This window comes from Lethenteron reissneri, chromosome 23 (genome assembly GCF_015708825.2).
Source record: "Lethenteron reissneri isolate LAM-NWPU_2019-01 chromosome 23, ASM1570882v1, whole genome shotgun sequence".
In the NCBI taxonomy this organism is placed as follows: domain Eukaryota; kingdom Metazoa; phylum Chordata; class Hyperoartia; order Petromyzontiformes; family Petromyzontidae; genus Lethenteron; species Lethenteron reissneri.
The window spans coordinates 17500198-17644376 of record NC_083801.1 but is presented as its reverse complement, the minus strand read 5'-3'; the positions used below and the strand labels follow the sequence as shown (position 1 = coordinate 17644376).

Genomic DNA, 144179 nt, shown 5'->3' with positions numbered 1-144179 from the left:
ACACACACACACCAGCAGTGACACACACACATCAGTGTAATACAAACACACGAGTGTAACACACACACACACCAGCTGTAACACACACACACACACACAGCTGTAACACACACATACCAGCTGTACCACACACACACGCACTATCTGTAACACACACACACACCAGCAGTAACACACACACGCACAGCTGTAACACACACACACCAGCTGTAACACACACACACAGCTGTAACACACACACACAGCTGTAATAACACACACACACGCACTAGCTGTAACACAAACACAGCTGTAACACACACACAGCTGTAACACACACACACAGCTGTAACACACACACACACACGAGTGGTAACACACACACACACACGCACTAGCTGTAACACACACACCCACAGCTGTAACACACACACACATAGCTGTAACACACACACGCACCGGCTGTAACACACACACACACAGCTGTAACACACACACACGTACTAGCTGTAACACACACACGCACTAGCAGTAACACACACACACGCACTAGCTGTAACACACACACACAGCTGTAACACACACACACACGCACTAGCTGTAACACACACACGCACTAGCAGTAACACACACACACGCACTAACTGTAACACACACACACACGCACTAGCTGTAGCACACACACACACAGCTGTAACACACACACACACGCACTAGCTGTAACACACACACACACAGCTGTAATACGCACACACACGCACTAGCAGTAACACACACACACAGCTGTAACACACACACACACGTACTAGCTGTAACACACACACACAGCTGTAACACACACACGCACTAGCTGTAACACACACACACGCACTAGCTGTAACACACACACACACGCACTAGCTGTAACACACACACAGCAGTAACACACACACCAGCTGTAACACACACATACACGCACTAGCTGTAACACACACACCAGTGGTAACACACACACACACAGCTGTGACACACACACACGAGTGGTAACACACACACACACACAGCTGTAACACACACACACGCACTAGCTGTAACACACACACACACTAGCTGTCACACACACACACAGCTGTAACACACACACACGCACTAGCTGTAACACACACACACACGAGTGGTAACACACACACAGCTGTAACACACACACACAGCTGTAACACACACACACACATACGCATTAGCTGTAACACACACACACACGCACTAGCTGTAACACACACACACACACAGCTGTAACACACACACACACCAGTGGTAAAACACACACACACACACACCAGTGGTAACACACACACACACGCACTAGCAGTAACACACACACGCACTAGCAGTAACACACACACACGCACTAGCAGTAACACACACGCACAGACCAGCAGTAACACACACACGCACTAGCAGTAACACACACACACACACGCACTAGCAGTAACACACACACACGCACTAGCAGTAACACACACGCACACACCAGCAGTAACACACACACACACCAGTGGTAACACACACGAGTGGTAACACACACACACATGCACTAGCTGTAACACACACACACACACACGCACTAGCAGTAACACACACACACAGCTGTAACACAAACACACAGCTGTAACACACACACACACGCACTAGCAGTAACACACACGCACTAGCTGTAACACACACACACACACGCACTAGCAGTAACACACACGCACTATCTGTAACACACACACACACAGCTGTAACACACACACACGCACTAGCAGTAACACACACACGAGGGGTAACACACACACACAGCTGTAATACACACACACACCAGTGTAACACACACACACACGCACTAGCAGTAACACACACACACACACGAGTGGTAACACACACACACAGCTATAACACACACACACACAGCTGTAACACACACACACACCAGTGTAACACACACACACGCACTAGCTGTAACACACACACACACAGCTGTAACACACACACACACACGCACTAGCAGTAACACACACGCACACACCAGCAGTAACACACACACCAGTGGTTACACACACGAGTGGTAACACACACACACACGCACTAGCTGTAACACACACACACACGCACTAGCAGTAACACACACACACAGCTGTAACACAAACACACAGCTGTAACACACACAGCTGTAACACACACACACACGCACTAGCAGTAACACACACGCACTAGCTGTAACACACACACACACGCACTAGCAGTAACACACACGCACTATCTGTAACACACACACACACACAGCTGTAACACACACACACCAGTATAACACACACACACGCACGAGTGGTAACACACACACACACAGCTGTAATACACACACACACACCAGTGTAACACACACACACACGCACTAGCAGTAACACACACACACACGAGTGGTAACACACACACACAGCTATAACACACACACACACAGCTGTAACACACACACACCAGTATAACACACACACACGCACTAGCTGTAACACACACACACACACAGCTGTAACACACACACACACGCACTAGCAGTAACACACACACACACACGCACTAGCAGTAACACACACACACACGCACTAGCTGTAACACACACACACACGCACTAGCAGTAACACACACACACACGCACTAGCTGTAACACACGCACACAGCTGTAACACACACACACACACACGCACTAGCAGTAACACACACACACACCAGCGGCGCGCACGTCAAGTGAGCGACCTCACGCGGGGCTGACCCCGTTGCGCCGTCGGGGTTAGGCGAGGGTCGGGGCGTCGTAGGAGTCGCGGGGTACGAAGGCTGTTTGCCGGTGGGTGGCTTGCTGCTTGTGGTAGGTTGCTGCTGTTGGTGGTGGTGGGGGTGGTGGGGGTGTAGCAGGGTAGGCCCCTGTTAGGCCGAGTGGTGACCGTGGGATCACGAGGCTCTCCCGGCTTCCGCGATTGTCTCCCCCTCGCCGCTTCGTGAGCCGCTTGGGACGCGACGTGGCGTCAAGACCGCGAGCGAGAGCCGCACGCACGGACCGTTCGGGCCTTCCCCGCCGTGCTGCACCCTTTGCCGTGTGGCCTCGTGTGCGCGGACCGCGAACGCAGCGACTATCGCACGCGAATGGCGAAAATGCGATGTTTAAAAAATGAACACGAAAGGTTCCCCTGGCAATGACCGATCAAAAAAGCGTGCGCGCATTGTGTGTTTGGCGGTGTGTGTGCAATGAGTAGACACACACACAAGGCATAGATCCGCACCCCCCCCGCCCCAGTGTAGCCTTGACAGACTGTTGGGGCAAGTGCTGTTAGCGAGCAGCTATGAAGGTTGGCACGGCACCCGAGGGGGTGGGTGGCCAGCACCACGCCCGGTCGCCTTTGTCTCCCCAGTGGCGATGTTTTACAGCACCACACACACATACGTAGACGAAGATACATAGACACGCACACGCACATTTAACCGTACATTATTAATTTCACAAGCACGCGTTACAAAATTGGGAACTCAATACACAACGAACACACACTCAGATTTGATGGGTTATGGATATTTTTTAAGATGACAATAACAATAACGTACACATTATGGTGTATTTGTTTACACATTTTTTTAACGTAGTATTTCTTAACTGTCTCCTATGTAAACATTTACGATTCGCAATCGAAACGGACTTCTTCCCGACGACGTGGCGATTGTCCTTTCTATTTTTTGCGCTCAATTCGGTGCGAATATGAAACGCGATCGCGAACCAACAACAACAACAAACAAACAAACAAAAAATAAATCCACAGAAACGTGACCCATTTCTCAAACCCCCCCCACCCCCCCGATCTCTTCGTATTTGTGCGTTGCGGCCGCGGTGAGCGAGGAGGCGCGGTGAGTGCGTGAGTGTGATGAGAGTGAGTCTTGTTGTTGTTGATGTTGTTGTTGTTGACGCGAACTCGGACGCGTCGTCCTCTCCCCCCCCCCCCCCCGCGTTCGCGGCACCGAGGAATAACGACGCATAGTGAGGAGCGGGCGAGCGAGCGACTTGACATTTGAGAAACACTTTATTTACGACGTTCGCTGTCGTTCGTTGCGCGCACGACGTATAGCCCCCCCCCCCGCGCGTTCAGGGGGCACTTTTAAACGAATCTCCGTGGCCTAAAGTATCCCCGTGGCTCCGTCTATGTTGGCTCCTGGGTGCGTGCGCGTGTGTGTCTGTCTGTGTGTTGTGTCTGTGTGTGTGTCTGTGTGTGTGTCTGTGTGTGTGTCTGTCTGTGTGTCTGTCTGTGTGTTGTGTGTGTGTGTGTCTGTGTGTGTGTGTCTGTCTGTGTGTGTGTCTGTGTGTCTGTGTGTGTGTCTGTGTGGTGTGTGTCTGTGTGTGTGTCTGTGTGTGTGTCTGTGTGTGTGTGTTGTGTCTGTGTGTGTGTCTGTGTGTGTGTGTCTGTGTCTGTGTGTTGTGTGTGTCTGTGTGTGTGTGTCTGTGTGTGTGTGTCTGTCTGTGTGTGTGTCTGTGTGTGTTGTGTCTGTGTGTTGTGTGTGTCTGTGTGTGTGTCTGTGTGTGTTGTGTGTGTGTGTGTCTGTGTGTGTGTGTGTCTGTGTGTGTGGCCGCCGAGCGGATTACTTGCCACGTTATGCAACGACATTCAAATGCCCAACCCTGTATAACACGAGAACACAACCTTCCACCGCGACACGTCTTGCACCGCCGCCTCTTGTATAAAATGTAACAAATGTCGACAAAAGTGACGCTTAAAGGACAGTGATAACCGGAGACAGTAAAAATATTTCGTACGACAGATGTTATATAAAAAAATAAATTACACCAACAATATAATTTACAACACAAGGGCAGCACCTATACCTAGATCGTGTTTTTTTTTCTTCTTCTTCTAAAAATGCAAGAATATATACACGGACAGAATTGCGTGGGTTTTTTGTTGTTGTTCATATAATTAATATTATTGTCAATATTATAACTATAGTACACCGCGTTCACATTAAACAAAAAGGAACCTTTTCGTCCGAATTTTATTGCGTTTTACAAATAGTATATAAATACTGCACGTGAAGCCACGACATTTCACCTAAATGACATCCTGCGACGCCACGCGGGGCGATTTTGACACACGTCGAGAGAAGCTGCAACTTTAAAGCTGTGAATTAAATACGGAAATGTTTACGAGACTGCTGGAATGAATGCAAACATCGCGTCAACGCCCCGACCTTCTCGCCGGCCTCGGCCGTCCGTGACCGGCGATAAACCTCAGGAGCCCCCCCCCCCCCACTGCCCCCCTCCCTGCGTCTGAGAGCAAGAAGTGTGGGGGGGGGGGGGGGCACGCGGCATCGGAACGCGCGGACACCACCGACTCGAACGCTCGAAAGCGCCGCGCTCCCCGACTTCCATTCCACCACCACCATCCCCCCCAACCACCACCACCACCACCATCGCCCCCCACCACCACCACCACTTAACACTGCGAGGCTCCCTGCGACACGGGGTTGGCAGGGGTGGACGAGGCCGTGTTCAATTTGACCTTGGTGTTGGGGAGTTTGTGGTCCTTCTTCCACTTCATGCGCCGGTTCTGGAACCAGATCTTGATCTGGCGCTCGGTGAGGCAGAGCGCGTGCGCGATCTCGATGCGGCGCCGGCGGGTGAGGTAGCGGTTGAAGTGGAACTCCTTCTCCAGCTCGAGCACCTGCTGCCGCGTGTAGGCGGTGCGCGAGCGCTTCAGCTCCCCGCCGGTGTAGTTGGGGTTCACTGTAAACGTTTAAAAGACATCAATGGGCACCGATACTAGCCCCCCCGCACCCCCCCCCCCCATCTCGTTGCGAGACGGCTTCTCACCCCGCCGCCGCCGCCGCCGCCGAACTCACGACGCGGCTGCGACGCCTCGAACCGCAGTGGCCCCCGCCGCTAAGATCGCCTCTCTCTGAACCCCCTTTAGATTTTAGTTTTTTTTTAATACAAATCACAGCCGAGGCGCTGTGGGGGTTTTTTTTGTTGCTGCGTGTTCCTTAACGCGCGTTAAAGGCTAACTCGTGGGTGGAGGAGACTTCAATGGGCAGAATTGCAAATGCCACATGGCCGACGGCGCAATTGCCGGCAATAAAATTTTATGGGGGGTGTAATTACCGGCCACCACGCCGGCTCCGCATAAATCTGCGGGGAAAAAGGAGCCCCTTTGATGGTCCTCCGCCTTTCACAACCAAAAGCGGCTGCCTCCCCCCCCCGTCTCCACGCGGCTGTAAACACTCGGTCGCACGCTTCCTCACCTGTGCTCACGTGGATCTTTTTCATCCACGGGTACACGACCGGCTGCTTCAGTGTCGCCGCTCCTCCGTTCTGCTGCTGCTGCTGACTCTGCTGCTGCTGCAGCTGCCCGCCCGCGCCGCTCTGGCTACACACCCCCGATGCCAGTGCCGCGCCCTCCGAGTCGTCGCACTCCTTGGGGCGGTGCTGAGCCGCTTGCCTCGCCTCGGGGCCGCGGCTCTGGGAGTCGGGCGGACGGCGTGCCTGGCCGAGACCCCGTCCGGCGGCGGCAGCCGCAGCCGCCGCGGCCGCCGCCCCGGAGACGTGCAGGAGGCGCTCGCAGCTGTAGCCCGGCTCCTCGGGGCTGTAGTCGGTCGCAGACTCGTACAGCGCTTGGTGCGGCGGCGCGGGGAATGTCGGTGCGGGCGCCGGCTGGCCCCCGCCAGCGTAAAACTCGGCATCCTGCTCGGGGATGTAGCTGTTTTGCGAGTACTCCTCGCACGGAGGGAATTTGGGGTCCACATAGTTGGAGTTCATCAAGAACGAGCTCATGGCCATAAATTTCGGAGGGTGGAAAAATACTAATTTTTCTCGCGTTTGTCGTTTTCTGCTCCTAAATCCCTCCTCCGCCCGGGCAAAAGTGCAAAGTTGAGCGGTCACATGGCGCGCCCCGGCCAATAGCGCGGCGCGCGTCGGAGCGCGCCGACAAAACCTCGGATGATGAATGTCCTCAAAGTGGGTGATTTAGAAAATCCATCGCAGGCATTTGCACTTTTGGGAGGGCAAACTTGCGATTTTCACCGACGACTCGTTCGCGAAAAGGACTCGCGGCTCGTCTGGTCCTCCGCTAGACTCCCCCGCACGAAAAAACAAAGAAATCAGGGCAAACTCCACGCGGCGTAGGGGAGCGCAACGCGTGAAGGTAGGAGGACGCCTTTCTCTTGAAACGCATCCAAGCTACTCCTCCGAGACGCGGAACAGGCCACGGGTAGCGGGTATTGCACCCCTTTCTTTGTGCGCTGCAGAATCCACCGCCCCTCCACCCCCCCCCTTGTAGGAGCCTCGTGCGCAGTGCCTCGTGCCCCCCACTTCTCTCAGGGCCCCCCACCCCGAGGCCCCCCCCCCCCCACTACCGAGCCCCCCCCCCCGGCCCCTCTCACAGGAGCTGGAGAGCCGCGATAGTCCGCGCGTCTCCACGAGCCGATTCCTCCATCTCTCCTCGTGAACGCAGAGCGCGTTGGTAGCGCAGGCCGGGCGGTTCACCGCGGACTGTATCGAGACTGTCTTGATGGGTAATGGTGCGCCATGCAGATCTCGTGGTGTCGGTTTTTACGTGGCGTAGACTGTTACATTTAAATAATAATAATAATCATAATAAAAACTAAACGAATGCTTTACAGTGGTCCGCGTCATTCGCAATGAAGGGAAATTAAGGTCAAGCATTTGCATGACAAAACCTATGACGGGGTGACTCAGGGTAAACAAAACAGGCACAAATTGGGGGCAACCTCGGGGCTGCCCCGCGCGACAAGGGGACGCCCGACACGCCAGCAGGGAACGTTCATTGTCTTGATTCACGACCATTGTTTGCAGAACCGCGTCCACCCCGCGAGTCGCCCGTCCTGTATTTTGATTTTGATGGCGCGGGGGGTGGTGGGTGGTGGTGGTGGTGCGATGTTGCGGAGGGGGGGGGGGGTGGGGGTAAATTCTGGGCGAGAAGCGGCGGCGGTGGCAGCCGCGGCGAATTTTCGAAGGTACCAAAATCCAACATGTACGTTCAGCACCCCCCCCCCTCCACCCACCCCCAGCAGCAGCAGCTCCCCGTTCGACTCCAGACTCTCCGGTGTAGCACAGCAGGTGACTATGTAGTCCTTAAGAATCGAATTTGTGGATTCCAGAAGCCAGCACAAATTCGAGTCCACAGGGTATACATCGGCCACCCTTATCAGCGGACACGGCGCGAGAACGCAATGCGTCTCCCGACGGCGCGACGGCACACAACTACACAAAGCACAATCATTGCATTTCGGGTTTGGGGGGGCTGTTAGCCCCGCGAGGTGTGGGTTTCATTCGCTCGACGACCACCTCCCCCCCCCCTGCACCCCCCCCCCGGTGCCATTTCGTTCATTCGCTCACGGGGTAACACAGCCTCGAATGAAATTCATCGCTGCGTCCACGCAGGCGGTGGTGGTGATAGCGTTGAGTCATCGTAGATTGTTGACAACTCAGAGCGCGCGGGTTGTGGGAAGGGGGGGGGGGGGCTGTGGCATGATAACGCGACCCACGCTGCTCGTCTTGCCGGAGATGTCTGACTACAGATATCTAAAGCGGCCTCGTCAAGGTTCGCCCGAATGATTACAATTGTACGCCCATACGTCGTTTTGGCATGCGACCGCGTGCAAGAGGGGACAGTTTGGTGCGTGCGCGTGAATAACTGTGTTTTGCCTTTGTGTCTTCATAGCGTGTGTCTGTCTCTTTGGGTTGGATGTATCCCGTAAACATATTTGTGCGTGCACTGTTGCGTATATTTCGTGTATGTATGTGTTGTTTTTTTGTCTGCTCGGACCGTCTTTTCTCTTGTGCGCGTGTCTTTCGTTGCTTGTCTCTCGTTGTGCAAACGCGTATCTGTCTGTGTGCGTTGTGTGTGTCTGTTTGTCTTTGTCTGCCTGGCTTTGTTTGTGTGCCTGCGTGTGTCTGTCTGCGTGTGTGTGTCTGTCTTCGTCTGTGTACAAAGTCTGCCATTTAGGTTGATATCATTCGTCTGCTTTTTTGTGTTTAGTTTGTTGTCCCACCCCCGCACCTCCGATTAGCACGGTTGGCTACGTACGGTGCGAAAGAAGTTCCACGTACATACAGACAGTCGTGGACGCGCGCGTCTCTCTCTCTCTCGCTCGCTCGCTCTCACGCGTAGATGTACGGCGGGTGCCAGCATCATAATGGGAAGAGGTCAGGGCAGAAGGGAGTCGTAACGAGTGCATAATGAATAATTCCTTTAGCACGCCGAGAGCTTTACGAGCTCCACGGCACCGCCGCCGCCGCCGCCTTGATAGGCGAAGGGCGGTGCACGGAGAGGTCTGCCCGCTCGCTCGCTCCGCCGGAGATGAAGCGCGCTCCGTGGCCAAAAGTTCAGCGCGCGGCTCATCTCCCGGGCGCGCCTTGGACATGACCCCGCGCTCTGTGCACGGTGGCTGTGTGCGTCCTTTGTGTATGCGACCGTGTCGTGTCGCGTCGCTCAATGAGGCCCGCGTGTCCCGCCCGGGGGGACGACGACAACGACGACTCCCACCTCCGACCCCCCCCCCCCCTACCACCACCACCACGGCTTCCTACGGCGGCACAACCGTGCGTCCTGCGGTGGACGTGGCGTGAGGAACCGTGGGGGTGGGGGGGAGGGGTACCCTGGGACGAGCAAGCGGGGCACGGCATTCATGCGGCGCTCATCGGCGCGTGGTCAGAAGAGGCCGCAATTAATGAAGGTCGCGACCGAGGCGGCACGGGCCTCGCGGGGAGGAAGGTGGCGGTGCAGGTAAGTTGCAGCCCGTGTCTCGTGCTGCTCACTCCGTTGCCCCGTCTCGTTGTGTTTCTTACAGGGAGCGAGCGACGCGCGGCCACGGCAGGACGCGCTTTTTTTGTCGAGTTGCCACGGGCTCACAGCGCCGCGTGCCCCCCCTCGCTCCACTCCTCCACCTCCACCAGACCTCCGCTCCCCCCACTGCACGAAGGAGCACCCCGGATTCACGGGCCGAGGTGACGGCCACCGACCGCCGAACGAGTCGGCCTCCTCATTAACCCACGCGCGTGACCTCTCCAATTAGCACGGCCTCGTGGTTTTTTTTTTACCGATTTCGTGAGCGCGCGTGCGTGTCAGTTATTATGACGTTGCTGCTTCGGTGGATTTCACGATGCATAACAGACTTAAAGCTTTCGTGACTGCAGGAATTCATATTCTATGGTTCTTTCGGTAAAGTCACGTAGATATAAACGTCGTGATTTTTTAAAATAATTTTTATTCATTTTCTATCTACGTGACTTTACCGAAAGAAAAACAGAATAAGAAGATGCATAACAGGCTCGTTCAAAAATAATAATAATAGGGATTGTTTTATTTAATGTCGGAGAGAATGGAGAAATCTCGTATGTATTTATATATGTGTGTGTGGGTATGTATGTATGTTATGGGGAGCGGCAGTGTGGCGTTTAGCGTGATGCGCTACGAACATGTGTCCGATTCCCGCTCAAGGCCAAAATCAGTGACGATGAATCGGAACTGGTCCTGGACCCTCCCCTAGGTCGATTCAGCCTCAAACGACTACCTCGTGTTGTGTGTAAACATCGCCACTGGGGGAGACAAAGGCGGCCGGGTGTGGATCTTGGCACAGCACCCACCTCGTGTGCCGCGCCAGCCTTCATAGGGTGCTCGCTAACAGCACTTGCCCCAACAGTCTGTTGAAGGCTGTACGGGGGATCTGTGTCTTTGTTGCACACGTAGACACGCGCCCGTTGTATTCGCGGTGTATATTAACCGAGATAACAACAAGAAAAAACCGAGAGCCACATCTACGATGGAAATCGGGGTCGTTGCGGGTACAATAACGAAAGATTATTTTGTTTCCTTCCTAACTGATCAGTGGGGAGGGGGGGTCATGGCCCTGTGATTTGAACGGCGGCATTGTTGTTAAAAATTACGATATCTTTTTTTTAAACCTCGAAAGCTTTAAATGGACCTCTGGGCTATTTGCGCGTGCATGCACACACACACATACACACGTGTGTGTGTATGTGTGCGTGTACTTTATTGCTCATTTAATTACCGTGTTTCAAATCCTTAGCAAAACTTTAACCGCGCGTGTGTGTGTATGTGAGTGTACTTTATTGCTCGTTTAATTACCGTGTTTCAAATCCTTAGCAAAACTTTAACCGCGTGAGTTAATCAATGACCGGCGCACAACGCGGATGTCCCGCAACCTTTCGTAGCGCGAATCGCGGCTTCCTGTACTCGGTCGACCCCCCCCCCCCCCCCCCCCGTAGTTATGTTTTTGTTTGTTGCTGCTTTGTTCTTTATGTAATAAACCCGCAACTGCCGCCTCCCCCCTAAGTCTACTACTGTGAGTCGTATCGGGCTGCCCCCCACCCATCCCGCTGTCTCAACGTCGTCGCGAGGTGCCGATCGCGTCTCAACCCGAGGCGCCTCGCGCGCGCTCGCCCGCTAGTTCGTATGCGCGCGGCTCCACGCAACAACAATAACGACAATAACAACAACAACAACAACTAAAAAGCGACCCACCCGCACACAACGCTCCCCGGTGACGTCTATCTACGGCTCATGCGTGTCATCGCCAGAATGTTACTCTCGCACAACAAGACCGTCCCCCCCACCCCCTCCCCACAACAACAACAACAACAATAACCTGCGTCCACCATCTCCAACAAACAAACAAATAAACGAAAACCGCGACGGCTCTCAAACGCGACGTGGTCCCGGTGCGAGCGCTTTTAAAAACGCGCTCGACTCGAGCCCCGAACAGCGCGAGCTGCTTTCGTCTCATCGTGGCGCACGCAAAAAAGCCATCCGGTGTGGGTGGAAATCGTTCATTTCCTCGCTCTCTTATCTCGCGTTCCTTCCAAACTCACGCGTGTGTGTATATTGTTGCACAAAATAGAAAAAAAAAATATCGAAGCCCGGTTGTGACAGCCGTGGCGACGCGGGCAAAAAGCCTCCGCCGCAGTCGTGATAAGGAGCAGCAGCAGCAGCGGCAGCGGTAGGAGGAGGAGGAGGAGGCGTCGCTCGCTGTTGGCGTTTCTCAAGCGCTGTGCAAGCGGCGCCGAGCTCGGATAACCGGCGCAATAGCGACATGGCGCGGCTGTACGGGAACTCGCAACGCCACCACCACTCCTCTCGTGAGCGCTCCCATCCCGCCTCCCCCTCCTCCTCCTCCCTTCCTGTGCCCGCCGCCTCGCGTAGCCGCGCGGCCATGCAGCGCTGCAAAGCGCTCGGTTAACATCGCGAGCCAGGGATGTGTTCCAGTAGATGGAATCCCTTTCGCAACGACAACAACAACACCGCATGCGCGAGCCTCACGGAGCAAAGGCGGCCATGATGATGATGATGATATTTTTTGTTGTCGTTTGTTGCGAAATAGCAATGATGGTTAACGCGACGTACGCGCTGGGAAGACGGAGAGAAGAGAGCGAGAGAGACGTTAAAATGGCGCGCGTGATTTTGCTCTTCACGTTGTGTCGAAGAAAGCCCGTAAACTCTACGGCGTTGCTCAGCCATCGATCGTTGTCGTTGTTGTTCTTTATTGTTATTACGATGCCCCTCGACCGAAGGGGTTTGCTCGGCGCGATTAATTTGCGTGGCAGGTAATGTCCGGTATTAGTTGTAAATATATATGTATATACTGTAATGTGAAACGAGTTGAGTAGCTGGACACGGGGGTACTTAAAGAGACGGTGTGATTATGTGAACAGGAATGCATAAATAAATTAACGACTTTAAAATCGTCACCGTTTTTTTTTCATTGAACCCTCATCGTGTGCCTCTTTGCCGGGAAACACTACAGCAGCAGCAGCACACAAACCATGATAGCCTGCACGGACTATTGGGGCAAGTGCTCTTAGCAAACAGCACCTATGAAGGCCGGCACTGCACACGAGGGGGGGGGGGTCAGCACCGCTCCCGGCCCTATTTGTCTCCCCCAATCGCAGCTCAAACACAAACACACAACCCCATACAGACAGACACACACACACAACCCCATACAGACACACACACACACAACCCCACACAGACACACACAACCCCACACACACACAACCCCACACAGACACACACAAACACACACACACAACCCCACACAAATCCACACAAACACACATAAACCCACAGAAACACACACAAACACACACAACCCCACACAGACACACACAAACACACACACACAACCCCACACAAATCCACACAAACACACATAAACCCACAGAAACACACACAAACACACACAACCCCACACAGACACACACAAACACACACAAACACACACACAACCCACACAAACACACACAAACACACATAAACCCACAGAAACACACACAAACACACACAACCCCACACAAACACACACGCACCCACACAAACACACACAAAACGATAAAGGCAAAGATCCTCCGTATAGCCTTACCAGACTGTTGAGACAAGTGCTGTTCGCGAGCGCACACAAATATGCACACAAATATACACACAAACATACACACAAACATACACACAAACATACACACAAACAAACAAAAAAAACAAAGATCCCCCGTATAGCCTGCGATAAAATGTTGGGGCAAGTGCTGTTAGCGAGCCCACACAAACATGCACGCAAACACACACACAAACAAACATAAAGACAAAGATCCCCCGTATAGCCTGCGATAGAATGTTGGGGCAAGTGCTGTTAGCGAGCCCACACAAACATGCACGCAAACACACACACAAACAAACACAAAGACAAAGATCCCCCGTATAGCCTGCGATAGAATGTTGGGGCAAGTGCTGATAGCGAGCGCACACAAGCATACACACTCACACACACACACAAACAAACAAAAAAACAAAGACAAAGATCCCCCGTATAGCCTGCGATAGAATGTTGGGGCAAGTGCTGTTCGCGAGCGCACACAAATATGCACACAAACGTACACACAAACATACACACACACAAACAAACAAAAAAACAAAGACAAAGATCCCCCGTATAGCCTGCGATAGAATGTTGGGGCAAGTGCTGGCGCAGCGAGCGCACACAAGCATACACACACACACACACAAACTGTAAGTACACACACACACACCGTACTGTTTGAAGCGCTCAACAATAACCGCTCATAAAGCACGCGGGACCATCAGCACCTCTCGCGTGCTGCACTCAAAAGGTTTCTCTCCCCCCCCCCCCCCGTCTCCTCGCAAGTTGTCACTCTAAATAATAGAGCAGATAAATAGACGTGAATTCCACACTTCGGAATCACGCACACACACACACACGCGCGCGCGAGAGAGAGAGAGAGACACACACTCTGGCAGAATATGCCCGCGCATAAAGTATAATAGAAATGTGTACTGTAAATACAACGCGGTTGTAATTTAGTTGCGGGCCGCGTGTCGTGTAAACCGTTTAGGGATGTTTTATTTTTCTCGCGAGCTACGCGATAGAGACTCGGGCGCCGCGTCGCGCTCTGATTTACTTATCCGTCTCCGCGCGCCGCATTGAAGTTCAGAGCGTTCGGGGAAAGAACAAAAAAAAGAGACAGACGCGGAGGGAGAGAGACACGCTGTGATGGTGATCGTAGGATGATGACGACGACGACGATGATGATGATGATGACGATGAGAGCGGGAGGACTTTGACGGCGGTGGTGGCGATGATGAGCAGTGAATCGTTAATGAGGGCAGCCTCGCCCCGAGTGCGTGACCCCTCTGTGACCCCGAGGACGAGACCGACCGCGCCTCACGCGGCACGGAGCCTGCAAGAGAACTCCTACAACTGCAACCTCGTCTACAGCTGCAGCCTCGTCTACAGCTGCAACCTCGTCTACAGCTGCAACCTCATCTACAGCTGCACCCTGATCTACAGCTGCAACCTCATCTACAGCTGAACACCCATAGACACCCGCGGATGCAAACACCTTTAGCTGTGTGGGTGGCTGATGCACACACCCGCAGATACGCACCTACCTCCGAATATAACGCTGCGTATACGTTCAAGTACGCACCCGTACAGCTGCATTTCCGCCTTCACCCACTTAAGGATGCACCCTTAGCTACATCTGTATTCGCACAGACAGCTCCACACACTTACAGCCACACACGCCTGTATCTGCACCCCACCCTATAAAGACAAAGGCGCCCCGTGTAGCCTTAACAGATTGTTGGGGGAAGTGCTGTTAGCGAGCACCTATGAAAAGCCGGCACGGCACAAATCCACACCCGGCCGCCTTTGTCTCCCTAATGGCGATGTTTACACACCGCACCAGGTACTATTTTGAGGCTGAGTTGACCTAGGGGGGGGCGTAGATCAATGCTGTTTAAGGTAATCCTCACTGTTGTTAGCCGTGGCCAGGAATCGGATTCGTTGCACAGCCCACAAACCGCTACACTACCGCTCCCCCAATGTAGACACACAAAGACAAAGATCCCCCGTATAGCCTTAACAGACTGTAGGGGCAAGTGCTGTTAGTGAGCACCTATGAATGCCGTAACGGTATACGAGGAGGGTGGCCATGTTTACACACCGCACCAGGTACTCATTGGAGACTGAGTCGACCTAGGGGAGGCCCAGGACCAGTTCAGATAATCGTCACTGGTGTTGGCCGTGAGCGGGAATCGAACCCGGATTGCCGGGTTCATAGCGCAGCGCGCTAACCGCTACACCACCGCTCCCCAGACACACAGAAAACGGTGGTGTAGCGGTTAGCGCGCTGCGCTATGAAACCGGCAACCCGGGTTCGATTCCCACTCACGGCCAACACGAGTGACGATTAAATGAGTACCTGGTGCGGTGTGTAAACATCGCCACTAGGGAGACAAAGGCGGTCGGGCGTGGTGCTGGCCACCCACCCCCTGGTGTACCGTTCCGGCCTTCATAGGTGCTAACTAACGGCACTTGCCCCTACAGTCTGTTAAGGCTATATGGGGGATATTTGTCCACAGACACACACACACGTGTGTTGTGTAGCCCCCTCGTCAGTCGATGACGTTTTCCCTGTAACTTTACTCGTGGATGGTTTGTCGGAGTTCCCCCCCCCCCCCCCGGCTCTATGGGGATGAGGAGGAGGATGAGGGGGGGGCTCTATTTTTAGTCCCCGTCACCGCGTGGTCTCGCTCCGCGGCGCGCGCCCACAACACTCGCGAGTCGCATGCGGGCGGGCAGGAGTTGATGCGGCTCCGGCTCCGGCTCACGGGCATGCCAAGACGCCACTGGGAGCCCCTTCCACCCACCTCCCCCCCTCGGTACCTCCTATGAGCGCGGTAGGGCCTACGTACGGTTGCGAATAAAGTTCAACACACGTGTGCATACAGTAACACACACACGTGTGCATACAGTAAAACACACACAGTGTGTGCATACAGTAACACACACGTGTGCATACAGTAACACACACACGTGGACAACGTCACGACTCTGTGCTCCCACAAGACTCCCCCGCTCGGTGGCCCCCGTCAGCGGGGAACCACGCCCCACAACCACCCCCACCACCCCCCCACCAACCCCCCACCACCCCCTCCACCACCACCTCACCCCCCCCCCACCACCCCCACCGCCCCCGTATTAAATGCCATCGCTCACGAGAAACGATGAACATACAATGCGCACAATCATCGCGAGGTACGCGAAAGGGGAGGATAAAAGTCGAACAACAAAAACAGCAACAACAACAACAGCAACAACAGCAACAACAAAAAGTCCAAGCAGCGGCGGCGGGGGGAGGGGGAGGTTTGTGGGGTTGTCGGCGGCTCATTTGCGCCGAACGTCGACGCGTGTGGAGGTTGCGGAGGAAGGGGGCCCGGAGAGTCATCGCGGGGCCCGGCACCGTCAGGGCTTGGAGCGTGGGGTCGCTCTTCACGCGGTGCCGTCTCGGTGGCGCTGGCGGTGTGGTGGATGGGGTGGTGGTGGTGGTGGATGCAATTCTGGAAACATTCATCTGCGGTGAAGGCTGATAAAACGGTGACGTTAATGTCAGCAATTAGCGATGGAGGCCGTCAGGACACGCGGCGCGAGGAGGTGTCTGTGGAGGGAGCACGTGAGGTTCGGGCTGGTGGGGAGGGTGAGGGAGGAGGAGGAGGATGGGCGGGGGGGAGTCAGGGTTCAACAGATCGAGACCACAAGTGAGAGTAGGAACGTTGGCGGACGAACAACGCCGTGGAACGCCACAGATCGACGACAAACGCGACCGGCACGAGCGATACAAATGCGAACATTGGGACGACGAAGAGAAAACCCCATCAACACAAACGGCGCAATCAACACACAAGGGCATTGACACACAAACTGCGTCATCGACACACAAACGGAGCCATCGACACACAAACTGCGTCATCGACACACAAACTGCTTCATCGACACACAAACTGCGTCATCGACACACAAACCGCGTCATCGACACACAAACGGAGCCATCGACACACAAACTGCTTCATCGACACACAAACTGCGTCATCGACACACAAACTGCGTCATCGACACACAAACGGAGCCATCGACACACAAACTGCGTCATCGACACACAAACTGCGTCATCGAAACACAACGGGGCCATCGACACACAAACTGCGTCATCGACACACAAACTGCGTCATCGACACAGAAACGGAGCCATCAACACACAAACTGCGTCATCGACACACAACGGGGCCATCAACACACAAACTGCGCCATCGACACACAAACTGCGTCATCGACACACAAACGGCATCATCGACACACAAACTGCGTCATCGACACACAAACTGCGTCATCGACACACAAACTGCGTCATCGACACACAAACGGAGCCATCGACACACAAACTGCGTCATCGACACACAAACTGCGTCATCGACACACAAACAGAGCCATCGACACACAAACTGCGTCATCGACACACAAACTGCGCCATCGACACACAAACTGCGCCATCGACACACAAACTGCGTCATCGACACACAAACTGCGTCATCGACACACAAACGGCGTCATCGACACACAAACTGCGTCATCGACACACAAATGACGTACAGTTGAGGGGCAAGCGACAAATGAACGACAGGGAATTAACACAACAACATCGACAACAACGGTCAACCACGGGGAGCGAAAGATGAACACGCGCGGTTGAGTTTGTAAGACGACGGACGCCAGACTGACTTGGAGCGCTATGAGTAATAGAGTTTAACACGTAGGCCTTTCGCGACCAATATCATCCATACCCCCCTTTCCCTCCCCTATATTTTGGATGAATAATAATAGAACGCGAAGCACCGAGCGGAGCAAGGCACGGAGCATGTAAGCAAAGGCCTCTGCCTCTTCCGCTAGCAGCCCCGTACACACGCCGATTCGGGCCCCACGATACAACCGCGGCGGGGCCTTCGCGCGATGACAACGACGCGTCATTTGCTCGCGGACAAAAAAAAAATCAGAAATGGCCCAAAGCCGTCTGGACGCGAATCGAATCGGTCAACGCAACACAATCGGAACGCAGCGCGAGCGGCGCAGATCGATAGAAATCAGCGCGGACGTCGCAAATACAATCGACGCGATCGATGGCGCCGTCGATACAATCAGCGCCACGCATAGCTCACGACATTGCGATAAATACGACGGAGACGACGATAGCACGCGATGGCGCAATCGGGAATTCGCTCGCACGGAACGACGATGTCGACTGACTGTTTGTCGTCGTACGACTGTAAGCGGTAGCTGATAACACAGACAAAGATGCCCCCCCCACCCCGTGTAGCCTTGGCAGACTGCTGGGGCAAGTGCTGTTGGGCGAGCACCTATTAAGGTCGGCACGGCACACGGCGAGGTGGGGTGGACAGCAAACCACCCGCGGTCGCCTTTGTCTCTCCCAAGCGCTGATACTTTACAACACCGTTGCAGGTGCTCGTTTGAGGCCGAGCCGACCTAGTGAATGCCCAAGACCTGGTTCAGATAATCATCACCGGTGCTGGCTGTGAGCGGGAATCGAACTCGAGTTCGCCGGGGTTTTTAGTGCAGCGCCCTAACCGCTGCACCACCGCTTCCGATGCAGACAAAAAAAAGACAAAGATCCCCCGTATAGCCTTAAGAGGCTGTTGGATATAGGCTGTTGGGGCAAGTGCTGTTAGCGAGCACCTATGAAGCCGGGCACGGCACACGAGGGGGGGGGGGGATAGGTGGCCAACACCACGCTCAGCCGCCTTTGTGTCCCCAGTGATGGTGTTTACCCACCGCACCAGGTACTCATTTGAGGCTGAGTCCACACAGACACACACACATACACACGACTGTTACTTTACACAGCTGACTGCTGTTTCGTAACCGTCTCTCGCCTTCCACGTCGGATTTAGGCGGGGCGCGTCACTCGCTCACTCGCTCGCTGGGGGCGCGTGGGTAAATTTAGCTGCTGGCACGGACTCAAGAAACGCGGGCGAATCGCACGCGTCGCGGGCAACCAAGTCTCAACTCGGACGAGGAGGCGTGCGCTGGACAGCGATGGGGACAGACACGCTGCGTGTGCGTGCGCGTGCGTGCTCCCGCGCGTGCCAGGCGCCCGATAACAGTGGTGTACTTGCCCCGAAATATACGTTAGCGCCATTCGGGGGATCTTTGTCTTTGTGTCCTCGTCGTCACGAATTGGGGAGGAGGAAAATCGTCAGCGGCAGTGCCGATAAATACAACTTTATCTGAGCCGTTGGAAGTGACACCTCCCCCCCCCCTCGTTTTTATTTATATAAATACACATGCATTGTTGGTATATATGTATTCATCAGAAAGGCACCTTAGTAGCAGACAATAATTAAATGACGAACATCGTTCAGATTTATTTACAGCTCCAACCCCACTCCCGCCACCGCCGCCGCCGCCGCCTTTGTCAATCCACTGCTACGCGGAGCCGCTCACCACGGCGATGTCGTTCGCTAGATTGTCGGGATCGTACACTTCACCACGATGTCCCGTGCGGGTTGATGAAGCGTGACATGATGCGATGTGTGCGGGCGGGCGGGTGGGGTGAGCAGGAGTGTGGCAGGATCGGTTCAGATGTCAATCTATCGCGCCGCGCACGTTAATTTATGGCCCGATATGAAAATCGGCTGCGAGCCTGATTCTCGGCGACGTGTAGATTGATGTAGACGGAGCTGTAAATTATAATAATGACTTCGGTGTCTATACATTTAAACTTTCATGAGTGGCAGTGAAGTGCATTTGAAACGACAGCATAAAACGCGTTGCACGTGATGAAGAACGAGTGTTATTGTATAAAGACAAAGGTCCCCGTGTGGAATTCAACTGACTGTTGGGCCAAGTGCTGTTGGCGAGCACCTGTGCGTGCTGTACGCGCCGCCTCCCACGAGGCGAGCACGCGTTGATGTCACGACCACATTGCGACGGGGAACTCTTTAACGTCGTGTGAACAGCGCGGCTTGGCCCACGTGCGGTGCGAAAGAAGTTCAACACACGCACGGTAACTTACTTCTCGTCGTGCAACCGTCGTTCATAGCAGCCTCATCATCATCATCGCCACCACCACCACCACCACGTGTGTCCCCCGCCCCCACAACCATCACCGGCACACGCGGGCGGGACTGGATACAGATTAATACATTAGGTTACGGGGAGTTTGTCTAAATCGCCGAGAGGAAATAACATTTAATCCATCAGCCTTCGGGCCTTCTCCCAGAATGAATGCTCCCCAAGTGGCGGTCATTTCAAACGGGGCCCAGTCTCGGACTCGCCTCGACTCCGTCTTATCAGCGAGCCGTGGCACTCACTGAAACCATTTACAAAGTTGTAATGCCACCGATATGTATGTACTGTATGTATGCCGAATTTTTTTCTCGCCGTACGTGGGCAACCGTGTTAATCGGAGGACGACGACAAACCAAACACAAAAAGGCAGTTCTAAAGAATTTTTTTTTCAATTTAGTTGTAAAAGTGCATAGCTCCAACGCATCATATTCTATGTGACACTGATAACACGGCACATGCAATAAGTGTGGAACGTGACTCTCATAGCGGTTACAAGTTCTACCGTGCGTATTAATACGAGTTTCCCCGTCGAGTTGAGTGAACAAAAAAAATCGTCGCCTCCTGAATTCAAAACAAACCCCCCCCCCCCTCTGTATGGGCGACGTTGGCACACCGCGCTTGGTACTCATTTGAGGCTGAGTAGAGCCGGGGGAGGCCCATGACCGGTTCAGATAATCGTCGCTGGCGTTGGTGGCCGCGAGCGGGAATCGAACTCGGTCCGCCGGGTTTAGTGGCGAAGAGCGCTGACCGCTACACGACCGCTCCCCACACACGCGCAAAGACAAAGACCCCCCCTCCCCGAGCCTTAACGGACTGTTGAGACATACACACACACAAACATTCGTCTACAAGGACACACACTTTACATGCACACACATAAGCTTGCGTATATAATCGCACACATACAAATACGCGTGCGTACACGCGGGCACATATCGTATGCACACCATCAATCTACTGCTGGATGACGGCCTTCTCAAGTTGTACGCAAGTACACACCTATACATTATATACATATTCAGTTGCACACAGCCACGTACGCATTGAATTACACGCACTGGCGCGTATACACACAAGCGTAGACACACATACATACACAAAAGCAAAGATGCCCTGTATAGCCTACACAGGCGGTTGGGGGAAGTGCTGTTTGCGAGAACCTATTCAGACCAACTTGGTGCAAGATGCGTGATGTCTCCATCAACACGAGTATCACGGTTGGCTACGTACGGTGCGAAAGAAGTTCAACATATCTACATACCACGCTTGACCGCCTTTGTCTTCTCCGCAATGTATTTTTAAACACCACACCAGATGCATACGTAAATACATGCACACACGCAAACAAAAAGATACCCCATATAGCCATACACACACTCGCATAAACACAGGCAAAGGCAAAGATTCCCCGTATAGCCTTTATCAACCCGTCGGGACAAGTGCTGTTAGGCTCACACACACCCCACAGGGCATACAACACGTACACACACACACGAATGCTACATGAAGAAATACTTAACGGTGCTCCCTACACGAGCAATGTATACGCGGACACACCACATATAGAATAGTGCACGCGATGCATACACCGCTTAACTAACACACGCAATATAATGTATACATATATCTTACTCCACATGAACACACGCACTGCATAGGCTTCATGACACAAATACAAAGTATACCCTCTACGGCCTTAACAGGCTTGTGGTACAAGTACTGTTCGCGGCACGGCACACGAGGGGGTGGGTGGCCAGCACCGCGCCCGGCCGCCTTTGTCTCCCTAGTAGGCGATCTCTACACACCGCACCAGCTACTGTACTCATTTGAGGGAGGCCAGGGACGGTGCTGAGTGAATCGTCACTGACTTTGGCCGCGAGCTGGAATCGAACTCGTCTGGTCGGGATTCGCAGTGCGCTAACCGCCGCGCCACCGCTCCCCACAATGCACACGCACACACACGCACGCACACACACGCAGACGCATACACACACACACACGCAGACGCATACAGAACCACACACGCCCCTGCGTACAAACACAGGGCGCGCATGCCCGCATACGTAGGGCAAATGCCGCGCGTACTCACCACGCACAAGCGACATACAGACATGCCACGGCTGATGCGTGCTGTGCATGGCGAGCACACAACGTGTGCCAATTGGGCGCGTGTGCAACAAGAGTGGCTGGCTGATGGGAGGCTTCTGACCCTGGCACATCAACGTGGAATCTCGCTCTCCACGCGTTTTCTCAGGGCCGCCAACGGAAATGAACGACGCTCGTTCCAGTACAAAAAGCCCACCCCCCCCCCCCCAAAAAAAAACGCTGCGCGCAAAAGACAAAGATCCCCCGTATAGCCTTTGAACGGACTGATGGGACAAGTGCTGTTAGCGAGTAGCACCTAACGAAGGCCGGAACGGCGCACGAGGGGTTGGGTGGCCAGCACCCACACACGCCCGGAAGCCGTTGTATCCCCCAGTTATGTTGTTTACACACACACACAAACACGGCACTAGGTACTCATTTAAGGCTGAGTCTACCTCAAAACAAAGACACACACGTACGCGCATACATGCATACACACCACACACGCACACGCACGTGTGTATGTAGTGAGGGGACGGTAGCGTAGTGGTCAGCGCGCTGCAGAACCCGAGTGCTATTCCCGATTTAAAAAAAAAACTGAAGCGGTCCTGGACCTCCCCTAGGTAGACTCAGCCTAAAATTGGTGCGGCGTGTGTGAGCGCGCGCGTGCATATATAAATCACATCATCAGCACGAGGGAGACAAAGGCGGCCGGGCGTCGTGGCGGTGACGGCCACGTGCGCTGCTCGCTGACGGCGCTCGCCCCGAACTCTCTGCCGTGGCTGCACGGGATCCGACCTCTTCCTCCCTTCGTGTTCGGCACGGATGGAGCCTCGGGGGGGGGGGGGGTGGATCTCAACCGAGCCCGCTCTCCCCCCCCCCCGCCCGCCCTGAGCCACCTACGGTGAGAGGCGATGCGGCTCCCCCCAACCCACCACCACCACCACCACCCCCCCCCGAAGAGCGATCCGTCCGCCCCGTTCTCTTCGGTTATCGAGTCCACACACGTACCCAAATTCGCAGCGCACGCTTCCTGAACCCCGCTTCAACTTTTGACCCTGAACTCCGTGACCCCCCCTCCCCTCCCCACCCCCCCCGGCCCCATTGTGATGGGGCGAGGCAAACGTATTAATCTGACCGTGAGCTTGGATTTTTTTTTATTTAACAACAAAAAAAAACTGCGTGCCCACAATGGAAGACATCGCTGGCATTATTTTCTCTCTCTCAATTTACAGTGCGGGTGCAGGACATTCAAAGGGGCTCCCGAGACAGCCAGCATGCACGCACGCGTACACAATCATACACACAATCCTATACACTACACACAATCATACACACAATCCTATACACTACACACACTCATACACACAATCCTATACACTACACACACTCATACACACAATCCTATACACTACACACAATCATATACACAATCCTATACACTACACACACTCATACACACAATCATATACACTACACACACTCATACACACAATCCTATACACTACACACACTCATACACACAATCCTATACACTACACACACTCATACACACAATCCTATACACTACACACACTCATACACAAACTCCTATACACTACACACACTCATACACACAATCCTATACACTACACACAATCATACACACAATCCTATACACTACACACACTCATACACACAATCATATACACTACACACACTCATACACACAATCCTATACACTACACACACTCATACACGCACTCGTATACACTACACACACTTATACACACAATCCTATACACTACACACACTCATACACACAATCCTATACACTACACACACTCATACACACAATCCTATACACTACACACTCATACACACAATCCTATACACTACACACACTCATACACACACTCCTATACACTACACACACTCATACACACAATCCTATACACTACACACAATCATATACACAATCCTATACACTACACACACTCATACACACAATCCTATACACTACACACACTCATATACACAATCATATACACTACACACACTCGTACACACAATCCTATACACTACACACAATCATACACACAATCCTATACACTACACACACTCATACACACAATCCTATACACTACACACACTCGTACACACAATCCTATACACTACACACAGTCATACACACAATCCTATACACTACACACACTCATACACACAATCCTATACACTACACACACTCGTACACACAATCCTATACACTACACACACTCATACATACAATCCTATACACTACACACACTCGTACACACAATCCTATACACTACACACACTCATACACACAATCCTATACACTACACACACTCATACACACAATCCCATACACGACACACAGTCATACACACAATCCTATACACTACACACTCATACACACAATCCTATACACTACACACACTCATACACACAATCCTATACACTACACACACTCATACACACAATCCTATACACTACACACACTCATACATAAGATCCTATACACTACACACAATCATATACACAATCCTATACACTACACACAATCATATACACAAACCTATACACTACACACACTCATACATAAGATCCTATACACTACACACACTCATACACACAATCCTATACACTACACACAGTCATACACACAATCCTATACACTACACACTCATACACACAATCCTATACACTACACACACTCATACACACAATCCTATACACTACACACACTCATACACACAATCCCATACACGACACACATTCATACATACGATCCTATATACTACACACTCATACACACAATCCTATACACTACACACACTCGTACACAGATTTATACACACACTCGTACACACTACACACGCTGGTACGCACTCCACACACATTCACACACTGGTACGCACTACACACAAAATCATAAACACACATACTCGTATACACTACAAAGATATTCAAACACTCGCTACACTACGCACATTACAAACACATTCACACACTCGTGCACACATACACACACTCGTACAAAGATCCCCCGTATAGCCTTAACAGACTGTAGGGGCAAGTTCTTTCAGTGAGCAAGCACCTAATAAAAGCCGGCACACACACAAATGACAAAGTTCCCCGTAATGCCTGAACAGACTGTAGGGGCAAGTGCTGTTAGCGAGTACCTATGAAGTATGTGGGTGGCCAACACCGCCTTTGTCTCGTTTCAGGCTGAGTCGACCTAGGGGAGGACCGGTTCAGATAATCGCCACTGGTGTTGGCCGTGAGCGGGAATCGGGTCGCCGGGTTCATAGGAACCGCTACACTACCACTCCCCACTACACTCGTATACAAAGATAAAGATCCCCCGTATATTCTTAACACCACTCCCGGCCGCCTTTGTTTCCCCAGTGAGTCAGCTAAGGAAGGCCCATGGACGATTCAAATGATCATACATTCATATACACACTCATATACAATTACTCAAAAACATTCACTCAGAAACAAACAATTACAAACACTCACAGACCCTGATATACACATACTCTCCCATACCCACACACTGCAACTCATATGCATACTCACATACTCATACCCACACTCACACGCAAAGACATACAGACAATCTCACACACACACACTCTCATCCACAATCATTGACACACAAACGCACGCACACATATGCACACATGCACACATATAACTACACAACGACACCATAGCCTTAACAGATTGTAGGGGCAAGTGCTGTTAGCGAGCACCTATAATGGGGGCACGGCACACGAGCGAGTGGGTGGCCAACACCACGCCCGGCCGCCTTTGTCTCCCCAGTGGCGATGTTTACACACCGCACCAGATACTCATTTGAGGCTGAGTCTACCTAGGGGAGGCCCAGGGACCGGCTTAGATAATCGTCACTGGCGTTTGCCGTGAGCGAGAATCGAACTCGGGCGCGGGTTCGTAGCGCAGCGCGCTAACCACTACACTACCGCTCCCACAGCGTACACGTAGACACATGCAAGCACATGACAATGTTTAGCCATACGGAGTACACGTATCCATGTACAGCCCGTTATCAATCCACTGCTGGATGGAGGCCTCCCCACGCCGTGCCAGTCATTGGGGTTGAAAGCCTACGTGTTATATTGTTTGACCATACTTCACCACGCTGGTCAGTAGACACATGTTTTGATACACGCATTTAAACCATGCACCCAATCATAATAACGTAAGATAATTGAACGCATCTACACGTACAGTAGCGCATCCATACATACCTATAGAAACACATGAATATACAACAGACACGCATATATTAACATTTTCCCTATAGATATATTAACCATACGAACATTGTATGCAGACACGTCCAGACATACCCACGTGTAAATGTATGCATACATTAATACGCAGACGAAGATCACTTGCCAGCCTTTAACGGGCTGCTGGGGCAAGTGCTGTCAGCGAGCAGCAGGGAACACGAGGTAGTGTCTGGCCAGCAACCACGCACGGCCGCCTTTGTCTCCCCGATGCTGATGTTGCACACACCCACCGCATCAGATACGTCCTCGCGTTTTTAGGCTGAGCCGACCTAGGTGGAGTGCCCAGGACCGGTTCAGATATACTCGTCACCGACGTCCGCGAAGGGAAATTGAACTCGGTTAATCGGGTTCATAGCGCAGCGCGCTAATCACTGCACCACCGCTCCCACACACATGAATACGTACATGCATATTTAGACACACGTACTGTACGACAATATATTTAACCGCATGTATATCCGTAGTTATAACAGATACACGTAAATATTGACAGACACACACACATATATACATGCATATATGTATGTACAGAAGTACATATGTACAGAAGTACATACATATATGCAAAACAAAAACTAAGATGCCGTGTATATTCTTAACAGACTGTGAGACCAAATGCTGTTAGCGAGCAACTGGGCGACACGGCACACGAGAGGGGTGGGTGACCCGAACCACGCCCGGCCGCCTTTGTCTCCCTAGTGCCGACTGTTTACGCACCGCACCAGGTACTCGTTGTAAGGTTGAGTCGACCTAGGGGAGGCCCAGTACCGGCTTTGATATTCACCGCCGATATTGGCCTCGTGTGGGAATCGAACTCGGGGGTCGGCGTGTTCGCAGAGCAGTGCGCTAACCACTGCGTCACCGCTCCCCCAACACACACATATGTTAACACCACCCATAATCGCTTCTAGGGGCTTGGCTCCAGTAGTGGATCGTCAACGGCATGTGAATTATCTTTCACGTGGTATTTACTGTACACAAACAAACATCGCCGTGTGAATATACAACACGTGGATACAAGGCAAAGATCCCCCGAATAGCCTTAACAGACTCTTGGGGCCAAGTGCTGTTAGCGAGCACCTACACACACGCACACACATATATACGCATGTTTTATACATTATAATAACAGACACACACGTGCCGCTTGAGACACATAGATTCGTCGAGCCAAACGCACACGGGATGTGAGCGTACACGTTATAGCACACAAAGACATATCAAACGCAGAGATACACAAACACATTACATTATGTTGTTAAAAAGGAAAACATACACACAGACAAAGATCCCCCTTGTAGCCTTGACAGACCTTTTGGGGCAAGTGCGGCTAGCGAGCACCCGTAAAGGCCGGCACGGCACACGAGGGGCGTGTGCCGAGCACCACGCCCGGCCGCCTTTGTCTCCCCGCTCAAGCAGACACTCGCTTCACCGATTATCACGGTTGTGGATACGTACGGTGCGAAAGAAGTTCAACACACTCAGAGGGACACACGTACTGTATATACATGAGACTAGAAAGGATCCTCCATTTAGCCCATACGGACTGATGGGGGTGCGTGCTGTGTTATTAGCAAGCGCCTATTAAGGCGGGTGCGGGTGGTAATGGTTGAGACACATGCCCGACCACCTTTGTCTCACCAGTTCACTCACCGCAAACAGGCACCAACACACGCGCACCGACATAGTCGTACCCTCACGCACACACACTCACACACACTCACACACCACACTCACACCCACACACACCACACCCACACACACACCACTCACATCACTCACTCTCACCATTCATACTCTTCACATTTAACAACGCACAATGTTGCCTAAACAAACTGTAGGGGCAAGTGTTGTTAGCGAGCACCTATGAAGGCCGGCACGGCACACGAGGGGGTGGGTGGACAGCACCACGCCCGGCCGCCTTTGTCTCCCCAGTGGCGATGTTTACAAATCGCAACGAGAAACTCATTTGAGGCCGGGTTGACATAGGGGGGAAGCCCAGGACCGGTTCAAATATTCAACACTGTTATTGATCGTAAGCGGAAATCAATATTGGGTCGCGGGGTTAGTAGAGCAGTGCGCTAACCCCTGCACCACCGCTCCCCACTTAATACACTCGCACAAATGTACTCGCACTCGAACACACAATACTCACAAAGACATGCACACAACACTCGCAACGACTACTCAGACACACACTCTCGCGTGAACATGTGCTCACGCACACACAAAAATTCTCTCTCTCTCTCACTCAATTATACACAATCGCTCACACAAGCTTACTGAAAGAGAAAGATCCCCCGTAAAGCCTTAAGAGATGTTTGGGACAAGTGCTGTTAGAGGAGGCTGGCACGGGTACACAAGGCAGTTTGGTGGCCGGCATCACGCCCGACCGCCTTTGTCTCCAGAGAGGCGACGTTTACACACCGCACCTGGTACTCATCTGAGGCTGAGTCGACATAGGGGAGGCCCAGAACGGGTTCACACAATCGTCACCGGTGTTGTCGGCCGCTAGCGGGAATCGAACTCGGATCGCCGCGTTTGTTGAATTTTTTTTTTATCGCAGCGCGCTAACCGCTGCACTACCGCTCCCTACTGCACACACTCCCACTCTCACACAGGCATACAGACAAAGATCCCCCCTATAGCCTCAACGTAGGAGCAAGTGCTGTTAGCGAGCACCTATGAAGGCCGGCACAGCACGCGAGGGGGGTGGGTGGCCAGCGTCACGCCTTTGTCTCCCCAGTGGCGATGTTTGCACACCGCACCGGGTACTCATTTGAGGCTGAGTCGACCTAGGGGAGTCCCAGGACCGGTTTAGATAGTCGTCACGCACGCACACACATTTCCTCATACAAATACAAAGATCCCCCGTAAAGCCTCAACACACTGTTGGGCGGAGGGGGGCAGGTGCTGTCAGCGAGCACGATAAAGGCCGGAACGGCACACGGGGCGGTGACCAGTACCACACCCGGCCGCCTTTGTCTCTCACCGTCACACATACTCAGACTCGCTCTCTCGCGCGTGTGTCTGCAGATGCTCTCACTCCACACTGCCGCTGCTGCTGCTGTCACTGCCTTCACAGAGGCCCCCCACCCCACGGGGCCCAGGGCGCTGGCTATCTTCGTCGCGAGATCGTCACGCAGGACGAGAGCGGGGGGGGGGGGATACAACCCAATGTACAAATCCCGTCGCCACACCGAACTACGATGTAATTACCTTCACCTATTTGCTGCGGGTGGCTGTTATCTACTTAGCTTCCTTGCATTACGCCGTGGGCCTCCGACAGTATATACACACCATAGTTACGGTAGTCATTTCGTGATCGCTCCGTACCCTCGTTCGACAAACGCTCGTGTCCGTAGGGGAAGCGGCACGAGGCTGGCGGGGTTGGGGGGGGGAGACCCCGGTTATAACGGGAGCGAGCGAGGCTCCACTCGCTCTCCCTGCACTCCTCTTCCCTGCACTCTACCCCCCCCCCCCACTCACCGCACTCTCACCCCCGAAAGTTGGGAATTTCGTGCTGAGCGCCGATCACTTTCCCGGCCGCGAGTCCTGTCCGCACCCCGCGCCGGAGACGCGGGGCCTCTTCTCGTCGAACCCTCGCAATCACCGAGACTCCTCGAACCGCCCGACGTCCGTGAACGTTCGCGCGCACGCAAAACACGTTTACCGTGACAGCAGCAGAATTAACACATCTCGGCCCGTGACTCGTTAGACGGGTGCTAGTAAAGCGCCACCTCCACCTCCAGCACCCCCGAGCGAAACGCCCTGGTCAGCTCGGTAACGGCCCCCCCGTGATTCACGTCGTTCTCCCATGGTCCGAGGCGCAGGGCCCGCTCTGTACCGCGTGCGGCCGGAGACAAACAGAGACCCAACGGTGCCGTCCCGGACTGAGACGGAGTTTGGCTGACGAGGCCTCCTGCGTCGCGTTCGCCCTCGCAACCAACAGCCCCAGCCGAGCGCGTGAACAAGGCGCGGCGCGCGGCCGTTGTGCTCCCCCGTTCCCCTACCGGCTGCGTGAAGCTGCCACACCGCGAAGCAGAGGAGCGGCGAGCCGCCCTCTCGCATCGGGGCACCGGAGCCGCGCGGCTGCAAAGAGAAAGTGGTTAACGCGACAGGGCATCTCTGTACGCCACGCAGAGGCCGGCGCTGCAAAGGGTCGTCCTGGGCCTTCCGCAAGGATCGGCGAGTTACCCCACGTGGCAATGCGAGCGAGCGGTGTGCAGCAGCTGAAGTAGCAGCAGATGAAGTAGCAGCAGCTCTAGCAGCAGCAGCAGTAGCCCCGACTGCACACACGCAAAGTAGGGAGTGGGGGTGAGGACGTTGTCGCCTCTGGAGCGTACCCGGGTGTGGGCAGCAGAGACACCGCGCGCCTCGCCCCGACTCGCGGCAACCTAAGTTTGACGACTCCCGCGTAGGGAGAGCAATTGGCTGAAGGTGTCTGCTGTTGTTGTTGTTGCTTGTTTGTTGTTTGTTCGCGCTCGTTTTTCGTTCGAGACGCAGCGTGGCCGCGATGGATGCGCGCGCCTCTCACTCCGCGTGAAAGCGGCACCAGCGACTACGCCGTCCTGATGAGAGAACCACGCACGGCTTCGCACATGTGCAGTTGTACTATTATTATTACAATCCTGTGTGCGTGTGTCAAGACAAAGATGCCCCGTATAGCCGACGCAGACTGTTGGGGCAAGTGCTGTTAGCGAGCACCACCTATGAAGGCCGGCACGGCACACGAGGGGGTGGGTGGCCAGCAGCGCGCCCGACAGCCTTTGTCTCCCTCGTGGTGATGTTTTAACGCACCGCACCAGGTACTCATTTTAGGCTGAGTCGACCTTGAATAGGCCCAGGACCGGTTCCGATAATCGTCACTGATGTTGGCCGTGAGCGAGACTCGGAACTCGGGCCGTCGGGTTCATAGTGCGGTGCGCTAACCACTACACTACCGCTCCCCACTGTGTCAATGCACACACACTGCCCGATAATAACCCGGCCACCCGAGTTCGATTCCTGCTCACGGCCAGCACCGGTGACGATTATCTTGAACCGGTGCAAGGCCGACTCAGCATCAAATGAGTACCTGGCGCGGTGTTGTAAACATCGCCAAGAGGAAGACAAAGGTGGTCGGGCGTGGAGCTAGCTAAGCACCCCATTCGTATGCCGTGCCGGCCTTCATAGGTACTCGCAAACAGCACTTGCACCCGAAAGTCTGGCCAGGCTATACAGGGAATCTCTCTGTTTGTTGTCAATGCAACATGTGTGCGAGAGAGAGACTGAAATGTACGTGTGAATGTTGAACTTCTTCGGCACCGTACGTAGCTAACCGTGGAAATCGGAGGTGAATAAGCACGAAACATGCGCGCCGATTCCCCGAGATATGTGAAGAGATATGAATGTCATCGAATGCTGCCGCTGCTGAGTGAGAAATAAAGCCGCATTAGTTTTTGGGACGGGGGGGGGGGGTGCTGCCAGATCTTACGTGCGGCGCCAAAACCTCGCCGCGTCGGCCGCACATGAAGTGACCGAGGGCCCCCTTCCCCCCTCGCACAGCCACAAAAAAGATCCCAGGCCCGACCGCGTCGCCGCTTGCACGAGCAGCATGGCTTGTCGCTCAATAACAAAATACGAGTGCACAACTAATCGATGGCGCTTTGCAAACGCGGTCAAAGCACGAGATGCGCAACCACAATAAAATAAAAACGAACGGAACAAAACACCCGAACAGAGCCTCCGCTTACCGGCCACTGCCTTCCCACAGCGCACTCGCACCTGCGACCACAACGCTGTCGGCCGCACCTGGAAACAGCAACGCACCACCGCCTACCTCGATCTGTCGCGCGTGGGGTTAAACCCAGCTCCACGCTCTCTGGTCAAACCACGTCCACGTGGCCTAGTCAAGCCAAATCCACGTGGTCTGGTCAACTCCTGTCCACGTGACCTGGTCAACGCACACCACGTGACCTGGTCAACCCACACCACGTGGCCTGGTCAACCCACACCACGTGACCTGGTCAACCCACACCACGTGGCCTGGTCAACCCACCCCCACGTGGCCTGGTCAACCCATCCCCACGTGGCCTGGTCAACCCACACCACGTGACCTGGTCAACCCACACCACTTGGCCTGGTCAACCCACCCCCACGTGGCCTGATCAACCCACCCCACTTGGCCTGGTCAACCCACGTGACCTGGTCAACCCACGTCCACGTGGCCTGGTCAACCCAAGTGGCGTGGTCAACCCACGTCCACGTGGCATGGTCAACCCACCCCACGTGACCTGGTCAACCCACGTCCACGTGGCCTGGTCAACTCCTGTCCACGTGGCCTGGTCAACTCACCCCCACGTGACCTGGTCAACTCCTGTCCACGTGGCCTGGTCAACCCACCCCACGTGACCTGGTCAACTCCTGTCCACGCGGCCTGGTCAACCCAAGTCCACGTAGCCTGGTCAACTCCTGTCCACGTGGCCTGGTCAACTCCTGTCCACGTGGCCTGGTCAACCCACCCCACGTGACCTGGTCAACTCCTGTCCACGCGGCCTGGTCAACCCAAGTCCACGTAGCCTGGTCAACTCCTGTCCACGTGGCCTGGTCAACCCACCCCACGTGACCTGGTCAACTCCTGTCCACGCGGCCTGGTCAACCCAAGTCCACGTGGCCTGGTCAACTCCTGTCCACGTGGCCTGGTCAACTCCTGTCCACGTGGCCTGGTCAACCCACGTCCACGTGGTCTGGGCGGCAGTAGAAACCACGAAAACTCGCGGCACTCGGCTTCAAATCTGAATAAACGCGAGGGAATCGATCCTGGTACAAATTTCAATTTTTGCTCGCCGCGTCCTCCGTTTTTTTTTTTTTGAAGATCAATATTTTCTAAATCAAAGTCGTGAACACCGCGCAGCGCGGAAATTAAATAAGGGGCACAAAACAAAGCAAGCAAAAAAAGGTCAAAATAATATATATACCAATCGCCACGCTCCTCTTTCACGAGGCGCGGACCCGATCAAACCGGCGGTGCGCGTTTACTGCACTTCCGATCTGAACTCAATATCCGCACGGTGACTCGGGGGAAGGTTGGGGGGGGACTTTACGATCGCGATTTAATTTCAAAACCGCTGATTACGAACGAACGAACGAAGCGCGGCTCTCGGCTCGCGTCGTTCCTCCGTGCTGAGCGAGCGATGGCCAATGACAAACCAAGTCACGGCAAACGATGGGCCTGTGCCCACCCGGGTTTAATGAGTAACGAAAGAGCGACGCTTAAGCAAGCACATTTTACCCAAAAACAAATCAATTGTAACGAAATATTTCCACCCCCGGGCTCTCCTCCCTCCATAAAATAAAAAAAACAGTTGTTAGATCGGGCCCACAAAACCGGAGAGACGCGCCAGGCGAGAGGGTAGATGTTCGCGTAGCTAGAGAGAGAGAGCAGTTACAGAAAGTCACGTAGAGAGCGCGAGAGAGATGCTAATTAAAACAATTGCGGGTACTGTGGTGCCATGTTCTATCTGTGATATCGCAGTCGTGAGTAAAGGGGTAGTTATGCTGGTGGGGGTGGCCTCGCAAAGTTCTAGTGTGGTGCTCATTACGTGCTCATCGAGTTAGTAGCTCCACGCTACTAACTCCTCGCTGCCATGCAATGAGACGGTTCACAAAAGTGGACCTATTGATGTTTTACGTCTACGCCAAAAAAAATTAGACAGCACGTAATCACATAGAACGAACGATGCTTATAACGAACTATACGAGCACGTATTGCAGAGAGTCAAATGTGCTCTCTAGTTACGGTGAGTCAATTTATCTGCTGCCGTCACTGCACCGTTACCCAAAAAGAACGTTCGGCCAACATGTTTCTTCCTGTTCGAAAAAAAAGCGATGAAGATGACGGAACGTTGGCAACTAAACCCAAGCAAAAAGTGATCAATTCTGGCGAAAGTAGCTGGGAAACTTTTTTTTGGGATGGAGGGGGGGGGGTGTAGAAGAGGGGGGGTTGGGGAGTTTCTTCTTCTTCAAACAATTAAAAAATAATGAACGCGACGCGCATAATGCAATGAATAAAGATGGAGTGAGACACGAGACGCGTCGAACCGCGACCGAGCAAAAAAAATATTTTTTTTTCGCTTCGTCTCCGAAGTAGGGGAGGCCTCGGCGCTCACGCAAAAAAAAAACCCTAAAGAAGAAATAATAAACAGCGGCGACGCGCGTGACATCTTCGCGCGATGGCTGTTTGACACCAGCGGCGAGTTACGCAAAGTGCTCCCTCCCGTGTGCTCATCTCGGCTCCAGGTTTCCGCGGTTACGGAGCGTGCGTGGTCACAACCGGTGTCCCTCTACCTCGATATTCGTGTGCCCGCGATGTGCGTTACGCACACGCCGGCACATATACGCACACGTACACACGCAGAGATACGTACACCGCACCCCTCTCGGCTAATAACTCATTTTCCGACGGGTTAAACACACTGCCTGGAGGATGAGGATAATCGCGACCTTACAGCCACCGCAAGCGAGCGCATCAAGAAAACTAATTGCGACGCACATTTGTCACCCGCGGCCCGATCATTCCAGTTGCTTAAAGTTCCGAACTTGCCACCGAGCATCAACGTGGGTACGGGAATCGTAACAAAAAAAGTTTCTCGTGGCTTGGGAGGCTTGGCGCACGGGCCGAGGCCTACCACAGACGCTCCTGCCACGGCAACCCCAACACCACCATCACAGTAACAGTAGCACCCCCCCACACACACACGATACACACCGAGTGTTAGTGCAGATCGAGGAAACACAATACTTGATTAGGCCTCCCGGACTAAAAGTCACTGGGGCTCAGGCGCGGGCCATCCAACAGCAGCAGCAGCAGCACCTCGGTCGGGTCGGCAGCGGCAGAAGCGGCGGCGGCGGCGGCGGTGGCCACTGCGGCTGAGCCGGTGGTCGATGGGCCCCACCTGGGCCCCGAAACGCGAGGCCGAAGCAGGGCGGGCGGGCGGGCGGGCGCGCGCGGGGGGAACCCCACACAGGCACGAGCGGCAACGCACTTTAAAATTATTTCATTAGTTATGTTTTTTTTTTCTCTTCTGGTAACAAAAAAAAACTTAGCTCGCAGCGGCTGGCATGGAATTGGGGGAATATGAGGCCGCTCCCCCGTCGATTCATTTGTGTCCTGGAGGTTTTTTTTGTGTGTTGTTGCTTGCTTTGTTTTTCCGCCTGCCTTCTGTTGCCGCATAAAGAGAGAAGGGGAGGGGGGTGGTGTGGAGGGCAATAACGCGGAGTCCGCGGTTGCGTGTGACTGCAGAGCATGGGCCAGCGCTGGGCGAAAAAAGCTGTCAAACCGGCCACTGTCATAAAACTTTAAACGCGTCACGTGCTCCGCCTTCAGCCAGTGAGCTCAGTTGCTATATGGCCCGCAAAGAAGCAGTAAAACTCACCAGAAACAAAGTGTAAATTAATTTATAGCACCCCTCCTCCTCCTCTCTCTCTCTCTTGGCTACCTGATTGCTATTGAGGCGCACAAAAAGGCCAGCACGAACCTTGAAAGAATGACACACGAAGTTTATGCAACTCGGTGGGAGAGAGAGAGAGAGCGCGTGCAGTGGCCGGGACTTCTCCGTGTGCGTTACAGGGACACGCGGGACTCCTCCGTGTGCGTTACAGGGACACGCGGGACTCTCACTGTGATGTCGGGTGGGTTGGGGGGGGTGGGCGACTCCCGTGAGTTGAGGTAAGTGCCTACGCCAAGTCAGAATCTCGCCCGAGGGCCTCTGCGACGGCAAGATGCGCGCTTTGAAGGCCTCGTGTTTAGCAGTTCATTAAGTCGCGTTATTTATATATATATGTGTGTAAAGATGTATAATGTAATACAATAAACGACGACTCTGTCGGGCCTTCCCGTGCGGAGCTCGCAGTCACAAGTTAGCTGTGCGCTGGAATATTGCTGCTCCGCCCTCCAGAGGAAAGCCACGCTCGATTGGAAATCGCGGCAGTGAGAGAGAGAAAGCGAGAGCACGTGCAACTACATATATACATATGAGTGGATACATATATGTCTATCTCTACTACGGCGGCGCGACGTGAATTGTAAGAGCAGAGGAAAGGAGGGAAGAGGGGGAGTGGGTGGGGGGCTAAGAGAGGCCTCGGCGTGGTTTTGGTGGCCCTAGTGGGGGGGGGCGGGGGGGGGCAGCCAGCGGTGGTGCGTCTCGGGGTACGGATTGGGGGGCGCCCCCCCCGACTGGGACTCGCGTTGTAACTCGCTCGCGTGGTCTCGGCGATCTCGACTCGAGGGGGGCCGAACTCGGGGGAGATGTCCCGCTTAGAGGAGCTTCCTGGGCGCAGAGGATTTGTTAGCGGGTCACCGCCGTGTCCCTCGGCAGCTCTTCGCCGCCGCGTATTTTTTGACCGCTCGGAGATTTTTTTTAGGGGGGGGGGGGGTTGGTGGGAGGCGGGGGGGTGAAGGATAAACATTTGAATTAAAATAGGAAACCACAAGTGACAGATTTCGGATGCGCTTGAGCGTTACTTTGAAACAAAGAGGATAGATTGCGCTGTAAAGTTTAATGGCTCACCCGCGACACAAAGCGCTTTATGATCGCTTCCCCTAAAGCCGGCGAGCTGGCGATCCGAGTTTTATTACGCAATCGGAAATCGGGCCCTTTTGATATGCGCGGCCTCCGACAGAGCCCCTTTCATGGCCCACCATCAAAGAGCGGGGAGGGGGGTAAGTTATTTTCCCAAAGTCCCGAAAACACGACGCTTCTCCTGCTGCTGCTGCCGCTGAACAGTGTCAAATATAAACTTCTAACCTATTCGCACCCCCCCCCCTCCACCATCACCACCATCATCACCACCATCACCACCACCATCACTACCACCATCACCACCACCATCACCACCATCGCCGACTCTTCGACCACCAGGCGCGCGGCTTTATCGGTGATGGCAACCGTTTGCTGTAATAACGACGGGACGCCTTGTAACAACGATTTTCGATAGTTCGGGAAAGTTAACGGAGCAGCGTTCACGCGAGCAGCCTCGTCATCGCAACGACGAGCATCGGATGTGCCGGTGCGCGCGGGCACGAGTGACGGACAACCCTAAACGCAGCGACCGCGATGGAAACGTAGGACAGGGCGAGCGGTTTGATGACTCAAGATCTGACTTTTATTTTTTTTCCTCTTTGTTCTGATATACAGATAAATTGGCAAAATGACAGCACACCTTTGACACGAATTATTTTTTTTTAGCCCGACGGCCAAAAAAAAGTGAGCAGATCGATTGCGAGTTCATGCGCGTTAAACAATACGATATACATCATCAGACAGCACGAGTAAGTGAGTGGGCAGGGTGCCCAGGCAGATCCTCACGGAATGTCCTAATATCTCTCTCTTCTCTTTTCAAGATAAGTCTTACAAAAATCAACCTCACAAACTACAATTGTACCGACGTAAAAGCGCGCGTGCGTGCGTGCGAGCGTGTGTGAGTGGTTCCTTGCGTTTTGTTTGCTAAGCAAAGCAACTAAGTCTAATTTAGGAACAGACAAAAACGTATTGCTCTTAATAAAATTACTTTACACTATACAAAGCGGTTGCGGGACTTCCAATGGGCTCTCGAGCAAAAGCCACAGTATAGACACAGAGAAGACGACGAAACCGCGCGGCTCACAGCTACCAAGCCTGAACATGCCCCCCGGACACATTATTTAAAAGTACGCGAAGCGAGATCATGGACACGAGTCCCCGCAACAACAAAAAAAACTACGGTTCACAATTGCACCATAATACAGCACAACACCTACACGTCACATTATTTATACAAATGTCAATGCACAGGTATCGTTAATACTGCCCGCTATTACAAAAAATCATAAAAAAACGAAAGATAATGTAAATGACACGAGACTGGATTACGTTTGTTTTGTTTGTTTACCCTCATATTAATAATTATCAGCAATTTTTTTTTTGCTGAGGCTGTCGCTCGGCACACACACAAACAAACACACACGGGGTGGGGGGGTGAGGGGGGGCAGAGATGTGACTTTAGCCGTGGTAGGCGCCGGCTTGGTTAGCCATGCTCAGGCTCTTGAGTTTGTTGTCCTTCTTCCACTTCATGCGCCGGTTCTGGAACCAGATCTTGATCTGGCGCTCGGTGAGGCAGAGCGCGTGCGCGATCTCTATACGGCGCCGGCGGGTGAGGTAGCGGTTGAAGTGGAACTCCTTCTCCAACTCGAGCGTCTGGTAGCGCGTGTAGGCGGTGCGCGAACGCTTGCCCTCCGGTCCGCTCATGCCGTCTACGAGAAGAGGGGGGGGGGGGGTGGGAAGCGCGCATCACGGCAAACGCACGCGCAATCCGTGAGATTTATTTCGACGTGAGAACGGGGACGTTTACGGCGCGTTGTTGTACAATAAGGGAAAAAAAAATCGGCGGCCGGACGAGCGTGAAACATGCCCGTCAACTGTCCCTAACGCAAACAACAAATCTACAAACCTATCGATCCGTGGCTATTTTCCGAAAGCCGTCTATGTCGCTTTCATTCGCCTTGCGCGTTTCAAATTGGCGTGTCACCCCCCCGCGCGCGACGCGGTGTTTTTGCTCGTCAGTGTCCCGCGGACGTCGCGCGGCCGTTCCCCCCTCGGCTCGCGATTTGAGCGCTCCCCGAGCCCTCGGAGTCGCGCGTGGTGCCGTGCGTGCGCGCGTGCGCGTGCGAGCGAGCGAGCGCCGTTACCGTGGTTGAGGTGGAGTTTCCTCATCCACGGGTAGATCTGCGGCTGCTGCTGCTGCGCCTGCGAGTTCTGAGACTGCGCCGCTTGAGACTGCTTCCCGCTTGCTTGCGACGACGGCGGCGGCGGAGGCTGCTGCTGCTGCTGCGGCTGCTGCTGCTGCTGTTGCTGCTGCTGCTGACCGGCCTGAGCGCCGGCCGTTCCGCCCGCCTGGCCCTCTTCCTCGGCATGCATTGCCGGCGAAGAGCCCTCCTGCTCGGCGCCTTGGCTCGTCGCGTACTGCGGGCTGGCCAACCCCGCCTCCGCCTTGGCCCCGTCGCTGCTGCTGATAGCGCCGTTGCGCTTAGTGGCGTTGGTGCCGGGCGCGCTGGGAGACGGGCAAAGAGCGGAGCAGGCGGGCGGCTCGGCAGCGTGCGGCACGCCCAAGGAATGCTCCAGGCGCGAGCTGTTGGCTTGCGGGAAGCTGCGAGAGGTCTCCGGGCCGCCGCCGCCGCCGCAGTGCTCGACGGAGGAGCGTCTCAAGCTGAGATCGACCCCACTGTAACCGTACGCGTACCTGGGCGAATGCATCGCGGCCGACTCCCTGTACGAGTCGCTCACTGCGCCCGCATTCCCGTAGCCGGGCACCTGGTAGTCGGGGCCATTCTGATAGCGCGCCGCGAAAGAGTTCACAAAGTACGAGCTCATTTGTTTTGTTTGTTGTTTTTTTTTTTGCGTTCGGGCTTGATTTGTGGCTATCGGTGCCTCCTGAAGCCCGTTTCGCACTGCACCCCGAACGGTGTATGAATTATGGGAATATCGAGGACCATGCTGGTTGCTAGTTTGGACGGGCTCTGCCAAATATGGGTGCCGCGTCGAGTCACGTGTTCTTTGTTGCCCAGTCGTAAATCTCGCAGCGGTGACCTCTGGGGGTGAATCCACGGCGTGGCGCTACGAACCACGCGGCACAGAGGGCCCCGCGCTCGGCGCTCGTTGCGCGGGGGGGGGGGGGGTTGGGGAGGGGCCCGGCCACGGTTCCAGCGCCGATCTGTGGCGGCATCTACTGGCGGAGCTCGGGCACGCACGCCGGTGTCAAAGCATAGGCAGGTTGCCCCCCCATCCCACCCCCATCCACCGCCACCATCACCACTCCTGCCCGCCCCGTCCGCCCGCCCTCCCTCGCCGTAGAGGGAAGGGACAATAACATTAAAATTATTGCGCGAGATGATAACGCGGCGGTATTGAACATTTTATGGTGGACATTAAAGTGCCGGATGCGGACAATAGATCACCCGAGCGCACAATGGCAGCGAGTGTTTATTTTTTGCCTTCCGACAAAAAATAGAAAACCCCCCTCTTGATAAAGGCGCCTCGGCGTTTGCGGCGGCGCTAAACGCGCGTAATCGCCGGGCCAAACGTTACAGATGCTCGTTCGAATTTATGATGCGGCCTCAGATAAAAATAGATAAAATGCCCGCGCGTGAAGTTGTCATATTCGTTGCGTGCGCGTGCGCTCGCGCGGGCGGGCGAGCTCAAAGAGAAAGAGAGAGGGAGAGAGAAAAGGTGGGGGGGGGGCATAAATCTGAATGGTTCCCAAGCGTGCATTTGAGCCACTTGGAGCGGCCCATAAAGGAGCGTAGATTGAAACAAAGTGTTGTTCCAAACAAGGCGTCGGCAAGCCGTGTAATATTTTAATTGTGTCTGACGCGCGGCGAGAGGAAGAAGGCGACCGACGAGGATGAGAATCATCCCGATAAATTTTTTTCCCGCACTCGCGGAAACAATCGGTGGAAGGTGGGCGGCGGGCGGGGGGGGGGGTGAGACGCGGAAGGGGAGCACGGGGTGCGAGATGTCAGCCAAACGCAGGCGGCTGGCGCCTGGCGGTGGTGATGGTGTGATGGTGGTGGTGGTGATGGTGGTGATGGTGATGGTGGTCGTGTTGATGGTGGTCGTAGTGGTCGTGGTGGTGGCGTTAGCCCCGCGCGGACAGACAGAGAACGAGCGAGCAAGAGAGACAGCGGACAGGGCTATCACACCACGAGCATCTCCCCAAAACACGCTCCGTGTTGTGTTGCCGCACTCGGCGTGAGACGGTGGCTGTTGATTTACACGATGAATATATATTCACCGCCCCGCGCGCGCCGGGACGCCGCATATACGAGTCCCCTTAGTTGCGTTTAAATGCGCGCTCCGTACAATAAATGTAACCGCGGTATTATTATTATTACTAATATTTATGTGAGAGCGCCTCTCTTTATTGTGACAAGCTCACACACGCACGCACAAACACGTGTGTGTGTGTGTGAGCGTGTGTGTGTGTGTGTCTATAGGTGCGTCGCACACGTTTATGGACGCGCGCACACTCACTCGTATGTACACACGCACGTATACATACACACACACACGTGGCGCGCGCGTGTATATATATTATAAGAGAAAATGTCTTGAGATACATTTTGCCGGCATCTCGCCCATCCTTGTGTGCAAGAAAATAGCAGGCGACTCAGTCGAGTACCCAGGGACCTAGCAATGACTCACACCGCCCAGAGCTCAACCCGTGGTTGTTGTTGTTGTTGTAGTAGTAATGCCGATGTGGATACACGTGTAAACAACAACGGCAAAGACAAGAGATCTTTCCTAGAGCCATTTTCACAGAATGTTGGGGCAAGTGCTGTTAGCGAGCACCTAACAACAACAACACACGCGTTTAAACACGCGGGGCTATATTCACACGATACTCTAACAATTAACACGTTACCACCGATGGTTATTATTATTGTTGTTGTAGTGATGATGATGATGATTATCATTATTATTGCGATCACAACTCGCTGAGTAAAAAGTTTAAATAATTAAAAATCATAAATTACATTCACCATCTCCAAGAACTCGCTCGTGCATTGTCTGATTCCTATTCGAGGTGCGGTGATTAAAAATTAATCCAGAGCGGAGCCGTTGAGGCAGCGGTCGACGCTCATCGGATAAATTTGACGTCGATAAAAAAAATAGATTTTATATTTTACTCCGCGATAGCTCGGTATCCAATACGAGGGTATTTACCAGACAGGTCTTTATCTGACACTTTTGAATGTTTTTTTTTCTAACCCAGCAATAATACGACAAGATCTTAAATTTTTTGTTTGAGGGGGACAACAACAATAAAAAACACCCTCCCCAGAAGATATTCCAGGAATTAACAAAAATATATTCCACCATACAATGGCAAAAAAAACAAGCCATCTTTGACGTACACACATACACACATATATGTACACATATATACACATATATATGTACATGCGTGTATTCCGCATATGTTTTCAGAACGATGAAATTAATAGTTTGAAGATAAACATTTTAAAAGTAAGCAACTTTGCCGTCAGTTCACATGTTTATTTTTGATCATCTGTCGGTTCGGAGATTCTGATTTAATGAGTTGCCTTAGGGGTTTTTTTTTCGTGAAAACACTCGGGGAGATGGTGACAGACTTGTTCTTGTTGCTGCTGCTGCACCCTTCTCTCCGTCGTCCCGGCAAACTTTCTGGACTTCCCCAGGTTATGTGCGTACGTCGCAATATGCCCAGCAGGTATAAAGACAAAGATCCTACCACCCCCCTCCGTATAGCCCTCACAGAGATACACAATGGCCAAGATCCCCCGTATAGCCTTAACAGACTGTAGGTGCAAGTGCTGTTAGCGAGCACCTATAATCGCCGGCACGGCAAACGAGGGGGTGGGTGGCCAACACCACGCACGGCCGCCTTTGTCTCCCTAGTCGCGATGTTTACACATCGCATCAGGTACTCATTTGAGGCTGAGTCGACCTAGGGAAGGCCCAGGACCGGTTCAGATAATCGCCACCGGTGTTGGCCGTGAGCGGGAATCGAACCCGGGTCGACGGGTTCGTAGCGCAGCGTAGCGCTAACCGCTACACCACCGCTCCCCACAACAGAGAGATACACACGCACACGCGCGCCCGTGCCACCTATCCAGGGCTGCCGTCGAATAGACAGACAGACGTCAAGGTAGATACGCGTGCATGGGGTCACGCTTTTTTTCAGTAGTGCCAACGTCTCAATGATGCCAGCCAGAGTGCGCGTGCGACTCCCGGAGTACAGGAGAGGAAAGGGAAGAGCGGGCGGGGGGGGGGATGGAGTTGATCAACGCGAACTTAGTTCCACGCGACCTTAGTTCCACGCGACGTGAGTTCCACGCGATTTGGCGACGTAAAATCGTCATTGGGTGGCGCGGAGAGGCTCGTGTTGCTCCTGTTGTTTTTGATCGCGGATCGGTTGTGATAACGTTTGGTGTTTGAAGCGAGCCGCGACGAGATTTAATCCGTTCTCAAATATTGAGCGACGTCGCCTTTGAACGCGCGGATAGGTCAGAGTCGTTTCTGCGGTTCACATGGAATAATTTTATTTCAGATACATTAATACCACTAAGTGATAGCATTGTAACACTAAAGATACGTAAATCACACGACGATTTTACAATACATTTACAAATGCTCTCTTTTTTTTACAGACATTGATTTCAAGAATATGTGAACACGTTCCATTTAACTACTTCCAATTATACATAGGCGATCGTGTATATGGACATACGGCCACTATTTCAAACAAAATATGCGACATCTTTTGTACACATTCATATAAGGACAGCAGAGTGGACACAATTGTAAAAAAACAATATTTACGTGTACAATAATTATAATAATAATAATATCAAACAAGAAAATATTTTACCATGGTTGTAATTATAGTGCACAACATAGTTTACGTTTTTTTTTTCAAATGACACACTTAACTGCGCGGAAGATGTGTTGTTTTGTGCGCGTGTGCGTGCGTGTGCGAGTCGTGTGTGTTTTTTTTCCTTTCATATATTTTTTGTTTGTATCGTTGTAAAAATGCAAAGTCCTAAAGTCCCAGCCCGGTGCACGTCACGCACTCGGCGTTCCCTCCGATGCGGCCGCCGCCACCGCCGCAGCCGCCTCGCACTCCTCCTTCGAGAGGCTCGGGATATTGTGCTCCTTCTTCCACTTCATGCGCCGGTTCTGGAACCAGATCTTGATCTGGCGCTCGGTGAGGCAGAGCGCGTGCGCGATCTCGATGCGGCGCCGGCGGGTGAGGTAGCGGTTGAAGTGGAACTCCTTCTCCAGCTCCAGCGTCTGGTAGCGCGAGTACGTCTGACGGCCGCGCCGCCGGTCTGTGCCAAGCCCCAGACCTTCACGGCCCAACAGCCACCAGCACAGACAAGCGCGTTACAAACATACAGGCCAGATCGACACCGAACGCTGGCATCGTCAGATACACACTGTAGATAATCGGCAACCACCACCACGACCACCACCACCCCGTACCGCCTCAGTCAACACCCACCGACACATCAAGAATGGCACTTAAAAGCGCACACATACAGCGAACGTTTAATTTACAAGATAGGATTGTCAGATAGGGGATCACGCGGCCGCGTTTTGGGCGAGGCTGCCGCTACTGTGCTGCTATTTTTAAACCGAACGGCAGCAAGCACCGGCCTCCCGTATCTGCTGTTGTTATTATGCAACGGAGCGTTGATTTGCGAGACATCGAGCGAGCAAACTGTAGCGTAGCTCGCGGCACAAGCCGCTCGTCTGGGTCGGTCACCGCTACGCGCTTTGCACAAAAAACTCAGTCGCTGTACCTGCGAGTTAGCCCCCCCCCCCCCCCCATAACATTCTGCCCCCACACCTCCACCGCCGCCAATTCAGCGTATCTATCGCCGCTTAAATCCGCCCGCGAGAAACGCGACTCTCAACGAGCAACCCATTGTTTACATTCGCGATCTGCGGCTTTTAAAGCGACGGCGCCGCAAAGCGCGCACCGGCTACCGGAGCGGTGGGGTGGGTGGGTGGTGGTGAACTCTGCGCAGGCAAGAACACAAAAAGGTGGCTACGCTACAGCCGTGCACTCCAGTGCGTGCAAAGGGCGCAAGCAAGCGAGCGAGCGAGAGAGCAAGCGAGAGAGCGAGCGAGATCATCGCCACGTACCATTGTGCGAGTTCATGCGCTGCATCCATGGGTAGATGGGCACCGTCTGCTTGTGCTCGTAGGGCGACGGCGACGAGAGCGACTGCGCACCGACGCGGGCCTGCGAGGAGGCCCCCTCCTCTTTGCCTTCGTGGCCGGGCAGCGCGAGTGGCAGCGAGGGCTCTCCGGCGAGCGCCGCAAGCCCCCCCACGGCCTCCTTGTCGCGGTAGTAGCCCGCGTAGCTGTAGTCGTAGGCTGCCCGGCTCGCGCCGAACGAGCAGTTGGCTTGGGACGGGTAGTAGGCGTGATGGGACGCGGGGTAGGTCCTGTTGGGAAGCGTCGCCGGGCCGTACGGGGCTGGGAAGTGCCGCAGATGCTCGTATCCGAGCGGGTAGAGGGCGGGCGCTTGTTCGGGGTAGAGCTCTTGCGAGGCGGACCCCGCTAAACTTTCGGAAAAGGCCGAGTTCACGAAATAGGAGCTCATGTCGCTCGGCTCCCGCGGGCTGGCGGGCGGGTGCTTAAATATTTGCAAGCTTTCCCCACAAGTCTGGGGTTTAAGTTATAGTTTTTTTTCCACTTCTTCGCAAAATGAAGTGTCTCGGCATGGCCCTGCGCCAGAAAATCGAGAGCGGGGAGCGGTCAGCTGACCGGCGGCGAGCCAATGAGAGGGGAGGTGAAGAGGGTGGGAGAGGAATTTTTTTTTTACATGCCACGAACAGACAGCTCAGAGCGCGGCAGCGACGGCTCAGTGCGGATGGCAGCAAACCCGCCTCTTCTGCTGCTGATGATGATGATGATGCTACTGCTGCTGCTGATGCAACTGCTGCTCGTGATGCAGCCGATTCCCTCTTTTCAAGCCCTGCGCGCTTCTCTCTCTCTCATCCGTTTTTTTTTAATCGTTTGATTTATTTTTCTTCTTATTCTTCTGCCCCTTCTTCTGTTTCGTGGTGGTGGTGGTGAGGTTGATTTTTTTTTTGCCGGGGGAATTTTTTTTGTTTGTTTGATTGTTACCGCCGCTGCTGCTGCTGCCACTGAACGCAGAAAAAAAAATAACCGAAAACAATCGACTGAAATCCGAAAGCGCGAATTCGGTATTTCTCCTCGACACCTCTCCACCCCCACCGCTCCCCCCCCCCCAACACGCCGCACGCTTTGCCCGGCGACACGAACGCGCAGCAAATTGTATATGGCAAGGATGGTGACGAAGGCGCTCCAGCGAGAGGGGTGGGTATCAGCTGGCTGCCTGGGCCGAGTCAAGGTGCGCGCGGCCACTTAACGGCGCTTTAATTACAGCGCGCGCGCACGCGAGCGCTCGATACGCAGCGCGAACGAGCACGCGGTGCGCGCCGTTTCTCACTCGGAGAGTTGTTTCGGTCCCGAGATTTCTAACCTCGCCCCCCCCCCCCCGTCCGACCCTCCCGTCGGCTTTGTTTCTTCTTGTTGCACACAATTGGCGAGATGTACACAAAGTCAGGCGACAACAACCAACAGCGACCGTGCGCGACAAAGCATTCGCGCCGATCTCGCTCGCTCGGTGAGGAAGTGGGTGGGGGTGGAAGCAGTGGTGGGGGGCGGGGGGGGGGGTAGCAGCGATATCCGCGGTTGCGAGGGATATCCCGATCCCCTCCCTCCCACCGTGCGGGCCACGCTCGCCCTGGTCCCCGGTCAAGCAGAGGGGGGGCTCACGAGGGGGTGGGGGCGGGAGGGGGGCGGGTGGGTAAGTTTCATCCACCGCGGGAACGCGAGGACGCACGGCCACCCCGTGGCAATCCCTCTCTCGTCTCACCCGACTCCGTGCGGTGCGCGCGCGTGTCTGTGTGTCTCTCTATATATCGCACGCAGTGGTGAGGTGACCTGCGTAGCGGTGACTCACGCACGACTCGTAATTATCAGCGTTTGCTGCGCCTTCCGTATGCGTCTATGCACGTGTGTGTGTGTCTGTATCTGTATGTGTGCGCAAACACGAAGACAAAACCCGCGTGTACAAAATAAACCAAAGACTACATGCACACACACACACACACATATCCATCGACACGTCGAGAATATAGATCGGGCGTGTGATGCCCCGTGTGTGTGTCGCGATGCACGGGCGTACGCTCCGTGCGCCACGCGGAGTGTCTCGCGTGTCACCGCGCCTCACTCAAGGAGGGACAGAGAGGCGAGGTCGCCCAGGGCAGTGGGCATCGATTTGCGAGCGAGTTTCGTCGGGGTACGAGGAAGAGAGAGAGAGAGGAGGGGGTGGGGGTCGCCTTTGACGAGGCGCGAACCGGGCTCGCTCGGCTGCCCACGTCGAGGGGACACCGCCGTGGGGGGCTCGTGGGGGGCTTAGGGGGTTCCGCGAGACACGGACGGACGACACCTTGGGGGGGTGGTGGTGGTGGCAATCGACGGTCTCGCGGCTACGTGAAGTCGCCAGAACGCGGCGCGTACTCAGCCGGTCGGAGCCGAACGTCACGACAACGTTACCAACTCTCGCATCAACGTACACATATATACACAATCACACACACACACACGTTATAGTAGCTCACGCACGCGCGCGTGGACATGTTCATTTAGATATTATAATTTCAGTTGACAAAAAAAAAAATCTCTAAACTATTAAAACGAATGAAAAGTCCACGATAAATATACTATCGGGAAATGTTTCCCTATTTTAAAAGTTTGCGGCTGTCGCCTGCAACCGACGCACGCGCGAGTTCTTTACGCGGCGATAGCTAATAATGAATTCGCGTCGTTATTCGGCGCTTAAATAATTCGTGTTAATTGGTTCGCGGTGTCCACACAGCGTCCTCTCCACCCCCCTCCCCCCCCGTGACCCCCCCCCCCCACACCTCTCTTCTGCTGCAATCCGCAAGGCGCATTGTGCGGGCGGTACACGTGGATCAATAGCTATTTCGGTTTGTATGTGAACCGATTTATGGTAAATGCGCTCACATTTTGATGGTATTAGTATTGGATTTGTATGGGGAGGCGCGCATTGGGTTTTTTTTTTATCTCGCAAACAACTGCCCATAAGTCTGCCGCCTAAGACGGACCCCCCCCCCTCCCACCAACAGCCATCGAGCCCTCCGGCGGAATAATTTACCCCCCCACATTTGCGGCGCCCAAACAGCGACCCCGCGACACCCGCCGCACGGAGGAGCGAGATGCGGCGAGAGCTTTTTTGTGTCTCTGTGTGTGTCTGTGTTTAATCTCAGACTTTCACTATCAGCAGCAGCAGCATCATCAACAACGACAACAGCAGCAGCATCATCAGCAGTATCACAGAATGAGACCGACAGACTCTCTCTCTCTCTCTGCACGGACACATGTTCGTTGAAACAAACGAGAGGTTGAATTAGGGGGTGGCTTGGGGCCGCGGCGACGGCGGCGGGCGGGAGGGGGGGGGGGTTATAACGACCCCGGCAACCTCGTTCGTGAGTTGAACCGCGCGTAATTCCACGCGCACGCAAAGCCTCGCCGAAGACGGTCGCAATTCCAACGCATTCGGTGTGAACATTTCCTCGAGTGAGTCTCTCGACTTCCCGGGCAGGGGTGGTGTTTTTTTTTATTGCCGCAGTAAACAGGCGTTGTAAAATTAAAGGCTTCGGCAATAAATAGCGCGAATTCCGCTGTCAGCACCCGACGGAGCCGGCCCGCAAGCCCCGCGACCCCCTCGCGTGTCCCGCGGCTCCGAGCCGCCAGCCGGAGCCCCCCCCCCCTCTCCTCCTCCTCCTTGTCCTGCCCTGCGCTGTGTCCACCCTCTCGGTGCTGGACGTGGTGAAGACGCCACCGGTTCTTTCTTTCTTTTCTTGTTTTCTTTTGGCGAAGACAGATTCCGCGGTGCAACGCTCGCTCGCGCGCGCGCCTGTTCGCGTCCGTGTGTTTACGTGTAAAAACATCGCCACGAGGGAGACAAAGGCGGTCGCGCGTGGTGCTGGCCACCCACCGCCACCCTTCCCCCAAAACCCGTGCGTCGTGCCTGCCTTCATAACGTGCTCGCTAACAAAGGCACTTGTCAAGGCGATACGGGATGAATTTATTTTTTATATGTATGCATTTGTGCGTGTGTGTTCATGCGTTTGTGTGTGTGTGTGTGGTGTGTGTGCGCGCGCGCCCGTACGCGTGCGTTTTGTGTGTCTGCGTAGACGCGCGCGTTAACGACCGCCCCCGAACTCCGGCGTGCGCGATCGGCGGTGGGAAAAGTTTCGAGAAGGGGAACAGAAATTACGAGCAGGTAAAACGGCGCTGACGTCGTTGACCCGCGTCGCGGTGCGAGGCGCCATCTCCTGCAGCGCTGCCTCCTCCTCCTCCGCCGCACCGAGGAGGTTTTGCCGGCCTCGACTCTCGCGACTCGCCGCGTTGTCGCGAACCTCTGCCACCGCGCCTCCTCGGAAGATACCCGGGGCGAGCGCGTTCCGTTTTCTCTCTCTCTTTTTTTTGACTTACTTAGTTTCGCCGAGGGGTTACTGCGATTGCGTTCGTTGGCGATTATCTGTTCCTCGTTTCGTTTCGTCTCAGCGAACGCGTTTGCTAAGCGAGAGCGGTGCGAATAACGCACGGATTCGCTTTCATTTTCGTCGTAGTGGTGGTGGTGGTGGTGGGGTGGGTTTACATTTACTTTAAAGTGCGTACGTTACGTAATTTTGCGGTGAAATGCACACCCCCCCCCCTCTTGTTCGACTCGCTGCAAGCGCTCTGACGTTCGCGCGAGCAAGGCGAGAGACAGCGAATCTCTCTCCAAGCAACGCGACGTCTCTCTCGCGGTGGCTGAGTTGACTGGGGACTCGTGGCTCGGTTCAACGAGTCGATATGAAACGACTCGGCTCACGTAAAGGGAACTCGATACTAGAAAGTCACACTCCCCCCCCCACCTTCCACGCTGTTACTCCCAAATACTCAATTGCAGCCATTGTATTTATCACCAGAAAGGTAACTCACAACAACAGCGACTTGTCCGCGTTCGAGTCAACGGAGCTGGCGCGGTTGGCTCACAAAGTGTGGGAGAATTTGGAGATGTGCGACACAATCCGTGCGCTGCCATTTGATATGTGAGTGCGTTGTATTGGAGAAGCCGCAATGTGCATAATTAAAATACGCGTGTGTGTGTGTATGCGTGTGCGTGTGTGTGTGGTGTTGGCAGCAATGTACCGCAACGTAACGGTTACTCCTGCAGCCGTTTCGTTGACACGAAGATAAAGGCGAAAATAAGCCGCCGCCGAAAAATTTTTCACGACAGTAGGTACAGATATTAGCAACAATTGTTATTTAAATAACACGGTTTTTTTTATGTATACCAGAAATATACTGGACGTGCAACTATCGTATCATATTTAATAATCACCGTATAATTATTTAACCCCCCTCCCACATCGCAACTCGCGACGAAATGTGAGTAAACATTCAGGCCACAAACAATGCGGCGTCCGTGATGTCGCTGAGTTCATAATAACAGTTAATAATAATAATGGTTAATTATATGTTTATAATAATAATAATTTACATGTGTGCGTCCGCTTTACAAAAAATGCAAGGTCCTCCCTTCAGACTTTACTTACTCGAAAGACAACAACAACAACAATAATCCACGCACGAACCTCCGCGTTCTCAATGCATGCAGATGATTATTATTATTTAAAATTATTGCGCACCAAAACATGTACAATTCGTAAATGTAAACAATGTATTTAACAACAAGAAACAATGTGTGCACGTAATTAATAGCCCCCGAGTCGAGCACTGAACGTTTCAACAACAACAAACAACAACAACAACTACAATGCCAAGTCGTATAATTGACACGCACGCGTACAATTCAGATGTTTTACTTCGCACTTATATCGACTAGAACTTTACAAAGTGCCGCTTGTTGCTGGCCGTCGCGTCGGCGTGCTTTGGGGGGGGGTAGGAGTCTTCTCGGCAAATCTTTATTTGTCAATTTTTTTTTTAATAATCGACATCAATGTTATAGATCGTTGTTGTTTGTGTATCCCCCGTATTTTGACACGGCAGTTGCTTAGCGGCGAGGGTGCATCTCAAACACGGTCAGGCGTCTAGGCCTCGGTACTACAGCACCGCATATGCAACGTGTATGCGGATACACATATACGTACACGTTGAAAGGTGTACCGTGTATACATTCACGAGGGGGGTGCGGGAAATATCTGCCGTATACCCCCCCGACCCCCCAATTAATAATTTCACTTTAATTCCACAAATCGCCTCCTGAGTCCTGGTATCCGTGGCCGCGTATTAGTGGAAGTCCCTCCCCCCCACCAATCCCCCCAATCTCACCCCAACAATAGCAACAGCTTTAGTATCGTCGCTGATTGAACGCGGAATTGTCCCGCGCCAATTAACACTATCGCACTATATTTATGTCAATATTTTAGAAAATAATTGCGAATTTTTTTTTGTTTAGTAGGCGAATTTTGAACACCGATAGATATAAAATCCCGCGCTCAGTGGGAACAGCGGCGACTCGCTGGTGGCGGCGTTCAGACGGTGCCGAGGCCGTCCGCGCTTTGAACACCTCCACGCGGCCCGAGAATTGCGATGGGCTGGCGGGGGAGGTGGGGGGTAGCGTCCCTTAAAATAATATAAGGGGGTTAAGGACGCTGTTCCTCCACGTATAAAAAAAAATCAATAAAAAAAAATTCTATAACAAAGAAGTGTACACATCCCATCAGCCGTCAATGCCTTTTTTGGGAGTGAGGATTTTCAGCAAAAATTGGTTCGATACAAGCAAGACTCTAGATCGGTTTTTGACATTAAGTGCATGCTTATATATGTGTGTATATATATATAACGAGATACCTCCTTAAACAGGTATGTACGCTACGACTGACGCCAGGTGGAAGAAACTCTTACTTTGGAAAAATTCTCTCTCGCAACGCTATATCGCGATTACACAGCACAGGTGTGTGCAAACGCGTATCAAAACACGCGAACGCGTTTCATTTTTAAATGAGCCGTGACAGATCCCCATGTGCAGTTGATGCCAGTGTAATCTTAAATCCTCCCGAGCAGGTGAAACATAACTAAAATAAGATAAGCATGAACAGTAATGCTAATTTGGATGTATAAAGTGTCCATAAACATACTCTTAGGTTTTTTCGGTAAAGTCAATGGATCTCAGAGCGCCAATATATACGATTTCAGAAGAACAATAATAATACGACGATGTAATATTTAAGAGAGAGGAAAACAACGTGCAAGATGGAGACAAAACTCCGAAACAAAAGTGGCACTTCCTAAACCCTTTAAGAGGGCCGAAGTCTGAAACGTCGACGCTGTGTGTGATGATTTACGGCACACAACGAGAGGATCCCACGTGGCGGGAATTAAATAAATTATAATATTTGTCATCGTTCCCGAAATTGATTAAACGTACAATTTTGCAACCTACAATATTTCTGCTTTCATATTTGACGACGATTATATTATCATTGTTGCTTGTGCGCAGACTGAATAAGCACAAACGAGCTTGCAATAATTCGCCATTTAGTGAATATCAAACGTACAAACGGTAGAATATTGCCGTGTATTAACAATGTAAACAAAGGTGTGTACACACGTGACGCATGTACGCGTGTCGTAACGTGCGCAGTGTCACGAGTCTCCGTGTCTCTCCTTTCGTGTTGTCCCCCTCGGACCTGTGGGCTTTCTCCCGATACGCTTCGACTCCCTTTCGTTTGCCCCAAACCACTTCTTTCGCACCGTACCTAGCCAACCGTGCTCATCGAAGGTGCGGGTAAGGACAACAAAACTAAACGCACTTCCGCGTGTAGCAAGCAGCAGCAAGCAGCAGCAGCAGCTGCAGCCACCCCTGCCTACTTGATAACAAAGAGTCTTGAGACGCGCGCATGTGTTTCACCGGGGCATGAGTACAGGGTTAGTCGTCGTATAACAGTCGTGGTCCACGCTCCAAGCTGCGTGTTTGTGTGTGCGGGCGCTCTTTTTGTGCCGTGCCGGGTGTGGCCAATGTCGCGTGATGGGCAGCCACCGACTTGCAGCCGGAACAGTCCGGAACGCCTCGCCGGGAAATGTTTTGGCCAACGCCACAAATCGCATGAACGCGCGCGCGCGCATGAAGCAGGTAACAACACTTTCCTGATTATTATTATTATAATCACTATTATAATCGATAGTTGAACCATATATATAGAGACTCTTGTGGCAGTGCATTTTCCACCGATAATTCCCTACTCTGGGCCGAGCCGGGCGAGCATCTTGCCGGAACGGACAATAACATCGCGTGAGAAGTCAAGCACCGATGTTGGGCGATGCGATGGGGAGGCTGGCTGCCTGCACACCCCGCCACAACCACCACCACCACCACCGCCTCTCCCCCTTTAGGCCTAGCCATCATCACGCGCGGTAAAGGGGCGCTGCTTTGCCGCAGGCCTGAACCCCCCCGGCGGCCTCGGGTCTCCAGGAGGCGCGCGGCTCTCCGCTGCTGAGACGAGAGCGGCTCGCGCTGCAAGTGGCGGCTCCGCGCCGCAAGGGGGCGCACGGAAGAAGGGGGCGCGGCGCAGCGCGCGCGCGCGCACCGCGACGCCGCTGCCACGGCTCTTTGCCGCAAAGTTGTAAATTACGGGACCGCTGGTGCATAAGCCGAGGCACCATTTTTTTGTGAATAAAAAAAAATACCCCCAAAAAAACAGCAGCCGCAGCAGCCGCCGCCACATCCGTAGCCAGCCGACACAACAACAACAACAACCACAGCAGGCATTGCACATAACGCGACCCAGCCGCGCGCGGAGCGGCGTCGAGAATGAATGAAAAAAGGGACACAGGAGGGAGCGAGGTGTAGCGAGCGAGCGAGCGCACGGGGAGCGCGAGGGGTGTCGCGGAGGCGCTCGAGGACAGAGGCTGCGCGCTCGCCGATTAACGCGGAGAGCGCCCGGCTAGGACGGGAGAGCGCCCGTGTCGCAACGAGCCACGCACCCGCTTGTGTCACGCGCGCACACACACACACAACACCCCCACCACAACCAGAGCCAGAGCCCACCCCCCGCGCACGAGATGCACCCCAGCGGAAGCATTGGTTTTTTTCAAAAATCAAAACACGTAAACAAACGCCGTTGCTCTTGTAACTAATTAAAAACAACAACAACAACATTGGCGTGCGCGAGGATGTGCGCTGAGCAAGCGGCCGCGGTCGGTCGGCTCGCGGCCGCGCCGCAGCCCCGAGCGAGCGGGGTGATTATTCCGGTCACAGCCGCTAACCACACCCACACAATTACCCACGACGGACGGAGTAATTAATAATCCTCAATCCAACCAAGCAAACGGTGGTTTTATTTGTTCTACATTTGAACGAACACACAGGGGGGAAAAAAAAGAAAAAAAATATTGCAAGCGCAAACAATGCGACGAATTGCCAGCGAAGCTTGATCAAACACAGAGTCTCGGTAGCTGTGGCAGTGACAGAAACCTCAATAAGCGGGGGGGGGGGGTAGACGCGAGCCGCTCAATCCGGACCCTACCCGGGGCCCCTCCGCGTGCGGGTGGCCGCACACGGGGCCGGGCAGAGAGCGCGCGCGCGCTCGGGGGGCCCGGGGCAAGGCCACAACAAAAATTCACACTTTGGCTCGAGTCGCTCCAGCGGGAGCGCGCATTTGTCACATGAGCAGCCCACGGACACATGAACACCGTCGCGTACATTTGCCCAAGGCGTAAGCTCAACCGCTGACAGTGCCCGCCGGGACCGCGTGCGCGCGCGCGCTCGCGCCTGCGCCACGGAGCCTCCCAGAGCGCCCGAGGTGGCGGCCGCCTTTCCCGGTGCCGCCGCAGCGTCCGGGGGGCACCGCCGCCTTAGGGTGGGGGGGGGGAGGGAGTCGAGCGAGACCGAGAGGCAGGCAGAGCCCGCCGCTTACCAACAGGTTCCGTGAGGAGGTGGTCGAGACGCAGGTCGTGCTCCCGCCTCCTCTTCCTCCTCATCCTGGTGGTGTCGCGTAACGCGCACTCGTTCCGTGTCCGGGGCATTATATCCAGGGCGTCTGGCGGCGGCAGGAGAAGCGGCGAGCTGGGGGGGGGGGGTGGCGGCGCAGGGAGTAGCGGTGCTCGCGACACCTTCACGATGCGACCGGGCAAGGCGGTTGCTGGGGGTAGGTAGGCAGGCAGACGGACGGGCGGGCGGGCGGGCGGGCGGTCGAGAGAGCGAGCGGGCGGGCGGGCGGACAGGCCGCCTCCCAGCCCTGCCCTTCGCCCGGCCCGCGGCCGCGCCTCCTCGCGCCGAGCCGCGCCGACTGCGCGAGCCGACGGCGCGAGGGGCAATGACAAAATGCCCGGGGTTTTTTTTTTGGGGGGAGCGTAATTTGGGCGACGTAAGAGCCACAGCTGCGACACAAGAGCCGGGTAGAGAAGACTGCACGGGGGGACACTCACTAGGGAAATCATAAAAAGTTCATGTTCATGGTTACTGGCCACATGACCGCCGCCAGCCAATGACGAGGCGGAACGACTCGTAAAGTTTTATCACAAAGTTGTAAATTTTAATAAAACAACAAGGAATGTATTGTGTCTCCCCCCCCGCAGTAGGTATCCTCGCCTCCAGTCCGCCATGTTCTTTTAGGAAGGCGCTTTTGTCTTTTGTTATTTTTGGGGGGTCTGTTGCTTGCTTGCTTGCTGCTGCTGCTGTTGTTGTTGAGCAGCGCGTTTGTGCTGCCCGGGGTGTAATCCGAGATGCTCATCACCTGGCGGTGCGCACCGCGAGAGAGAGGAACTACTTTTACTGTGCTGGGATTCTGAGCGCGGGCTCACACGATGGGTAGGCAGAAGCAGCGGCAGCAGCGGGCGGGGGGGGGAGCGCGAAATCGCTCTCGTGCGCGTTTGCATTGTCGCCCCTCGTGCACCGTGAGTACGAACAACAAGAAATATTAAAAAATATATATTTGCGACACGAGGTATTATCGCTGCTCCTAGCGCTGCTCGGAACAATATTGGCCCCATGGTTTTTACGGTAGAGGCGGTGAAGGTGGGTGGTTGTGGTGGCGGCGGGGGGGGGGGGGGTAATCTTCCACCGGAAAAGAGTGCGGGGGGGCTACCACGCACGGATTTTAACTCGAAATGGAGGTGGGGGCCGCGGGTTTTGGGGGCACTTACCGTGTATTTTATTTCCATGCAGTCAGAGATGTTACGTGAGATGTGACGCATTTATATACAGATCTGACACATTTAATACGCGGTCTCCGCACGCGACGGTTACGAGTCTTGTTACATATTTTTCTTTAAAAAATATAGATTTCGCGCCCACGGTGGTACGCGCGGTGTGCGAGCGAATATTTGGGACTCAGACGATGACGCAGATCGCCGTGAATGCTGCCCGTTGTGCGTCACGAGCCCCTGCTGCGACTGGACACCCGTGAAGGGAAAAAGAGCTCCACTGCTCATCGGATTCCTCCGGTATAAAATTCAATATTCTGATTCTCACTTTAAGCAAAATTTGGGGGGAGGGGGGGTGGAGGGCACGTCCAGGTGGATGCCCGAGTCTCGTGTACACGAGGAACTGCTCACGGACGAGGAGGACTGCTCACCCAGGCAGACGTAACCCCTATAGGACTCGGAACCGAATGCGACATCCGCACGGCGACCTGGCCTAGAGAAGGCCGCGGAACGACGCCCGTGGCCACTCGTCGGCGATTTCGCGCACAGAATTAACCCGGCAAACAGCTACTACAGTCGGTGGGGTTGTTGTTGTTTTTGTTGTTGTTGTTGTTCAGTATTTCGGGTTCTGCTGCGAGTCGCCGTAATTATTCGTTGGGAATTTTTCCATCGGCAGCTTTGGAAACCCGACGCGGTTACGCGCTTTGGCGGTGCGTTTTATTTGTTACGGAACGCGCGATCTGTATGGAGTGCAAGACATTTATTCGCATTTGTTTTGGAAAATACGTTAAGCGATCGCGCGCGCGTGTGTATATATGTGCCCAGGTGCATACCCCCGTGTATGTATACATGTTTGTATATGTATACATGTTTGTATATGTATACTACATTTATTCCACACGTTTTTACGGGAGGGGGGGATGGATAATAACCGTTGATATTTTGCATCGTTTATTGAATAACAAAGTCGAACGAATGCGCAACAGTTTATTGAGAAAGATGATCGACTTTCACGAACTTTCACAAACAAAGAAATGAAAATGACGACAAATATGTAAAAGAAAAACATTTTCAGTGTACGGTTTTATTTGAGTGTCACGTTAAATCACACACCATCACTACCACCACTAACCGACACGAAATGCTCCACGGTAATGATACATTCAAGTGACACAGGATGGACGTGGGGATTTCTTGTAAAATATCCCGGCCTTAAGAGACGACGATTTATTTACCTATCAGACACACACGGCTAAACGGCGACCACACACACACACACAGAACGATCACGTATGTTTAGTGTTACATTTACTTTGTTATTGAAAATATAAAAAAGAAAATGAAGGCAAAAGTTATGTACATGAAAAGAGACGCTTTAGTGTTTTTTTTTTACGACACGTGTGTGCGTGTAACGAGACGTGGTTTCTTGTGAGTGGGGGAGCGGCGGTGCAGCGGTTAGCGCTACGCTGCGCTACGAACCTGGCCACCCGAGTTCGATTCCCGCTCACGGCCAACACCAATGACGAGTATCTGAACAGGTCCTGGGCCTCCCCTTAGGTCGACTCGGCCTCAAATGAGTAGTACACGGCGCGGTGCGTAAAATCATCGCCACTCGGGAGACAAAGGCGGCCGGGCGTGGTGCTGTTGGCCACCCAAGCCCGCTCGTGCGCCGTGCCGGCCTTCATAGGTGCTCGCTAACAAACACTTTCCCCAACAGTCTGTTCAGGGCTATACGGGGGGGGGGATCTTTGTCTCTTTATGTATCGTGAGGTCAGCCGATAGGAAGCGGCACGTATTTTCGACTCTCCCCACGCACCGGGCGCCCCCCCCCTGCCCGCCCGCCCCCCCTCTCTCTTACTTTCTAGGTTCACAACAGCCAAAAAAACAATAATACTAATGACAACAGCAGCAACACACACACGCACACACGCGCACACACACCCACATCGAGGTAAAAATGCGTGTAAATGTTTCATTACGGCCACCGCTAACACCTCGCTCGTTCGCTCGGACGTACGCGCACACGCACGCGCAAGCACGCACGCGCACGCACGCGCGCGCGGCTCCACAGCTGTGACACACCTGGTGACGAGAGGAGAACACGAAGGACGCGCGGTCCGCCCCGGCTATACTCGTCGTGAGCTACTCAATGTGACGGAGCAAATAACTTACACGACACACTCATGCGCACTTTTTACGCACACACACACACGAAACAACCGAAGGCTGATTTCTACTTGAACCAATTTTTTCGCAGCCCCCCCCCCCACCCCAATACTCTCCCCCCCCCCCCCACTAACTACTTCGTCCCCGTTTGTCTCGCTGGTTCGCGCTCGGCGTCTGTCTTCGCTGCCCCCCCCCCCCTGCCTCCCAAACTAAGAACCCCAATTGCCCCCCCCCCCCCCACTTCCTCCCCCCCTCAAAAAAAAATCTCCTTTTTCTAATCTTTCTTTTCCTCCGAAGCGGACGCTTCCGCGGCCGGATTCTGGTGCTCCTTCTTCCACTTCATGCGCCGGTTCTGGAACCAGATCTTGATCTGGCGCTCGGTGAGGCAGAGCGCGTGCGCGATCTCGATGCGGCGCCGGCGGGTGAGGTAGCGGTTGAAGTGGAACTCCTTCTCCAGCTCCAGCGTCTGGTAGCGCGAGTACGTCTGACGGCCGCGCCGCCGGTCCGGACCTTGGCACGGGTACAAGAGCAGCAGCAGCAGCAGCGGTCACCCCCAGAGAACAGCAACGACACCCCACACAGTGCCCACCACCACAACGAAGACAAATAATTATTCCCCCCCCCGCTTTCAACTTCTTCCACCGTGTAGTCTGGATAGACTGTTGGGGCAAGTGTTGTTAGCGAGCACCTATGAAGGCCGATATGGCAAGCGAGAGGGTTGGGTTGAGGGTAGCCTTCATCTCGCAGGTGCTGATGATCACACACACACACACAGAGCGCAGCAGGTACTAAGCTAAGGTTGGGTCGAACTTGGGGAGGCTCCGGACCGGTTAAGATAATCGTCAGTGATGTTGGCTGTGAGCGGGAATCGAACTCTGGACATTGTGGGTTTGTGGCGCAGTGCGCGAACCACTGTACCTGCGTTTGTCCAACGGGACACGGATTCACAGACACACAAGATACGGACACACAGACACACGCACATGACACGGACACACAGACACACACGCTGACGGACTCACGCAGCACTCGTGTGCTTTCTGTGTGCGCATTATGTTATACTCACTAGTCATGTACAAACAATATTCGTGTACACGTGCGTATGCACACACACACACATAGTAGGCAAATGGATGTCTAAATTGTGTTTTTTGTATAAAGACGTGCACGCGTCCACTGTATACAAACGCATATCCACACATTATGTACTCACAAAAAAGTTTCCGCACACACTCGTTCGTCCCTTTGCTGTACGTGCATCGTGCATATACCTACTGCTCGTGTAGTAGTAGGTCACGTGCACGTGCAGTGCCCGCATAGCAGGCCCATGCACGTCTAAAATATAACATTACAACAACAAAACATACAGTCGTGCATTAGGCCGACGAAAAAACCTAAGAATAGGCCGACTATGATCCGCAAAATGCCCAGACGACGTGGACAGTCGTGTACATGCACGTGCGGGTCTTCCGTGTGCACGCGTCTGCGTGCGTGCACTATACGTATGCGTCGTGTTCATGCGGGAGGTGGTGGAACGGTGGCGCGGTGGTTAGCGCGCCGAGTTAAATGAACCCCGGTCACCTGAGCCCCATTGCCGGCCGCGCGTGACTTCGGCGGCTGGCGAGTGATACCTGGGGCCCATTTCCTCCTTCAACAGCCCGCACTTGACCAGCGCGGTGAAGTATGGCCAAAACAACGCACGAAGGCGTTCATCCATCCACCAGTGGAATTGACGAAAGGCGCCGTAAATATTTTGTGCACGCACACGCGCCTCCTGCGTGTACGCAATCTCGCACGATGCTTTGTACTGAAAGGTTTATTTTGTTCGGACGCAACTGGGCCTATTGCACGCGTGCCATGTGTATACACACATATATATGTGTGCAGTCTGTGTACACATGCATCGGTTCTGCAATACAAATACGGCACACACACACACGCGTGCGCTGTTTAAATGTACACGTGGTACACGCACGTACAAAGATCCCCGTATAGCCTTAACAGACTGTTGGGGCAAGTGCTGTTGGCGAGCACCTATGAAGGCCGGAACGGTACACGAGGGGGTGGGTGGCCAGCACCACGCCCGACCGCCTTTGTCTCCCCTAGTGGCGATGTTTACACACCGCACCAGGTACTCGTTTGAGGCTGAGTGGACACGCACGCACGCACACGCACGCATACGGGCCTACACTGTGGATACATGCACAGATTACACACACAAAAATACCATGCGTGTATACAAACCTTACATGCGCCGTGTGTTTTATATACAGAGTGGCGTGCATGTACAACTCCATGTAAGTCGTCAACACGCACCTGTATATGCAAACTGGTAGTATGTTATTTATTAATATGTGTTACAACTGTTAACACCGTGTCAATATTTATATTCCAGGATCGTGAGACGAAAGCGGCGGCTTGGGGTGGCATCCATCCATCCAGCAGCGGACTGACCACGGCTGATCACGCACGTGTGTGATGATGTCACGTGTACATATTGGCCTGCTAGATTTACATGTACTGTATTATGCAAGCGCAATAATGCGCGCAGGTAAATGTCTAATTAGAATTAAAATAATATATATGTAGTCATTGACGCGCATATAACATATCGATGGACCTGTGTGCGTGTACACATATTTACACGGACGCTGGACTTATTTACCATACGTATCCTGTACAAGCACAAAGTATATCTGAACACTTGGTACGCGTAAAAGCGTGCAGGTGTGCTCAATTTATGTATAAATATTCCGTCTATATTTGTGTTCACGTACATTAATATCTGCTGCATGTATCGCTCTACGCAATTGCACGATATATTCTTTTATACACTTTTTTCACATATATATGCAGTGTTCACGCGCGCAGTAACACCTGCACGTATCCACACAGATCGTTTGTACAAACACGCGCGGTCGCCCACTGACAACCGCGATGTATAAATAACGCGATGTACAATTAACGTCATAATGGAATAAAAAAAAAACATTACAATGTCTGGTATTGCAAATTGTTTTTTTTATCTTCATGCAAAAAAGAAATAAAACGAGCCGCTCCTCGTTATAGTGCGCACGTTTCTGTGAAAACAAAGAATAATATAAATGTTTTGTAATGCATCGTTGGAAAATAAAAGCTGCGAGAAAGAAAACAAAAACCCTCAAACAGAACATTTTTGGTCGCTCGTTCTCAAGAAACTTTTTTTGTCGACGTCCCCGTCTCGCGCGCGTCGTCACCGCGGGGTCCCGAGCCGGTGGCCGTCTCCTGTCGACCCCGTCGAGTCTCCGTTGTCCACCACGGAGGCCGCTCGCCGAGACAAGAAGAGCCAGGGGGACACGCTCGCTCGCTCGCTCGCCGCGTGCGCGATACAACAAACAAACCACAGACAAACACGCATCAAACCCGCTGGCACGCAGACCACGCAGGCCACGCGTTTACACGTGACCGCGGCGAGTAACCCTGCACGGTCACCTGTGCGGTCCAGGCGCGCCTCCTCCCTCGTCTCCTCCTCCTCTTCACGGCGGCGAACTCTCCCCGACCCCACAGCGCCCACAGCGCCGCCGCCGCCGTCTTTTGTTGTCGCCGCAAAACGCTCGAAATTCGTCCCGTCCCCCCCCCCCCCGTGAGCAGCGATGTTGCACAATATGAACGTACAACATGTATCATTATGTAACACCACCACCACATTTCACCATCATCATCATTACCACCATCATCATCATCATTGGCGGCAACGTTGTGTAACATCACGCGGGGTTTGCATTCTTTTGTTCGAGGCAAGCGGCCACTGTGAACGCGTCGCGGGACATTTCACCGTGGAGTCATCTCGGCGCCGATGTTGATCGCCCCCCTTAATGAGATGCGCGTCGTCCGCGCGCGCCCGCCAGCGCGGACACGAAGCGTGCGAGTCGCGAGGAGCCGCCGCCGCCGCCGCCGCTCGAGTCGCGCTTCGTCTCCGCGACTTCCCTCCGCTCCGCGAAGCGCGCGCGGACCACCACCACCAACACCACCAACCCACCCACCCACCCACCCCGGCCTCGCTCCACGCAGCTCGCGACGCGCCCAGCGCGAACCTAAACCCCGCGCGCGTCCTGTACGCGCACCGCCGTGCACACGACCGCGGTGCCCGGCGCGAGCGCGTCGCGAGTTTGCGGCTGGGTGGTGGTGGGTGGAGCGGGAGGGCTGGCGAAGAAGAAGAACAAGGGGGAGGGAGGGAGGGGGGTGAGGTGATGGCGGTGTGGGGAGACTACCTGCCGTGGAGCGCATCCACGGGTAAATGCGCAGCCCAGCGTCGCTCCTGGCCGCCAGCGCCCTCTCCCCGTCCGCCTCCGCCGCCGCCGCAGCCGCGGCCGCCGCCTCCTTCCCGTAGGGGCTGTGCCCGAACGGCTGCTCGTAGGCGGTGCACGCGAGCCCGAGCGGCGCAGAGCCGCCGAGCGCGTATCCCGCGCCGTAGACGGAGCCCGGCGGGCCGCCACCGCCGCCCTGCTGGTAGAGTCCGTAGAGCCCCGACACGGAGCCCGGGAACGCGGCCGCTGCCGCTGCTGCGGCAGCGGCGGCGGCAGCGCCCGAGCTGAACGAGTCGGTGGAGAATTCGCACGCGGGCCGAGGCTCCACCAGCCCCGCGCCGGGCTGGAAGACCGAAGCTCCCGCGGTATATTTGGGGAAAAGAGAGTTCACATAATACGACGAACTCATAATGCGGCCTGATGATTTGTCGACGGAGACTCTTCCGTGTCGGTTTTACGAGGACCCTTTGATATATGGTTAAAGCAGAGGCCAGATTTACAATGAACGCCCATCCTCCTCCCAGCTAAACTCTTGGGCCGCATGTTTGCGCATGTGACGTTTCATAGCCAATGGGAGATGAGAGGGCCCTATGATGCATTCGTTTAATCTGAATGCCCTGGTCAGAGACGGCTGCCGTTGCCGCCGCCGCTGCTGCTGCGTTGCAAAAAAGAAAAAAACACTCACGCGACGTTGAGAAAATGACCGCTCATTAATTGGCTCGTGACGAGAATGTGTATTTATTGGCGTCGTAATTATCCGTCGTCATCGTCGCGATCATCATCACAAACCGCGTGCGTATTTTGTCAACGATTTCGAAATAAAAGCGTCGCCTTCCGAAATGTTTCCAACTGCCCTTCTCCCCCCCCCCCTTGTGCGTGCCCCTAGACAGGGGTTTAACACGGCCCCTGGAAGCCCCCCCCCCCTCCGTGTCCAGCGGGGGGCGAGGGGTTTAGAAACTTGGCCGCGGGAGAGGTCGCCACTTGTCTCGGCGTTTTGACCGGTGACGGCCGCTGTGACGTCACCGCCGTGAGCCCATCTCTCACCTCTCTCTCTCTCTCTCTGCTTCACTCTCTCGCCTCTCTCTCTTATCTCTCTCTTCTCTCTCTCGCTTCTCTCTCTATCCGTGGCTCGCGCCGCCGTGACGCGCTCCGTGATTTGTGCTCTTCCGTGAAACGCGCCGCAAGCCGCGACCGCTGAGATTGTTGCTGTATAGAGACCGGATGCACTATTTAATAATTCATTTTTTTTTAAAAGATACAGCTACATAATGTTATCTTTCGCGAAACATTGGCATCTTGGGCACTCGAGTGAGGGGTTCGAGCGTTCGAAATCCTCCCCCCCCCCTTTCCTCCCCCTATGCCCCCCCCCACACTTTTATGTCGGCGAGTCGAGGAAGAATAAATGCAGGAGCGACACGAGTTGCGTTGATAGTGTTTCGTGTTTTTTATTGTAACATGTTCTAAACATCAGTTAATGCGACTCACAATAAACCCCACATCTCTCATATACAACAATAATTCGTTAAAAACCCTTCGGCCGAGTATTTCTACAAAGTTTTAACCAAACTAACACACGACAATTATAATGTTTTTTTTTGTTCCTTCCAGAATAACGCACGAAGAGCAGAGTACAACAAAAAATCACTTGCGACCCTCGGTCACGATTATGTACCACCCAATAATAACTACGATATCACCACTGGACATTTACAGGCAGCTCATGTTGTCATGGGGTTTGCGCGTACGCGGGCGTGTTTTCTTTAAACAGAAGAAAAAAGAAACACACATTTCGTTTCAAATAAATATATCAAGAAGGCGCGACGTCACCCTCGTTGCTCGCGACCAACAAAGAAAACTCGGAGGCGCAGGAATGAGATGATTGGGGGGGGGATGCGTGGGAACGATTCACTGTCGTTCACACGCTGACCCGGACACCGAGTCCCCGGGACGCGACACGTGGAGGTCGAACGAGGGGCAGTGGCATCAGCACAACAGCGGGAGTCGCTATCAACGCGGCCGAGTGGCTTATCAACGCAGCCGAAGTGGCTTATCAACCCAGCAGAGTGGCTCATCAGCACAACCGAGAAGATATCATCAACACACGCGCATACACCGAGCAGATATCAACGTAGCCGAGTCGTTCTCGACACAGCCAAGCAACAACAGCCCGGCCCACATCAACAGAGCAAAGTCTCTACCAAACAGAACGGAGAAGATACGGACACGGCTGAGCCGCTATCAACAAGGGGCCGGAGTTGATAGCGACCCATCCAAGTCGCTATCCAAGCACCAGAGTCCGTTGATCAATACAGCCGAAGCGGTACGACCAAGCCGCCCTGTGGCAACGAAGCAAATTCGCCATCGACACAGCCGAGGGCTTATTAACATCGGCGCTCAGGATGTCAACACGGCCGAGCAGAGATACTGGCGGACAGACGATTTGCTACGCACGCAGTGGAGTTGCTTCGAACGCGGCCATCGCGAGCAAGATAATCGGTCCGCGCTCAAACAAAGTCAACGCGCACTGATATGAGCAGCAGCAGCAGCACCACAGAAACACATTCCGGGCATAATAACGAGGAGCCATGCCAGCAACAACACGCGCACACACGAACTCGTAACTAACATTGGATTTTAATCGACAAATTGTTTTCCCGATATTTTTTTCTCTTCCACAACGATATTCATGATAACAGAAAGACAAAAACAAACAAACATACAAACAAACCGGGCGACTGAGGAACCATTGTTACACCATAATATATAATTTATACACGGGTTGCGTGTGTGTGTGTTTTTAGGGCTACATTTCAAGAGCCATTCCCGCAGAAACTCGCTACACACTGTATAGCATCAGTCTTCATTCAGGTGCAAATAAGAGGGGCGAATCGGGGGGGGGGGGAGCGGGTCTGACCCCTAGTGGACACTCAGAGGGGGGGTAGGTGAGGTGAGAAGGGTCGGGGAGGGGGAGGGGGGGAATCCGGGGGACCCCCCCCCCGAATCATTCTGCCACCACCTCCGCCTTTTCAACTGGCTCCGTTGCCTCCTCCGGCTGCTGCTGCTGCTGCTTTGTGCTTCCTTCCTCGCCGGCCTCCTTGGGCGCTGGGAACGAGTCTTTGTTGTTCTCCTTCTTCCACTTCATGCGCCGGTTCTGGAACCAGATCTTGACCTGGCGTTCGGTGAGGCCGAGCGCGTGCGACACCTCGATGCGCCGCTTGCGCGTCAGGTACGGGTTGAAGAGGAACTCCTTCTCCAGCTCCAGGGTCTGGAAGCGCGAGTACGTCTGGCGACCCCTGCGACGGCCAGGGCCTAGGGGCGAGCGCGGTGCGGGGAGGAGGAGGAGGAAGGTGGTTGTAGGAGGAGGCGGGGGGAGTGGGGAGAGCGGCGGCGTGGGGGCGGGAGAAAGAGGAGGGAGGAGGAGGGGGGGGTCACACGCACGGGCTTTGTCAGGTGGCCACGTCGGATCAAACGTTACGAGTTGAACAGGAGAGGGCAGGAAATTAGCGGGCTCTTAACGAGCGCAGTTTTAAAAGTGCGCCGGGCCAGGCGCGGCGCTGCTCTCGGCAAAGCCGCCAAAGGGTCAGCTGACCGCGCCAGGCCACGGCCCCCCCCCCCCTGACCGGCGCACGAGGGTCAGGGGACGTTCAGACGCACAAGCGGGGGGTGGGGGTGGGGGGCATGCCGGTACCGCCGTGCGAATGCGTTCGCGACCCAACCTTGGGGCGGGGAGCGATCACTCGGTGGTGGTGACGAGGTCGCTTCGGTGCCGCGCACGGAGCGGTGCGGGGAGGCGGGGGGGGGGGGCTGTGCAGCTGCACCGAGGTTCCCTGTGCGCGAGGTGCTGAGCCCTGCGATACGGAGCCCTGGGCCCCGGGGGCGATACACAGGAGCCCCGGGGGCGAGACACTGGGGCCGCCAGCGGCGGCGGGGTAAGCCTCGGCGCAGCGGCGAGTGATGATTTGCGAGAGAGCCACGCTTTACTCACCCGCGCAGATTATGGGGGTTTAACGAGGGGTTTAGGTCGCGCTTTAGCGTCGCCGCGCCGCGTGTAAATATCTGTGCTTCAGATGAACCCCCACCCCCCCGCCGCCCGCACGATCGCCCGCCCGCCCTTCTCAGCACATCACACGGGAAGTGACACGCGGGGCAATGCCATGGGGGCAGCCTCGCGTGCCCAAGCTCGCCCCCCCCCCCCTCTTCTTCTCACGGAAGAACGCGCGAGCGCTGTGCTAATATTACCGCGCGAAGTCGAGTAATAGCGTCATTTGGCATTTCCAAAAACCATTACCCCCAACGACGGTTGGCACGGGCAACTCAATTCCTCCTCATCCCGCGCTAACAAATGGCCCATTGTCAATAAGCGGAGCGCGCCTCGCGGGGTCGCTTCCGCGAGCCAAAACCACCACCACCACTAAGTTCTCACCTTGCGGTCTCATCCAAGGGAACATCTGCGCCGCCGTGTAGCTCAGATGGGACGCTTCCGTCTCCTCGCCAACGCTCCCGACGGACGATTTGTAGTCGGGGTATTGCACCAGGCCGCCCTCTTGCTGCGCCGTAAAGACAGCCGCCCTCTGCAAGGAGTCGTAGCCGTAAAATTTGGGCGCCTCGCCGTGGCACGCGCTCACGGCGCAGGGGCCTTGCTGGAAGGGCGCTCCGGCGAGTGCCGACGGGGGCCCTCCCGGCGCCCCGCCGCCTCCTCCTCCTCCCCCGACCGCGCCGCCACCGCCGCCGCCTCCTCCTCCTCCTCCGACCGCGCCGCCCCCAGCGTGGTAGAAGTCCTGTACTTGGTTCAGGTGCTGGAAACCCGGAGCCGCGCCGGCGCCGTAAACGACGGCGGCGCGTCCGCTCACGTCCTGCCCGAAGCGGCAGTCGTAATAGTTGGGACGGAGGGCATCGCCGGGCTTGTACTTGGAGAAGAGCGAGTTGACAAAATAGGAGCTCATGGCGAGGGAGCGAGGACGCGGGAAGCGTGGGGCGCTGAGGGCCGCCGTCAGGGGCAGGGCTGGCAGCCCGTCCCACCGCTTTATGGCTGTTTTGTGTTCGAGCAGGAGCAGGAGGAGGAGTAGGGTGATCTCTCTGTAACGTCTACTTGAAAGAGAGGCGCTCCTCGGCCGAGAGGGAGGCAGAGAGAGAGAGGCGAGGGCTGAGGGGAGCTGCTCGCACTCGTCACTCTCGCCGGGAGCTGGCGAATCCCAACTCCCCGATCTCAGCAGCAGTAGCGGCAGCAGCGGCAGCAGCGGCAGTAGCGGCAGTAGCGGCAGGAGCAGCCACGCAGCTCAGTTTGGCGACACATTCAAACCGCTCGCTCGCTCGCGACGCGTCTCTCACGGAGAATTTTTTTACGACAGTTTGTATTTATCGCGGTGTAACGGTAGCCAATTGACTTGCGGTCCTGTGTATGGGTTTTTGTGGAATAGAGCACAGGCAGAAAGGGCATGGAGGATGGGAGGAGGAGGTGGGGGGGGGTGCTGCCGCGCATTGATACACCGGGTGGGGCTGTAAAGCGCAAGGAACCGCGTCACTACAATCGGAATCCATGCGCCTTGTCGGGAAAGCTGAAGGAAATAGGGAGGAGGAGGATGCCGCTGAAGGATGATCACGAGCGGGTCGAGAGAACTTAGCCAAATGTCAAGGTCGGGCCGAGACCCGTGGAATGGCTAATTAAGAGTTGCGACTCTCTCGTTATTAAAGCGCCACCGGCTCGGGTTCACGGCAACTCCCCGGCTGCCACATGCCTCGCAATTGAGTTGATGATTTGGCTCAACCCGAAACAATATTTTTTGAACGATTTTTTTTTCTCTCTCACACTTGTGTGTTCGTGCGCGTCGTTCGAGTGGCGATTTTTGAACTGCGAAGAGCAGATTGTTGTTGTTGTGTGAACAACAGGAATCGATGGTGGTTTCTGAAACGACCCTCCACGCCTTCCATTTTTACGACAAATTTTCCTCCAAAAATGGGCGGTTTACCAAACAGATGATGATTTAAAATTATGGATTAAAATATAAAGCACGTTGAAGTCACTTGACGTACGCGTCCGAGCGCGCACAAGTGCGGACTTTTGTTGTTGTTGTTGTTCTGCTGCTGCTTCTACTTCCCCTTCCTTCCCCTGGTTCAGCGAAAATATTCGTCAACTTTGTCCGCTTTTGACAACTGCCGTGGCACGCCCACAGTTTGGTGTTGGACGAAGATGAATGTAAGAATGTATGAATGCGTCCATGCACGTGCGTATATCTGCGTAGGTATGCTTGTATGTATGTATGTACGTAGAACGCACGTACGTATGCCATTACAAGTACGTTGTACATTCACCTTCCCACAAATGTGTGTGCACGTGTTTAATATATGTCTATACTGACTTGCAGTATACATGACTGTGTTCGTATGTTCGTATGCATATTTGAGCGTGCATTTTTTTTTTGCGCAACTGTTTGTGTGTTGTGTTTTTTTTTTGTAACGACGACAACAACAACAATCGATTCTGAAGCTATTATCTGTGAGTGCGAGTCGGGGCCTCGCTATCACGGTGCGAGGATGACGAAGCGAACGCGAGCAGAACCAGTTGAGCGCACTTTGCACATTCTCCCAATCGCCCAAACTTCGAGACGCTCCGCGTACCAACGTGTGTGGTGTGTGTGCTCGTGTGCGTCGTGTCCTCTGTTCATCTCGATGAACGTGGTGAGCGGCAGCGGGGGTGCTTCGCGCCACCCGAGTTCGATTCACGGCCACCCAAACAAAGCGTGCTGTGACGATTTGTCCGAACCGGTCCTGGGCCTCCCCGATATCCACTCAATGAGTAGCCGGTGCCGCGTGCAAACATCGACACTGTGGAGACAAATAGACGGTCCGCGCGTGGTGCTCGCCAGCCAAACCCCCGCTCGTGTCCCCGTGCCGGTCTTCATAGGTGCTCGCTAACAGCACTTGCCCCTACAGGCTATGCTGGTGGGGGGTGATCTTTGTCTTTGTTGTCGTTAGAATTACCGACATGGCGGAAACGCACGCGCAATGCAAGTCGCGTACCAAATCTGTCGACATTTTTTGCGGAGTTTTTTTCCTTCTTCCTTTTATTTTCCTCCCTCTCTGTTTTCTGTTTCACGTTTAAAAAAAAAATCATAAGCTGGCGTAAATTTTCGAACGCAGTCATGCAAAAATGTCGGCTTGCGGCGGCGCACACTAATGGAAATCATGGCCGTGAATGCATTTCCCATCATTTCCGTGCACAAATGTTCCCCGGGCCCCTCGCCGGATTAATGTGTAACCAGGTCTAGGGAATAAGGAGGAGGCGGGCGGGGAGGGAGTCTTCGAGCTTGGGGAGTCCTCGGGATCTACACGGTACTCCGCAAATCTCAGTGTGCAAAGACAACACATTAGGGGGGGGCGGGGAGTCAGCTTTTTCGTGTCCTGCGCCCGCGGACAACAGCGTCCCCGGAACGCGTAAAAAGTGACGACAACTCCGGCCACTCGCGCCTCGTGGTCCGTGCGGTGAGTCACAAGTTGTCCGTAGCGTGCCGTGGTGTCCGCGAAGTCTTCGCCGCGCAATCATTGCAAGCAAGCACGCGGGAATCAAATTAATCGGTTGGTGGCTGTCGCATTTTGATGGCTTCTATTAATGGCAGTTTAAATTTCAGCAAATCGATGTGAAAGTGATTTTCTTCATTTGATATTTTTTTTTTACTGTGAGATTTGTTCACGCGAAACTGTGCGATTAGACACGCGGCGTTGTTGTTGTTATTGTTGCTGCTGCTGTTGTTGTTGTCGTTGAAGGCGGCCACGACGGAAAATTCTCCACCTTCCCTGCGAGCGCTTTGCAGAGTTGGGCCGCTCTGTAAGCGATGCCAATAACCCCACTGCCAACAGGTCCAGAGCTACCAAACACATCTTGGGATTACAAAAATAAAATAAATTTAGTAATTGAAAATGCCTGTAATAATAGTAAGGTGAGAGTAGGTCACAGTGAGAGCCTAGCAATGGGACACGCTGGCGCGCCGCGCTTTGCCGAGAGCCGTTTTTATTTGTTGTTGTTGCTGTTGTTGTTGTGGTCAACACGAGGTCCCCTCCCCTCTTCACAATCCGTTTGTCCACTCTCTACGGGCAACTCGGTCTCGTGCCCCTCACCCCCCCACCACCACCACACCACCACCACCACTCAGCGTCTCAGTTCCCACTCACTCCACCCTCTCGCGTCGCGTGTGCCGAGTGCCCAGGGTAGGGGCAGCCGAGGCGAGGCACCGCGTACAGCCAGAGAGCACGGGCGGGACGCGCGCGGCTCCAAGACAACAACAACAACAACAACAGAACAACAAGAACAGAACAACAAGACGTTAGCAGTTTGTTTATAAACATATATGTATGTAATACTGCATACAGTATTCTTTGGGTCTTTCGGTAAAGCCAGAAAAAAATAACAACAAAGATCGACGTTTCGATCGCAACACAAGCGGTCGTCTTGATACAGTGTTTGCTTTATTTTGTGTAGCTCGTGTGAAACGGGCGCGTGTTATACTCCACAATACCTCGCCACGTGTACGCCCCTGCGGTGATTTGATTACCCGTGAGTTGGCACTGACGCGCTCTTAGCTGATGCTGCTGCTGATGATGATGGCGGTGGAGCGAGTCGAGATTGTACAGATTAATATTCGCGACCTGCGCGTGAACTCCACGAACAGGTATGTTGTTGAACATGAACTATTTGTTTATATATATATAAATCAATATATAAAGACTAAATCAGTGTATTTACCCGTCAATTACATTTTAAATATATGACGAGGAACGATGCTGAACACGTAAAAAAACTAAAAATACTACATCGAATTCCGTTCAATATTTGTGACTTTTAACTATTTAGTTCCAATTCAAGGTGCAGTATTTTTTTATGTTACATATAAAACACATTTCAGTAATCGTGCTTATAAAATTATTTATTTTAAAACACCTAACTTTTTTTTAAAATCAGGCTATGGGGCGCTAAGGTTATTGTTATTCAATGTGTGTGTGTATATATATATGTGTATGAGTATGTACACAGCGTACTGTCTGATACAAAGCGTACTCGTGAACTCTCCAATCGCTTTACCTGTGTGGCCACGGCATTCGCGATGTTTAGTAAATTCGCACAGAAGCCGCGATAAAAACCGAATGAACGGCGGTCCAAAAAACGAATATAACAACATCACGAACGGTGTCGTGACACCAACAACAAAACTCACTTCCGTTTCGTACTTAAAAGCCACCGGGCCCTCAACGAACGAATATCAATCCCATAATTATTCGCTAAATAACCGGTAGTGCTCAAAACATCAATACGATTCTTGCGTTTTAACAGAATCATCTTTCCTCCCGTGAGCTGTGTCCGTGCACCCCCCCCGACAGCTCCTCGTTCCTGTGGCCTGTTGCCTTACGTGCGTCGATTCGTTTAACCCGCGGTGAAATTAACTCAGGCGCTTTATCCGCCCCGGTGTTGTGAGTGTTGCGTGGTGTGGGGGGGGAGTAGAAGGGAGGCAGCCGCCCTCACCTCCTCTTCGTGTTTCTCATCGCCACAGGCACCAAATATCCCCTCTCTCTCGCCGCGTGTAAAAAATGTAATTTAAACCGCGATGGGCATTTTGTTTGTTGCTGTTGTTGTTGTTGTTACAAAGTCGTAATAAAAACTTCCACCGGTTCTACAATGTCAGGAGTTCGAAAATGAATATTGCTGGGCGGTGTTTAATTTGTTTAAATAAAAACAATTCGGGGAGTCGCGACAGCTCTCGATCGCTCATGCATCGCGTTCATAGGTCGCGTACGGGTTCATAGGTCGCGTACAGATTCATACAGCGAATACGTGTTCATAGGGCACACAGGGTCACAAATCATGTAGTGATTCACAGATCATGTAGTGGTTCACAGATCGTGTAGTGGTTCACAGACCGTGTACAGGTTCACAGGGCATATACAGGTTCACAGGGCCTGTACAGGTTCACGTGTACGGGCTCGTGGAGTGTCCCCCCCCCCAGCCTCTCTACCCGCACGCAGTCGAGGCCCCGAGCCGCATCCTCCGCGGCGCGTGACCTCACCTGCAGCCGGGCTACAACACGACAACACGCACCTGTCACCTGGCCACTGCCGTCACCTTTAGCTGCACCGCACTTATGGGGCGGGGGGAGGGAGGGAGGGGAGGGGGAAGCTTTTGCAGCGACTTGAACAGCACGAACGCCTTTCACTGGAACCAGGCGGAGTTCGTGTGCGCGCCCGCGACATCTTGCAAACTGTTCGGGTGCCACGTGCAAGTTGACACCGCAGTCACGTGTCGTACTTGCGCAGATCGGGAAAGACGAACTCTGCACGGTTCGTACGAGTGGTGCACCACGTGAGCAGCGGCGACTGTGGGTGGTGGGGGGGGGGGGGGTGAGGGGGGGGGGCCGTGTGGACCAGGGGGGGGGGAGAGGCCGCCCCTGCCTAAAGGGGGGGGGGGCAGCCAGGACTCTCTCGGCCCCTCGCGCTTGGACCGCCTCTCGATGCCTCTCGACCTCTGCCTTCTCGGCCCCCGCGGATGCACGAAACTTTCTCGCAGCAGCATCGGGGGGGGGGGGGGGGGAGAGGGGTGGTGGTACCCCTCTCCGCCTACCTGTGCCTGCTGCCCGCACACAGTGACCCACCTCCTCAACTGCGCCCTGCGGTGGCCGTCTGGGGTCGGGGGGGGGGGGCGGGTGCGAAAGAGGTCACGAAGTTGCGTGCGCTCAGCGCGGGGAGGCTGCAAAAGTTCAAGAGGGTTTTGGGGGGGGGCGCCACGGCTCCCCCACCCCCCCCCCCCCCCGTGAGTTGTCGCCCATTTCGCGGAATCAAAATGGAGCTCTTCTTTGGCTCTGCTGCCAATTGGCGGTGCGCCCGTCCGAGGGAAGAGGCCGCTTGCGCGATACGATGGCGCCACCTGGCGGCCGCGGGCCGCAACTCCCGGCTGAGCTCTCAACGGGAAGCGCGCTCACTCCTCCCCATCCCTCCCTCCCTCCCTCGCTCGCTCCCTCATCTCCCTCCTGGCGCATCCCACCCCCCCAAGCCCCCCGCCCCTATCCAGCCACCCCATAATTACCCCCCCCACCCCTCACGCCTCCACCTCTTCCCAATCCCATCCCCATGGCACTCCCCCCCCCCCACTCCACCGCGGTGAGTGGCCTGCAGGGACAGAGGAAGGACGGTCTCGCATCAGATCCCTCAAACAAAGCGCGAGATTGCAGGCCCTGGCATTGCCGGCCATAAAACCCTATTGCCTCACTTCCCCGGCGTGCCAAGCAGAGCGCCGAGCTCTGGGCTTTTACTGACTTTTTGTCTGGCCTCTGCGCGGGCCTCCGAAATGGCCGCGTCATAAACTCATTAACCCGCAGACGTCTAGCCGAGGCCAGCAGAGCACCCACCCCCACCAACACCACCCCCACCGCCACCCCCACCGCCTACCATCACCGCCCCCACCACCACCATCGCCCCCACCACCACCACCACTCCCGCGACCCCCCCCCCCCCCCCAGCACACCCCGCTCCAACCGGGTAAACAGCATCGACAACAAGATCTGTCCGTGTGATCCCTCGCTCCTCCTTCTCCCCCGCCTCTCTCTCTTTCTCTCTCTCTCCCTCCGCCTGTTGACTCACAGAGCGTTGGCAACCGCACGTAAATCTAGAAACAAAATAAAAAATATTATTATGTAAAATATTACGGGCGATTCCGGCGCGATGATGGATGGGTGCAAGCGCGCGCGCGTGCGCTCAACGTGCATGGGGCGATCAATCAAAAGGCGCGTCTCGTCGCAGTCAAAATACCGAGAGCGGTGTAGAAAAAAACACAAGAAGAAGAAGCAGCGAGAGAGAGAGAGAGAGACGGGAGCTTGTCCCGTAGCGGGGAGCAGCAGCGGCGGCGGTAGTTCGTAGTTGCGGCGTTAAGCGGGGACGCATCCAGGCGTTACCGCTGATGTTTTTTTATTTGTTGTTGTAAAACCGCGGGCCGACAGAGTAAAGAGATTGCTGCTGCTGATGCTGCTGCTGCAGCTGATGCTGCTGATGCTGCTGCAATGGGTGAGGCGAGCCCCGTTCGTTGTCGACTCCGGGGAGCCGAACATTCGTGCGGGGGGGTGGGGCACGGACCGAGCCGAGGGCCTTCATCGGTGCCCGTGCGTTAACACCGATTGTGTACGGTGCGGTTTTTTAACGATTATATATCTATGTGTGTATATGTATATACACACACGTGTCTTTGTGGACGCTCATAGGAGACGGGAGATGCGTGAGAGCGTCGTTTGGGCGAAGTGGTGGGCGACATGCCTCGAGCTTCTTGGTTTTCTGTTTCTCTGAAAATGGGGGGCCCGTGAGTGGGTGGGGAGTGGGGGGGGGCTATCTTCTGTCCACACCGTGACGCTGCTACGCAACCGGGCAAATGTTGCGTTTGTTAGGCGGCATTGTCAGGGACTACAGTGCTAACGTTTATTTCACAATTGCATACAACGCGCGTTACATACATGTGTACTGTATTTTTAAAAAAACAGCTGTAAGTTTTGTTCAATACTTACGTATAGGTGACGTTATCATCATCATCATATTCATCACCACACTACTATCCTGGAGCATGTGATGTGGGGCCATATCAAATTGGATTGCACTGCTGCTGCACAATCAATGGGAAGGTAAATTACGGGACGGCGCTGCGAGTTCATTAAGCCAATGTGGGAACATTTCTTTTTTAGCCTCCATCTCGGAACAATTCAACACCCCCCCCCGCCGCTCCGGGCGCGCTGCACTGGTCGCGTCCTAGCAGCGGTAACGACGCAAACCTCGCGTCTCACCCCCCCCCCCTCGTGGAAGCTGCCGAGTGCACGCAGAGCCGCACGGCTGCCCCCACGGGGCCACGCTCTATATCAGGATCAGCCTGCGTTACGGGGAAAACGCACGACCCCCCCCCCCCCCCGGTGGTGGTGGTGGAGTGGTGGCCGCGTTTCTACGCTGTCGCGAGATATTTTTTTGTTTCTCCCGAATTTTCCACCGCGACGGAAGGGAGCGGTGGCCGTGGTGGTGGTGATGATGGTGGTGGTGGTGGGGGCTCTGCGTGGAGCATCACGGGGCGGCAGCAGCAGCAGCGCGGGGTAGCTGCGGTTCCCCGTGAGACGGCGGCGGTGAAGACGCAGACGAAGACGCAGACGAAGGCGACGACGACGACGCAGACATCAGCATCACCGCTCGTCCATCGCGCGCACTGACCAGGGCGGGGGGGGGTCTCGACCTCCCCCGCTTTCCCAACCTCTTTGTGCGAACCTCGATTCTCGTTTGCAGAACCCCCCCCCTCTCCACATTTCGTGCGGCCGACTTCTTCTCAGTTTTAAAAGTCGTCCGTCGCGGCCGACTCACCGCCTCCCGGGGGAGAGAGCGAGAGGGATAAGGAGCTCGCACGGCCGGCCAAGTAATCACACGAATCGAATCGCGCCGTTTAAAATCCCCGCATGCTCCGTTAACAATTAAGCCGCCCGCCCCCCATTAGGCGCCGAACAGCCGCGCATCGAGGCGCCGCGGTGTGGACGCATCAGCCGTGTCCGCCAATATCACCCAAAAGCGCCCGTTGTTTACACGTGTGTGTGTGTGCGTGCGTAAGTGGCCTTCATAGGTGCTACTCGCTAACAGCACTTGCCCCAACAGTCTGCTAAGGCTACACGGGAGGCACTGCGCTGTGAAGCCGGGCCCAACCGAGTTCGATTCCCCGCTCACGGTTGTCTGAAACAGTGCCTGGGCCTCCCCTAGGTCGACTCAGCCTCCCGTGATGAGTATCTGTGGCGATGTGTTAACGTTGCTACTAAGTGGACAAATGCGGCCGGGCGTGGTGTTGGCACACCCACCCAGCCCACCTCATCGTGTGCTGTGCCGGCCTTCATAGGTGCTCGCTGACAGCACTTGCCTCAATTGTCTCTGCCCAGGCGAAACGGGAGTCTATGAAATGTGTGTCAACGCGTACGCCGCACGTGTGAATCGATATTGTTTGTGCCTGTAACTTCGTATATGCGTATGGAAGCGGCCTTCATAGGTGCTCGCTAACAACACTTACGGCTGTATGGGGGGGATCTTTGCCTTGTGTGTATTATTACATTTATGTGCGTGTGTGTACGTGTAAATGCATATGTACTGTATTGTGTAAATCTACGTAGTTTTGTGTACACGTGGATGTACTTTAATACGTGCATATTGTGTACACATGTACGTATGCTTTATTTGTGTGAATATATCATGTGGGAATGTACTCGGCGTGCACGTGTGAAACTATACACGGGTTATTGTGCATGTACACAGGAGCTTACGTGAATATATAGGTTTGTGTATTTAAATAAATAGTAATTAACACTGCTGGATGAAGGCCTGTCCACGCCATGTCGATCGCCACCGCTGTTTGACCATACTTCACCACGCTGGCCAACTTTAGTTAAGACATAATACAAAAATTTTAATGCGTGCATATGTTTTCGAAATGTATACATGTCAACGTGTGTGTACATGTACTTTTATACTGGATGTGTCTGTGTGTAAATTCAGACATGTACACGTTTTAATGTACGCTTGCGCGCGTATATATATCGCTAGCAGAACTTTCCCCAACAGTCTGTAAGGCTATGCGGGACATCTTTGTATTTGTGTGAATGTCTACACGTCTTTATGTGTGTGCACGTACGAACGTACGTGTATAAATGTACGTGGGTATTAATGCATGTGTACTCGGTGTTTGTATAAATGTTCATGTAAATATCTGCGTATGTCAATGTGTGTTTGTGAATTATCGTACACATATCGATGTATAATGTACGGTACGTGTGTATACATATAACGTGAACGTAACGCTAAAATCTACGCGTGTACTGGTATGTGTGAACGCGTATCGTGCGTGTAACTGTGCGCGACGTTGCACGTATACATGCATTTGTTTAGATGTACGTGTGCATGTTAAAGTGCACATGTGTGCCCGAGTTGATATAAAATTACATACACAATATACAGTATATGTGTGTGTGTGTGCGTGATGTACATGTGATGCTTACGTCTCGTGTGTGTTTGTGTAAACGTTTTGGCAAGATTGTGCATTGCATGCACGTGTACTTTTGAGAATTCACATGTACGTGTACTTTTGAGAATCTACATGCGCTTGTACTTTTGAGAATCCACATGTACGTGTGTACTTTTGGGAATTCGAAATGCCCGTGTACCTTTGAGAATCCACACGCGTGCACAAATAAAAGTGTGCGTTCGCCTCCGATGCAATGCGTGACCCCGAGCTCTGTATCAATGCGTGACCCCGAGCTCTGTATCAATGCGGCAATTCCGATAGGTCACTCGGTCACGTGCATGCCTCAACACGGGTAAGCACAGCACGCAATGCGTGACACGGCCGTGTGGGTAACCCCTCCACCACCACCACCACGAGGATGATGATGGTCGTTATTATGGTGGTGATTATGATGGTGGTGGTAACGGTGGTGACGGTGGTGGTTATGATGGTGGTGACGATGGTGGTGATAATGATGGTGGTGACTATGGTGGTGATGGTGATTATGATGGTTGTTGATGATGGTGGTATGATGGTGATTCTTGGTGGTGGTGGTGTTGGTGGTGGTGGTGACGATGGTTGGTGACGGTGATTGTTGGTGGTGGTGGGGTTGGTGACGATGGTGGTGATGGTGATTATGACAGTGGTGGTGACTATGGTGGTGATGGTGATTATGGTGGTGGTGTTGGTGGTGGTGTTGTTGATGATGGTGGTGGTGTTGGTGGTGGTGTTGTTGATGGTGTGATGGTGATTATGACAGTGGTGGTGACTATGGTGGTGATGGTGGTGATGGTGATTATGATAATGGTGGTGGTGTTGGTGGTGGTGTTGTTGATGATGGTGGTGGTGTGATGGTGATTCTTGATGGTGGTGGTGGTGGTGTTGTTGATGATGGTGGTGGTGTTGGTGGTGGTGTTGTTGATGGTGTGATGGTGATTCTTGATGGTGTTGGTGGTGGTGTTGTTGATGATGGTGGTGGTGTTGGTGGTGGTGTTGTTGATGGTGTGATGGTGATTATTGATGGTGGTGGTGGTGTTGGTAGTGCTAACTGCGAGGGGTTCCCAATCTGCCCCGGTGAGGTCACCGTTCCGACTACCAACTCCGACTGCGGGCCGTGTTGAGTACGTGGGCGAGCTTGTGCGTGTGTACCATCTGTGATCATCTGAACCGGTCCTGGGCCTCCCCCTAGGTCGCCTCAGCGTCAAATGAGTATCTAGTGAGACAAAGGCGGCCTGGCGGTAGTGCTGGCCAAACAAACCCATCGTGCGCGCAGCCTTTCTAGGTGCTCGCTAACAGCACTTGCACCTACAGCCTCGGTAAGGCTACCAAGGGGATCTTTGTCTTTGGTGTGTGTTGTGTGCCTACGTGCTGTGTGCACGCGTTGTTTGGTGCGCGCGATGTACCTGTGTGGTGTACACGTCGTGTGTTCACGCGTGGTTCAGTGCGTGTGATGCGTCCTTTGTGTGTCGTGTACGCGTTGTGTACACGTGTGTAACGTTCACGTGTGCGTGGATTGTTGATCACGTGTGTTTTGTATGTTGTGGCGTGAGTGTTGTGTGCTGCATTGTGTATATCCCGAGTATGTGTTGTGTGTGCGTGTCTGTGCGCTTGCTGTGCACGTGTGCTCTGTACGCGTGTCTTGTGTGTGCACGAGTGCTGTATCCGTGTGCTGTGCACGTGGGTGTGTACATGCGTATCTTGTGTACGTGTGCTGTGAAGGTTTCTTGTGTGTGCACGTGTTGCGCGCGTGTTGTGTACGTGCGCGTGTTGTACGTGTGACGTATACGTGGGTGTGTTGAGTACATGTATTCTGTACACACACACACACTTTGTATGTGCGTGTTGTGTACATGTGTGCTGTGTTCATGGGCTGAGTTTTGTACCGGTGTGCGCATGGGTGTTTACGTACGTGGGCGCGTTGTGTACGCGTGTATTGATCGTCTGCGTGATTTTTTTCTTGTGCGTACCGATTGTGTACACGTGCTGGTTACGTGATGCGCAGTGTGTGTGCGCGTCGGTTTACTGTGCACGTGTGTTGTATATGCTGTGCACACGATGCGTACTCGGCCGTGTACGTCTCGTGCGCGCTTTGTGCGCCCGTGTCCGCAGCACGCTTCGTGAAGCGTGCCCACGTTTTACTTGGGGTGCAAGACACGAGTGTGGTGCGTGTCGCCGTGCAAGGCGGCTCTCTGCCGTGTGCGCACGTGTTCTGTACGTGCGTGTGTTGTGTACGAGGGTGTTGGCGTGCTGTGTATACATGTGCCGTGTACTACGCGGTCGTGTCGCGTACCCTTCTGTAACACGCGCTGTGTAGTGTGTACAATATTGTGTACGCAACGTGTCGGATTAATGGGTGTGTACATTTTAAGAATATGCAGTGTGTTGTGTTTTTGTGTACCTACTATGATGAGTGTGTGTGTGTGTGTGCGCAGTTTCACAAAGCGTGTTCCGTATACGCCCTTCGCGTACGAGTGTGTTGTGTTACACGTATGTCGTGAACATGCCGTGCGCGTTGTGTGTTGGGTGTGTGTGTGTTGTGTGTGTTGTGTGTTGGGTGTGTGTGTGTGTTTGTGTTTGGTGTGTGTGTTGGGTGTGTGTGTTTGGTGTGTGTTGTGTGTGCGTTGTGTGTGTTGTGTGCGTGTGTGTTTTTTGTCGGTTTGTATGCTGTGTACCAGTGTTGTGCCATATACGTGTGAGTGCGTTCTAATTGTTATTCATAATGCCCTTTAGTACATTTATATAGATATAAAAAAGTAACTACTTTGAAACACGACTGCTTTTTTCAGGATAATTTTTTTTTGCATTGCCTTGTTTTTGGCCAACTCCGTGTGTCACGTGTACACTGGTGTGCTTGTGTACGTGTGCTGTGTACACGAGTGTGCTGTGTACGCGTGTGCGTTTTGCGTAAGCGCTCCATGCGTGTGCCGTGTACGTGATTGTGTTACGCGTGTGCGTCGTGTACACCCAGTGTGCGGGTGGCTTGGACGCCTGGTGTACACAAGCGTGTTGTGGTACTTGGGAGATTTGTGTACGGAATGTCGTGCAGGTGTGTTGTGTCCGTGTGCTTGTGTATGCGGGTCGGTTATGTGTACATATGTTGTACGCGAGCGTGCGTTGCATAGTGTGTTGTGTATACGAGCGTGCTCTGCGCACGTGTTCTCTACGCGTGTTCATCACTAGTGTTGTTGTGTAGGCGTTTTGCCTGTGCTGTGTACACGCTTTGTGTGTGTTGTGTACGCGCGTTTTCTAAACGTGCTGTATATGCATTCTTGTGCGTGTATTAAATTCTCGCGTTGTATACACGTGATGTAAACGCGTGTTGTGTGTGTGTTGTGTACACGTGATGGTAACGCGTGGTGTGTGTGTTGTGTACACGTGATGTAAACGCGTGTTGTGTGTACACGTGATGTAAACGCGTGGTGTGTTGTGTGTACACGTGATGTAAACGCGTGGTGTGTTGTGTACACGTGCTGTGCACGCGTAGTGTGTGTGTGTGTTGTGTACACGTGATGTTAAGGTGTGTTGTATACACGTAATGTAAACGCGTGGTGTGTTGTGTACACGTGCTGTGCACGCGTAGTGTGTGTGTGTGTTGTGTACACGTGATGTTAAGGCGTGTTGTATACACGTAATGTAAACGCGTGGTGTGTTGTGTACACGTGATGTAAACGCGTGGTGTGTGTGTGTGTTGTGTACACGTGCTGTGCACGCGCTGGTGTGTGCGCGCGTGCGCCGAACGCGCGTTGTACGCACACGTGTGATGCACGCATGCGTTGTGTACCGCGCTGTTGTGTTGTATACACGCGTTGGTATACACGCGTTGTGTACACGCACTGTGTACACGCGCTGTTGTGTTGAATACATGCGTTGTGTACACGCGCTGTTGTGTTGTGTACGCGCGCTGTATACACGCACTGTGTACACGCACTGTTGTGTTGTATACACGCGCTGTGTACACGCGCTGTTGTGTTGTATACACGAGTTGTATACACGCGTTGTGTACACGCGCTGTTGTGTTGTATATACGCGTTGTGTACACGCGCGGTTGTGTTGTGTACACGCGATGTGTACACGCGCTGTTGTGTTGTATACACGCGTTGTTGTGTTGTATACACGCGCTGTGTACACGCGCTGTGTACACGCGCTGCCGCTCATCTCCGAGACCCCCACCCGGGTGACCTCGGAGCGCGCTTCGCATCCCCGACGACGGCGCCACCCGGCCTCACACCTCGACTTCATCCCCCCCCACCCCCCCCCCCCCCCCCCGTGCAGAGAGGGGGGCCGGGTGACTTAAAGAGTCTCGGCTCAACTACTGAGCAATTACATTGCTGCACCAAGCAACCCTCTGTCAATCCACTGCTGGATGAAGACCCACCCCCGCCACCACCACCACCATGCCCTGTTGGTCGTAACAGTCGTTATTTTATTTACCATACATTGTTTATTGATAATGTAATCGCAATGCTACGAAGCAGGGGCGTTACGCGAAACGTCGCCTATTATTATTATATACATTTTAGAATCGGTGTTATTGACAAATGCGTTTATGTAACGTCTTTACCAGTAATTAATAGCGATGGGAGACACATACGACGTGAGAATGCGCGCAGCACACGTGCAACTCGTGCAGCGAATCAGCCTCCAGTTTGATTGACGGAGGGACATAATGCACTGCAGACGTCTGCAGATGCGTGCGCGTGTCAGCATGTGTGTCAGTGTGACAGTGTGTGTGTGTGTGCGCGCGCGCGTCATAATACACTCATAACAACGTCTACCACGCCGCGACATGATGAAAAGCCACGTGCATGTGCTTGCATGATGTGTCCTCGGACTATTTATGAATTACATGCGCTCGGCGGTGGGCGTGCGTTTTGCGAGTGTGGCGTGGAGGTGTCAAAAACATCAGAACCGGGGAGACAAAGGCGGCCGGGCGTGCTGCTGGCAACCCCCCCCCCCCCCCCCCCACCGTGCTGGCTTTGTAAATGTGTTCGCTTAACAGCACTGATACCCCCAACAGTCTGTTAAAGGCTACGCGGGGGGATATTTAGTCGGTGTCTGTGTGTTGCTGTTCGCGCGCGAGTGACCAAACCCCCTGTCACAGCAAGCAACAGGAGCGGTTCACCGTGGCTGTGCACGTTGACGACTTTGTGCGCTAACGTCGTTCTAACACCACCGCGTCGCTCTCGTTCAAAGCGTTCGTTGTACGGAAGGAAAAACACAACGGCAACAAACCAAACAAACAAACACCGTGAATGTATTTGCAGCTCCGCAACCTTTCATTGTGGTTATTGAAAAAAAAAGACATATATGTATATAAAACAATATATAATAATGAGGAATCGAGAATTCCACCTCGTGGCAGCTACACATGGAGGTTTTATTTGAGCGGACGATATCATTACACTTACAAAAAAACCATACAAACTACCGCCAATACATGCGCATTGTAACCTCGATTTAAACGATTTATATACTTTTTTTGTTTTTTTTACTTACAACGCGTTGTTAATATTCTGTCTACAAATTACAAAAAAATGATGTTACTGCCTTTAATCCCAGCAAAAAGTTTTCCTTTAAATTACACACCTCTTGTTAACTTAATTACATCAAACCTCACTGTCCCACACACACACACACAAAGATCCCTCCCTCCTCGTATAGCCTTAACAGACTTGTTGCGGAAAGTGCCGTGAGCGAGTAGCACCTATAAAGGCCGGCACGGCACACGAACGGGGGTTAGTGTGGCCAAAACCACGCCCGACCGCCTTTGTCTCCCTCGTGGCGACGTTTACACACCGCACCAGCGACTAATTTGGGGCCGAGTCAACTTAGGGGAAGCCCAGGACCGGTTCAGCAGATAATCGTCGCTGGGTGTTGGTTGCCGTGAGCGGGAATCGAACTCGGGTCGCCAGGTTCTTAGCGCAGCGCGCCAACGCTACCCACAACATACAAAGACCTCCCATATAGCCTTTAACAGACTGTTGGGGCAAGTGTTGTGAGCGAGAGCCTATGAAGGCCGGAACAGCACACGAGGAGGTGGGTCGCCAGAACCACGCGCGACCTCCTTTGTCTCCCCCAGTGGCGATCTTTACACACCACACACCAGGCACTCATTTCAGGCCGAGACAATCTAGGGGAGGCGCAGGATCGGTTCAAACATTAGCCAGTGTTGTCCGTCGTGAGTGGGAATTCAACTCGGGTTGCCGGGTTCACGGCGCAGCGCGTTAATCGCTGCGCCACCGATCCCCATACTGCCCCCCCCCTAGGTCGACTCAGCCTCAACCGAGTACCCGTCGCGGTGTGTAAACATCGCCACGAGGGAGACACAGGAGGCCGCGCGTGGTTCTGGCCACCCAGCCCGTCATGCGCCGTTCCGGCCTTCATTAGGTGCTGACTAACAGCAGCACTTGCCCCTCGAGTGTGTGAAGGCTATATGTGGGGGGGGGGGATCTTTGTCTTTGTCAACACACGCACGCACACACACACGCAAGCTTTCAACCTGAGTGTCACAGCCACACTTAACAATTGTGCAAAAGCGTGAATCTAACCCTCGGCGTGAAAACCTCAGTCGCGACGGCCAACTACACTTCAAGTATGTTTCCTAGTATCGATCTTCAAAAAAAAAACCACACGAAATGACGTCACCAATAAACAGCACTAAAACGCTTGCACGACATTTACATCAAATAGCATCGATCAATTATTATTAATAATTATGGGGGGGGGGGTTGGGGGGGTTTAGACGTAATTAAAAAAGTTTAAGCTCGGCAATAAATTAACGCGGAGGTGATGCAGCCGTACGAGGGTGTGCAGAAGATACGGAGGATAGTTTTCGTCTATTTACAACACACACAAAAAAGTTAAAGAGCTTGCGAGAGAAAAGACAACATGGGTCCTTTCCTGCCAGATTTTAAGCATAAGAATAGGTTTTACCCTTTCTGGCAATAAAAAGAGGTGTTACGATGTTAAAACAGCAAACATAAACCCTTCGCAAGGAATCGCGTCCACGCAAATGGACTTGAAACAACAAAACAATAATAATGATGATGATGAAAAAGAAGAAGAAAATACGTTCGCACGACGCGAAGCCGAATACCAACGACAGGTGAAAACAAACTAAATTTGTATATAACGAACACTATGCAATGTAATGAGATGTGCCTTTACGGAGAGGGAATGTTTACATTTTATTCTCCAAAATGTTGTTTGCGCTTGAGGTTATTAAAAAAAAATGTTGTTGTTGTTGAACTCGAGTCGCATTGGCGCGCGCTCGTGTCGAGCGTTCGGGGGCCTCTGCGAGAGACTGCGTTGATGAACTTATTAATTAGACGAGCGACGGAGTGCATACACAGGTGCACGTAAAGTGGAGGTGAGAGAGAGGGGTGACCCCAAAGGCTGGGCAAAGGGGGCACACACAGGAGAGACGGCGACTCGCGCCGTGGAAAATTAAAAACAAAAACTCGATCTCAAGAATAAGCGAATGAAACGCCGCCACCTCACCTCATTTAGCCGGCGTACGAATAATGAAAACGATTCTCCGTTCAGGTTCCAAAACTTGTTGACTTTGAAATTCGAGTCGTTCTCGTGCACAGACAGCACTTTCGGAATATTTTTCGTGTTTTAACAAAAAAATAACTATATTTATGAGAATCCTAATATCAAAAAAGATATAAATTAGACACTCTGTGGCGCTACATACTTGGACTGCCGACTACTCAAGATTTACGTGGCTTTTCTTTAAAAGGGGGAATCAAAGATAATATAATTCTTTTTTACATCAAACGTGAACTCACGTTGGCAGTCCCAGGGCTGCCCGCGCCGTAGCCAGGACCCGGATTGGAGTTGCTCGCGGGTTCGCATGCGTGTACCACACACGTACCAGTGCACACCTACCACCCACGTACCACACAAGTACACGTGCACCTACCACCCGCGCGTACGCACTCCCACCGTCTCAGCTATGCACCTTTTTGTACACCGCCTACATATGCGCTCGATTACGAATTTGCCGACTTTTATCTGCAGCGAATTTCTCTTAAGGATTTACGGTCTGTACATATTTATAGTCTGTCCTCGCTCCTATGATATAATGAAATTGGCGTGGGTCTTGAGCGAGAGAGAGAGAGCGAGGGAAAAAAACGTTGTTTTATCTGGAATCAATCCAGCATGCAAAAAGCCTTGCACGCTGCGCACGGCACGGCATGGCGCACGCACATGGAGAACGCGACCGCCCGCTCGGATCGGGTCGCGATGCGCGGGGCTGCTGCTGCTGCCGTCTCGGGCTTCCGTGTTCACGACGGCACAGAATCACCGTCGTGGTTTGCCCCCCACCGCCTCCCAACCTCCCACCACTCCACCAGGGTCGCGTCATGATGTGTCGCGCACTCTCCCCCCTCACCCCACTCACATTCTCTCTCTCTCACCTCCTCGAGACGGCCAGCGAGAGAGAGGAGAGAGAGTGAGCGAGCGAAGCCAAGCGGATCGCAATAAACACCGACAAATACATTAAACCCCACACCTCCGCTGTGTACACGCGCGCGCGTTTCGTGGCAGCACGGGGTTACGTACAACGGCGGTGCAACAGACAATCACACGTTGCTTGCCACAATTTCAACCTCCCCCACCCCCCACCACCATCACCTTCCCTCCTCCCCCGAGTAAGCATCACCTACTAATACTTGCGCCGATACACCGCGCTCTCTGAGCGTCCTACGCAAGGTACGAGTAGTAGGTAGGGTAACGTCGTTGTTGTTGATGTTGTTTAGGTAGTTACTTGCCATCACGCACAGGTGCAGCGAGACGTCAACGACATCGTCGGGCGCGCCCGCGAGCGACGGGACCGATGGCCGATTGCACGAAGCCGGACCCCCCCCACCCCCCCGCCCGCACCCCTCTGTCGCCAGCGCAGCTAACAACGCGAAGACGCAGCTCTTTGTTGTTGTGCCGATTGTGGTGGTGGTTGTTGTTGTTGCAATGTCATTAAGGAGCACGAGGAGCGCCGTTTCCGAAATCTCTGATGCGGTAATTGTTGCTTTTTAGACAACTACAACAACGAAAATTTGGCGGTGGAAATTATTGCGGAATTGTCTAAAAACGCGCTGGTGGCGGTGGTGATGGCGGTGGTGGCGGTGGTGGCGGTGGTGGCGGCGGTGGTGGTGGCAATCACTCGGCCCGGCCAGGTCGTCACGAACCCTCGCTCCCCGTGTAACAACGGAGAGGTGGTCACCCCAACCCCCCTACCCCCCCTTACTGTTAATAAAATACCTGTCCAAATGGAAAATGTGCTCGCGTTTCAAGTTTTACACAGAAATTAATAACAATAGTAGTAGTCGCGATTCGCCGGACGTGTATGATGCGCGTGTGTGTGTATATAATTCTACATGCAATATTGCTGACTATACGTACACACGTACAGACCCGAGCGCGCGCACACACACACACACGTAGCCAAGTCCGCAGCCAACTCTACGAAAACGTCACGAAAGAAATTGCTGTGCTCGCAGCCAATTTGTAGCGGATTTGTTGTTGTTGCCGGTTTTTTTTTCTCTCTCATATTTCAGTTTTTTTTTAACAGAGCGAGGCGATGGTGCCTCTTCCTGCCCCGACCAAACAAGGAACCGCGTTGTTCCGTGCGCTCGGCGCACCCCGCAAGACACCCCCCCGCACTTCCTCGCTGCAGTCAGCGGCGAGAACAATACCGGGGGGAGGGAGGGAGGGAGGGGTGTGCTTGTTGGGGATGGATATTGTCATTTTTGTGGTCTTGTGCCGGGGTTACCCCCAACCCAGCCCCCCCTCGTAATGCGAGAGTGCGGTAGCAGGGCCGGCGGTGGTGGAGGGAGGCGAGTTGAGGGGGGGGGGTTAAGAGAGGTGGGGTGGTGGTGGGGGGGGGCAGAGAACGAGACGTCAGCCCTGATCCGCGCTCTTCTCTTTCTTCATCTTTTTCAGCTTCATGCGCCGGTTCTGGAACCAGATTTTGACTTGCCTCTCGGTGAGGTTGAGACCGCGTGCCACCTCGTAGCGGCGGTCCCGCGTCAGGTACATGTTGAAGAGGAACTCCTTCTCCAGCTCCAGGGTCTGCTGCTTGGAGTAGGGGCAGCGCTTCTTGCGGCCCGCGCGCGCGTGCAGCCAGTTCACCGAGGGGTCGCCTGCCGTGGGGGGGGGGGGGGGTGGGGGGGGGTGCGAGTGGGGGGGGGGGGTGGTGGGTGGTGGTGGTGGCCCCCGCAGGGTCGAGTGCGCGACGGCGGATACCGCGTGCCGGCCGAGGTCGGGAACGGAAGGGGAAGGCCGGCAAGGCGCGGACGAGCAGGAGGGAGGGCGGGCGGGCAGGCGGGCAGGCCGGCGGGCCCGGGCGGGCGGGGGGACAGGGTTGAATATGGTAAAGAGGGGGCGGGGTAGACAGTCGGGAGAGGGATACACCGCACGCATGTAGAATGTGCAACCACGCGCGCACGCGACACGCGGAGCGCGTTCACGCGGCGCCGGGTCAGAGCTCGCGATTCGTGGGTACCCCCCCCCTTCCACCCCTTACCCCCCCCCTTATCGGAGAGCTTCGCCTCTCATATTGAGCGGGCCCCACGGGGAGAGCGCAGCGGGGAAGACGACAGCGGCACGATGCGCCAGCGGCTGAGCCAAGGGCGGGTCCGGCACGCGCGCGCGCACACACGGGCGTCCCTTCACGACTCGGGCCGTGAGCCGCCCTCTAATCTCTCTCCCCGTGTGTCCTCGCTCTCTGTATTCTACCCCCCCCCCCTCACCTCCCTTCCTCGCCGTCTCTGACGTCTCACCGTCACTCCGCTTCCCTTTCTCCGTCTCACATTTTCAAGAGAAAGGCCCTTTCCTCGATCTCTCTCTCTCACGTCGTTGTGTATTTCTGTGTCAGTTATTCCCGTTTGTATCCCAGTCCCGGTATCCCCTCGTGCGCGATTCTCTCCCTCGGCCAATGACCCCTCGATACATTTCCATTTCTACGTCTACAGCCCACAGTTGTGTTCGTCTCCCTCTCTGTCTACCTCTCTCTCCATCCATCCCTCTCCCCACTCTTTCCGGAACATGTGCCCTGCAGCCGCTGCTTAAACTAATTAGTGATTACATTACACCCACAGGGCAAGAGCACGCAAAATTTGGCTCAAAGGTTTATGCCCAAGAAGGCGATTAGCATAACATTAATGGGGGGGGGGGGGGGGTGGTGGGATTCTACACAAGGCTGCCCCCCCCCTGCCCGGACACACCGCGACGGGGATCAAAGCCACGGGCCTCCTGCACTCGTCAGACGCAGCAGCAGCGGCATCGGCAGCATCATCATCAGCACTCCCAAGTGGCACACGAGACGCACGCTGCTGTTGCTGCTACCGAGGGCGAATTTGGCGTTTTAAAGAGCCGCCGCTTGGTGGGTGAACGCGAAAAATGCGAACGGAGCCATAAAATTCAAGGCGACAGGAGTGTTTTGCCTCGCGGGGGTGGTGGTGGTGGTGGGGGGGTATTGCGGCAAAAGCGAGGGAAAGGGCCGCGCGCAGAGCTCCGTCCTCTCCGCAACTCCGTTCGGTCGCAAACACCAAAAAAAAACCACCCCCCCCCCCACACACACAATCACGGCGACGCGAGACAAAGAGCGCACACCGAAGCGAACAAAAGGTAGCGATGCGCCACAACTCACTTGCTTCCAATTGACGTTTCTCTTCCGCACTGGAGTCGAGGGGTCCCAGTTTCGTGTCGGTGCACGGGTCGCCTCCGACGCCCCTTCCGTCGAGCGGCGCCTCGGGAGCGAAGCCGCGGTACAGGATGGGCTCCGCGTCAAACCTGCCCAGGCCGGGCCCCTCAGCACCCATCGGGGCCACGTCGCACTGCCTGCCCGCCAGGGGGAAGGCCGCGTGCGAGCCACCCACCCCGACCCCGACGCCGGCCAGCGACTCGAGCCACGAGCGCGCGTACGCGCTCTCGGGCGCTACCGCCGTCGGCGACGCGTACACGTTGAGCTGCGTGTGCACGTGATGGTGCGGCCACGACGCCTGGTACATGGCGGGGGGCTTGGGCTGGAAGCTGCACGCGGGGTACTCCGCGCTCAGCCCCGCCGCGGGCTTGGGCAGCTGGAAGGGGGCGTCGTGAAGCGGCGCCATCAGCTCGTCGCCGTCGTGCCTCACCAGGGAGTCCACGAAGTAGCGGCCCTGGCTCCCCTTTGACGCGGACATCATGACAGCCGAGCTGCCCAGCGCGGCGCGGCTGCTGCTGCTGCTCCTCTTGCTGCTACCGCCGCTGCCGCCGCTGCTGCTGCTCGTGCGGCTGCTGTTGCTGCTACTGTTGCGGGCGCGCGCGCGACCCAATAGCGGCCGGGCGCGACTGCATCGGCGGCGGCGGCGCTCCTCCCCGCCAACACCGGGCCGCGTGTTTTGAAGGCGCCGCGCGCTCCCATTGGTCGCGGGCGACACACGTGTGAGAGCCTCCACCATCAGAGGGGATGCGCGCATGCGAAATCAGCTGCGCGAGCCCCCAAAAACGCACGGGGAGGGGAGGGGGCATGCGGCTCCAACCCTCCCCCCCCGCGTGCGCGCGCGTCCGCGTGCTGTGTGTTGCGTGCGGCTAGGAAAACCCGGCGAGACGAGTTCGATTCCCGTTCATGAACAATAACGGTGGCGAATGTCCGAACCATGGACCCCCCCCCCCACCTCCTCCTCCTCTTCCTAGGTCGACTCATCCTCGGATGAGTACCTGGTGCGGTGCGTAAAACAAAGCCTCTCGGGAGACAAAGGCGGCCGAGCGTGGTCCTGGCCACCCACGGCCTCGTGTGCCGTTCCGGTCCTTCATTTGGTGCTCGCTAACAGCAACTTGCCCCAAAAGGTCTGGTCGGGCTATACGGGGCACCTTAGTATTTGTGCGTGTGCGTTGCGTGGACGTTTGCGCGTCTGTGTGCGCGCGTGTTGTTGTGCACACGAAATTTGCATACGGGGCAGAGCGCCCACGTTATTATATACGCCCGCGCACAAATCACGGTGTGGAATACATTAAAACGCTGCGCGTGTGTCAGTGTGCCACCTAATTATGAATCCATACGGTCCGCGAGAGGTGAGAGAGAGAGAGAGGGGGGGGTCAAGACGTCTCGAGGAGGATGAAACCAAAACACCGGCGTTGTGACGGTGGCCGCGCTTTCATTGCGATTTTAAACAAAATGACGCGTGTATATTTAAAAATAAGCGATGAAGACGACGACCACAATGATGATGATACGATCTCACGATTCAAAGATGTCATGTACAGAGAGAGCAATCATTTGGAGGCTGCGACGCAGCAGCAGCTACGACAACAATCAACAACAACAATCAACAACAACAATCAACGCAATGATCACGACTCGTGCACAGAACTCGCTCGTTCATGTCGAGCGGGCCGAAACTTTGCGCCGTCCCTCGTGGATACGCATTGCGAATGGCCAATATCTAGGAAAACGCGATTGCTTCATCCATACCCGCCCACAAATTAACCCCGAACACCACAACGCGCGGAAAAGGCGGGGGGGGGGGGCACGGAAGGTGGGGGGGGGGGGCAACAGAGGCTGAGAGAGAGAGAACGACTGAAGGTGGGGAGGGGAAGAAGGGATGGACCCCGTGACGGGACCCCAGAGAGGAGGGAATCTTGGACGATGCCCGAACAACCGTCGGTGTCACAGCGACGACCTCGTTCATGTTCTATGAATATCCCTCTGTCTCTCCTCTCTCTCTCTCTCTCCTATTTATACTGTATTCCCACACACACACACATATATATATACCCACACATCACTCGCACCACTCACGGTGCGTACACGACCGGGAATGTCCCATCCCACCCCCCCTCTCTCTCTCTCTCATCGTGACTCACAAACCTCGCTCTCCTCTCTCGCTCCCTCCCTCGCTCGCTCTCTATCTGCTCGGCATTTAGAGCGGCGCTCGGCGTTACCGGGGCAGGGACTTGGATGGACTGTAGAAATATAATCCCGCGTGAGTCGGGCGCTCTCACGAGACGTGGGGGGGGGGGGCAGTGGTTGCGGGCAGCCGAAAGTAGCCGCGGCGAGTCCACGACAAATTCACGCGAGCGTGGAAGCACCGATCGACAACCCGTTACCTCGCCATTGTCACCGGGGCATGACGGCGCATAATAGAATTACGAAACGTACGGAAAATGTGTTACGCGGCAGAGTTATCTTTTTACACACACACACACAATTGTTACATGCGATGCAGTCGTGTGTATATGTGTATGGGTAGTGTAATGGTTAGCGCGCTGCGCTACGAACCCGGCGACTAGAGCACTCGCGGGCCAACATCAGTGATGATAATCACAACCGGTCCTGGGCCTCCCCTAGGTCAACTCGGCCTGACATCAGTACCTGGTTCGGTGTGTGTGTGTGTGTGTAAACATCGCCACTGGAGTAACAAAGAGGGTCAGGAGTGGTGCTTGCCAACCATTCCCTCGGCGCCGATAGGTGCTCGCTAACAGCACTTGCCCCAACAGTTTGTTAATTCTAACCGGGGGGGATTTTTGTCTTGTATTACCAATACGCTTATCATCTGACTAGTCCCAGGTCTTGTTGCTCATATATATTTTAAATTCATCAACAGTTTTTTTTTTATTTCAAAGAAACCGTTCAAGTTTGGCCTGACACAAGCTCGCGTTCTCTTGGCGAATGCGATCGTCCACGGTTACTCGCTCGCTCACTCACAAATTGTTTTCAGCCGATTGCTTTCACAACTCCGTAAGAAGTTCACTGCGTGGGGTTCATGCCGTCACGCCGTACGAAAAACCGTCACGAACAAACAATAACAATAAACGATACATGTATACAAAAAATAAATACGTTATATATTTAATAGATAAAATTATCAATTGGACAAAAACCTGAAATAATTGAGTACGCACCTAAAGCTCCTATCACCACGATTCTCACAAATATTACATTTTGTGGTTCCGTATCATCACATCAGAATACGTGCCCAACACACCGTGACACGACAGTGCAAAGTTACACCGAACGTAAACACGGCACAACGTTGCAATGTTACAATTGCACACAACACACAACACACGCGCGGGGTGGGATAGACTCAAGAAAATCCGAAATTCGCCGACTTGCAATCATCGCATTATGTGTTTCCAACCCCCATTATTGTGAACACAAGCCCTCCTACTCCTGGGCCATCTATGAATTTGCTAACACATGCAATGTGCTTCTCACCTTGTTAAAATGATGTTATATTAAAGTCTTACGACCCGTCTTTAAGGAATGTACTTTGAATTAGATTTTTAATATGAACGTAACAACGGTTATGTGGGTGGAACGACCTTTTTTATATATAAAATATTTTTTACGCCCCCTTTTTCACCACCCCGCTCATCAGCTCAACAACCTCCGCTCAGCTACCGCCCCCCCCTCCCAGCCCGGCAATGCGCCCCTGCCTCTCGCTCCACGCCTCCCTCTGCCAACGGTCGCGGTCGCTGCCAAACTCCATCGCGGCTTCCAGGGGGAGCTTCCTCCACCGCCACCGCCGCCGACACCTCAGGGCGACGGGACGCGGCCATTTTGCGCTCGAGCGAAGCCCTGGGCTCTTCCCTCCCCTCCACCTTCCCCCCCTTCCCTTCTACTCCGCCCGCCCATCCAAGACTCCCCCACCACCACCACACCCTCACCACCCTCAGGCCCGGAAAGAGAAGTCATCTCCGCAATATAATCCATAAACAGGCCCGCTCTGCCCACACACACACACAGAGGCCCGTACGTGGTGACTTCGCAGTGATAATGCGCACGTGTCGATTTGGTGTACACATGGCACATGCGCGCCTGCTGATGGCAAAGCAGTTGCCTGCGAATGCCAGGTTTAGATGCATCTCCCGTTCATCGCGAACGCGAATGTTCGTTTAGCATACAAAGACAAAGATCCCCCCCTTATAGCCTTGGGGGCAAGTGCTGTTGGCGAATAGCACCGAATGAAGGGTCGGCACACGAGGGGGCGCGTGGGGTGGCCAGCACCGCGCCCGGTCGCCAATATCTACGTGTGCCTTTAACATACACACACACAACAACAACTACACGCATGAATGAATTAAGGTGAACGGTGCAGTATTACACGATAGGGCATCACGTGTTCGGGCGTCATGAGCCGTTAGGCGCCATGCCCCGAGTCAAATGTCGTCGTGAAGGCATTTGGACCTGAAATGGCGAAATCACCATGGTGTCGTGTCACGAGAACACACGCCGTCGCCGTTGTTGTTGTTATTGTTGTTGTCGTCGTGATTGTTGTTGTCGTCGTTATTTCACGATGCCGTGTGTGCGCATGGCCGGCTACTGACATGGACAGCTGACAGACGCTGTCACACTCGTCCGTCCGTGTCGATGAGGGCACGATGTTGTCACCGGAGCGCGCGCGATGCCTTGTGACGTCTTTTTTATAAAAAAAAACAACGAAATATAATCGCGCGCGCGTGTGTACGGGCAAGCACGTGTGATGTGTTGACCCTGCTGTTACATCACCCATGTAATCACAATAGGGCGGCTGACTTTGTATTGTTATTATGATGGTTATTATTATTATTGTTGAGATGTAGTTTTTAATTGTTTACAGCCGCCACGTGACTTTACCGAAAAAACCTAAGAATATGAATATCGAACTCTGCATTTCCGCGTGTCATTTACAACAACGACGGAGACAACCAAAACACGCATTGAGCAAAATGAACAAGCTGGCCGCAGGTAAAACTCGTTCCATCACGATTATTGAAGCTTATTGAGAAGCTCTTTACTAGATAGTTAAAAAGAAAATAACGTTCTGTTTTGTGTGTGTGTATATATATATATATATGCTTGTATCCGAAATAATCGGACCGGCGATGCAACATACATTGTTAAATGATCTCGTAAATACGCATCGCGATATTTGTTGTCATTAAAAATATATGTAAGCGGAAGCATCGTTCGTTTATTTTTTTTAAGTCTCTCTGCCTATTGGCTATGTCGACCAATTCTATAAAAAAAATCTAACTTTGGTTAGGTGAGCCACACTTTGGGCCGGGTTCGACCTTCTGGATCTCATCGGCAGAGTCATCAGGCTTGTTAAAACGAATGCTTTCGAATTTGCCAGATGTTAATTTGGCACTCGGTATGAATTACGGGGAACTCTGTTTCATCGTAAAAAGAGGGGGGGGGGGAAGACGCGACAAATGCAAACTCCGTGTGCGTCGCTGCGGTGGACGATGGGTAAACTGTTGAAACATCAGTAGACAATTATCCCGCATATCCACATATATACATAAGTACATTTTAAATTATACCTATGTTCATAATGAGTTTATTTTAGGGTTAGGCCCTGTCGGTTCGGTGCCAATTTTTGTTTGACTATAATCCTACACACAACGCGACAGAGTCTATATTAAATCAAATCGTCACGTGGGCAAATGTAGACATTGATTTTGGTTTGATTGGCCCTGCCGGGTACGTTAAAAAGAATATCGTTACAGCATTACACCTAGACGAAGATTGACTACCAAAATGAACCAATTATGCATCTGAATTTTGGTCCTGAAAGCAGGAATGTGCACTTATATACTTTATTTATTTTCAGTGACTTGGCCTTTTCTCTATTTTGCATTTTGTTGTTGTTGTAACTCGCCGACACCGTGTCCCTACTTGACATCTGTGGTGGGGGAAAGAGCTTTATAGCTCATCGGATTTCTCCTCCACCTCTTAATACAGATTATGACTCTACTGGCATTTGCGTTTGAATTCATCAGCCTAGCCACTGCCGCGTGGTGAGAGCGAGGGAGGTTCGATCTGCACGCTCATGAGGTGGCGTACAGACGAGACGCCAACGGAGGCACCTTCACCTCTGCAAGACACAACGAGGGGGCTACACTCAAAGACAAAGATCCCCCCCCCCGTGTAGCCTTAACAGACTGTTGGGGCAAGCACCTATGAAGGCCGGCACTGTGGCACACGAGGGGGTGTGTGGCCAGCAACCACGCCCGGCCGCCTTTGTCTCCCGAGCGAGCGGCACAAGGTACTCATTTGAGTCTGAGTCTACCTAGACGAGGCCCAGGACCGGTTCAGATAATCGTCACCGGTGTTGGGGAATCGAACTCGGGCTGCCGGCTTCGTGGCGCGGCGCGCTAACCGCTGCACCACCGCTGACAACACCACCACCGCAAACACCACCACCACAGCAAACACCACCACCACTAACACCACCACCACTACCACCACCACCGCGGGAGCTACGATGACTCACAGAACATCTCAAACTGCTCAATACTGTTTAGAAACAGGCAATGTAATTTTTTTTTATTCTTTTTTTAAAGTTCGTTCGCTTTGAAGCAAATGACGAATGCGCGCACGCTTTGCGGGACATTTATGGTAGCGTTGCTCTATGCTGGAAGCGCTCGCCCTACTGTATTATTAAAACCGGCTCCTGCCCGCGCAGACGTGGCCGGAATGTCAATGCTGCTGCTACTGCTGCTGTGACAACACGCAAGCAGCAGCAGAAGAAGCAGCAGAAGCAACAGCAGCAGCAGAAGAGCACGGGGAGGCGAAGCCGCGGCGCCCAAGAGGCGCCCACTCATCGCGTTTTGTGGCAACAACAAAAGCGCGTCGCACTTTTATTGCGAATCATTGAATCCGTCTCCCCCCCCCTCCCCACCCACCCTACCCACAGGCCCGTCCGGCCGGCTCCATTCCTCAAGGCAACAGCAACGCGCCGCTCCGCACGTGCACCGCCAACCAACCACCACCAACAACAACCGCCGCCATCAACAACCACCACCACCACGCACCACTCACCAACCACCAAGCACCACTCACTAACTTCCACCACCAACCACCAGCACCAATAACCGCCACCTCCACCAAACGCCACTACTCACCAACCACCACCAGCAACAACTGCCACCACCTCCAACCACACACCAACCACCACCGCCAAGCACAACTCACCAACCACCACCAACAACCACCAGCATCAACAACTGCCACCACCGCCAACCACTCACCAACCACCACTACCGCCAAGCATCACATGTCAACCACCACCAACCACCACCAACCACCGCCACCACCACCCAGCACGTGCTCACAACTTTGGCTGCAGGCGAACGGTGCCAACCGCTGCGCTCCGGACGCCGTCGTTCCGAGTTCGATCCCCGACCACGACCCCCGGACGCAAACGACGATTATCCCGAACCGGAACCGGTCCTTGCCCTCCTTAGCCGTGATTCAACGAGAGTGCGAGGTGCGCGTGAACATCCCTACTGGGGGAGACAAAGACGGCCGGCGGCCGGGCGTGGTTCGTATCCACACCGCCTCGTCCGTGCGCCCTTCCGGCCTTCATTAAGGTGCTCCTCGCGTAAGGGCCACTTGTCCCAGCAGTCCGTCAAAGGCTATACGGGGGACCTTTGTCTCTTGCACATTCAAGCGTGCGGGGCGGGGGGTCATGGCGAAGTGGGGGTGTAAAGGGCGGAGGGGGCTCTTGTTTAGGGGGGGTTGCGGGGGTTAAGAGAGGGGGTTGATGGGGGGTTAAGGGAGGGGATTGAGGGGGGGTGTTGAGGGGGATTGAGGGGGGGGGGTTAAGGGAGGGGATTGAGGGGGGGCTGGAGGGAGGGGGCGCTAATGACGGCCCCGCGCGCGGGTCTAACCGGATGTGGGGCGCTCATTTCCGTCGGCTTTTAATGGCCCCGCGCTGGAGGTGAGCGAGGCGTGCCCAGGGCGCTGTTTGTTGCCCGTCGTAAAAAGCGCGCTCACCACCACCACCAACAACAACAACCACCACCCCCACACACCAACACCAACAACCACCACCACCACCACCACCATCCCACCGTCTCCGCTCTCTCGCCGCAAACTTTCATCTCGCTCCATGTCGCTTCTCTGAGAGCAGCAGCAGCAACAAAACAACAACAACAAAACGCATCCACACACCCACCCACCCCAATTGAATGGAGAACTAAAAGCGCCGCCGACGCGGCTCTCGCGAGCAATCTCCCTCGCGCCCAGCGTGAAACGGGGGGGTGGGGGGGCGCGTGATTGCCGGGCAATTGCGCGCCCAGGGTCTCGAGTGGAGCGCGAGAACGACTTGGCCCTCCTCCTCCTCCTTATTGGGGCCCATATATAGAGACGAGAGCGCTGGGCCATAGAACCCGCCCGCCATTGTGCCGGGGGCTCTTACACGTTTATGTGGCGACATTTCCTGCGCCCCCCCCCCCCCCTAGCGAGCGAACCCCTTTCATTCATTCATTCACCGCCCAATTGTTATAGATGGTGCGGGGGGGGTGTGACCGAGACAGAAGCGCATCTCACGGTGCCAAGCGAGGAGTTGGCGTGGTGGCATCGTCGTCGTCTTTCTCGTGCGCGTTCGGACCTAGGGTGCTGGGAAGGGGTTGAGGAAGGAGGGGGGCACCCCCCCCCACCCCACCCCCAGCCCCCAGGAACAGCGAGAGCCGGGTGCGAGAGGAAAGTGGCGGCGAAGGGGGCCGATAAAAGAAGAGACACGGAGAGAGACCTGGATGGCGTGAGATGCGATGGTGTGAAGAGATCTGGACGCGAAGGGTTATGGTTAGAGCACTGGGGTGTGAACGAGAGGGTCTGAGTTCAGTGTGTGCGAGGTACAGCCGAGTGTTTAGGGCAGCTGGAGGTGTGATGGGAATCTGGAAGGGTGGGGGGGGAGTGAGGGGTGAGTGCGCGTGTGTGTGTGTGATCTGGGTGTGAGCGAGAGACGCGGGTGAGTTGGGATCCCGGGTTCCTTACAATTCTGCATTGGGTGCGTTACAATTCTGAATGGATGCGTTACAATTCTGCATTGGGTGCGTTACAATCCTGCATTGGGGCGTTACAATTCTGAATGGGTACGTTACAATTCTGCATTGGGGCGTTACAATTCTGCATTAGGTGCGTTACAATCCTGCATTAGGTGCGTTACAATCCTGCATTGCGTGCGTTACAATCCTGCGTGGTTGCGTTACAATCCTGAATAGATGCGTTACAATCCCCGGGTGTGTTCGAAAGCGCCGCGCGCGGCCTTGTTCTGCGGGCGTTGTGCGAAGCTTTTTTAACACGTAGGGGGAGAATGTGTAGCCACGACGTCAAACAAATATCAATACTAATAGAAAGTATGCCCGATGCCGGCATGGCGAGTCCGCGCCATTACGCGATGCGCTCCGTTTGAAGTCTCGCGGCCAAATTGAAGCCGGAGCCTCGTTAGCGCTAATTGCGTTGTACGGAGGGGAATTTGCTCTGCAAAAATGGGACATTAAAACAAAATATATCCCCTCCCTGGTATTCATCATTTTATTTTCTCCGTATAATAGCCGAAATTACACCGGTGTATATAATTGGTTCTTTGAAGTAAGTTTGGCGGCCAGTCAAATCGACTCTGTTGTTGTGACAATTAATTATAAACGTTTTATTCACACGAGATTTATCGGGGTGGGGATGGTGGAATAAAATTATACCCGCACTTGGCACACAGCGTTGCTTAGCGAGCATGTATTGACAGATACTGGGACGGTCATTCGTGCAAACATTTCTTTATTAGGTATTGCTCACGGGGTTCATACGATTAAGACCTCTCAGATATACATATATGTTTACCTTTCCTATACTTCGTGGTCTTTAAAAAATATTTGTTGTAACGCGCTCTGACGCGCCCCTACAGAACATTTGTGAAAGAGCTTTATAGCGCATCGGATTCCTCCAGATTAAATACATATTCCGATTGTGATACTCTCACACACGTACACGCTGACATGTGCAGGTCACGTACATGCGCGTCCCGGCTGCGGCGTGTACGTCAAGTAGAATATTGCATTTTGAATATTTCGGCGAATTAAAATGAAATAACATTGTTTGTTTTCAAAGAGTGAATTTTGTTAATTGTTTTGTTGACAATTGCGGCCTTGCATATGAATGTCAGTGTCGACGTGAAGTCAAACGGCGGAGTGTTCGCGCTGCGCGGATAACGCGATAGACGGAACGGCGCACACACATACCATGTGCGTTTATTGAATTAGTGTACACAAAAAAACTGAAATTGTAAACGCGAAAGTTTGTATCGTTTTAATTACTGCGCACGGTTGTGGAAATACATTCGCGCGGCCTGAGAAATACGCGCGTGAGAAGATAACATCGCGTAAACCGTCTGTGATTAACATCGTGTTTACATTGCTACAATTGCGAAACCATTCCTAAATCTGTTCAATTATTACACACTTATTATAGAAAATAATGACAACTTCAAACTAATTATATAGCTACACGCGCGTTCTCGTACAAATATAAATGTTTATTATTCACCAAACAACCTCAACCAGGATCACGCAGCAGTTTACAATAAATTGGGAAACCAGTATTTTATCTTAAAATGTAAAGCTACAATTGTAACTAATGCACAGTGGCAACTCTGCTATATATATACACACACACACACACATCTCTCTAAAAAGCTATGGAGGATGTGCGGGGGGGCTAAAGAAGTCCCCCCGCTTTCGATTCCCGTACATCCCGTTTGGTTCGCCGTGCGCGTGTTTACATCGCGCCGTGAAGATGGTGCAACGTGGACGTTCTTATGTGCATTGCATTGTTGTTATTGTTGTTTCGTCTAATCGACACGTGGCTACGTGTTCAGAGCGGGCTGGATGGACGTGGGGGGGGGGGGGGGCAGTCGAAGCGAACCGAGTCGGCGAACGGAGCCCCGAGGTTCCAAACCCCTCGGCAGTACCAGCAGCAGCAGCTGAAGTCAGCCTGTCCCAGCGGCTGCACGGCGTTTATTGTTTGAGACGTCGATTTCGGCCGTGCTCTGTAGGCGCGCGCGCGCGGTGGTGAGCGCGCCGCACGCCCCTGCGACGATCCCGACGACGACGAGCCGAGTTCGATTCCCGCTCACGGCGAACACAACAACCGGTGACGATTGTCCGAACCGGTCCCGGTCCCGGGCCCTCCCCGAGGTCGACCCCCCCGCCTCAAATGCGTTACCTCGGTGCGGTGTGTAGAACATCGCCACATTGGGGAGACAAAGGCGGCCGTTCCGGCCTTCAAAAGGCGCTCCGCGCAAACGGCACTTGCCCCGGCAGTCCGTTAAAAGGCTATACGGGGGATCTTTGTCTTTACAGTACTGTATCTCGAACAGAAAACAACCCCCGTCATGCGCGCGCCCCAAGATGCAGTAAAGACAAAGGTACCCCGTGTAGCCTTAACAGACTGTTGGGGAAAGTGCTGTGAGCGAACAGGACCTACGAAAGATGCCGGCACGGCACGCGAGTGGGTGGCCAACACCACGCCACCTTTGTCTTCCTCACGCTGATGTTTCACACACCACACCAGGTACTTATCCGAGGCCGAGTCGAGCTAGGGGAGGCCCAGGACCGGTTCGGATAATCGCCACTGGTGTTGGCCGCGAGTGGGAATCGAACTCTGTCGCCTGGTTCGTAACCAAGTGCGCTAACCGCTGCACCACCGCTCCCCCCCGCCACACACACAGGTACGCACATTTTTACACGTAGTCTATTATTGGAAATGCGTGTACAGCATACACACGTAATTATATAAAACAATTGCTTAATTTTCCTATGTGCCGCTGCGAGAAGTAAAAACAAACTAAACTTGACGTTTCGTCCGATTGGCCTTTCTCAGCAGGATGCGCGTCTACGTTCAACAATCGGATTTAGTATCGGGTAACGGTCGCAAATGCGTAATGCGCGGATCCAGTGATGCATAATGGATGCTTGCGATCATTACACGAGTTGGCACCGACATCATGGATGGAATTTCGTGGGGGGGTGGGGGTGGGGGGGGGAATAGTCGTGGCAAAGCAAAAGCTATTTTTGTTTAAATCTAATTCACCACGTTTCGGCCAGCAGAAAACAAATTGCATGGCACCGAAACGTTACCGCGTTGGGGGCACGTTTCATACCGCTGGGTTATTGACCGGCACGTGGACCGTGTGTGGACAAGGGCTTCATGGCTCATCGGATTCCTCCAGTGTGCGAATAAAGATTGGGATTCTGACGTGGTCGAACTTCTCTACACGAGGCAGGAGATCACATCGTAAGGCGGCAAGTGCAGCGAGCGAGCACTTACAGTATTGCTATCAATGTAAAGCTTTCGTGACTGCAGGGATTCATCTTCTTGGTTCTTCTGGTAAAGCCACGTAGAAGGGAAGTAATAAAATAATAAAATAATAAAAATAAAACTTAATAAAATAAAATAATATAAATATAATAAAATTATTTTATTATGTTTTATTTTTATTATTTTATTACTTCCCTTCTACGTGACTTTACCGAAAGAACCAAGAAGAAGGAGTATTGCTATCATCAACAACATATACCCTCACCTAACGTACATTCGGTGCCCACACTAATAGATACGCACACTCAATGACGTGAACATTACGCGCAAATACATGGACAAAGATCCCCCTTCCCCTTATAGTCATACAGACCGGTTTGGGCCAAGTGTGGTTATAGCGAGCGGCCAGAATGTGCATACACACAGACGATCTCACCAAAAGACAAAGATCCTCCGTGTAGCCTTCACCAGACTGTTGGGGCAAGTGCTGTTAGCGAGTAGGCCGGCACGGCACACGAGGGGTGTGTGTGTGGCGAGCACCACGCCCGGCCGCCTTTGTCTCCCTAGTGCTGATGTCGAATACACACCGCACCGGGTCGGCACTCGATTGGGATTGAGGCGACCTAGGTGAGGCCCAGGACCAGTTCAGATATTTGTGACTCGTGCTGGCCGTGAACGGGTACAAAGACAAAGAACCCCGTGTAGCCTTAACAAACGGTTGGGGCAAGTGCTGTTAGCGAGTAGCACCGATGAAGGCCGGTACGGCACACGAGGGGGTGGGTGGCCAACACCACGCCGCGTTTGCCTACCCAGTGGTTTACACACCGCACTAGGTACTCATTGGAGGCCGAGTCGACCTAGGGGAGGCCCAGGACCGGTTCAAATAATCGTCGCCGGTGTTGGCCGTGAGCGGGAATTCGAACTCGGGGCGCCGGGTTCGGCGCGCTAACAGCTACACTACCGTTCCCCACTTGCAAGTACACACGTACATATACAAATATCATACACACATAAACACAGATGCCGCATACATCACACATAGCGCGGCCTTTGCCACTACAGGAAGTGTTTGTAATTATTGTCTAGACCAGGGGTCGGCAACCAAAATAACAAGAAGAGCCATTTCTTTCCAATTCGGTACAAAATTCAGTATTTCAAGAGCCGCAATGCATCTGAGTACATACGTATTGAGTACGTATGTACGATGAGTACATACGTACTCATCGTCAAGAAGCAGCCCGTAAAGAGCCGCATGCGGCTCCGGAGCCGTAGGTTGCCGACCCCTGGTCTAGACGTTATAGTCTTTTGCCTGGCTATCATCATCAACACCACTTTGTAGTGGTGTACTACCATCGGTACTCACGAACTACTGCAATAGCACTGCACCACTATCACTACTGCAAGAGCCCCAATGCATCACGACTTCATGCATTGAACCGTTCCATAGACAGATTTGAGCATTGTATTACCACGACACAGCCTCTCCACTGGCTATCCACATCGCGTCGCCACAACTACTTACATGACGACGGAATAACTTCAATCGGCTTTCGCGAAACATGCCACGGAATGCGAATCGTTTGGTTCATTGACGAGAGTGGTTTACATATCTACAATACAGGTTAATATATATACTGAATATGCAGGGTGCTTCAAATAAATGTTAACACTCGCGAGAATTTGCAACAACAATACCACGAGAAACGAGACTCCGGGCTCTGGAGACCACCTGGAGAAGATTCCAGGCGTGCGCGTTGACAACGATGGCGAAGAAAAGTTGAGACTCGTTAACTTTTCGAAGCTAATAACGTAACATTTGTTACAGTGTATTAGTATCCGTTGCTTTTCCATTAAAAACGATAGTCCCATATAAGTGTTCACATTTTTGTTGAAGCACCCTGTGTATATACAAGTGTAGTTGTAATGTTAGAAAGTTAAAGCAATCGGTATAAGGACTGTCGTGTATGCTGAAGACTAAAAAAAAACAACGCTAAAGTGATAAACATGAGATTTTTTTTTTATCACACAAATGGATTCCACTTCATCCGTGCCAAATTCCTGCGGTCTGCTCCGTCTGGAACGTCACTAGAATTGGCATCAGCGGCGAGCCACGATCGGTCATATTATACAATCGGAGAGGGCTTTCACCGCCACCAGTAATCCCAGGACCTCCGATTAGCACGGCTTGGTTACGTACAGTGCGCGAAAGCAGTTCACACGTTTCACAATAATTGCGTTACAGTACACCAATTTATTCCATTTCATGGTGACGTAACCGTTACGATGGCTCATTGCTCTATCATCATTCACAAACCGAGATCCACACGCTGACTGCCCCCACCGTCACTACCGCAATAGTCCACTGCTATCGGTACCGCATTGCCATAAATAGGCCTACCGCACGACCATCGATTGGTACCTACGTTCATACGAATTCGGTTCTGCCATCACCATCAATACCGCACTGCCATCGGTGACCTATACTTCACCACAGTCCGTGTAGACGCTTCACTCTGGATGTTTTTGTTCCCGTGTTTAGTTTGCTGTCCCTCCCCCCGCCCCCGCATCTCCGGTTATCTACGTACGGTGCGAATGAAGTTCAACAGTTGCAGCCTTGCAATGCAGGCCCGCGCACAGCCTATACCGACCCAACAACCACTAACCAAAGCCCGTGATCAACGACTCCATAAATCTTCTTGGTTTTTTCGGTAAAGTCACGTAGAAGACGGCTGCTTGTGTTGTAGCCGAAACGTCGTGAGAATTATTTTATTATGTTTTATTTTTATTATTTTATTACTTCCCTTCTACGTGACTTTACCGAAAAAAACAAGAAGATGAATCCCTGCAGTCACGAAAGCTTTAAATCGAGACTCCATAAATCATAACAGAATGCGCCTATAGCTTAAAAAAAACGTGTTACCACGCATATTAAAAACACTTACATTCGATTTACACAACCAATAAATACCCGAGTGCCATTGATACACGTAACCTCCCCCGTAAATTGTGCACGCCTATCATCGATACGGAATTGGCACCAAATGCGACGCGAACGCACGTAACGCGTTAAAAACGTTTCAAGCAAATGCAATTATTACCGCAGGGTATACTCTGCCGAGCATCAAATGTTCGCGTTACCGCATCCACTCCGTTTCCGTCGTTGTCCGCCTTTCGTTGCTGGTGGTCATCATCGAACGTTTGCCAAGTGTGCTCAGCTGGATGCCCAAAGCGATGCTGGAACTTTCGATTCATTTTTTTGGCCACGCAACGAGCGACACCAAATTAACCGCCGAGGCATAATATCGGAGAGCCCCATAAATCAGAAGTTAAAAGGTTCACATGGTCTAGCTATAAACTTACATTTACAGTTTACATCAAAGACAAATATCTCCCCCCCCCCCCCCCCATAGCGTTAACAGACTGTAGGAGCAAGTGCTGTTAGCGAGCACCTATGAAGGCCCGCACGGCACACGAGGGGGTAAAGATGGCCATCATCTCGCCCGGTCGCCTTTGTCTCCCTAGTGGCGATGCTTACACTCCCCGCACCTGGCACTCTACTCATTTGAGACCGAGTCGACGTAGGGGAGGCCCGGGACCGGTTTCACAGAATCATCACTGGTGTAGCGCGGCGCGTTAACCGACACACCACCGCTCTCTATAACAGTTTTACACATCAGCCACTCAGTCACCATCGCTTATTTCGTGGATAGCAACTGTGCTGGCGTCAGAACCGTACTCCCTTCAACACCACACTGGCACCAATAGGGCACTCGAACCAAAAGGCCTGTGCTTGCCCCCATCACCGATGCCGCGATTCGATCTTGTTGTCGGAACAGCAGCACTGCCTCCCTGCACTCCAGGCTGGCTGCGTGGACAATGTACTGCGACCCAGATTCACGCAGCCAGGCAATGCAGGCCCACGCCCAGCCTACCAAATCCTAGGCAAAGACCCCCCCCCCCCCCCGTATTGCCGTAGCAGACTTCGTTGTGTGTGCAAGTGCTGTTACTCGAGTAACACACCTATGAAGGTCGTCGCGTATCAACGAGGGGGTGGGGTGGCCAGCACCAACCGTGTTAGTTCGACTGTGTCTCCCAAGTGGCTGGGTTACACGTCGCATTTGGTACTCATTTGAGTCGACCTAGGGGTTAGAGGGGTGGAGCAAGAACGGTTCGGATAATCGTCATCGGCGTTGACGAATCGAACTCGGGTCGCCGGGTTCGTGGCGCCACGTGCAGACCTACCTACCCCGCCAACGCAAAGTCATCCCTGGTGACGATCTCATAAATCATATCGCACAAGGCACCACCTCCACCGAAATCGCGTTACCACCCACATTACACCACAATGCGCACTGCATTGTTGTCGGTGCTGAACTACCGCTCGTAACTTGTTATCATGAACACTGCATTACTTCCAATACCTCGGAACAACCACTGCTACGCGACTATACCGCACGGCACTACTTTGTAGCAAAACACTCCTCTGGCATCAATACTGTAACATTGCTAATTCTACCAGACATGGACTTTCTTGATTAATTAATGACTGTGTGTGTGTGTTTAATTCGAGACGTTACGCAATGTGGAGCGTTTATACTACGAGTGAAACCGATCCGCAGCACAGTATTTCGGCTTGTATGCATTTATGTTGAACTTTTTCGCGCCGTACGTAACCAACCGTGCTAATCAGACGTGCGGGGCAAATGGCCATCAAAGCAGACGCAAAAATCATGTTTTAAACAAACGAGTTTGCAATCTATATTTAAAATTGCATAATGCTTTCTGTCACCGCCGGTGACAGAAAGCATTAACGCATCTCTCTAAATACCACTAAAACGCAACACGATTCATTTTACCGAAATAAAACACTTTAACGCAGCTATAATGTTTTTGTTAAAGGAGGATGGGGGGGGGGGGCGCATTTAGATGTTAATGTTAGGGTGGTTTAAAAATCAGGCTATTTTTACCAGCGCACTTTCAACTCGAGCAGCGGCGTGGAGTTTGTCTTTCCGACAGACCTGTTCTTCACCTGAGGACGGCTGCTTGCGTTGTGGCCGAAACGTCGTGAGAATTGTATTTTATTATGTTTTATTTTTATTATTTTATTATTTCCCTTCTACGTGACTTTACCGAAAAAACCAAGAAGACTACCACACGTGTCGAATTTCAATTTTCCAGCCCCTCTGAAACAATCACTTAGAATTGACATCAGCCACTAGTTCATTCATGTGATGTTTAGCAATTGTACTGCTGCCATCACTAATCCACATACCACGATTACTATCATCAACACCGCACTGCCATTCAAGGAGGCACTACAGTAATATCGTGTTGCTCCATCACTACCATATTGCCAACAACACTGCCTCCACCACTATCACTGAGTGAATATATATCAATCCCCCGCTGCCACCAGCACGGCACTGTCAACACAACCTCTGTACCTCACCCCCAGACTTTGTAGGCACTGCTACGCCAGACCCAGATTCACTCGGACTGCGAATTGAAAGCATTGCCGTGCACAGACTATCAACCCTAACTAATCCGGCCCGTGATTCATGAGTTCATAAATCATAACCCAATGCACTTTGTGTAAGTTCTCGTGCAAGTTCATATGCGTATGACGTCGTCTCGGTCATCGGCTGCAAGTCACCGGGGGGAGAATAATGGGAGAGTAATGGTCAGGCAGAATTGGCGCTGCTTAGGGCCGAGACAACAACAGGTGCATGGGATGATTGGCGATTTGTGGGTAGGGGAGGGGGGCACACAGGTGCACTCAGGTGCCCCCCCGCCTACCCACAAGTCAGGTTTCCCCCCACTCTTCACGGATGCCACTTCACGGAGGAGTGCAACCACCACGCGGGTAGGCGCCAGCGCACTTTCAACTCGAGCAGCGGCGTGGAGTTTAAATGCGTCGCAAGGTAGCCCACCGGATTGTTAGAGCCGCAATAGCTCGCGAGTACATCATTTACAGCCGCGACTCAAAAAGTGATTTGACTCAACTCAATGAAGTTAGGGGCCATCCATTTAGTACGTAGGCATGGAGGGGGGAGGGGGCGGGTTAACCCAAATGCGTACGCTTGCGTATGGGCAGGATCTACTGACAATGTACGTACGCATAGGAAACGGTGGGGAGGGGGGGGTAAAGCCTCGATGATAATTTGTCTACATTGGCCTTCAAAAGGAGTTAGATAGTTGGGCAGTGGACTGTTTGCTTAAAACACGTGAATATTATAAATCCTTGATCGTTTCTGCGTGGATTAAATATCGGCCATTCTATAGGATTCGGGCGTTGGGGTGAGTCAAGCGTACGTACGCAGGTGGGGGGGGGGGGGTGTAGAAAGTACGCGTGTGATGAACAGGGAGGAGTGGAGGGGTCAAGTTGACAGATGTTTGCGTACCTACTAAATGGATGGTCCCTTAGGCTTTAAAAAAAATAATGTTTATCACGAGACGAGGCCTGCAGTGTAGGCCTCCATTTAAAATGGCGTCCGGACCCCACCAGGTCCCCGCGTCCAGCTCTCGTTGAGAGACGAATCTTCGTCTCGCTTCACGGGCTGCTCGACGACGTTACAAAAAACACAACAACGTCCAACATTCCGAGCATCGGGCGTGATGAAATGGCCACAGAAATGTCGACCGGTGCGCCATTGTCGCAGAAGGCGCGAGGAACGCCGGCACACAATGTGCTTCCACTTGCGCGTGTCGTTTCATTTAAAAGATTGTATACCGCGCATGGTGCAGGTTGGGTGCGATTAAAGCGTTGTCGTAATGCGATAAGCATATACTTCCCTGGGCAGCCGCGTGATTATTTATGGCGTTTAACGATGTATATATATATATAGACCGGATTACGAACGTGCACTCGTGATATTAGGTCTACTTGCAGGGACCATGGGATGAAAAATAAGAGAGATATTGTGTCGATGATTTGGAGTGGTGGGACAGTGGTTAGCGCGCTGTGGCTACGAACCCGATGACCGGAGCTCGATTGCCAGCTACGACTAACATCAGTGGCGAGCGATTTCAGAACCGGCACTACTCATCCACCCACCCGCAATAGCCAACGTGAAGAGTCGCAAAAAAAAACCCACATTGCCGACACGGCGTCGGAATGCCTTTATCGGGTCTTGGAAACGATTTCATTTATTTGATTCGGTGCAACTATTTTCGTATCTCGATCCGAATCGATGACATCACTGGCTGCTACCCAACATCGCCTTCATTGACCTCCTTACGTGCGGTCTCAGTTACATTCATGCCCATGCTTGCCATCTTTACGTAACCAAAACCGAACATGACACACACGTTGCATGCATAGGCCATGCAAGTGTAGATGTAAATACGGAGTTGTGAGTGAGCGTGCAAACCCTGGACACACGATTTAAAGGAGGGGGGGGGGAGCATTGTTTCGTTGAAAAATGTGCCGTGTACGCACCACGTGACGATGAGGCATTCCACGTTACCCTGCATATACAAAGATAAAGATTCCCCGTATAGCCTTAGACAAACTGTTGGGGCAAGTGCTATTGGGGAGCACCTATTCATGCGGCACGGCACACGAGTGGGTGAGTGGGTGGCCAGCACACCAAGCTGGGCTCGCCGTTGTCTCTCTTGCGGCGATGTTTACACACCGCGTCAGGTACAGTGCTCTGCTCATTTAATACCGAGTCGACCTAGGAGAGGCCCACGACCGGTTCACACATTCGCTGGGTTCGTAGCGCAGCGCGCTAACCACTACACTACCGCATCTATGCAACGCGTGCTCCCTCTCACACACTTTAATGCAGGAACATCGCGCCCGCGTACACAACACACACGCACTTTGTTCTAGGAAATAAACGGACACGCACTCGCACAACTTTCCTCGGATAGAAAAGAAAACCCCACACCTTCCTTAAGGAATTAAACAAAGACAAAGGTCCCCCGTATAGCCTGAACAGACTGTTGGGGCAAGTGCTGTTAGCGAGGACCCTACGAAGGCCGACACGGCACACGAGGGGGTGGGTGACCAACACCAGGCGGGGTCGCCTTTGTCTCCCCAGTGGTGATGTTTACACACCACACCAGGTACTCATTTGAGGCCGAGTCGACCTAGGGGAAGCCCATGACCGTTTCAGATAATCGTCACTGATGTTGGTGGCCGTGAGCGGGAATCGAACTCGGGCCGCCGGGTTCGTAGCGCAGCGTAGCGCTAACCGCTACACCACCGCTCCCCACAATGAAATAATAAAATAAACAGCCACTGGCTCACGCACAACAACCCTCTAGGAAATAATACAACGACCAAACCCCCTTCCTATAGGGCGTAAACACCACCACCACAAACTCACACTTTCATCTGCGTTATATTACAAAAAATGCAAGCACACGCTTCGCTTAAATAAATGCGGTTCATTTTAAAATCTACAAACATTTTAACTGTCATATATGTAATAAACCCAACACAAAGACAAAGATCCCATTCATAGTCTCAGCAGTGTTGGGGCAAGTGCTGTTAGCGAGCACCTATGAAGGCCGTCACGACACACGAGGGGGTCGGGAGACCAGCACCACGCCCGGCCGCCTTTGTCTCCCTAGTGGCGATGTTTACACGTCGCACCAGGTACTCATTTGAGACCGAGTCGACCTAGGTGAAGGCCCAGGGTTGGTTCAGATCATTACAATTCATCGTTGCTGGTGTTGGTGGCCGTGAGAGCCTCGCGCTAACCGCTGCACCACCGCTCGCCCCCACCACACGCACGCTCCAGGATATCCCCCATACGATTCGGAGCGTTTCCGGATTGGTGACTGCAATGACGGATGTCCAGAGAGAACCCGTGTGCTGCTATATAAAATGGGAAGATGGATGTTGGTTTTCATAATTATTTGCAGCGGTGCGGGTGGCTCGGAGGGGAGGAATACGCGAGCCCAGAGTCGGGCTCTTGCGGCTGCGCGCGCTCCAAGATGGGACCGTGTCTTCAGCCAAGGGACCAGCGTTACCCGAGTCTGAATTTTCACGCACGAATACAAACTGATTTGGTAATGATGCTGCTGCTGCTGCGTTGCCATGCTGGTGAGCGCACGTACAACGAACAAACGACAACAAAGCCAAACACATTCCGTGTCGGTAACACCGTGACCTCAAAAGTAGAAATATATGTCACAGATAACGTTTCGTGAATGGCCCTTCTTCATAAAACACTTAAATAGAGAGGTAAAACGGTGGACAGTGAGAGCGGAGGAGACTGCACGTATCACCATTGGGCCCAATGGGAATGCAATTTTACAAATGGTGTCCGATGACCGTTGTTTAAAAATAATAAGGCACATGGACAGTTAGACCAATAACGTAGCTGCTTGTATCAAACAAAGCCTTCAATATTCACACAGTGTGACGACCAAAATAAAAACAGGCAAATCACGTGTTCACCACGTAACCCCTCCTCCGAATACAGTGACACCCCATACGTAGGAGGGACTCTCCATGCACTTGGTAGGGGGGGGGGCTCGTGTGTTATCGTGGAGGTTACGAAGACCGTGTTCTCGGCAGACTTGGGGGGGGGCAGGTGCTGTTAGCGAGGACCACCACACGAAGGACAGCGCTGCACCACAAGCGGGCCGGGTGAACAGCATCACGCCCAGCCGCCTTCGTCTCCCCAGCGCTGATGCTCTCCACACATACAACGCACCGTGTACAGTACAGGAACTCCTCATTTAAGGTCGAGTCGACCTGTTGTTGGTCGCGAGGCGGAATTGAAATTCGGGTGGGGTGGAGCGGTGGTGCAGCGGTTAGCGCGACGCTCTCACAGCCACCAGCAACGATGAATTATAATTATGTGAAGCAACCCTGGGCCTCCCCTGTAGGCCAACTCAGCCACTCAAATGAGTACCTGGAGGAGTTCGATTCCCGCTCACGGCCACCAAAATCGGTGACGATTATCTGAAACGGCCATGGGCTTCCTTTAGATCGACTCGGCCTCAAATGAGTACCTGGTCTTGTGTGTAAACATCACCACTGGGGAGACAAAGGCGGGAGACAAAGGCGGTCGGCAATGCTTATAGCAACCCACCCCCTCGTTAAGCTTGCGAGCCTTCACGAGGTGCTCGCTAACAGCACTTGCTCCAGAAATATGTTTAAGGTTATACGGGGGGGGGGGGGGTGGATCTTTGTATTTTTGTGCGTATTGTATTAACTTATATATTAATTATTAATTACAATAATACACGATCAGAAGCATGGACTCACTTTATTAGCACGTTCTCGTATTATGCACGAGCCGTAACCGAAGTCAAAACCTTCCCATGGTAGTAACATATACGCATACGTTTGTATAATATACTGCATATAGGTTTATAATAAATTAGATTTTAATTTTATACATTTTTTAAACGCAAAGAACTGCGCTGGCAGCGGTGTTCAAGCATGCATTTGTTTTTATTGTCGATAGCTCTGCCCTTTAGTAAATCAAAGACATGTATATATAATAGAATGACGTTTCGGGAAACGATCCTTCGTTTTTATTATATGAAAGGCCGTGAACGGCTTTAAAACGACAATTGTGGTGAATGCTTATTTAGCATACTGTATTTCCATACAATACGGATGAATAAGAAACGTGATTAGAGGAACGTGTTGATTTAAAATAAGGGGGGGGGGGGGGGGATCAAAACGAATCGCGGACAGACAGATGGGTCATAAGGCACAAACTCGAGCGCTTCGCTTCAACTCTCGCTCTGCGACAAGACGCAAACAAGCAGCAAAGATGCACTTCCAGAGAGTGCCGTGTGGTTTTCGCTGGCTAGCGCGTGTTTATATATATATCTCTATCTCAACACGTGAGTTTATTGTTCATTATGTGGAGAGAGACACACACACACGTATGCGAAGCAGGCGTTGTGTATAAAATGCAGGAGTCTTCTTCCAAGGCTCAGGGTGGCGACAAAGACGAGGGGGGGTTTGTGGTGTGCACCGATTCATACAAACACCCCCCCCCCCCACCACCAAATTCACTCTACGCGACGCGGCTCGCTCAATAAAAAAACGTATATAGTCCTATATACATAGTCCTATACAGTATATAGGAGAGACAAGATAACTAACCCCCCCCCCCGTATCGCCTTTAACCGACTGTTGGGGCAAGTGCTGTCAGCGAGCACCTGTGAAGGTCGGCAAGGGGGGGGGGGGTGGCCAGCACCACGACCGGCCGCCTTTGTCTTCCTCGTGGCGATGTTTACTCATTTTTGAGGCCGAGACGACTGTAAGCGAAGCCCAGGACCGGTTCAGACGTTCGTCTGAACTGGTGTTGGCCGTGAGCGGGAATCGAACTCGCTCCCCCCACACACTCACACACGTAATGACGCATGCATATCGCAGCGTGAACCTACCAGTACCGCTTACTACACTCGAATGTAAACAACAACAACTATTATCATTATTAATATTGCTACCGCAACGAAAAATGAGCGGGAATGTTTCGTTGACTATGTCGACGTGATAATTCGATCGTCTAAGAAAATGTAACTATTTATTTCCCGTGGATGCTTGTGCGATAGATTGCTACGGGAAATTGCACGTGCAATAGTGTGTGTGTGTGCGTACTCGCATTGAACTATGATATATACAAGCGCCTGGCTGCATATACACACGCACAGTTGTAGGTCTGTATATATATTTACAATATTGTACGTATATGGTATGTAAAATAGTACGTGAATACTGCCAATGCAGTATTCACGAACAATGATGCACACACAGTACTATATAATTAAGTGTAAATCAGATATTTATCTCAGTGTTATAATACGTAATATATCGTACTGTGTAGTATTAATTATATTATATAGTGTATTCTACAGTATATTCCGTACTGTGTAGAATTAATTATATGCTTGATATATGTTTATGTATATTATACAGTTCATATACCGTAGCGTGTACGTGTCATCACTGTGAATATTAATTTGGTTCAAGGTGTATAAAACACAATTAACAAACAAAATACCCTCGGCATTCATGAACGTCGTCGTCTTAAAAATAAAGAACTCGATACATGGGGTTCAGGTAACCGTCACTGGGGTTGGTGACCGCGAGCGGGAATCGAACTCGGGTGGCCGGGTTCGTAGCGCAACGTAGCGCTAACCACACACTACCGCACCACCACCCGCAACCTGGGTTCAATTCCGGCTCGCGATCATCAACAGCTACCGTTCCCCACACAGACAGACAGACCACGCGGTAACGCGACCATTACCACCACCACCACCACTCTGATGAAATTCGCAAGCGAATGCAATGACGCGTCTGCGTGTCCGTATGTCCGCAACAGCAGAGTGCACAATCACGACTCGTAGCCCATTAAGTGAATGCATCCCGAACACCAGATCTTTCGTGTCGGGAACACAGGACAGCTGCTAACGATTATTATAAATCCTTAACGGAGTTATCTTCGAATCGCGAATTATCGACGACAGCCGTAATGGGCAGCGGTGAAAAAAAAAAGAGCTTAACAACTCAAATTTCTTCAGTATAAACACGTTCCGATTATGATTCCGAACTACTGGGCCAATGTGCACCGTAGCGTATTAGCTGCACACGATCCCTGGGGCTGCTCCACGCGTTCGCGAGCCGCTTCAAAAAGCGCTCGCGCATTACGCGTACAGGGCGCGCATTACGCAATCTGTTCGTGTGGCCGTGTCAACATGCGAGCTGGCCGTGACACCGTCATGAATACGCGCTGGGATATGGCATTGTCACGAAGCGTTGCCGTTTATACATTGACGTCTATCTTTCCTATCTCTCTTGTACGGTCGCAATGTTGTTGACGAATGCGTTGGGCGTTTTATTCATCGTTATTATTGTTATTGTTTGTGTTAGGACATCCCTGCCAGTGCAGCAGCAGCAGCAGCAGCGTCGTCACCGACTCGTGTGGGTTGCTGATCGCAGCTGCGCCGCATTGCCACGCGGTGGACCGGGGCGGCTCGGAGGTTCGCCGCGCGCCACGGACCCGGCGACTCGAGTCCTCGTGGTCCTGCCGCTCGCCACCGAACGTCAGCGGCGAAGATTTTAGCCGGTCCTGGGGCCTCCCCCCCCCCCTACCACCACCTCGACTCGGCCTCAACAAGTGCCTGGTGCAGCGTGTAAACATCAGCACTTGGGGGGGGGGGGGCAAAAAGGTGAGCAAGTGCGGTGTTGGCCACCCCCCCCCCCTCGTTGTGTCGCGTGCGCGAGCCTTCACGAAGTACTCGCTAATCGCACTTGCCCCCCCTAAAATCAGTCTCACTTGATACAGCTATTGTGCTGTGACGGTCCCACCTGAAACGTCGTGATTTTTATTTTATTATTATTTTACTTTTATTAATTTTAATTTTTTACCTACGTGACTTTACCGAAAAAAACCTAAGAATATAGTCTGTTAAGGTTATATGGGGGGGGGGGGGAATCTTTGTCTTCTGTGTATATACGAAAGAATGTGCGTAGGTCGTACGTGTATATAAAAATGTACAAAATTGTATATGCGTGCGCACGTCTTCCTATATACACATCGTCGCGACTGAGCGACCCGATGCCCCGTAAATCGTGGGCGTGATCCGAAGCGCGGTTTCACGACATTTCGCGTCGTTGCGAATATCCGGCCCCGAGTCGTCTCGAAAGCGTGCGAGAGAGAGTCTCGAGTCGAGACCTCCGATAAACACGGCCCGGAAGAGCACTCGCTCGACTCACACACGGGGCCGCTGCGTTGGCAGTAAAAACTTCCTGAGAGCTTTGCCGTCTTCCGCGACACATTTCAAAAGTGCGCGCATACCACATTCATGGCCAGTGCACGCCAAGCGATTCGCCTCGCGTTGGACTGCGACTCGGAAGTAGGTGACAAGATCGCGAGAGACGTTGTTCTAAACCGGCGGTGGGGTAGAGGGGGGGGGGGTCTGGAAACCAAAATAACAACAAGCGACGTTCGCTCGCTCGCTCGTTCGTTTCTCAACCCGCTTGTCCTGGTGAGGAGTCACGGCGGCGAGTCGAGTCGAGTCGGTCCACACCTCATCCCTCTCCCTGGCGACGGACTCAGAGCTCTGCCTGGGGAATTGCCATGCGTGCCCAAGCGTTCCCAGGCCAGCCGAGCGACACAGCCCCCCCCCCCCTCCGGCGTGTCCTGGACCGGGACCACGTGGTCTTCGCCCAGGTAGGACGTTGCTGCTGCTGCCCGGTAGAGTTCCAAGAGGGGAGTCTATCGTGGGGGCATCTTTACCAGGTGCCCGAACCACCTCAAATGGTTACTTACGATTCCTGGAGGAGCAGCGGCTCGACTCGGAGACTCTCCCCGGATTGCCGAGCTCCTCGACAGATTACGGAGAGCGGCGAGGACAGGGAAACCCCAGCGGAGAAACCTCACTTCGCGAAGCCCCCTTTCTTGTACACCGCGATCTCATTCTTTCGGCCATTACCCAAAGCTCATTGCCCATAGGCGAGTGTGGGAACGTCGGTCGACCTGTGAACCAAGATCTTTTTTGTTTGTTGGAGAACTCGGCACCAGCTTCACTACCACGGAACGGTGCAACTGGGACACGCGACACTGCGGAGAAGAGACACACTTTGTTGTTGTTGTTCGAATTCGGTAACAAACAAACAAAAACCGGACTCAAATATTTCAAGAGCCGCACCGGATGCGCTGTTCCGGAGCCCGCAGATTGCCCCCCACCACCCGCCCCCCTGTTCTGAACACAAAGGCGATCGGGACCCAGAGACGCTCTACAGCAGTGGTTCTTAGGATCTTTACAGCAGCCTTGCACCCCCACCGCATCCCCCAACCCACCCTTTGGTTCTCAATGGTCACAGAATGTAGAATGTTTATACAAACATGGGGTTTGATGACAAGTAGTCTAACTAATGTCCCCCGTGCTAAATTTGCGTTTCGATTATTTACCTTCGAAACATATCTGAGCCACGTCTCGAACCCCCAGAAAGGGCATCTGGCAAACCCCAGGGTGTGCGTGCACCCGAGGTTAAGAACCACTCCGCTCGACAATTTACACGGATCAGAAGCCAACATTTGGCACAAGTAATCGTGGATTATGTCCGAGTTTGAATATCATTAACCCCTCCCCACCTCAACCAGGTAAATAAATCGGGGGCTAAAACTGTGAAACGATTTTAATTCTGAGTCCAGGTCTCCAACATCCGTGTCCGATGGGCTTCAAGCGAGTCGAGGTCTAAGATTGAGTTACCGGTTGCTGCCATTTTACAAAACTTAGCCTGTGGGTGTTCATATTCTTGGTTCTTTCGGTAAAGTCACGTAGAAGGGAAATAATAAAATAATATAGAATATAAAACAATAAAAATCTCACGACGTTTCGACTGCAACACAAGCAATCAAGAAAATGTTCTTTCTGTGAATTTCACACCTGATGATGATTGCTTGTGTTGCAGTCGAAACGTCGTGAGAATTAGTATTATTTTATATTTGTATTATTTTATTATTTCCCTTCTACGTGACTTACCGAAAGAACCAAGAATATTAATCCCTACAGTCACGAAAGCTTTAAATCAAAATCTGTGGGTGTTTGTATTGTTGTTGTTGTCGTTTAAAGGTCACGAGTGCCGGGCACAGCTTCAAGTGTCCAAACGCGTAAGCACTGTCAATAACGAACAGCGTGATTAAAGTTATACGAGATACAGGAGTTAATACTGTTCAGTAATCGAGCACGGTTTTTTATTGTAAGCACCTCCTGCTCTGGCCGAAGTGCATTTCGTGTGCGTTCAAGTGCAGTTCAACAGTGAAGTCACGATACGAAGATGGCCAGAACTAGAATTAAACAAAACATCGTGTTTGGTGCAGTGGATTAAGGGGCCAGCAAGCCTTGAGCAGTTATAAAAAAAAACTTATATATATGTATAAATAGATTATTTTTAAATCGATAAACCTATTTTTTTTAAACGCACGTGCGAAAACATTAATTTGGGAAACATTTCCCTAATAAGTGTAACCAGCGACGTATTTACCAAATACCGCATGAAGCGGAAACTTGTAGCAGAGGGTTAATTGCGCACATTTTAAACAACAAAGAAAAATGAATGCATTTATTTTTGTTCATCGACATTCAGATGGTGGGACTCGAGTTGGTAAACGGGTCGGACGCTACAGCTGAAGCCACGCGTTTAGACTCATCGGATTATTTTGCTGCTATGAAATGTGCAAATGATAAGCCACTTTGTTGAGCTTTCATTAGTGGCCATGTCGCTCTTGAACAACAAGCGAATGCCTCGGTGGGCTTCGTCTGGCAGGATGGGGCTGTTTTAGTTTATATTTGTAGATGTCTGGGTGATTGTTTACACCTTTCTTGTACTTCGCACTAATATCGTGGTTTTTTTTGTACCGTTTGTCGTCGTAACGTTCTTACCCTGCCCCGAATCTGCGAGAAAGAGCTTTACAGCTCACCGGATCCTCCGGTATTAAGTAAATATTGTGATACTGCCCGTGGGTTACTCTCATTGGGCACGGGTTGCGTCAATGCATTGGAGAAAATTGTTTCAGACTGAGCGCACAACACACCCACTGCTCCGGTTAAACTTGTCCAGTTTAAAACAAAAAGAGCCAAGTTGAATACGAAATAAATAGCTTGTAAATTTTGTCATTTCGGTAACATTTAACATATCCGTTATTTTAATTGAACCTATTGTGTGTATGCATTTATATATATAATTGACGCAAACATCGGATACCACATCAATAATAGTAAACTCATTGTTGGGGGGTGTTGTGTTCGCAGGGGAGCGCGAGCACACATTAACAACACAAGCGGTAACTCATTCGTCAATACCACGGTCAAATGATGTGCTACGATACGTCAAACGGTGTGCTATGGAGGAGGGCTATTGCCTGAAACGTCACCTGTGTTTTTATTTCCTTTAAACACCACGGGTGCTGTTGATTAATGCGTTGATATTCGTTATTCACCAGGACCATTGGTTGGCACGGGCCCCGGTTACCACGGGCCCCGGTTACCACGGGCCCCGGTTATCACGGGCCCCGGTTATCACAGGCCCCGGTTATCACAGGCCCTGGTGCGAGGAAAGAAATGGGAACCTCCACTGTGCAACCTCCCCCCCACACACACACCAACCCCATCTGTAGCCCGGCGCCTGTGCCCCTTGACCCCATTGCAGGTGCACCGCCTGCGCACTCTTCGACAGCTGTGCAACTCACACACCGGTGGGATTATTCAAAACATATTTATATTGTACTTCGGCCATCTGTCAATAGGTGTCTCTCGCGAGCAATCGCAGCCAACCATTCGTTGCATTCAACTTTTTTTTGTATTTTGCCACATCTCTCACAGATCAGGGGCATGCCCTCTCAAACTCCCAAAGCTTTGCATTTAAAATGTTTTTTTATTATTATTATTTGAGTTCACCACTTTGGCAATATCCTCGAGTTACGAGCGGAAGGACGAACAAATACAAAGATCCCTCGTGTAGCCTTAACGGAATGTAGGGGCAAGTGCTTCTAGCGAGGCTGGTACGGCACACGAGGGGGTGGGTGACCAGCACCATGCCCGACTGCCTTTGTCTCCCCAGAGACGACATTTACACAATTGCTCCAATTACTCATTTGAGGCTGAGTCGACCTTGGGGGAGCGCCCAGGACCGGTTCGTATAAAATCGTCACTGGTGTCGGTGATGGCCGTGAGCGGGAATCGAACTCGCAGTTGCCGGGTTCGTAGCCGCAGCGCGCTAACCACGAGACACTATCTCGCTCCCCAAAGAGACACAAAGACACACACACAAAAGACAAGACAAAGATCCCCCGTATAGCCATGACAGACTGTAGGGGCAAGTGGTGTTAGCGAGCACCTATGAAGGCCGGAACGGTACACGAGGGAGTGGGTGGCCAGCACCACGCCCGACCGCCTTTGTCTCCCCAGTGGCGATGTTTGCACACCGCACCAGGTACTCATTTGAGGCCGAGTCGACCTAGGGGAGGCCCAGGACCGGTTCAGATAATCGTCACTTGTGTTGGCCGTGAGCGGGAATCGAACCCAGATCTATGAGTTCATAGCGCAGGGCGCTAATCGCTGCACCACCGCTCCCCACAGACAGACACACAGTCACACACACACAGACGTCCCAGGAAGTGTTTGAGAACGCAGCGCGGGTGATACCTGTTGGGTGAGCGGCGCTTGGGTTAACTCCGCACTCGGACTCGAGACTTTACACGCCGCGCTCCCCACGCCGAGGTTTCACGGAAGGCGACACAGTGAGTGGGTACACGAGTGAAAAAAACATAAGCGAGGGTTTTTTTTGGGGGGGGGGGGGGGGTTAGATCGTGTAAATATAAAAACATAAATGCGTCGTTAAACCCACCACCACCCGATTCTCGTAAGGTCTGCCACGTCAATGAAATTCGCAAATTCGTTACTCACACAGCACACTAGTGTGTTTGGGAGTAAACCCACGACATTTTCAATTAGAGTAAGCCCACGCGTTGAAATGAAAAACAGGAACAAATACAAACGAACACAAAACGCAATCGTTCATCGACAGGCTGATGCGCGCACAGATCTCTTCCGCGAATGGGAACTTAAAGACGGAGCCAACGTAGGGCAAGATGTTTGGCCATGCAACTGGAACTATAGGAGACCCGACACGCAAACACCAGAGACAGCGAGAGAGCCGTGTAGATCCATGCATTGAGGCCAAGTCGCGTTCGTGCGACTGTGGCAACGCAAACCAAAAACTATTGTGGCCGTACAGTAAAGTCGCTGTAGTGTGCGCGCTGCTTAAACCGTAGGAGGGGATAACCAAAACGACACGGACACTCTCTCTCTCTGCTCAAGCCCCCTTCTTTGTCGCCAGCAGTAGACCTCGACATTTGGCATTTAGCTCGCGGGCATATTGCTGCGATACGCGTGAATGAGGACTCTTGTCCAAGGCTGCTTCCCCCCGCAACATTAACGAGTTCATTTTTTTTATTTAAAGCTTTCGTGACTGCAGGAATTCATATTTTTTATAAATATAAAACAATTGTTATATTTATATTATTGTATTATTTCCCTTTTACGTGACTTTACCGTAAGAACCAAGAATATCAACGGTTTCGTCTCCGATTTAAAGCTTTCGTGACTGCAGGGATTCATCTTCTTGGTTCTTTCGGTAAAGTAACGTAGAAGGGAAATAATAAAATAATAAAAATGAAACATAATAAAATACAATTCTCACGACGTTTCGGCCACAACGCAAGCAGCCGTCCTCAGGTGGAGAGCAGGTCTGTCGAGAAGACAGAGTCTGAATGACAGACCTGTTCTCCACCCGAGGATGGCTGCTTGCGTTGTGGCCGAAACGTCGTGAGAATTATTTAATTATGTTTTATTTAATATTTTATCATTTCCATTCTACGTGACTTTACCGAAAAAACCAAGAATATCAACGGTTTCGTCTCCGTTTCGCCGATGCTGCCGTGCGCACCCACAACCCCACGGATCTCCCGTGCAAGATTGCCGGGGGAAAGCTCAAATAAAATAAACGTAAACTCAACGTAATTGAACTGCCACGATACAAAGACCAACAGATCCTCTTCTTGGTTCTTTCGGTAAAGTCACGTAGGATGGAAGTAATACAATAATAAAAATAAAACATTTGACATAAAATTTATTTTATTATGTTTTATTTTTATTATTTTATTACTTCCCTTCTACGTGACTTTACCGAAAGAACCAAGAAAATGAATCCCTGCAGTCACGAAAGCTTTAAATCGAAAACCAACAGATCACATTATAAAATACAGGTAGTCCTCGACTTACGATGGAGATGCGTTACGACGACCCCATCGTAAGGTCAAAAATATCGTAAGTCGAAGATGGCCTAGCCTACCCAGGAGTCTTAAAGGATGGTGATAATTTAGCAAAACAGGAGCAATTTACAATACCGTACTGTATAAACTATATACGGTATGTATTTATGTATGCATTTATCGTACCTCGTATGCTGCTGCGTCTGCCTGCCGCGCGAAATTTTGAAATATTTAACAATTTTGTCGTATCGCTATCGCCATCTTAAGATCGAAATATCGTATCTCGGGGACTACCTGTATACACTTGTGAATGTACAATAGGCTCGCGGCTTCGCCAATTGGCGCACATTTATTTTTTGCTACAGAGAAACTAGCGACCACAAAAACGTCGTTTAACTCGGCCGATCTTCTTGCCGTATGGCCGATACAGATGCAGAGCCACGACTACAAGTTCACAATCAAGCGGTCAATGAGAAGCCGTCACGAGTTGTGTCGAGTCCGACGGTTTTGCTCTCGCCCTGTTACGGAGGCCGACAGAAACGATCGTTCGACGTTACCTCGACGACCCGCCCACTCGGTTCTCGTACATGACGCAATGCAAGTATTAGATTCGCATTCTTTATTTAGACTGCAGGAAGATGCCGATGAGCTTATCAATCTCTACCCCCCCCCCCCCCCGCACGGATGTCCAGTCAAAGCAAATCATCAAGTTACAAATACAGAAAAAGTGCAGACCAACGCACTCATTGCGTACACAGCGCACATGTACAGTACCGTATATACTTGCTTGCATCCCTCAAGGCAAGGCTGTGTGTACCTTGACATTAGTCATTGTGCCAACTCAAGGTTGGATGCACTTTTGCGCGTTTATAAGCAAGCAATGCATTTGTGTGCTTGAGTCTACATCTGCTCCTACGTTCACGTGTCGTCTATACGAGCGTGTATCTGTGTGTGTGGGGAGTGGTGGCGCAGTGGTTAGCGCACTGCGCACTGAACCCGAACGCCCGAGTTCAATTCACAGTCGTGGGCGTACCGTAGGTCGACTTGGGCTCAAATGAGCGGCTGCTGCGGTGTATCAACGTCGCCAATAGGGAGACAAAGGCGGCCGGACGTGGTTGCCGGCCACCCACCCCCCTCGTGTGCTCCTCGCTAACAGCACTTGCCCCAACAGTCTGTTAAGGCTATAGGGGGATCTTTGTCTTTGTGCGTGACGGTATCTTGCGACGATGTGCGTGCCACACTGAAAAACCTGACGGGGGGGGGGGGCGTGAGGAGTGAGGAGTGAGGGGGAGGAGGGGGGTGATGAGGAGTGAGGGGGGTGAGGATGTGATCCGAGCGGTGGACACTCGGCGTGGTCCCCGGTACTCAGAGATGATACCCGAACGGACCGGTCGAGTCTCGCCCAGCACGCACCACAACAACAACGACAACAACAACGACGACAACAACAACAACAATAGCCCTAACAGACTGCCGAGGGCAAGTGCTGTAAAGTGAGCACATTTGAAGGCCGGAACAGCACGCATGGGTGTCTGGGATGGACAACACCACCACCACCCACCCCACCCAACCACGACCATCTCGTGCACGCATCGCAGCGACTGACTCGACGCAGCAAGGGCAGAGGATGTCACGGCACCGCGAAACGCAATGCGGACTAAGTGACGTTCTCGATAGTCGCCGAGATGATGTCACCGTAGCTTGACCCCCCCCCCCCCCCCCCCGGCAACCTGTCACCACCGCAGCTTCGTCCGCTGCGTAAGCTCGGAGGGAGGGAGAGAGAGAGAGAATGTTGACCGTGCTGAAGGATTCACAAAGGAGACGTGGGGGCACTACGGCTATTTTAGTGCAAGTCGGTGGTGGCAATATTCACCGGAAAAGGCGGTGGTGTTTTTTTGTTAGCAGGGTTTTTTTAGCCAATAGAAACTATGGCAACTTCTGTCTGGAAACACAATGGAGAGCGGTGCGGGCACACTGTCTGGTGACCATTTCCTGTGATGATTGTCTTCGCAAATTGCCCCCCACCCCTAACCCTCCCAGTTTAATCACGTGCGTGCGTGTCCCCTCGGCGTGTCGGCTCACACGACCTCTCACACGGGGGGGGGGGGGCGTGCGTAGATACCCACGCGCCCCCCCTCTCTCTCGCCAGGGGACCCAGCCGCTGATTTTCATCCAGAAACCTCACGGGGGGTCGGGCGGGGGCGATGCCGACTTCGTCCGCGAGGCGGCGCCACACCCGCGAGAATAGCCCCCTCCCCGTAATCTCTCCACCGAGACACACAAAGACAAAGATCCCCCGTATAGCCTTGACAGACGTTTGTGGAAAGTGCTGCTAGCGAGCAGCACCGATGAAGGCCTACAGAGCGCACACGAGGGGGCCAGCACCACGCCCGACCCCCCCCCCCCCCCTCGTCTCCCGAGTGGCGATGTCTACACACACACACCACCGCACAAGGATACTCACCAGAGGCCCGAGTTGACCTGTATCGAGGCGGCCCCAAGAGCGGCTTAAACACATCCACAACTGTTGTCACGGCACACCGCACGGGGGCGCGTGCACGTGCACGCGCACACGTGCACGCGCACACATGCCACAAACCACGTGACGCTCACGGAGTGAGCCGTCAGGTACACACGGCACGGGACAGCGGTGGCACACGCGGAGTCGGCGCGTCGTCACCACAACGGCGCAGCGGCCACTGCAGGGCGCCGTGCGCGAGGTTCCACTCGGTTCCTGCCGCTCCCCCCAGTCCCTCTCTCTCACGCCGCATTCGCCGCGTCGCACGGCGTCTCGGCGCGACCCGGGAGCTCGCAGCTGTACCCCACCACCACAACCACACCACCACCACCACACACACCACCACCACCACCACAAATCACAACCACACACACCACCACCTCAAACACCACCACAACCAAACACACCCGCCACCATCACAACCACAAACACCGCCACACACACACACACAGGTGGTTTCACACGGTTCGTTGCGCGCCGCTCAACCCGGAGGGGTCCCCCGACTGATGAGGCCGCGTGATTCCTCTCCCTCGGCACAGCGATTCGCTTTATTCTTCTTATTCTCATTCTCCTCCTCCGCCGAGCGACGGGAGTCAATTGACTCGGCGATTTCCGGTTTGAACAAAAGAAACTCCTCGCGCCGAATTGAGCTCCTCGTTGTCGCTCCGCACTTCAGCCGCGAGCCTTCAAAGCTCGCGTTACCCCCCCACCCAACACAAACACGCCTCCACCCATCTCACGTACGAAGACCCCCCCCCCCCCCACACACGTATAGCCTTCAGACTGTTGGGGCAAGTGCTGTTAGCGAGCACTTACGAAGGCCGGCACGGCACACGAGGGGGTGGGAGGCCAGCACCACGCCCGGCCGCCTTTGTCTCCCTAGTGGCGATGTTTACACACCGTGCCAGCTACTCATTTGAGGCTGAGCAGACCTCGGGGCGGCCCAGGGCCAGTTCAGATAATCGTCACTGTTGTTGGCCGTTAGCGGCAATCGAACTCGGGTCGCCGGGTTCGTAGCGTAGCGCTAACCGCTACACTACCGCTGCCCCACACGAACACACACACCCCATCATGTGTGTGTAACTAAACACGAAGTCATCTCTACTGGTCAACAAATCTCAACCGACTGCGAACGAAAGTAAACCATGGTAGCCGCAGGCAAAATAGAAACCACACGCACAGCTACCCCCCCCCCCTACTCCACTGCTCGATGGACAACGTCAACGCGGTGGTGAAATGGAACAACAACCGCGAGAGAGACGGCGTCTTCTTGAATGTTCGAATCGCCGCGCCGATTCACAAAAACAACAACAACAAAAACCTGGACACCGCGTCGCTCCAGCCGGACTTGAGATCACCACCACGCCGAGCTGAGGACTCGATGCTGGGGCGTCGTCGGGGCCAGGCGAGTAGGGGAGGTGGTGTGGGTGTGTGCGTGGGGGGGGGGGGGTCTAGAGGATTGTCCCGTGCATTCGACAGTCGCGTGGTCTCACGCCACTGTCGAATGCCCGCTCGCCTGCGGGCACGAGTTTCGCGGCTGGAGCTCCGCGCCGGGCAGCGACTCGAGCTATTTATGTGTTTACAACACCGAGCGCAGCCCCGGCACGAACACAGAGAGAGCCGTTTATGTGTTTATAGCACGGGGAACAGCCCTCGCTTCGCACCAAACACAACACGTGCAGAGCGATGTAAAACCACGGGATATCCCCTCGGCGTGTTAGAGGCCACCCTCTCAATGGGACTGCCATCACATTCCGAAGAGGGCCCATCAGTGAATGGAGCCGAGCGAGCGTGTGTGTGTGTGTGTGTGCGCGTGTATGTGTGCGTGTGTGTGTGCGCGTGTATGTGTGCGTGTGTGTGCGCGTGTATGTGTGCGCGTGTGTGTGTGTGTGCGTGCGTGATGGGCACCGCGTTATGCGCGGTGCAGAACGCGCTTTCGCATGCAGCGCGTACTTCTGACTGCCAAAACATTGCATCACTCAACCGGTCTGATCGAATCGCTCGCTCATATTGATGATGATGCTGCTGCTGCTACCGCCGCCGCAGTAAGGCGGGCCCGTGGATTATTTCCCCCCCTCCACTCCACCCCCATTCTCTCTCCCTCTTCAAAATAGCATTTGACAGCATCTTCCCGGCGTCGTGAATTGGCGCACGATCGTTGGGAATACCAAATAGTTGGGTGCAGAGCAAGGCGCGGCGTGCGTGCGGTGCAGAGACGCCGAGAGTCGAGCGGAGAGACCCCCCCCTCGCGCGCCGCGCCCGGTACTCACCTCGCTCCGGCGGCGCGGCAGGGGGTTGGGGTGGTGGTGGTGGGGGGGGGCACGGGCTCCATCCTCCGCCTCCGCCTCCTCCCGATCTTCCTCTCCGTCTTCCTCCTCTTCGTCCTGGAATTACTTGTTCGCGTCTCCCACGCGCTTTCTTCCCGAGGCGCTCCATGCTTCCGTGTGCGTGTTTTTTTTTAATGTCTCTCTCTTGGCCGCTCCTTATGAAACCCTGTGGAGCGAGGGGGGGGGGGGGCGTTGGCGAGGGAGCCGAACCTGAGCAAGTTCAGGTTGCCTGCCACCCGGCGACATCGAAGGGCAACATCTCACCGGGCAGTCGTCTCGAGCCTCGCTCCCCCCCCCCCCCCCTCCACGTCTTCATCTCCATGCCTCACCCCCCTTCGTCTCCTACTGCGCCACCGCTCCGACTGGCTGCACCACTCCTCATCCTCGACTCTTCGTGCGCGCCGGCGGAGCTCGGACGCCGCTGCCGCCGTGCTCTGGCGCACGCGCGCGCGCTTCACGAAGGCGCGGGAGAGAGAGGTGGTGGTGGTGGGTAGGGTGGGGGGGGGGGAAGAGAAAGGGGGAGGGAGGAAGAATTTCGAGACGTCGGTTTTTTTTATTCCGTCCGTGGGCGAAATACCTGGCAGAAATCATAAACATGAGCAATTGTCATGCGTGCCCGTTGGCCCGTCACGTGACGCGCAGCCAATGCGCGTCACGCGCGCGCTCTCATCCCCGGCACGAGGGCGCGTGACGTCACTGTCAACCCACCCCGGCGGATGCCATTGGGCGTCGCTGGGGGCACGTGCTCGGTAATATTCTAATGAGGCACTTTGGAGGCTGCACCCTCCCTTCCCCCCCACCCCGCTCCACTCGCACCCCCCCCCCTGCCCTCCCCCGCCGCACGCCTCCACCCAGCCCCCCCCCCCGCCGCAGCTCGCATCCTTCACGTTGATGGCGGCGCTTCTCATAAATCGGTTCGCAGAAAATGATTCTTGGTGCAAAACGTCGGCGTCGGGTTGATGCGCCTCCTCGCCCGCCTCCCGCCTCCCCCTTCACGCGAGGCTGCACTGAACGCGGCGTGGAGCCGCTCGCCTTCGCAACTCGAATCGCTAACGCGAGTTGAATCATCGATGACGATGATGATGATGGACGACCCTGTGACGGGTTTGCCATCCTGGGAACGCGCGGTGTTTGACGCAGGAGCGGCAGCCACACTCGGAGCGGGCGATGTTCTCCACGACATAATTAATCCGAGCTCCAGGAGACGACTGCGTCACCGGGCGCACGCACGCGGCTCGATGCGCCTGGCCCGGGTGTCATTGTTGAGTGCGAAGCCCCGAGCCTCGTGGAAACGAGAAGAGATCATGCGCGAGTGACGACTCAAACCCAGCCCGACTCCATCATCTGGTAGAGCCGCGCCGCCGCTGCTGCTGCGTTTGGAGCGCGCTACGCTGCACCCTAGACCCCCCCCCCCCCCCCGCCGTCTCACGCAGCTGCTCCGTGCAGCTCCGAATCAAATAATCGCACAGACAGATGAGGCAACGATGATCTGACGGTGGTGAAATGTTACCTACCTCGCCTGGTATACAGGAGGTCGTGGGTCCGACCCCGACCCGTGACGCCGGTTGTATATTTGGAGTTTGCGGGCCTCTCTCTCCTTGGTCGCGTGGATTTTTCTCCGGGTCCTTTGGGTTTTCTCTCTCCACATTTCGAATCAACGTCACGCGTTTAGACGCGTTTGACTGCTGCACATTTCCAAGTGAGAAGCCACTTCGTTGAGCTGTCATTTGTGACAGCCAGTTCGCTTGTGAAAAAGCGGCTGTACAGCTCAGTGGGGGGGCCTTACCCTGGTATTTATTTTAGATTTTTTTTCTTTGAACCTATCTACGCGACTTTACCGAAAGACCCAAGAATATAAAAAAAACAGGTTTGCTTAGTCGAGTTTAGACAGCGGTGATACAATTCCAGCAGCGCCCACCAAACTTGCAGAACATCCACTGCAGCGATCCGAGTTCTCGGCGGGTGTCGCAATGGCACCTCCCCACCCCAGCCACCTCTGCGCTTTAACATCCACGAATAAGGCCCTGATGATAGCCGGAGCTAGGACGGTAGGGGGGGGGGGTAGCCGTACTGGGGGCTCCTAATTAAAACAATTATGCAATTAACACCGCGCCCCGGACCGCGTGGCACGGCGCGCGATGCTGTTGAACCGCGCGTGCGACATTTTACGGTCAATTATCACTCCCGCGCTACAGCGCCGCGGTGATTAATTACTCCTGTGACGCGGTCCGGATAGGATGCGTGCCATTGGCAGCAATTACTGAAAGCGGGCGGGGGAGGGAGGAGGGGGTTGTACCATCAAAGCCAAAGTAAACGATCGCCGCGTCAAAGACGCGTTACGCCGCCCAGGTAAACGTTTAAAGATCCCGTGGCCGTGTCGTCATGCGAGTCCTGCGCTGTGTCGTCGCGTGAGTCGTTGTCGAGGAGGCGACAAACCCATCCACAGGTTTCAGTTTCAGGTGCCGTGTGCGGATGGATTGACGTTTGGAAGGCGGACGCAGCGCGTGGTGATGATGATGATGATGATCCACCAGTTTTGCGTTCCCACCAAACCAGTTCTTCTGTGATGCTGCATGACTCAATGAATCCACCGGCACGCCTCACCGGATCGTGGGCAATCCGGGAGGGAGTTTGTGGCCTCCTCAACCTGGAGCTGCGAGCCGCCAATTGAACGAGGCGAGGGGGAAGGCGGGTGGGGTGGGGTGAGCCGAGGGGGCTGTGGAATTTGGCGTGGGGGGAGCCCAGCCCGAACCGGGATGTGAACGAGACGCGGACAAGGTCAAGGCGAGGATTTGTCCTGGGGAGTCGAACTCACTAGGGGGGCTGTAGGATAAGAGAAGTAGCGTGGCTCTTCTCTCTTAGCAGGCCGCAGTCCTGAGGCAGTGATTAAAACATCCACATTTCCATGTTAGGTGTCAGTCTGTCCATAGCGCGACCATTGTTGATTACTTATAAATGTTTCAATCTTGATTTGAAGTTTTCGTGACTGCAGGAATCCATACTCTTTGGTTCTTTCACGTAGGTAGAAATAACATTTGATTTTGTTTTATTTTTTATTTTTATGGTTGCACTTTTATCGAAAGGATGATGGGTCCAGTCGACTGCCGACCAGAATTCAAAATAAAATCGCACATTTCAGAACCTTGGGTACAAGCGCCCTGAACCCACACGGCGCCACCCGCTGTGGCCACGAAACCTCACCGCGTTCCAAAGCCCTCGGGACATTTGACCAATCCACGATGAGGTATTCTGCTGTTGCTGTATTGTGTTGTTGCTGTTGCGTGTGTGAAGACACCTGAGTGCCAGGAGAAGACCCCCATGCATTCGAGGAGACAGCACCCGTGGTGGTGGGGTGTGGGGTCGGCGGCCTGCGAGGTCGATACGCGTGAATTCATCCTCCAATTTCGAGCCAATTTTATGGCCACCGTGAGAGTGATTGTCCCAATGACAATTTCATATTTTGACATTAACGCCGCCATATGGCCCAGCACCAGCAGCAGCAGCAAAAAAAAACACAACACGCTCGGGATATATTATTCATGCATTTAAACATTTACACAACACCAGCGTCCCTCGATCAAAAACGCGAGCGGCATCGCAATGACTGCAGGCGCTGCGCAACAACTGCGTCAGTGACCGCCTTTGGTCTCGAGAGGGACCCCTTCCAAGCGGAGATGCGAATGAGTCGTCTTCTTCTTCTTGCCGATGGGGGCAGTGGGTCGGCAACTTGCGGATCCGGAGCCGCGTGCGGCTCTTTCAAGGTCTTCCTTCGTGACGTTATTTCATTTTAAAGGAACCACACAGTCTCTCGTATTCGCGTGGCATTGCGGCTCTTAAAATATTGCGGGGTTTTTTTTTTTTTACCGAATTCGAATGAAAACGTCTCTTTATTGTTATTTTAGCCTACGGGCTGCGAGACAGATCTGTTTCCCGGTCAAGATACCAATGGCCTGAGACCGATAAAGGACTCACGCACGCGCTGGGCTCCGCACTTGCTCACGTGACCGCGAGAGTGACCACGCTAATCCCCAACCCGGATTAGCACGGTCGGCTAAGGTACGGTGCGAGCGAAGTTCAACATGCGTACGTCATGCTTTCCCACCTGATGACGGACGCTTGTGTTGCGCCCGAAACGTCGTGATTTATTTTATTTTATACCCACGTGACTTTAGCGAAAGAACCAAAGAGTATGCGTAGGTACCTACGTCAAAGCGCGTTCGCACAATTGCAAAGTAAATAAGAGGAACATAATAGGAGCCCGAAATGAAGTGTATTCCACTCAAGGTCGGCCTTGCGAAGGAGGCGCTGATGGTTCGCGCGTCTCAATGGGTTCATTTCACGACGTAACTGAACAACGTTTTAGATTTGAAGCTTTCATGACTGCAATGATTCATATTCTTAGGTTTTTTCGGTGAAGTCATGTAGGTAAAAAATTAAAATTACTAAAAGTAAAATAAAAATAAAATAAAAAATCACGTTTGTGTTGCCTCCGAAACGTCGTGATTTATTTTTATTTTTTATTTTACTTTTATTCATTTAAATTTTTTACCTACGTGACTTTACAGAAAAAACCTAAGAATATGAACAACGTTTCACTTGTTTCGCGCGCCACGGTAACACCCCGGTTTACGTCGGGGATGCGTTCCCGACATGTGCGACGTATATCGAAACGACGTCAATCGAAGCGATTCACGGCGTAGGTGGAGGCGGAGGTTGAGAGGCGATGGACAACGAGTAAAAGACGGGCGATGGTGCCAGCGACGTGAGTGTGCGGGTTGAGGTGATGCAAGTCGGGTAGTAGCGGTATTTTTTTTTAAGTGACGACGTTTTTTGCAAAGCGACGTTAAAGGGAGAAGACGTACATCGGGGTGTTACTGCAGTTGCCAGCTGGCTCCGCGCTGGGAGAGGGAGAAAGTTGCGAGTTTCCCAATCACGGTGGTGAAGGTAACGCAGCGCAGCAACATCGAAATGAGTGTCACTCTTCCGGTGGAGTCAACAGTCCTCGTATTGTTTTGGATTAACTCATCCCGTCATAGAAATGCGGAATTCTGGGGCTGTGAACAGGAGACTAGCACCGCTTCAATGTTCTGTTGAGCATGATGTCATTTTGACCAAATGCGACCTTCTTTTGCTTTCCCCGAAGAATTTTTAGGTCGCATTTCAAGTCTTGAATGCGGAGCGTCTCAAGTGGTTTTCATCTCACAAAACAACCAGAACACAAAACAACCATTCGGGATGTTTTGTTCTCGAGTTTCAATTTTAGCGTCGGTGACTTCCAAGTCCAAGTCGGAGCCCCCCCCTTCCCTACCCACCCCCTCATCTCCCCCTCCCCTCCCTCCCCTTCCCTACCCTCCTCTACCCTCCCCCTCATCACCCCCTCCCCACCCTCCCTACCCTCATCTCCCCCTTCCCACCCTGCCCCTCCCCTGCCCCTCCCCACCCTCCCCCTCCCTACCCTCCCCACTCTCCCCACCCTACCCACCCTGCCCCTCCCTCCCCTCCCCACCCTCCCCCTCCCTCCCCTCCCCACCCTCCCCCTCCCTCCCCTCCCCACCCCCCCCTCCCCACCCCCCCCCTCCCCACCCCCCCTCATCTCCTCCACCCCTTCCCTCCACCCCTCCCCTCCCCACCTTCCCCCTCCCCACCTTCCCCCTCCCCTCCCCACCCTCCCCATCATCTCCCCCTCCCCACCCCCCCCCTCCCCTCCCCTCCCCACCCTCCCCCTCCCCACCCTCCCCCTCATCTCCCCCTCCACCCTGCCCCGCTCCACTAACGAGCCCCCCCCCCCACCAAGCCGCGTGCCGCCGATCGCCAGCGCGCACGCGACGCTTCCGTAACCCAACGCCTGCGCACGCGCACGAACCAACGTCTAATCAGCGATCACTCAAAGCCTCGTCGCTCATTGGCGCCTGGCGAGGGCGACGCGGTGTCGGGCTGCCCCGTGACTTTGCAGTTCGTTAATCGGCGAGGATTTCAGGAGCTCCCAACCAATGCCGGATTCAGCTAGTGCGAGGCCTGTAGCATATGTTGTGAAGGGGCCCTAAATACAGAAAAACACTTAAATATTAAAACACAAATTTTGAACTTGCATTGTAAAGTAATTGTATTTTTTCATTTGCTATACAGCCAGATAATACGACAAATCGCTAACCTTAAACACCCAGTCGTTCATAAAAGTTGAAGGCGGTATAGTACTATAGTAATAGAGCAAGTGCAGAATCACTGAACCGGAATTGATATCTTGAAAGCATTTAGCGCGGGGCCCTTGAAAGTGCGGGGCCCGTAGCTACTACACGTGTAGTAGTAGTAGCTACTACTACACGTGTAGTAGTAGTAGTAGCTACTACTACACGTGTAGTAGCAGCTACTACACGTGTAGTAGCTGCTACTACACGTGTTGTAGCGGCTACTACACGTGTTGTAGCTGCTACTACACGTGTTGTAGCTGCTACTACACGTGTTGCAGCTGCTACTACACGTGTTGTAGCTACTTTTGCTACTGGGATAATCCGGCACTGCTCCCAACCACCGCCTCACCCTCGCTGGCATTTCTTGGCCACGCAGGAAAGACGAACACGACACCTTTGGCTTTGGCCTCCCATTTGTTTTAACAAGCCCCCTGCCGATGAGCCTCACAAGATCAAAACGAGTCGAGTGTTTTGTTTCAATGCGGATGAGTTAATATTGGTTCGATGAAAGTCGATAGGCCGATGGCTAATACGTAAGGTATGTTGTAGTCACATGTGGAGACGTAAATTGATGTTTGGTTGTGTGTAGAACTTCTTTCGCACCGTGCGTAGCGAACCGTGCGAATATATATATACATGGTAAGTTAAACTACAAAGGGGCCGTTCATAAATGACGTCACACGATTTTGGACAATTTTTACCCCCCCCCCCCTCGTCACACGACGTCACAAAAAGTCAGACCCCCCCTCAAATATGATGTCACAAAGCTCTGCCCCCCCCCCCCAAAAAAAAATTTAACATTCTTCAAATCGCTTTAAATTATTATCATTGTAGTGCGTATTTAATGTGGCGCTGCACTCTGATGTTGTAGGAGAAAACATTTATTACAAAGTCTATTTAATTAAGTAGAACGTGTTTTGATGTGACGTCACATTTCTCAACCCCCCCCACCCCTTTCCCCCCCCAGGTGCGTGACGTCATTTATGGACGGCTCCAAAAACACAACTTTGCGTCTTCCCCGTTGTGTTCGTGGAACTCGCCTTCTCGTGGACACCGTCTTGTGGTGCTGCTGACTTAACCCCCCCCCCCCCCACACACACACACACAATGGCATATCACGCCAGACGCGGGGTTTGCCGGCCGTTGCTTGTGGACGATATCGTCGTTTGGCGCTCCTTTTGAGCTCAACTCCCGTGTCTAAAGTGAACCTATACACGTGGGCGTCTCCCCCTGGGGAGTCTCAATGCCGCGTTACTCACATTGACAGTCGGCCATCTGCACGTTTACATCTTGGAGAAGCGTGCCCCGTCAGTTGGCGCTCACCTGCGTTTAAAACTGAAGCCTCATGCGAACCCACGTGGACCAGCGTGGTATAAAGTATGTCGAACTTGTCTCGCACGGTACGTAGCCAACCGTGGTAATCGAGGGGGGGGGGAGGGGGGGAAGGACAACAAACTGTACACAAAGATTTAAAGCTTTCGTTACTGCAGGGATTCATCTTCTTGATTCTTTCGGTAAAGTCACGTAGAAGGAAAATAATAAAATAATAAAAATAAAACATAATAATTATTTTATTGTTTTATTTAGTGAACCTTTTATTTCTCACTCACTCGAGCAGCCCCGCCGCATCCTACGTTCGGGCTGGCGCCGAGCTCACGCGGTTGGACTACACAGTCAAGTTCGCATCCCGGACCAGGCGAGGGGGTGCGGGATCGACCGGGCCTGCTATTTCTCCGCTAGTCGATGGAATGAAGTCGGTAGAAATGTTTTTGTCTGGAATGTTGACTCTCAATGGAAAGAATTCGCGTGATGTCGTAGGAATATGTTTTTTTTTGTTACACACCACTGATCCCAGCTTTTCCGACGAGGATGATCGCCAAGCAGAACGCACCAATGTGACGAAAACGCACGGCCACTTATGCAAATGTATTCCCATCGGCATCTCCCACACCTCCGCTTAGCACAGTTGGCTACGTACGGTACGAAAGAGGTTCAGCGCACACGTCACGCGTAATCCTTTCACGCGAGAAATTAACGTTCCACGTAAATGACGTCACGCGGGACGTTGAGAATAAAACCGGCGCTTGTAAAAAAAAAATCCGCATTGCCTCGTTCGTTGAGGGCCACGTGGACGCTGCGTCACAGGCTGCAGCAGAGGGCAGAAGATGGGCGCCGCGGTGGCGAGATGTTAAATCCCTCGCCCGGTATACAAGAGGTCGTGGGTGCGATCCTGAACTCTTGACGCCGAAACATTTGGAGTGTGCGCGTCACTCTCTCCCCGTGGTCGCGTGGATTTTGCTCCGGGTCCTCCGGTTGTTTTCCCTCCGCATTTCGAAAGGAAACGTTCGTTTTAGCGTGTTTGGTTTCCGTGATGAGCGACTTAGTTGAGCTATAATTTGTGGCCAGGTCGTTTCTGAAAAATAGAGCTGTATAGCTCAGTGGCCCTTACGTGGTAAAATAAAAAAAATTAAACACGCGCGCTGTCGTGAGTTACGTAACGAGGGGCTGAGATTGACCTTCCTTGTACCGTACACGGAGGGCGCTCTGCAGGTATTCAATCATCGTCGAGCACCGCTGCACACATTTAATCTATTTTGCCAAATTGATTGGATGTCGTGGCACTGTTTATATTGGACGAGGGTTGTTGAACGGCACTGTCACCGGTAAATATAGCGAAAGGGCGAACCGTTTTCGCGCAGTCAACAGAAACACCGACGTTGCCTACGGAGGGTTGGCTACGGACGATGAGAAACACATTCCTGCGGAGGGAGCTGGTAGGAACGTTGGGTTGCTCGGTCAATGGCCAGGGTCAACGGCGGCGTGGTGTATTCCGCAAATATGCCCGACTGTGAGGGCGGGCACAAGCCGGCGTGAGTAGGTAAAACGTTGAGTTTTATAAGGGCACCACGGGGTGACCAGCCCCTCCCCACCCAGCCCCACCCCTCCCACCCCCCACCCAGCCCCACCCTCCCCACCCAGCACCTCCCCACCCTCCCCACCCAGCCCCTCCCCACCCTCTCCTCCCCACCCAGCCCCTCCCTCCCCACCCAGCCCTTCCCTGCACGACGGACGGACACAATAATCCCCTGTGGGCTGGTGTAACCAGGAGGTTCCTACCAGTAATACATTCAACATGCATACATACACCTGCCGTTGATGGCAGGCAGGGGTTCAAACGGACCAGGGGGTTCAACTCCAATGTCATCCATTGTCGTGGGCCATCGCTTTCTCAGACGTGGTATTCATATGGACAGACGTGACTGAATAATTAATTAAAATTGTAATTCTCTTCTGGAAGAGCTGGAAGACTGACATTGGTCACAGATAGAGTCTACCCTTGTGGCTAGAAAGTTATAGAAACTCGTTATTGTTTTAACATGAACCCCCACGCATTTTTCCCCCTAGATGTTTATCGGTTTTATGCGTTAGTTTAGTTTGTTAAGTTTTTTGAGCTAGCTGAGCTAGGATTGGGCAAAACTTCACCCAGGCCACTGGAGAATTACAGTTAAGAGACAAACAACGTAAATACCACAGACATAAGAATTAAAAGTATTTGTTTCAATTTCGGGCAGTGTTAGCATCGAGTCTCGTGCTAAACCAAGTAAGTCTGGCGCCAGTGGAACATTGATTGCACACACATGTAAACATATGTGTGAATCGGAGGTGCGGGGAAAGGACAAAAACTCAACTCAAAAGGGCAGTTCTCAAGAAATTAGTTTTCAATCCAGACGAATTAAAAGCGCATATAGCTCCAGTGGCTTCCTAATATCAAAAGGGAGAGCGTTCCAGACGGCCGCAGAGGCGCGTATGATAGCGGTACTGTGGTGACCGTCTCTGTTCGATGACTAACGGTAAGCTTGTAAGTGCTGTATTGTAATTGGTCATTGTCTTGGAAGGGTTATGAGACGGGTTAATACTAATTCATGATTTCGACCTGTAACGGCGCTCCCTTCTCTCGGAGAGAGTAAGGGGAAGACTCAAAGGCGCGAGGAGGAACCACAGACGAGCGAGAGGGCATGAGCCCGACGATGAGCCGACGCAAACAAATTGCCCGAGTTCTGCAGTCCTCTATTTCTTCAGATGGTTTCAGCCAATGAGTGTTAATACACGTGGGAGGAAACCCACGCGCGCGACGGGGGCGACACTCGATCCCAAACAGATGGAACAGATGGAGTCGACGATTTTCTGTACAGTACTGCCTTCTGACGAGCCTGGGTATAGTGCCTACTTGATGCCCACGGGAAGAGAGTTTCACAACAATTCGTGCGGTGATCCACTAACCCTCGCTGCCTCCACAGCGCTGGATTGCAGGCGTGCGCAACCACCACCGCCCAGCAAGTCATTACACACCTGCAATGTCTTCACCTGAAGACGATTGCCTGTGTGGCGATCGAAACGTCGTGATCTATTACTTTTTCCATACCTACGTGACTTTACCGAAGGAACTAAAGAGTATGAATTCCTGCAGTCACGAAAGCTTCAAATCAAGATTGAAACACCTGTAACGGTTAGTCACCTGGAGTGGTGAGTCAACACAGTGGTGTGTGCGTAGCCTTGATAATGTTCTTGAAGCCCTGAACCCCACGCTCAGGAACCGACAGTGAATATTAGATCAAGATCATCATGTCCACGAGCCCAGACCAGATGTCTCTCTCTCGTCGGAACCACCTCAGGTTGCATAACCTTAGCGGTTCCAATTTCTCTATGTGGACAATAAGTGGATTGTATGATAACCGCGCGAATACATCACGGGCTGCGACTAAAGTTGTGCTACCAATTGCTGAAGTTTAAATTAGAATGTTATCTACTGCCTTCAAGGTGACCCGTGGGCTTCCCAGGCGTGTGGTGGCGAGATGTTGACTACCTCGCCTGGTGTACAGGAGGTCGTGGGTTCGACCCTGACGCCTGCTGTATATTTGGAGGTTGCATGTTTTCCCCGTGGTCGCGTGGATTTTTCTCCGCGTCCTCCCGCTTTTTCCCTCCACATTTTAGAAACAAGCATTGCGAGTATTTGGCTGCTATCTACTTCCACGTGATAAACCACTTCGTGGAGCTATCATTTGTGGCCAGGTCGCTTCTTAAAGAAGAGCATCCGGTGAAATAAAACCAGTTGAGTTTTAGAGTTTAAGAGTGGCTGCTGAGCGCGCAGTTCTCCGGTTCGGTCGCACGAAGGCGTTCCTTCGCACGGACACGAAACAGCCTTCACCTAAATCACCCGCAGGGCGTGAAAACAGCAATGGGGAGAGGCCACACGCTCACAGCCGCCCGCTCAGCGACATCGCCACATCCGCGGCACGTGGGTTGAGTGGCCAACTTGCTCGGTGGAAGATTTGTGATGAGATTCCGAGTCCACGTCCTGCAAAAAAAAGTAAAATAAAAAATGACATCGCGTGCATTAAGGTGTGTGTGTGTGTTGTGTGCGTATGTGCATGTGTGGGAGACAAAGGCGGCCGGGCGTGGTGCTGCTCACCCACCCCCTCGTGTACCGTTACGGCCTTCATAGCTGCTCGCTAACAGCACTTACCCCTGCAGTAAGTTAAAGGCGATACGGGGGATCTTTGTCTTTGCTCACGTGATGGAGACAAAGGCGGTCGGGCGTGGTGCTGGCCACACACCCCTTCGGGTGCCATGCCGACCTTCATAGGTGCTCGCTAACAGCACTTGCCCCAACAGGCTGTTAAGGCTATATGGGGGGGGGGGGGTCTTTGTCTTTGTGTGTGTATTTTAATATCCATGCGACCGCTGCTGCTGCTCGTGACAGTGATTTACAAACATTTGGCTGCATTTTAAAATTGCGCGTTTTGATGCTCCCGCGAAATTTGCCCCCGCCTCCCCTTCCTTGGTGGGTCTGTGGAAGAGGAAGGATGAAGGAGGGGAGGGGATGGAGGGGAGGTAGGGAACAGAGAAAGGGAACGTAAGGAGGGAGGGAACGGAGGGGAGGGAGGGAGTGGAGGGAGGGACGGAGTGGAGGGAGGGAACGGAGGGAGGGAACGGAGGGAGGGAGCGGAGAGAGGGAAGGGAGGGGAGGGAGGGAACGGAGGAAGCAGAGAGGGAGGGAACGGAGGGGAGGGAGGGAACGGAGGGAGGGAGGTAGGGAGTGGAGGGAGGGAGGGATCGGAGGGAGGGAGTGGAGGGAGGGAGGGAGGGAGCGTGGTGGCTGGCTAAGCGAGAGAGCGAGCGAGCGAGCGACCAGTGGGCTGAGCGACGATCCAGAAATAACGGACCCTAGATGGCGGCCTCCGCACGTGTCCTTACAAGGCGAGATGCCGCCCGCGCGCCAGATGGCGATGGCGGTGATTTAACTCTCGCGATGCCAGCCCCGGGCTCGTTCGCTCCTTCACGCGACTCGACGCGGTCGCTCGAATGAACGCGGTACAGGGGATCGAGGGCGGAACGCGCGTGCTCGGACGCATGCGTTGCGGCGCGAACGGGGCCAGCTTCTTCCAACGCGCACCGAGGCCCTCTCTCTCCCCGCTCTCTCTCGCTCGCTTGGCACCAAACTCACACGCAGCAGCCTCTCGCGAAAAACGCACCCAGACCACAAAGACAAAGACCTCCCCACCCGCCCGTATAGCCTCAGCATGGTTTTTGGGGCAAGTGCTATTTGCGAGCTCCTATAAAAACCGGCGCTGCACATCAGGGTGGGGTTGGAGGCGTTGGGGGGGGGGGGGGGAGCACCACGCCCGACCGCCTTTGTTTCCCCCGCGGCGATGTTCATACACACCGCGCCAGGTACTGGACTCGTTTTACGGCCGAGTCGACCTAGATCACGCGCCTGGCACACAGTCACGTGCAACACAAAGCTGGATCTATTTGTTGAGGCGTGCGCATTGTTTGGGGGGGGGGGGCGTCTCTGTGATGGTGGGGGGGGGTAATTTTTTTTAGGAAATTGGCCCCCGTGAGAGCGCTGGGAATAAGAACACCTTCCATACAAGCACGTTGGTACGTTTTTGTTTGGTACCAAACGTGTAGCAGCAGTAGCAGCAGTAGCAGCAGCGAGCCCGGATCCGCAGTAGTCCTGCTGATGGAATCATCGCGCTGGCACGGCGATACGCTGCGTTCATTACAATTTGCGGCTTTAAAAAAAAACTATTAATATTAACTACAGCTAGCTCCTTGTCATTCTGCAAACTGAATGACGGTCTCTCTCTCTCTCCCTCAAACGTGGCCGTCATTGAGGTTGCCTGTGACCATACTTCACCACTCTAATCAGTGCGTGGTGGTGTAGGTGGTGGAGGAGGAGGGTGGGAGGGGGTGGACGATTCAGGTGTCACTTGCCACTGATGTTAGCCGAGGACAGGAATCGAACCGAGCAGGTATAGCCGGGTTCATAACACGGTGCGATAACCACCGCGCCACCACTCTGTACTACGTCATGTCATATCATGGTTATCGTGCTACGTCATGTCATATCATGGATATCGTCCTACTACGTCATGTCATATCATGGTTATCGTCCTACGTCATGTCAAATCATGGATATCGTCCTACTACGTCATGTCATATCATGGTTATCGTCCTACGTCATGTCATATCATGGTTATCGTCCTACTACGTCATGTCATATCATGGTTATCGTCCTACGTCATGTCATATCATGGATATCGTCCTACTACGTCATGTCATATCATGGTTATCGTTCTACGTCATGTCACATCATGGATATCGTCCTACTACGTCATGTCATATCATGGTTATCGTCCTACGTCATGTCATATCATGGTTATCGTCCTACTACGTCATGTCATATCATGGATATCGTCCTACTACGTCATGTCATATCATGGATATCGTCCTACTACGTCATGTCATATCATGGATATCGTCCTACTACGTCATGTCATATCATGGTTATCGTCCTACGTCATGTCATATCATGGATATCGTCCTACTACGTCATGTCATATCATGGATATCGTCCTACTACGTCATGTCATATCATGGATATCGTCCTACTACGTCATGTAATATAATGGATATCGTCCTACGTCATGTCATATCATGGATATCGTCCTACGTCATGTCATATCATGGGTATCGTCCTACGTCATGTCATATCATGGATATCGTCCTACGTCATGCAATATCATGGATATCGTCCTACGTCATGAAATATCATGGATATCGTCCTACTACGTCATGTAATATGATGGATATCGTCCTACTACGTCATGAAATATCATGGATATCGTACTACGTCATGTAATATAATGGATATCGTCCTACGTCATGTAATATCATGGATATCGTCCTACTACGTCATGTAATATGATGGATATCGTCCTACTACGTCATGTCATATCATGGATATCGTCCTACGTCATGTCATATCATGGATATCGTCCTACGTCATGTCATATAATGGTTATCGTCCTACTACGTCATGTCATATCATGGATATCGTCGTGCGCGAGTGTTTTAATTGGCAGCGGCGTAATGAACACGTGCTCATAACGAGCCGACCTGATACCCGCGCGGGCCCAATTAAGCCGCGCGTTGTAGCGAGAGAGCCGCGGCACGAGCGAGCGCTGTCCGGCCCGACGGCTCCTTCAAGAGCGTGGCCAGGAATCGTGCTGCTGTCGTCCATCCTAGAATCTCAACCTCCAGGTGCCCCAAGAACGCTGCTGCCGTGCGAACAGAGTGGGAGCAACGGGGACTTCCAGAACGAACACCTCCTCGCTCGGGACACGTACATCGCACACGCTCCTGGCTTTCACATTTGGCTCGAAGGAACTGGTGCACGCAGATTCTCACGATAACGGGGGGGGGAGGGGCTGGGTTACTAAAACCCGTCCCTCTGCGCTTTTCGGAGCGACAAAGCTGCCTCTTCGTTGCTGCCTACCCGCGGTCCCGTCGAGCGGCGTCACGATTCGGGACGACAACATCTTGTGTCTGTCCACGTGACCGACCCTGTCACGTCTGTGACGTCTTGTGTCTGTCCACGTGACCGACCCTGTCGCGTCTGTGACGTCTTGTGTCTGTCCACGTGGTCGACCCTGTCGCAAGTGTGACGTCCACGGCCTGCATTTTCTTTTTCATCGCTGCTCGGTTGCTGCTTACTCCTCAGGTGCGCGTAGTTCACCCGATCTATATAAGACAGTCGTGTTGTCAAATGTTTGCGTGGTGTACATTGACATTCTGAATGTGGTGAATGGTGGGGAGAGAGAGAGGCGGGGCGTGACTTCATAACACACGAACCTAAGTCAACGCAATGGGGTGCGAGTGACGTCATCACGCAGATGTGCGCGGTGACGTGACCAGTGCCTCACAATAAAACACATACGGTCCAGTATATTGTAGGCAACGTATCTGACAATTGCCCTGCTTGGCAGCACATCAATCTGTACACGTGCTATGAAGAGGGCCCATCGACGACTGTGCGCTCGTGTTCCTCACACGTCAGCTGTTGTCACGAAGGACCATTGCCTGAAACGTCGCCTATACCTACTCTGTACACATTCATGGCCGATACGACAGTGCTACTGACGAACGTGTCGACTGTTATTCACGCGACGCAGCGCGAGTGCGACCGTGGCGCTCGGCGGCCCCACGCCCTCGCCACCTCTGGTCACAGCGATGGCCGTGTCCTTGTCGCTACCTCGCCGATCCCCGAGTCCCGGTGGCAGCTGCTTCGCGAATGGCCACTTACCCCGAAGGGAATGGCCATTTACCCCTTAAGGAATGGCCGTTTACCCCTTTAGAGAATGGCCGTTCACCCCTTAAGAAATGGCCATTTACCCCTAAGGGAATAGCCATTTACCCCTTAGGGAATGGTCATTTACCCCTTAGGGAATAGCTATTTACCCCTTAGAGAATGGCCATTCACCCCTTAGAGAATGGCCATTTACCCCTTAAGGAATGGCCATTTACCCCTTAGGGAATGGTCATTTATCCCTAAGGGAATAGCCATTTACCCCTTAGGGAATGGCTATTTACCCCTTAGGGAAGGGCCATTTACCCCGAAGGGAATGGCCATTTACCCCTAAGGGAATGGACATTTACCCCTAAGGCAATGGCTACTTACCCCTAAGGGAATGGACATTTACCCCTAAGGGAATGGACATTTACCCTTTAGGGAATGGCCATTCACTCCTTAGGGAATGGCCGTTTACCCCGAAGGGAATGGCCATTTTCCCCTTAGAGAATGACCATTTACCTCTAAGGGAATGGCCATTAACCCCTTAGGGAATGGCCATTTACCCCTAAGGGAATGACCATTTACCTCTAAGGGAATGGCCATTTACCCCTTAGGGAATGGCCATTTACCCCGAATGGAATGGCCATTTACCTCTTAGGGAATGGCCATTTACCCCTTAGAGAATGGCCATTTACCCCTTAGGGAATGGCCATTTACCCCTTAGAGAATGGCCATTTACCCCTTATAGAATGACCATTTACCCCTAAGGGAATGGCCATTTACCCCTAAGGGAATGGTCATTTACCCCTTAGAGAATGGCCATTTACCCCTTAGGGAATGGCCATTTACCCCTTAGGGAATGGTCATTTACCCCTTAGAGAATGGCCATTTACCCCTAAGGGAATAGCCATTTACCCCTTAGGGAATAGCCATTTACCCCTTAGAGAATGGCCATTTACCCCTTAGAGAATGGCCATTTACCCCTAAGGGAATGGCCATTTACCCCTAAGGGAATGGTCATTTACCCCTTAGAGAATGGCCATTTACCCCTTAGGGAATGGCCATTTACCCCTTAGGGAATGGTCATTTACCCCTTAGAGAATGGCCATTTACCCCTAAGGGAATGGCCGTTTACCCCTGATGGTTAAATGGCCATTCCCCAAACTCCAGTCCTCACGCCTCGCTATGCCGCGTGTTTCCGCGGTTTCTTTTTTGTTTTTCTCCCAATAAACACTCCCCATTCAAACACAGGTGAGCCTCGTTGCGCGCGCCCGATGATTGTTAAACACGTCCCGCGTGACGCGCTAACCAATTGACGCTGTCTGCGTGTAACACGTGGAGCACGTGTTACGCGCTCACATATTTATACCCACTGAGATCTCGCTCTTAATTTGAATCGACTGTATTACCCGTCATAATTTGTATTACCGCAGACGGCGTTAATCACTTTGTGCGTCACGACGCCTGTGCATGTGGAGTTCGCGTGTTCTCGCTCCCCGTT

The 144179-nt window shown here is 53.1% G+C and overlaps 6 protein-coding genes and 1 long non-coding RNA gene across 7 annotated transcripts; 1 reads left to right on the top strand and 6 right to left on the bottom strand.

Annotated features, from left to right (window-relative positions):
- Positions 1-5465: 5465 nt before the first annotated feature.
- On the bottom strand, positions 5466-7284 carry LOC133346134 (homeobox protein Hox-B4-like). Its single transcript, XM_061557571.1, has 2 exons — positions 6271-7284; positions 5466-5755 (listed from the first exon to the last, which is right to left on the bottom strand). Exons 1-2 carry the CDS (start codon positions 6803-6805, stop codon positions 5466-5468), a joined length of 825 nt encoding a protein of 274 aa, XP_061413555.1. The 5' UTR covers positions 6806-7284.
- A 30729-nt stretch (positions 7285-38013) lies between these two features.
- On the bottom strand, positions 38014-40560 carry HOXA5 (homeobox A5). The gene is made up of 2 exons (XM_061557569.1): positions 39613-40560; positions 38014-39177 (listed from the first exon to the last, which is right to left on the bottom strand). The coding sequence occupies exons 1-2, from the start codon at positions 40292-40294 to the stop codon at positions 38927-38929; spliced, it is 933 nt and encodes a 310-aa protein (XP_061413553.1). The 5' UTR covers positions 40295-40560; the 3' UTR covers positions 38014-38926.
- A 3125-nt stretch (positions 40561-43685) lies between these two features.
- LOC133346135 (homeobox protein Hox-C6-like) lies at positions 43686-47133 on the bottom strand. Its single transcript, XM_061557572.1, has 2 exons — positions 45614-47133; positions 43686-44811 (listed from the first exon to the last, which is right to left on the bottom strand). The coding sequence occupies exons 1-2, from the start codon at positions 46074-46076 to the stop codon at positions 44528-44530; spliced, it is 747 nt and encodes a 248-aa protein (XP_061413556.1). The 5' UTR covers positions 46077-47133; the 3' UTR covers positions 43686-44527.
- Positions 47134-59107: 11974 nt separating this feature from the next.
- LOC133346136 (homeobox protein Hox-A7-like) lies at positions 59108-64443 on the bottom strand. Its single transcript, XM_061557573.1, has 2 exons — positions 63103-64443; positions 59108-59362 (listed from the first exon to the last, which is right to left on the bottom strand). The coding sequence occupies exons 1-2, from the start codon at positions 63545-63547 to the stop codon at positions 59127-59129; spliced, it is 681 nt and encodes a 226-aa protein (XP_061413557.1). The 5' UTR covers positions 63548-64443; the 3' UTR covers positions 59108-59126.
- Positions 64444-64558: 115 nt separating this feature from the next.
- Positions 64559-68902, bottom strand: LOC133346133 (homeobox protein Hox-D8-like). Its single transcript, XM_061557570.1, has 2 exons — positions 67562-68902; positions 64559-66447 (listed from the first exon to the last, which is right to left on the bottom strand). The coding sequence occupies exons 1-2, from the start codon at positions 68079-68081 to the stop codon at positions 66140-66142; spliced, it is 828 nt and encodes a 275-aa protein (XP_061413554.1). The 5' UTR covers positions 68082-68902; the 3' UTR covers positions 64559-66139.
- Positions 68903-83353: 14451 nt separating this feature from the next.
- Positions 83354-126837, bottom strand: LOC133346138 (homeobox protein Hox-A9-like). The gene is made up of 3 exons (XM_061557575.1): positions 126797-126837; positions 89829-90609; positions 83354-88320 (listed from the first exon to the last, which is right to left on the bottom strand). Exons 2-3 carry the CDS (start codon positions 90361-90363, stop codon positions 88079-88081), a joined length of 777 nt encoding a protein of 258 aa, XP_061413559.1. The 5' UTR covers positions 90364-90609; positions 126797-126837; the 3' UTR covers positions 83354-88078.
- A 6622-nt stretch (positions 126838-133459) lies between these two features.
- LOC133346140 (uncharacterized) lies at positions 133460-134911 on the top strand. Its single transcript, XR_009755499.1, has 3 exons — positions 133460-133579; positions 134009-134104; positions 134660-134911. It is a non-coding gene; the product is annotated as an uncharacterized LOC133346140 (long non-coding RNA).
- The last annotated feature ends 9268 nt before the right edge of the window (positions 134912-144179 follow it).

Coding starts and splice junctions, on each gene's coding strand:
- LOC133346134 (XM_061557571.1), bottom strand. CDS start 6,805: ATGGCCATGAGCTCGTTCTTGATGAACTCCAACTATGTGGACCCCAAA. Junction 5,756..6,270: donor AAAGATCCACGTGAGCACAG/GTGAGGAAGCGT, acceptor AAACGTTTACAG/TGAACCCCAACTACACCGGC.
- HOXA5 (XM_061557569.1), bottom strand. CDS start 40,294: ATGAGCTCGTACTTTGTGAACTCTTTCGCGGCGCGCTATCAGAATGGC. Junction 39,178..39,612: donor GAAACTCCACCTCAACCACG/GTAACGGCGCTC, acceptor CTCTTCTCGTAG/ACGGCATGAGCGGACCGGAG.
- LOC133346135 (XM_061557572.1), bottom strand. CDS start 46,076: ATGAGCTCCTATTTCGTGAACTCGGCCTTTTCCGAAAGTTTAGCGGGG. Junction 44,812..45,613: donor GCGCATGAACTCGCACAATG/GTACGTGGCGAT, acceptor TGGGCCGTGAAG/GTCTGGGGCTTGGCACAGAC.
- LOC133346136 (XM_061557573.1), bottom strand. CDS start 63,547: ATGAGTTCGTCGTATTATGTGAACTCTCTTTTCCCCAAATATACCGCG. Junction 59,363..63,102: donor GTGGATGCGCTCCACGGCAG/GTAGTCTCCCCA, acceptor ACCCGTGCCAAG/GTCCGGACCGGCGGCGCGGC.
- LOC133346133 (XM_061557570.1), bottom strand. CDS start 68,081: ATGAGCTCCTATTTTGTCAACTCGCTCTTCTCCAAGTACAAGCCCGGC. Junction 66,448..67,561: donor CCCTTGGATGAGACCGCAAG/GTGAGAACTTAG, acceptor GCTCGCCCCTAG/GCCCTGGCCGTCGCAGGGGT.
- LOC133346138 (XM_061557575.1), bottom strand. CDS start 90,363: ATGATGTCCGCGTCAAAGGGGAGCCAGGGCCGCTACTTCGTGGACTCC. Junction 88,321..89,828: donor GAAACGTCAATTGGAAGCAA/GTGAGTTGTGGC, acceptor CCCCCACGGCAG/GCGACCCCTCGGTGAACTGG.